This window comes from Delphinus delphis, chromosome 8, assembly GCF_949987515.2.
Source record: "Delphinus delphis chromosome 8, mDelDel1.2, whole genome shotgun sequence".
NCBI lineage: Eukaryota > Metazoa > Chordata > Mammalia > Artiodactyla > Delphinidae > Delphinus > Delphinus delphis.
Window position 1 is genome coordinate 10,187,587 of NC_082690.1, and position 107,787 is coordinate 10,295,373.

The 107,787-nt window shown below is 39.6% G+C and overlaps 3 protein-coding genes across 8 annotated transcripts; all 3 read right to left on the minus strand.

The window, feature by feature from the left end:
• Positions 1-17,643: 17,643 nt before the first annotated feature.
• On the minus strand, positions 17,644-43,580 carry CHEK1 (checkpoint kinase 1). 4 transcript variants are annotated; one of them, XM_060017711.1, is made up of 13 exons: positions 43,048-43,580; positions 42,198-42,282; positions 40,409-40,632; positions 39,164-39,228; positions 39,002-39,071; positions 35,003-35,191; positions 34,237-34,341; positions 31,518-31,613; positions 27,229-27,337; positions 26,866-27,043; positions 26,363-26,494; positions 19,852-19,953; positions 17,644-18,626 (listed from the first exon to the last, which is right to left on the minus strand). In XM_060017711.1, exons 1-13 carry the CDS (start codon positions 43,217-43,219, stop codon positions 18,531-18,533), a joined length of 1,623 nt encoding a protein of 540 aa, XP_059873694.1. In that variant the 5' UTR covers positions 43,220-43,580; the 3' UTR covers positions 17,644-18,530. The 4 variants fall into 4 exon arrangements, with proteins under 4 accessions (XP_059873694.1, XP_059873695.1, XP_059873696.1 ...); XM_060017712.1 differs by lacking the exon at positions 43,048-43,580 and adding an exon at positions 42,820-43,030; XM_060017713.1 differs by lacking the exons at positions 42,198-42,282; positions 43,048-43,580 and adding an exon at positions 42,820-43,030.
• A 133-nt stretch (positions 43,581-43,713) lies between these two features.
• Positions 43,714-69,718, minus strand: STT3A (STT3 oligosaccharyltransferase complex catalytic subunit A). Of its 2 annotated transcripts, none has more exons than XM_060017716.1 (18): positions 69,648-69,718; positions 67,440-67,566; positions 66,607-66,667; positions 64,214-64,335; positions 63,692-63,837; positions 62,421-62,511; positions 61,005-61,111; positions 59,913-60,077; positions 58,471-58,651; positions 57,498-57,653; positions 56,459-56,550; positions 55,613-55,768; positions 55,169-55,357; positions 54,137-54,253; positions 53,917-54,019; positions 49,876-50,064; positions 48,742-48,857; positions 43,714-48,176 (listed from the first exon to the last, which is right to left on the minus strand). In XM_060017716.1, exons 2-18 carry the CDS (start codon positions 67,525-67,527, stop codon positions 48,138-48,140), a joined length of 2,118 nt encoding a protein of 705 aa, XP_059873699.1. In that variant the 5' UTR covers positions 67,528-67,566; positions 69,648-69,718; the 3' UTR covers positions 43,714-48,137. The 2 variants fall into 2 exon arrangements, with proteins under 2 accessions (XP_059873699.1, XP_059873698.1); XM_060017715.1 differs by lacking the exon at positions 69,648-69,718 and adding an exon at positions 68,954-69,072.
• Positions 69,719-74,826: 5,108 nt separating this feature from the next.
• Positions 74,827-87,310, minus strand: EI24 (EI24 autophagy associated transmembrane protein). Of its 2 annotated transcripts, XM_060017719.1 has the most exons (12): positions 87,131-87,310; positions 85,574-85,720; positions 84,514-84,626; positions 81,295-81,440; positions 80,643-80,703; positions 79,719-79,785; positions 79,099-79,223; positions 78,662-78,781; positions 78,194-78,305; positions 77,400-77,511; positions 76,783-76,857; positions 74,827-75,844 (listed from the first exon to the last, which is right to left on the minus strand). In XM_060017719.1, exons 3-12 carry the CDS (start codon positions 84,553-84,555, stop codon positions 75,682-75,684), a joined length of 1,023 nt encoding a protein of 340 aa, XP_059873702.1. In that variant the 5' UTR covers positions 84,556-84,626; positions 85,574-85,720; positions 87,131-87,310; the 3' UTR covers positions 74,827-75,681. The 2 variants fall into 2 exon arrangements, with proteins under 2 accessions (XP_059873702.1, XP_059873701.1); XM_060017718.1 differs by lacking the exon at positions 85,574-85,720.
• Positions 87,311-107,787: the final 20,477 nt, after the last annotated feature.

Genomic DNA, 107,787 nt, shown 5'->3' on the forward strand with positions numbered 1-107,787 from the left:
CCCCTGCATCAGCAGGCGGACTCTCAACCACTGCACCACCAGGGAAGCCCCAAATAGACTTTAATATAAAGAATGTTACAAGAGAAAAGGAAGGGCAATACATAATGATCAAGGGATCAATCCAAGAAGAAGATATAACAATTATAAATATATATGCACCCAACATAGGAGCAGCTCAATACATAAGGCAACTGCTAACAGCTATAAAAGAGGAAATCAACAGTAACACAATAATAGTGGGGGACTTTAACACCTCAAATACACCAATGGACAGATCATCCAAACAGAAAATTAATAAGGAAACACAAGCTTTAAATGACACAGTAGACCAGATAGTTTTAATTGATATTTATAGGACATTCCATCCAAAAACAGCAGATTACACTTTATTTTCAAGTGCACATGGAACATTCTCCAGGATAGATCACATCTTGGGTCACAAATCAAGCCTCAGTAAATTTAAGAAGATTGAAATCTTATCAAGCATCTTTTCTGACTACAACGTTATGAGATTAGAAATCAATTACAGGGAAAAAAAACATAAAAAGCACAAACACATGGAGGCTAAACAATACATTACTAAATTACCAAGAGATCACTGAAGAAATCAAAGAGGAAATCAAAAAATACCTAGAAACAAATGACAATGAAAACACAATGATTCAAAACCTATGGGATGCAGCAAAAGCAGTTCTAAGAGGGAAGTTTATAGCTATACAAGCCTACCTCAAGAAACAAGAAAAATCTCATATAAACAATCTAACCTTACACCTAGAGGAACTAGAGGAAGAAGAACAAACAAAACCCAAAGTTAGCAGAAGGGAAGAAGTCATAAAGATCAGAGCAGAAACAAATGAAATAGAAACAAAGAAAACAATAGCAAAGATCAATAAAACTAAAAGCTGGTTCTTGAGAAGATATACAAAATTGATAAACCATTAGCCAGACTCATCAAGAAAAAGAGGGAGAGGACTCAAATCAATAAAATTAGAAATGAAAAAGGAGAAGTTATGACACCGTAGAAATAAAAGCACCCTCAGAGACTACTACAAGCAACTCTATGCCAAAAAAATGGACAACCTGGAAGAAATGGACAAATTCTTAGAAAGGTATAACCTTCCAAGACTGAACCAGGAAGAAACAGAAAATACAAACAGACCAAGCACAAGTAATGAAATTGTAACTGTGATTAAAAGTCTTCCAACAAACAAAAGTCCAGGACCAGAAGGCTTCACAGGTGAATTCTATCAAACATTTAGAGAAGAGCTAACACCCATCCTTCTCACTCTTCCAAACAATTGCAGAGGAAGGAACACTGCCACACTCATTCTATGAGGCCACCATCACCCTGATACCAAAACCAGACAAAGATACTACAAAAAAAGAAAATTACAAACCAATAATACTGATGAATATAAATGCAAAAATCCTCAACAAAATACTAGCAAACAGAATCCAACAACACATTAAAAGGATCATACACCATGATCAAGTGGGGTTTATCCCAGGGATGCAAGGAATCTTCAATATACACAAATCAATCAATGTGATACACCATATTAACAAACTGAAGAATGAAAACCACATGATCATCTCAGTAGATGCAGAAAAAGCCTTTGACAAAATTCAACACCCATTTATGATAGAAAATCTCCAGAAAGTGGGCATAGAGGGAACCTACTTCAATATAATAAAGGCCATATATGACAAGCCCACGGCAAACATCATTCTCAATGGTGAAAAACTGAAAGCATGTCCTCTAAGATCAGGAACAAGACAAGGATACCCACTCTCACCACTATTATTCAACATAGTTTTGGAAGTCCCAGCCATGGCAATCAGGGAAGAAAAAGAAATAAAAGGAATACAAATTGGAAAAGAAGAAGTAAAACTGTCACTGTTTGCAGATGACATGTTACTATACATAGAGAATCCCAAAGATGCCACGAGAAAACTAGTAGAGCTAGTCAATGAATTTGGTAAAGTTGCAGGATACAAAATTAATGCACAGAAATCTCTTGCATTCCCATACACTAATGATGAAAAATCTGAAAGGGAAATTAAGGAATAAAAATTTATTTTAATAAAATAAAATGCCTAAGAAAGGAAATTAGGCAAATTATATGAGATAACTGGCCTATAATCTTTTAAAATGTCAAGGTTAAGAAACAGAAGAACAGAGAATTGTTCCAAATTAAAGGAGAATAAGGAGATATGAAAACCATAGATGATCCTGACTTAAACATAACTCAAGGGGGAAAATTTTTATATAGAATATTATTGGGACAATTGACAAAATCTGAATATACTCCGTAAACTGTATGTTAGTATTAGAACAATGTTAAATTTCCTGATTTCTGTAAACTAAACTAGGTTTTCTATGAGAAAATCCTTATCTTTAGGAAATACATATTAAATTATTCAAAGGAAAAAATAATACTAACTGAGACTTAATGGTGGAAAAGATTATTTGGACTAACACTCACATTGAAAAAAATAAGTAAAAAACTGGAAAATATTTTAAATATCCTAAAAGACCCGAAGGGCTAACAAGATAGTATGGAATTGACACACCAGAGTTTGTTTTGTTTTGGTTTGGTTTGAGGTATTTTTGGGTGGTGGGCATGGTGGGGCATGATGAATGGCCTGTAGGATGTTAGTTCCCTGAAGAGGGATTGAACCCAGGCCCTTGTGAGTGAGAGCACAGAGTCCTAATCACTGGACCGCCAGGGAATTCCCAGCCCAGCAGAGTTAAACAGAAAACAGAATCCAGAGAGTAAGTGAACAACTGAAGCCACTTTTTTCCTGTGAGCATTTGACAATTTTATTAAACTAGAACTTTTATTTTGATGGTCAAAGGGAAGGAAATTTAAACCCACAGCACACAAAGAAGGTAGAGACCCTCTACTGCCTATACCCCAGTGTGGAGGTGAACCAGAAGTAAACCAGCCCTCTCAGAACTGAAGTTCAAATTCCCATTTCCTGGAGAGTACAATAAACCTCAAGTATTGAACTTTATTTAAAGTGGTTCCAAAGTGTTAGTGCCCAGTAGAAGCAAATGCACATCTTCTCTGGATGACGTTTTCTTCATGTTCAATTTACTCCTAGGAATAATTATTTAAGGATAATGAGCAGCACATTGTAAAAGATAACCTAGCAGACAAAGAAATAATCACAAGTAACAGTAGAAACGACACACAGAAACAGATCCACAAAGACTTCAGGTTGGAATTTCAAACACACAAAACTGTGTGCAAGAACCAGAAAAGAAGAAGAAATTAACTAGAATGTAGCACAGAAACAAAAATAAGTGAGAGATCAAGAGACAGGAAAGACAGAAGATCTAAACAAGTTTAACTGGATTTTAAGGAAAAGAAGAGACCAAAAAATGGGCCAAAGGCAATATCTGATAAAATAATGACTGAGAGTTTTCCCGAATAAATTAAAGGCAAAAATTCACAGACTGAATATGCCCAATGAATCCAAGCAAGATAAATAAAAATAAATCTACATCTACATTTAGTACAGTGAAATTGTAGTTACCTCAGACAAAAAGAAAATCTAACACATCAACCAGAGAGAAAAAACAGAGTCCCTAGAAAGGAACAATGGTTAAACTTACAGCTGACTTCTCAACAATGATGGAATGGTAGTATCACTGAAATAACTATCAGCACAGAACTCTCTATAAGACAAAGCATATTCTTTAAGAATTAAGGTCAGGACTTCCCTGGTGGTGCAATGGTTAAGAATCCACCCGCCAATGCAGGGGACAGGGACACGGGTTCAATCCCTGGTCCAGGAAGATCCCACATGCCGCGGAGCAACTAAGCCCATGCACCACAACTACTGAGCCTGTGCTCTAGAGCCACGAGCCACAACTACTGAGCCCACGTGCCACAACTACTGAAGCCCCCGTGCCTAGAGCCCATGCTCCACAACAAGAGAAGCCACCGCAATAAGAGGCCTGCCCACTGCAAGAAAGAGTAGTCCCCACTCGCCACAACTAAAGAAAGCCAGCACACAGCAACAAAGACCCAACACAGACAAAACTAAATAAATAAATAAACAAACCTAATTTAAAAAAAAAGAATTAAGGTCAAATAGGGCATTTTCAGACAAGCAAAATCTAAGCACCTGCAGATCCTCGCTACAAGGAAATTTAAAAAGATAAAGGAAAGGAAAATGATCCCAGGTAGAAGACCCTAAGAAGGAATGAATAGGAAAAAATAATTAGAAGAAAAACATATGGCTGAATCTACACTATATGGATAAAATAACAATAATGACTTAAAGGATTAAAAAAATCACACATTTACATTTAAAACTTATTTACACCTAAGGGCTTCCCTGGTGGCGCAGTGGTTAAGAATCTGCCTGCCAATGCAGGGAACACGGGTTTGATCCCTGGTCCGGGAAGACCCCACATGCCGTGGAGCAACTAAGCCCATGCAACACAACTACTGAGCCTGCGCTCTAGAGCCTGTGAGCCACAACTACTGAGCCGGCATGCCACAGCTACTGAAGTCCATGAACCTAGAGCCCATGCTCCTCAACAAAAGAAGCCACCACAATGAGAAGCCCAGGCACTGCAAGGAAGAGTAGCCCCCACTCACCACAACTAGAGAAAGCCCATCTTCAGCAACAAAGACCCAACGCAGCCAAAAATAAATAAACAAAATTTTTTTTTTAATGAATAAAAGTCTTTCAAAAAACTTATGTACATCTAAACTGCTTCTGGGAGATGGAGTAAGCATACTTTTCCTTATTCCTCCCTCTGAGTACAACCCCTGGACATTATTTATAAAACATAAAAAGAATCCTTTGAAAAGGAAACAAAAATGTAGAGACCTCAGGACCGAAGGAACAACGCAGGGTTGAGTTCTCTGGGATTTTTTTAACTTCTTATATACCAGATAGAGAGCTGAAGAATCCAGCAACCCAGAAATGCCAATGGGCAAAGACAAAAATGCCAAGGAAAGCCTATCTCTAAAACATGAATCAATTAAGAGGCAATTTGTCAAAACAGAAAACTTTTAGATGATAACCACTCCATTAGAGCTAAACGCCATAGAAAAACTATGGCCTCACCCCTACCTGTGCAAGCAAAGCCAAGTGAGGAGGCTGCACTTCCACCCTAATGAGGCTACAATTAGGTGTCCAGCACCCCTCCTGGGGTTGTGTCAGATAAGGTAAAGTAGGGAGCCAGCAATTTCATCCCACGGGTCAGTAACAGGACCCTTGCCAAAGAGTGTCAGTGGAGGCCATGGGGGAAGCCAGGACTTGTGCCTCCAGTCAGTAATAAAGGGTAGTAGCTTCCCACACTCACTGGAGCTAGATCAGAGGAAGTCTAGTGGGAGTCAGGACATTCACCACTACCTGGCACTAACAAGGCAATCCTCATTGCAGTATCAGTAAAGACCACATGTGGAGCTGAAACTCACACCCCTGCACAGCAGTAATGAAGAGCTCCCCAACCTGGGTGTCAACAGAGGCCAAATGGTGAACCTGGACATCTAGCTCTACCTAACAATAACAAGTTAATATCCCTTCTCATTGCTGGAGCAGTATCACACAAGGCCAACAAAAGCAAAAGTTCAAAATAAGATTCAGAGTACAGAACATAATTTTTGAAAATCCAAATTTCATTTGAAATTCTTCATCATATCAAGAACCAGGAAAATCCCAAACTAAATGAAAAAAGACAATCAATCAATGCCAAAGCTTAGATGACGGAGATGTTATAATTAGTTGAAAAAGATTTTAGCAGCCATAAACATGTTTCCATGAGGAATTACAAACATCCTTAAAACAAGTGAATAGAAAGCCTCAGTTGATGAAATACCAAATGGAAATTTTAGAACTGAAAAATATAATAACCATCATAAAAATTTCAGTGGATTGGACTCACGAGCAGGATGGATGGGTGAGAGGAAAGAACAAGAGAGCCAGAAGATAGAACAATAGAAATTACTGAATCAGAAAAAAATAATAGAGATAAACAAACAAAAAAAATGCAAAGAATAGAGACTGAGGTATCCATGAAATTTTAACAAAAGATCAAACATTCATGTCATTGGTGTCCCAAAAGAGAAGAAAGAAAGCAGGACTGAAAAAGCATTCAAAGAAATCATGGCTGAAAACTACCCAAATTTGGGAAGAGACCTAAACTACATTCAAGAAGCTGAGAAAACACCAAACAGTAAAAATCTAAAGAAATCTACACCAAGAACCATTACTTCTAAAAACTAAAACATTTAAACTTCTAAAAACTAAAGACAAAGAAAAAAAATCTTTAAAACAGCCAGAAAAAAATGACACCTTATGTATAGGAAGAAAACAATTAGAATTATAGTAGATTTCTCATCAGAAGCAAGTGGCACAACATTTTCCATGTGCTGGAAGAAAAGAAATGTCAAAAAAGAGACCTATACCCAGCAAAATATCCGTCAGCATAAGGAGAAATCAAGAGTCTCATATTAAGGAAAACTAAGGGAATTTTTCACCAGTGGAATTACCCTAAAAGAATGCCTGAAGGAGGTATTCTAAACAGAAAGGAAATGATAAAAGAATGAATCTTGGAACTTTACTGTGGTAAGCAGGAAAAAGGTGCATATCCTACCCTCAAAACAAACAAATATGTCACCTAACATGGAATAGGAAAATTAAACTTGTGATGGAATTTAGGTTGCTAACTAGCTGGCTTTGAGATGGGGAGATTATTCTGGATTATTCTGTATGGGCCCAGGGTAAACACCAGGGTCTGTATAAGTGGAAGAGGGAGGCAGAAGAAAAGGTCAGAGCGATGCCATATAAGGACTAGATCGTCTGTTGCTGGCTTTTTTTTTTAAATTCATTTATTTATTTTTGGCTGTGTTGGGTCTTCAGTGCTGTGTGCCGGTTTTCTCTAGTTGTGGCGAGTAGGGGCTACTCTTCGTTGTGGTGCATGGGCTTCTCACTGTGGTGGCTTCTCTTGTGAAACATGGGCTCTAGGCACTCAGGCTTCAGTAGTTGTGGCACACAGGCTCAGTAGTTGTGGCTCACGGGCTCTAGAGCTCAGGCTCAGTAGTTGTGGTGCACTGGCTTAGTTGCTCTGTGGCATGTGGTATCTTCCCGAACCTGTGTGCCCTGCATTGGCAGGCAGATTCTTAACCACTGCACCACTAGGGAAGCCCAGTGTTGCTGGCTTTGAAGTTAGAGAAAGGGGATAATGAGCCAAGGAATGTGGGTGATGCATAGAAGCTGGAAAAGGCAAGGAAATGCCTCCAGAAAGGACCACAGGCTGTGGCCAATACTTGGATCTCAAACCACTGAAACATGTCAGACTTCTGACTTATGGAAGTGTAACATAATAATTTTGTGTTGTTTTAAGCCATTTGGTTTGTGGTAATTTGTTACACCAGCAACAAACAGCAAATACAAATAGCCAGACAGAAAATCAGTGAAGAAATAAAACTCAAAAGACTATAAAACCAAAGGGATCTAATCAACATTTATACACACCCACACAGCAACAACAGTTAACATCCTTTGCAAGTTCCCACGAAAAACACAGCAAGATGGACCATATCATGGGCTACAAAACATACTTCAACTACAAAAGAATTGAAATCATGTAGACTGTGTTTACCAAACAAATGGAATCAAACTAGAAATCAGTAACAGAAAGATAAGAGCAGACAACAAGGGCACCTACCAGGCACCAGTAGGGGACCATGGACACCTAAGGGGATGGGAGGAACCCCCAGCGACTGGCTTGCAGGATCTTGGTTCCCAGGCCGGAGGTTGGGCCTAAGCTCCTTTGGTGGGAACTCCAAGTCCAAACTGCTAGACTAACAGAGAACCTCAGACACCAGGGAATATCAATTGGAGTGAGGCCTCCCAGAGGACCTCATCTCAGCACCAAGACCCAGCTCTATCCAACTGCCTGCAAACTCCAGTGCTGGAGGCCTCAGTCCAAACAACCAGTAAGACAGGAATACAGCCCCACCCACCAAAAAAAAAAAAAAGAAACAACAAAAAAATATGTTTCAGACGAAGGAGCAAGGTAAAAACCTACAAGACCAAATAAACGAAGATGAAATAGGCAACCTACCTGAAAAAGAATTCAGAGTAATGACAGTAAAGATGATCCAAAATCTGGGAAACAGAATGGAGAAAATACAAGAAACATTTAACAAGGATCCAGAAGAACTAAAGAGCAAACAAACCGTGATGAACAACACAATAACTGAAACTAAAAATACTCTAGAAGGAATCAATAGCAGAATAACTGAGGCAGAAGAACAGATAAGTGAGCTGGAAGGTAAAATGGTGGAAATAACTGCCAGGGAGAAGAATAAAGAAAAAAGAATGAAAAGAACTGAGGACAGTCTCAGAGACCTCTGGGACAACACTAAACGCACCAACATTGGAATTATAGGGGTCCCAGAAGAAGAAGAGAAAAAGAAAGGGTCTGAGAAAATATCTGAAGAGATTATAGGTGAAGACTTCCCTAACCTGGGAAAGGAAATATTCAATCAAGTCCAGGAAGCACAGAGTCCCATACAGGATAAACCCAAAGAGAAACAGGCCAAGATACATTAATCAAACTATCAAAAATTAAATACAAAGAAAAAGTATTAAAAGCAGCAAGGGAAAAGCAACAAATAACATACAAGGGAATCCCCATAAGGTTAACAGCTGATCTTTCAGCAGAAACTCTGCAAGCCAGGAGTGGCAGGACATATTTAAAGTGATGAAAGGGAAAACCCAACAACCAAGATTACTCCTCCCAGCAAGGCTCTCATTCAGATTCGATGGAGAAATTAAGACCTTAACAGACAAGCAAAAGCTAAGAGAATTCAGCACCACCAAACCAGCTTTACAACAAATGCTAAGGAACTTCTCTAGGCAGGAAACACAAGAGAAGGAAAAGACCTACAAAACCAAACCCAAAACAATTAAGAAAATGGTAATAGGAACATACATATCAATAATTACCTTAAACGCGTAAGGACTAATTGCTCCAACCAAAAGACATAGATTGGCTGAATGGATACAAAAACAAGACAGGTATATATGCTGTCTATAAGAGACCCACTTCAGACCTAGTGACACATACAGACTGAAAGTGAGGTGATGGAAAAAGATATTCCATGCAAATGGAAACCAAAAGAAAGCTGGAGTAGCAATTCTCATATCAGACAAAATAGACTTTAAAACAAAGACTATTAGAAGAGACAAAGAAGGACACTACATAATGATCAAGGGATCGATCCAAGAGGAAGATATAACAATTGTAAATATTTATGCACCCAATATAGGAGCACCTCAACACATAAGGCAAATACTAACAACCATAAAAGGGGAAATCGACAGTAACACATTCATAGTAGGGGACTTTAACACCCCACTTTCACCAATGGACAGATCATCCAAAATGAAAATAAATAAGGAAACACAAGCTTTAAATGATACATTAAACGAGATGGAGTTAATTGATATTTATAGGACATTCCATCCAAAAACAACAGAATACACATTTTTCTCAAGTGCTCATGGAACATTCTCCAGGATAGATCATATCTTGGGTCACAAATCAAGCCTTGGTAAATTTAAGAAAATTGAAATTGTATCAAGTATCTTTTCTGACCACAACGCCATGAGACTAGATATCAATTACAGGAAAAGATCTGTAAAAAATACAAACACATGGAGGCTAAACAATACACTACTTAATAATGAAGTGATCACTGAAAAATCAAAGAGGAAATCAAAAAATACCTAGAAACAAATGACAATGGAGACACAACGACCCAAAACCTGTGGGATGCAGCAAAAGCAGTTCTAAGGGGGAAGTTTATAGCAATACAAGCCCACCTTAAGAAGCAGGAAACATCTCGAATAAACAATCTAACCTTGCACCTCAAGCAATTAGAGAAAGAAGAACAAGAAAACCCCAAAGCTAGCAGAAGGAAAGAAATCATAAAAATCAGATCAGAAATAAATGAAAAAGAAATGAAGGAAACAATAGCAAAGATCAATAAAACTAAAAGCTGGTTCTTTGAGAAGATAAACAAAATAGATAAACCACTAGCCAGACTCATTAAGAAAAAAAGGGAGAAGACTCAAATCAATAGAATTAGAAATGAAAAAGGAGAGGTAACAACTGACACTGCAGAAATAAAAGAGATCATGAGAGATTACTACAAGCAACTCTATGCCAATAAAATGGACAATCTGGAAGAAATGGACAAATTCTTAGAAATGTACAACCTGCCAAGACTGAATCAGGAAGAAATAGAAAATATGAACAGACCAATCACAAGCACTGAAATTGAAACTGTGATTAAAAATCTTCCAACAAAGAAAAGCCCAGGACCAGATGGCTTCACAGGCGAATTCTATCAAACATTTAGAGAAGAGCTAACACCTATCCTTCTCAAACTCTTCCAAAATATAGCAGAGGGAGGAACACTCCCAAACTCCTTCTACGAGGCCACCATCACCTTGATACCAAAACCAGACAAGGATGTCACAAAGAAAGAAAACTACAGGCCAATATCACTGATGAACATAGATGCAAAAATCCTCAACAAAATACTAGCAAACAGAATCCAACAGCACATTAAAAGGATCATACACCATGATCAAGTGGGGTTTATTCCAGGAATGCAAGGATTCTTCAATATACGCAAATCTATCAATGTGATAAACCATATTAACAAACTGAAGGAGAAAAACCATATGATCATCTCAATAGATGCAGAGAAAGCTTTTGACAAAATTCAACACCCATTTATGATAAAAACCCTGCAGAAAGTAGGCATAGAGGGAACTTTCCTCAACATAATAAAGGCCATATATGACAAGCCCACAGCAAACATCATCCTCAATGGTGAAAAACTGAAAGCATTTCCACTAAGATCAGGAACAAGACAAGGTTGCCCACTCTCACCACTCTTATTCAACATAGTTTTGGAAGTTTTAGCCACAGCAATCAGAGAAGAAAAGGAAATAAAAGGAATCCAAATCGGAAAAGAAGAAGTAAAGCTGTCACTGTTTGCAGATGACATGATCCTATACATAGAGAACCCTAAAGATGCTACCAGAAAACTACTAGAGCTAATCAATGAATTTGGTAAAGTGGCAGGATACAAAATTAATGCACAGAAATCTCTGGCATTCCTATATACTAATGATGAAAAATCTGAAAGTGAAATCAAGAAAACACTCCCATTTACCATTGCAACAAAAAGAATAAAATATCTAGGAATAAACCTACCTAAGGAGACAAAAGATCTGTATGCAGAAAATTATAAGACACTGATGAAAGAAATTAAAGATGATACAAATAGATGGAGAGATAAACCATGTTCTTGGATTGGAAGAATCAACATTGTGAAAATGACTCTACTACCGAAAGCAATCTATAGATTCAATGCAATCCCTATCAAACTACCACTGGCATTTTTCACAGAACTAGAACAAAAAATTTTGCAATTTGTATGGAAACACAAAAGACCCCGAATAGCCAAAGCAATCTTGAGAACGAAAGAAGGAACTGGAGGATCAGGCTCCCAGACTTCAGACTATACTACAAAGCTACAGTTATCAAAACGGTATGGTACTGGCACAAAAACAGAAAGATAGATCAATGGAACAGGATAGAAAGCCCAGAGATAAACCCATGCACATATGGTCACCTTATCTTTGACAAAGGAGGCAGAAATGTACCGTGGAGAAAGTACAGCCTATTCAATAAGTGGTGCTGGGAAAACTGGACAGCTACATGTAAAAGTATGAAGTTAGATCACTCCCTAACACCATACACAAAAATAAGCTCAAAATGGATTAAAGACCTAAATGTAAGGCCAGAAACTATCAAACTCTTAGAGGAAAACATAGGCAGAACACTCTATGACATAAATCACAGCAAGATTCTTTCTGACCCACCTCCTAGAGTAATGGAAATAAAAACAAGAGTAAACAAATGGGACCTAATGAAACTTAAAAGCTTTTGCGCAGCAAAGGAAACCATAAAGAAGACCAAAAGACAACCCTCAGAATGGGAGAAAATATTTGCAAATGAAGCAACTGACAAAGGATTGATCTCCAAAATTTATAAGCAGCTCATGCAGCTTAATAACAAAAAAACAAACAACCCAATCCAAAAATGGGCAGAAGACCTAAATAGACATTTCTCCAAAGAAGATATACAGAGTGCCAACAAACACATGAAAGAATGCTCAACATCACTAATCATGAGAGAAATGCAAATCAAAACTACAATGAGATATCATCTCACACCAGTCAGAATGGCTATCATCAAAAAATCTAGAAACAATAAATGCTGGAGAGGGTGTGGAGAAAAGGGAACCCTCTTACACTGTTGGTGGGAATGTAAATTGATACAGCCACTGTGGAGAACAGTATGGAGGTTCCTTAAAAAGCTACAAATAGAACTACCATATGACCCAGCAATCCCACTACTGGGCATATACCCTGAGAAAACCATAATTCAAAAAGAGTCATGTACCAAAATGTTCATTGCAGCTCTATTTACAATAGCCCAGAGATGGAAACAACCTAAGTGTCCATCATCGGATGAATGGATAAAGAAGATGTGGCACATATATACAATGGAATATTACTCAGCCATAAAAAGAGACGAAATTGAGCTATTTGTAATGAGGTGGATAGACCTAGAGTCTGTCATACAGAGTGAAGTAAGTCAGAAAGAGAGAGACAAATACCGTATGCTAACACATATATATGGAATTTAAAAAAAAAATGTCATGAAAAACCTAGGGGTGAAAGAGGAATAAAGACACAGACTTACTAGAGAATGGACTTGAGGCTATGGGGAGGGGGAAGTGTAAACGGTGACAAAGCGATAAAGAGGCATGGACATATATACACTACCAAACGTAAGGTAGATAGCTAGTGGGAAGCAGCCGCATAGCACAGGGAGATCAGCTCGGTGCTTTGTGACCGCCTGGAGGGGTGGGATAGGGAGGGTGGGAGGGAGGGAGACGCAAGCGGGAAGAGATATGGGAATATATGTATATATATAACTGATTCATTTTATTGTGAAGCTGAAACTAACATACCATTGTAAAGCAATTATACTCCAATAAAGATGTTAAAAAAAAAAAAAAAAAGGTGAATGTTATGGTATATAAATTGTATCTCAATAAATGTTTTTAAATAAAAACAATTCCCAAAGCTTTGGAAACTCAGAAACATAATTCTAAATAATCCATGAGTCAAAAAGTAAATCATAAAGAAATTAGAAAAAAATTTGAGCCAGATGACAAAAATACAACACATGAAAATTTGTGGCATGAAATAAAGTGATACTTAGAAGGACATTTTTGATTTTAAATACTTATATGCAACACATATAATTGACACAGGACTAGTATCCTGAATGTCTGTATTTACAGAAAACACACAAGACAGATGAAAACATGTAGAAACTGAACCACAGTGATGCAATCAGAAATTCAGACTAAAGAAAATTTATACAGTAAACCAGTTGGATTCTTCTACCAATAAACTGCAAGGGGAAAAAAAAAATCAGAGAGAGGGAGGATGAAAGGGGGACTTACAGACCAAAAGCAACTTAGACACCAGTCAATTGCTAGTATGGACTTTATTTGGATCCTGTTACAAAACATAATGTAAAAAATAAGAATTGGAAATCTGAACACTAGATGTATATCAATGAGCAATGAGAAAAGGATAATCTTTTCAATAACCAGTGCTAAGTTAGATAGGCATATGGGGGAAAAAATGAAAATGGATTTCTATCTAATATTATACACAAAAATCATTTTCAGGTAGATTGTAGATCTAAAGGTGAAAGCCAAAACTATAAAGCTTTTGGAAGATAACATACAAGAAAATCTTCATGATCTTGAAGTAGGGAATGAGTGTGTAAATAGGAAACAAAAGCTGCTAGCCAGCGGAAAGTCTTAATTGGACTACAAGACTACAATCTTAAATGAAGTGTGAAACAATAAGCCACAGAATGGGATACATGCAACACAGAACAAAGAACTAGTATGCTAAACATACAAAGAACTGAAATCATTAAGAAAAAGCAGTAGAAAAATGAGCAAAAGACTGGAACAGGCACATTGTAAGTTACTCAACCTCATTTAAACTTAAGAACAAGCAAACCAACAACACACTGAGATATTATACACCAACTACTTTGTGAAAATTCCACTGACAACATCAAATGTAGGTGAAAATTTGGAATACTACCATGAAAATTGCTATGCTTTAGTACATCATTCCAAACTGTTTTTCTAGCAATGGCAAATTCTTTTCCTATGGCAATATAAGTTGGTACAATCACTTTAGAAAACAGTTTGCCATTATTCTACTGAAGCGGAAAATATGCATATCCTAAAACCCACCAATTCCACTTCGATACATACAATAGCATGAATATAAAGTAAAAGCAACAGACAAAAAATACATACAGCCCCATTTTATTTATATAAAGTTGAAAAGGGGCTTCCCTGGTGGCGCAGTGGTTGAGAGTCCGCCTGCCGATGCAGGGGACACAGGTTCATGCCCCGGTCTGGGAGGATCCCACATGCCACGGAGCAGCTGGGCCTGTGGGCCATGGCTGCTGAGCCTGCGCGTCCGGAGCCTGTGCTCCACAAAGGGAAAGGCCACAACAGTGAGAGGCCCGCATACCGCAAAAAAAAAAAAAAAAAAAAAGTTGAAAAAAGGGAAAAACTAAACTGTATCATTTAAAAATGCATAAATAGGTGAGAAAACTAAAGCAAGTCAAAAGGATTACTATAAAAATAAATTTTGTGATTACTTTCAGGGGGAAGGAGTAGGTTATGATTGGGAAGAGGTACATTAGAAGGCTGCTGAGTGTCTCGAAATGATCTTTCTTCAGTTGAATTGTGGTTAAGCAAAGGTTGACTTTACAAATGCTTGTTAAGCTGTACATATTTTATGTATTTATATTTATCTCCACAATCACACACACTGCACACACCAAACTACACACACACACACACACACACACACACACACACACACACACACCATAATGGATCTTTTCATCAAAGTTTTAGCTGCTATAAATTCTTCTCCCCACATTTCCACACTCTGCAAATTTTCATTCATAAGCAGCTATTACTTTTCATAATGGGAGTAAGTACCTTCTCCCAATAGCATAATGAACACTGCTGAAAAATTATGGCAGCTAATGTTTATTGATTACCTTTTTATGCAACACAGTATACTACACTCTTCATATACATTAACACATTTAAGATAAAAAACAACTCTAAAAGGTAGCTATGATCAGCCTCTTTATGGAGGTAATTGCCAGTGTTCACATAATTATAAATGTCAGAGTTAGTCAATCTGAACTGAACTTTTCCCACCATTCTACACAAAGTCCAATAGTTGATAGTTTACTAACCCTTCATTCACCTTCCCCTTACAATATTCTGTGGCATTTTCCTCATCTGATATTTAACTACTTCATTCATTTATTCAACATTCATTCATTTATTCAACACATTTATTTAGTATCTACTATATTCCAGGTACTGCTCTATATACAGGATATACAGGGGTGAAAAGCAATGACAAAGTCCAAGCTTATATTTTAGTGGGGGAGGCAGACAATAAACAAAAATTTCAGATAGTGATCAGTTCTGTGAAGAAAATAGAATAATGTGATAGTGATTAGGGGGTAGCAGAAACATTTGGGCTGAGATTTGAGTGCTAAATCAGCTATGCAAACTACTGGAAGGGGTTCCAGGCTAGGGACGCTATAAATATCAAAGTCCTGAAAGGGAAATGAGCCTTGGCATATTCAGTGAAGAGAAAGAAGGCTGCTCTGCCTGCAGTACAGTGAGCAAAGAACACAGAGAGTGAACCATGCAAGGTCAGGTCAGCCAGAGCAAGGAACTTAGATTTCATCTTGATGCTGTGGGAAGACATTGGAAGCTTTTAAGGGAGTGTCACAGAACAATTTACCTCTAAAAGAAAAAAAAATAACTTAGGACCTATGTAAAGCAAAGACTGTTGGGGTACGGGGTGAGGGAGTACAGGTGGGAAATGACAAGAGTGGAAGTGGGAAGATATTCGTTTTTAAGAAACCCAGGGAGGAGATGAAGGAGCTTGAACTAGAGGGGTAGCAATAAAAATGGAGAGAAGTGTTCAGCTTCCAGACATATTTTGAGGGTAGAGCAAATAAACTGAATGTCTATTTCTTTGTTAAGTATTTATTGCATGCTATAATGTACAGGCACTGTTCTAGGTGCTGGGGATGCAGAACTGAATAAGACAAATAGGGTCCCTGACCTCAAGGAGCTTATATAGTACATATTCCAATGGGAGAAATAGACATTTAATAGATAAATAAAAATACCCCATAATGTCAGATAATAAATGCTATGATGAAAAATAAAGGAGTGTGGCAGAGGTGGGGTAATATATTAGGTAAGTCAGGAAAAAGACTTTGCATAGGAGGTGACATTTAAGCAAAGACTTAAAAGTGAAGCACAGGCCACACAAATACTTTGGTAAGTACTCCTGGCAGAGGGAAGAGCAAACGAAACGATCACCACAATGATCTTGAGGTGAGAATGTACCTATGTTGTGAGCAGAAGAGCAAAGCCAAGGTGGCTAGAGTGGGATGAGCAAGTAAAAGTGGCAGATGAGGCCAAAGAGAACATATCCCATAAAGCCACGTAGGTCGTAGAGAATATTTTGAATTTTATTTGAAGTGTGACAAAAAGCTATGAGAGTTGAGAGCAGGAAGGGATACTTGATTCACATTTTAGAAGGACCAGTCTGACTGCATTTCTGAACTACTGAAGGACAAGCAATATGAAAAGAGAGATAACGATGGCTTTGATTAGAATGGTACTATTAGAGGTATTACATTTGCTGAATTAAATAGGAGTTGCTGAATTGAATACAAAATATGAAAACCGTGTCGAGGATGATTTCTAGAGTTTTGGCTTAAGAAAACTAGGGAGTGAATATAACGTTTACTGAGATGGGGGAAGCTAGGGAGGAATAGGTTGGAGGACAGGGATCAAAAGTTGTTTTTGTTCATGAGATGACTATTAGTCAAGGGGAAATTTCAGGTAGGCTGTGGCTATAAAAGTCTGGAGCTCAGGGGATAGGTCAGAGACAACTTTGTTTTTGAGTTACTAATGGCTGGCTGACAATTCTCAGGAACAAAATTTCTTTCATATTTGAGAATGTACTGGCTCAATTCTTAGGAGCCACCTATAAGTTCAATCGTATTCCTCCTATGGGTATACTGCAGTAATACCATTTACCAGGATATACTATATATGATAAACTCTATAAAATTTCATGTCCTTGGCTTCCTTTTTTTTTTTTGCCACATCACACGGCATGTGGGATCCTAGTTCCCTGACCAGGGATCAAACCCGTGTCCCCTGCAGTGGAAGTGTGGAGTCCTAACCCCTGGACCACCAGGGAATTCTCTTTCTTGGCTTCAGACTAAGATAATTGATTAAGTTTTATAAATTACCAAGAAAAGAGAATACTGGGTCCCAATCTAACATTCAAAAATTAATATAAATTTCATTGAAAGAACAAGGTCTTACTAAAACTAATAGGTAAAAAAAAGCCAGGAATCAGATCTATGTCCATTATAGCTTCCTTACATCCCCTGCGCCTTCTTTCATGCCTTATCACCTAGAAGCTTAGTCACCAATAAGTTCACAGAGTTAGCTATTCATTTTCAAAATAGAATTTATTTCTGTAATAAAGAATTAAAATATAGCTGTGAAAGTAGAAAATAATATAGAAAAATATTTAAAATGTGCAACAGTAATTTTGAGTAAAGGTAGTTAAGCACTAGAGGTTATGCTCAACTTCTACTTGAAAGACCAATCATATATATTATTACCTACACCAGAAAAAACATACCTACTTGCAATTTTAATTAATAATTATAATTCAAAAACAGGTTTACACACCTGGTCAGGCCCTTTTAAAAATATAAGTATAAATCTTGGGGATATATTTTTTGAAGCTGGCTTCACTTCACAGACAGATAAATCTACTGTCCCAAAATCACAAGGTTGTTTTTACTAATTCATCCATGTAATCAAGCCAAAGTGGAGGAAATATGTACTTTTTGGATGAAACCTAATGTTTTGGTAAAAATGGAACAAGAGTATCATTTTTCATTATGTTGGTATAAAAGCTGGTAAGCTCATGTATCCCCAGAGCTTGGTTTCCACCAGGTGGGTCTCAAATTCAGACACTAAATGCAGATGAAGAAATATCTAGTGAATTCTATCTATCCCTTCCCCAAAGTTTTACTTACAATTAAGATATAGGTATTATTTGTATGAAGAACATACAAAAAGAATTGGAAACTGTTTGGCTAGAGGGAAGACAACTCTTCAGGGACTACTGTTTGCAGTTTGCAGAACAGGATAATCTTCTCTAGGAAGAATAATGTCCACATAGCAGCACTATATTCACCAGGAATCCCAGAGCCAGTGGATCTATCATGTAGCAGGAAGCCAAACCTTCTGGCTGCTCACAACATCACTCAGCTTCCCTTTAATCTTCAGGAAGTGTCTCTTGAATTCCAATCCATCACCCTATATTAGGAATAATATCCAAAACTAATGTCAAAAAAACAAGAAAAAGAGACTATGCCATAAAATCAAACTTTCTTTAGGGGTAAGTAGAGACAAACATCCATGGATATGTTCAGATACAGTTATCTTCCAGTCCTCTTATGAATACAAAATATCTTGGTAGAAGAAATGGCTACCTAAATAATTCTGACTTGACTTCGGGCCCATCACTGCTCCCACCACCCTGGGCCCAGAGAGCAGAAACAATGGCATCCTGTCCATTTCAAGGGTTGGTATCTCTGTACCTATGTCATTGTTTTTCATAGGTGTTTATAAACTAAAAATAAGCTACATAACTATGCTTTAAATCCTGCCACAACAGAGCCAGTGATTCAGTTATGAGAAGGGTTTCTCTACACTAGGATCTTAATTTAATTCCATACCAAGCATCTGGACAATAGCACTGCAGCAAATCTCCAACGTAAAGAGTGTGACCAACTCCTCCAACCTCATTTAGAGCCACATACAATCTTTCGGTAAACAGAGAATATGCTCTTTTGGTCTTATATGTCAAGGGCTTTAAAACTGTAACCTCAGAACCAATAATTTCTAAAGAAAGAATCAGAAATGTGAACAAAACTCCATGTATATGAGTATTAATCATAGAGTAGCTTGTAACAAACAGATAAAGGTTCATTAATTATAATGTACAAACATTTGGACAAATCATAATTTTTATGAAAAAATATTAAATACAAATTCAATAAGAAAAAGCTTAGAATGCTACAAAATATTAAGGGTAATTATTTTAAGGACAAAAATAATTTAGGACTATTTTTATTTTTTTATTTGTTATTTATTTACACATTCTACAAAAAACAAAAACTTTTATAATAAGGAAAAAGTCATTTGAAAAAACTGTTTTAGAATAGCTAATGACAAGAACAAATGTTCATAATATTAAATTTAAAAAACCAGTTACCATATATTTATAAATATAATGCCATTAAAAAAAATCTACACATAAGAGTAATTCCATAGAGGATATATTATAAGTAATAGTAAGGTTACTGTAATACAATATCAAAAATAAATCTGTATTCTCTTTGGATGACAAAATTAAAGTTGATTCTTATCTTCTTTATACTTTTTTGTGTTTTTAAAATTTCTAAAATGAACATGTAATACTTATTTAAAAATAGCAAAACAAAGTTTTTTCTTTTAAAAAGTGTTCTATTCTACATACCTTAGAAAGCCGGAAGTCGACCAAGATCTTCTCATCCATTTCTACCAAATTCACTTTGAAAATGAGTTTATTGTTTCTTCTATCAGTTGTTGATACAGTAACCTAAGACAATGAAAATAAGGTCAAACTATATGTGTGGGCAGAAAATACTCTAAATAAAAACTATAATCTTAGTTCAGTGATACTACTGGGATAAAAATTTGAGAGACGCTTTTATAACAGGAGCTGTGCCAGCTGAAAATCCCACTCCTTCTAGGACTTTCCTCTCCCAATGGGTATGTGTGTGTCCAACCAGACCGACCTGTAAACAGGACGCAGCTCCGTTATCGGGGATTGAGTCTATGTGAACTCTTAGCAACAAAATAAATTTAGTATTTTACCAAGATACAACCAAAAGAGGAAACAATTGAAGAGAATAAAAACGAGGGACTTCCCTGGTGGTCCAGTGGTTAAAACTCCATGCTTCTAATGCAGGGGGTGTGGGTTTGTTCCCTGGTCGGGGAACTAAGATCCCATGTGCCATGCAGCATAGCCAAAAAATGAAAAAAAAAAGAGAGAGAGAGAGAGAGAGAATAAAAGCAGACTGAGAGGAAAAACAAGATTATTAAAACATAAAGAAAAAGAGAGGCCAGATTTGTGGGTAAAAAGCTATAGTGGCAATCAGAAGATGGTGAAGGTCTTAAGAGGCCTTTCAACTTCCACTTTCAGTGTTTTAGAAGCTCAGGCTAGAAGAGTGACATGGAAAGAAAGGCCAGGCCAACAGCCAGCACCAAGACCCCAAATGTGGATGAGGCTGGCCTGGACCAAAGAAAAGCCGTCAACTCCAGCTGGATGAATGAGCCCAAGCAAGATCAGCAGGTTTGCCTAGTTGAGCCCAGCGCAAATTACAACAACATTTTTAATAATTCTCACCTCAAGAAATGACTATTAAAGAAACACAGGTGTACCACAACGGTGCAACACTGGAACAACATTATGTTCTGGGAAAACACAAGACACTCAGCACATCTGAAGTAGGTTATTAAACTTCAAAGACAAAGAAAATTTTCCAAAGATTCAGGCAGAAAGAATTAATTGAGGAGTAATGTTGGTAAAAATGGGAGATTAGGAAAATTCAAAAGCCCATTAACTCCACAAAAGCAATGAAAAATCTGGCAAAAACTGTCAGAATCAACTTTTTCAGAACACTGAAAACTAACGAAAAGCTTGCAGCAACACAGGGGCACTCATACAAAACAGACGAGCTTTCTCACGTTGTAACCACCTTATTCCCAACTCCCACTCCTCAGCTCAGTAGTAGCCTTGAAAATAACCATCCACATTCCAGGTCCAGGTACAAATGCAAGAATAAACCTCATTCATAAACTGTCTTAAGCTGTTCTACCTTCCTGGAAGACCTGCTCAACACACTTGTCTTTATTTTGCCTGCCTAACTACACAGGACTTGTGTTAAAGTTGCCACCTGGGGAGCATCTGTCAAAAGTACCTACAGGCAAATGCTTTAACCCTTGCTTACTGGGGTAATGCAGAACAGTTGGGACAAACAGATTACCTAAAAAGCCTGAAAGGAAAGGTTTAGGAGTGAGATGTTTTTGAGGGATAAGAGTTCTGAAAATCTCTCACATATTCCTGGGACTGTAAAGCCTATACTTATGCCCAGGGCACTGTACATGCTCAAGAAAGGTCTGAGAAGGCTCTAAGCTCCGCCTCTGGCTGACCATGAGGCACCACACAAGCAGGAAGTGAAGGCTAACGCAGAGCTGTAAACTGCCTGGCTGGGTATTGACGGCATGCCCCAATACGCACATAGAACCCCTCTGCAAAAACTAGCTTTTGGTTCCAGGAATTTAATGTTTAATCATTACCTGACCATTGAGCTAACAGAACAAAGATTTCAGAGATCACACACAACAAAGAAAACAGACACTATAATATTTGATCAGAAATGTCACTAAACAATCAAAAACTACATCAATTGTCAATGATAACAAACCCTGGGAAGAGGGGAAAATCTATTTCCAGGGTTGTCACATTATAATATTCAAAATGTCCAGTTTTCAATAAAAAAGGATAAAGCATACAGAAAAATGAGAAAATATGGTCCCCACACAGGAAAAAAGAAGTCAGTAGAGAATGTTCCTAAAGAACAGAAAGAAGAATGAAGAAAAGTGAACAGAGTCTAAGAGACCTGTGGGACATCATCAAGTGTATCAGAATATGCACAATGTGAGTCCCAGAGAGAGAGGAGAGAATGGGGCAGAATGAAGATTTGAAAAAATAATGGCCAAAAACTTCCCAAATTTGATGAAAAACAATCCCATCCAGGAAGCTGAATGAACTTCAACTAGGATAAAATGAAAGAGATCCACACCAAGATACATCATATTCAAACTGTTGAAAGACAGTGACGAGAGAATCTTGAAAGCAGCAAGAGAAAGTGACACATCATGCGCAGAGACCCTCAATAATATTAACAGCTGATTTCTCATCAGAAACCACGGAAGCCAGAAGGCAGTGGAATGACACAAAGAGCTAAAAGGAAAAAACTGTCAAGAAGTCCATATCTGGCAAAACTATCCATCATAAATGAAGAAATGAAGACATTCATAATTAAAATTTGATAGAGTTTGAAACTACCAGACCTGCCCAAAAAAGAAAGAGTAGGTAGGGGCTTCCCTGGTGGCTCAGTGGTTGAGAGTCCACCTGCCGATGCAGGGGACATGGGTTCGTGCCCCAGTCTGGGAAGATCCCACATGCTGTGGAGCGGCTAGGCCTGTGAGCCATGGCTGCTAAGGCTATGCGTCAGGAGCCGGGGCTCCGCAATGGGAGAGGCCACAACAGTGAGAGGCCCGCGTACTGCAAAAAAAAAAAAAAAAAAAAAAAAGAAAGAGTAACGGAAGTCCTTCAGGCTGAAATGAAAGAATGCTAGATAGCAACTCAAATCCACATGGAGAAATAAAAAATATTGGTAAAGGTAATTTACATAGATAAATACAAATGACAATAATAATCAATTTTGTTGTTTGTAACATCTATTTTTTCCCTACCTGATTTAAAAAGACAGACACATAAAGCAATAATTATAAATCCATGTTGTTGGGTACACAATGCAAACTATAATCAAAACAGAACTAAAGTGGTATACTAACATCAAACAAAAGACTAACAAAAATTTTTGCAAGAGACAAATAAGGACATTATATAATGTTAAGATGATCAAGAAGATATAGCAATTATAATCATATATTTATCTAGAATCCAAACTCCAAAATTTATGAGGCAAAAACTAACAGAGTTAAAGTAAGAAATAGAATTCAGCAATAACAGCTGGAGAGTACAACATTCCACCCTCAATAATGGATACAAAAATTAGACAAAGATAAACAAAGAAATAGGGCTTTCCTGGTGGTGCGGTGGTTAAGAATCTGCCTGCCAATGCAGGGGACATGGGTTCAAGCCCTGGTCTGGGAAGATCCCACATGCCACGGAGCAACTAAGCCCATGCGCCACAACTACTGAACCTGCGCTCTAGAGCCTGTGAGCCACAACTACTGAACCCGGATGCCACAACTACTGAAGCCCACATGCCTAGAGCCCGTGCTCCACAAAAGAGAAGCCACCACAATGAGAATCCTGTGCACCTCAACAAAGAGTAGCCCCCACTTGCCACAGCTGGGGAAAGCCTGCGCACAGCAACGAAGACCCAACACAGCCAAAAATAAATTAATTTAAAAAATAAATTAAAAAAAAAAGAAAAACAAAGAAATAAAAGACATGAACAACACTATAATGCAACTAGACCTAACAAATATGCCTAGAACACCTCACCCAACAACAGAATCTACATTCTTCTCAATCACACCTGGAACATTCTCCAGTATAGACCATATGTTAGGCAACAAAACAAGTCTCAATAAATTTTAGATAATTAAAATAATACTAAATATCTTCTCTGACCACAATGGAATGCAATCAGAAACCAACAACAGAAAGGATTTTGAAAAATTCACAAATATGTGGAAATGAAACAGCATACCTAAATAATCAAAAAGGAAATCACAAGGGAAATTAGAAAATACTTTGATATGAAAAAAACTGAAAACTCAAAATATGAAAACTTATGGGAAGCAGCAAAAGCAGTGCCCAGACATACATTTATACCTATAAGAACTTACACTAAAAAAGAATGGTATCCAATCAACAACTTAGCCTTCCACCTTAAAAACTAGGAAAAAAAAAAAGAGCAAGGTAAATCCAAAAGAAGGAAATGATAAACAGTAAGAAGAGAGAGATAAATTGGCAAACCTTTAGCAGACTAACCAAAAAAAAAAGAAAAAAAAAGATTCAAATTACTAAAATCAGGAATAAAAGGATGTTACTACAAACTTTACAGAATCTAAAAGGACTATAATACTACAAAAAATGGTATGCCAACAAATTGGATAACCAAGATGAAATGGACAAACTCCTAGAAACACACAAACTCCCACAAATGACTCAAGAGGAAATAGATCTATAACAAGTGAAGACATTGAGTCAGCAATCAAAAAATTTCCAACAAAGGAAAGCCCAGGACCAGATAGCTTCACTGGGAATTCTACCAAACTTTTGAAGAATTAATATCAATCCTTCTTAAACTCTTCAAAAAATAGAAGAGAAGGGAATACTTCCTAACTTGTGCTACGAGGTCAGTATTACCCTGATACCAAAGCCAGACATCACAAGAAAACTACAGATCAAATCCTTTATGAACACAAAAAAAATTTTCAACAAATACTAGCAAACTGAATCTATCGAACACACTAAAAGAATTATGCACCACGATCAAGTGGGATTTATCTCAGGAATGCAAGATGGCTCAAAATACAAAAATCAGGGCTTCCCTGGTGGCACAGTGGTTGAGAGTCCGCCTGCCGATGCAGGGGACACGGGTTCGTGCCCCAGTCCAGGAAGATCCCACATGCTGCGGAGCGGCTGGGCCCGTGAGCCATGGTCCCTGAGCCTGTGCGTCCAGGACCTGTGCTCCACAGTGGGAGAGCCCACAACAGTGAGAGGCCCGCGTACCAAAAAAAAAAAAACAAAAAAACCCAAAAAATCAATTAATGTAATATACCTTATTAACAAAGGAGAAAAGTTTAGCCAAAAAGTAGATACATCCCAGATGTCCATCAATGGATAAATGGATAAACAAAATGTAGTCTATCCACACGATGGACTATCATTCACCCATTGAAAGGAATAAAGTATTAATAAATGGTACAACATGAATTAACCTTGAAAATATTATGTTAAGTAAAAGAAGACAAACACAAAGGGTCACATACTATACAATTCCATTTATATGAAATGTCCAGAATAGGCAGTTCACAGAAAGTATATTAGTGGTTGCCAGGGAGGAAGGTATGAGGAATGACTGCCAATTGGTATGGAGTTCATTTGGGGGGCAGTGGAAGGTTCTAGATTTAAATGGTGATAGTTGCATAATCTTGTGAATATACTTAAAACTACTAAATTGTACCCTTTAAAATGGTTAAAGTGATAATTTTTATAGCATATGAGTTTTATCTCAATAAATCTACCTAAAAAAAAAAGAGTGTATTATCTATACAAATGAGAGGAAAATCAGGCTGGCCTCAGATTTCTGCACAATCATATTTTTCCCTAACTTTTAATTTTGAAAGCTTACAAATCTACAGAAAAACTGGAAGAATAGTGCAATAAATAACCACAAACCCTTTATTGGTCTTATCAACCTAGATAGCATGTTTGCTTTTCTTTTTTTATGTGATTGTCTTTTTTTTTTAGCTTTTAAACTAAGTTATCAACGGCACACACTTCACTATGTGCCTCCTGCAAAGACATTCTCCTACAAACCACAATATTATCATCACACCAAAAATCTGACACTGATTCAAAAACATTATCTAATATAAAACCCATATTCAAATTTCCCCAACTGTTCCAATAACATCCTTTATAGCTTTTTTTCTTTAAATCCACAATCTAGTGAAATATCATGCATTGCATTATTTATCAGGCCTCTTTGGTCTCCTTTAACACAAAATATTCCTCTTTTTGTTTTTCATGATATTAAGATTTGTGAAAAGCCTAAAGACAGGTTAGAATGTCAATGTTATAAAAATGCTACAATAACATAAACAACAAAAATTGGTAGATGGGAGCAGGGAGATGGAGGAAATATGGGATTGTTCATGGATCCATCTTTCATAGAAGGGAGTTGATTGTTAACTGTTACAATTTAAGTATAGTACATAGTTTTAAAGAAAATGACTTGAGTCTCTTAGTGTCTTTAATAACCTTAAAGAAGTCTTTTAAGAAATATTATTTCTTAAGATAAAGAACATTTTACTTAAATTTCTTCAGTTTTAACTGTTTCTTTTTCAAATTAAACTAATTATATTTTTAAAATATACTGACAATGATAGTTTTTTATTCAAATATTTAAATTTTTCTTCAGGAAAAAAATATAACGAAAATCAATGAAACATACCTGATTCATACAACTTTTCTTCCACTGATAGCCCAATTTCTCACAAGTCTCTTTCAGGCATTGGTAAGATTTGTCAGCATCCAATTTGGTAAAAAATCGTGTCATTCTTTTGACCAGGCGCTGCCAGGGGTTCTACATGTCAAACAGAGGAAAGCTGAATAAATCATCAAATTTATCACAAAAGCAGTCATATCATAGCTATTTGGTCTGAAAATTTTTTTCTCTGACTTAAGATTCTTATACATCAGAGTCTTCCCTAGGAATTCCCTGCTGGTCCAGTGGTTAGGACCCTGCGCTTCCACTGCAGGGGGCATGGGTTTTATCCCTGGTCAGGGAACTAAGATCCCATGTGCCATGATGTGGCCAAAAAAACAAACAAAAAACAAAAAAATCTGTATCAAGTTTTAATATTATATTTCTTAGATTTATATATTAAAAGAAAAAAAAAGACTTTAAGACAATAAAAAATAAAGGGCTGCCATTATTTATTTGAAAAACTTTACCTGTGAGGATCCTGGGGTGCCGAGCAACTGACTGTTCAGAAGCATATGATCAGGACATGTGGGCTGGGAAAAACTGATCCCTTGTACCAGTTTATCAATGTATGAAGGGCTGGTGTCCCATAAGGAAAGACCTGTCCGTGGTTCTGGCTGAGAAGTGGAGTACTTCACATTTTCTTCACTGCAGCATTAAGATATGGAGAAAAGTATATCTTTAAATAAAATTCATCAGGCCTTTCTTATATCACATTACCATTCTCACACTGAAAAACATATTCATCATAAGAAAACAATATATACTTGTATTATTTTTCATGGGGACTATTATATCCAACAACTACTTGATTTTTTATTAATCAGTCTTACCTAGAAGCACTGTTTACTGGAGAGAAGTCCAAATTCGACTGAATATGCTTAGAGAATCCGCCAGGAGACTCTGATACACCACCTGAAGTGACTCGGGGCCTCTTTGCCCCTAAAAAAGAAAACATAAATACAAACGCTTTCAAGTTTTCTATGCAGATATTTTTTAATTAACCCAGCTGACAACTTGAAGAAGTAAAACCATATCTAAATTCATTTATTTAACACAAAATACTTATACGACAAATAGTGGCTCTTCCTACATGATTTTATGAGAAACGTGGTCGTTAGGAACTTAGTAGGACTCACTTGCCAAATTGTATAAACTACACATTTCATAAATCCTGACCTCTAAGTATGTTCCAAGTGCAGGCCATAATTTTAATGGTACCATTTATAGTAACAGAATAATGTTCGATGAAGACTGAGAGACCCAGCTAAGGCATCAAAAATTTTTAAAATAAAAAATAATTTGTGATGATGACAATGAACATTATGAATCTGCTCTACCCAATCTTCTTTGCTCCTCTAGAAAAGCTTTACCTAAAATAATCATTATATAGAATATGATGCTACTATAAATTCATGGCTACTACCCTCAGCTGGATCCTCAACCTGGACAGTTAGTCCTACGTTTCTCTAGTCAGTTTCCTCTCCTTTTCCACAATGATTCTTTCAAAACTTCTATACTCCTGTCAGATTAACCAAGACCACCCTCCAGGACCTCATTACTTAGCATATGATACCATCTCCCATTTCACAAAGAAAATAAAGTCACTGGAAACTCTCCCTCAACTTGCCACTACCAAATCTGCTAACTTACTTGCATTCCTACCCATCCTCTCCCCTTCCATCCTCCCATCAAATGTCCATCCCTCTACTTGTAGTTGAGCCCATACCCTCCTTTCTCCTCAGGGACCTTGATGCTCTTTTATTCCCTCTCTCTTAGACTTTGAGCCTCTTCCTCTCAACTGGATCTACCCCCAAACCATTTAAACACGCTTAAGTTTAACCAACCTTTTTATTTATTAATCCATTCATTCAAATATTTTATTAAGCCTACTATGTTATCAGGCAGTAAGATGGGAGAAATGGCATGTTGTTATGCTGATAAGAAAGATCCAGTAAAGAGGGAAGAGTTAATAATGAAGCAGACTGAATAAGCAAAAGAGAACTGCATCTAGTGCTCAAGAGAAAGGGCTGGTTTATATCTGGAGCAATTTAGCCAGAGCAAAGGGAGAAAGCAGAGTATACGAGCACAGAGGCAGTTAATCAGGTGGGTAGAGATGGTGGCAGGAGTTTGTGGGAATTCCTTTGTTATTGCTTCTGTTTCCCAGCGAAATAGGAAGCATTGTCACCAACTGAGAGTGAGGATGGAGAAGTTGAAGAGAAAATGAAAGGTATAAAAATGTGATTTAGGAGAGTAGCGTTGTGAAAGAAGTGGGGAAATGCATTATGATTGCCTGGAAGGATTAAGGGCCCACTTGAGATCAGTGATCTTGAATTTAAAGCAGACAGTGCTGCATATTTTTCTCCAGCTGCAATCAGCTGTGGAGGTATAAGTGTAGAGTAGGTACAAAACAGGATTAAACTTAGGTTAAGTAGACTTGCTCAGTAAGTATGAGTAGACTTTCTCAGTAAGTATGATGAAGAGAGAATGGGCAATGGACTTCCCTGGTGGCACAGTGGTTAAGAATCCATCTGCCAATGCAGGGGACACGGGTTCAAGCCCTGGTTTGGGAAGATCCCACATGCCGCAAAGCAACTAAGCCCGTGCGCCACAACTATTGAACCTGTGCTCTAGAGCCCGCGAGCCACAACTGCTGAGCCCACGTACCACAACTCCTGAAGCCCATGTGCCTAGAGCCCATGCTCCGCAACAAGAGAAGCCACCGCAATGAGAAGCCTGCGCACCTCAATGAAGAGTAGCCTCCACTCGCTGCAACTAGAGAAAGCCCGTGCGCAGCAAACAAAGACCCAACACAGCCAAAAATAAGTCAATAAAATAAATAATTTTTTTTTTAAAGTGAGAATGGGCAAGGAAGTTGAAGATAAATGTAAAGAAGTCATTACAGTGACTAACCTTGGGATTTAAAATAGTGAGGATGGAACTTGGGACCGAGAAGAGGGCAGATAAAAGATAGTGAAAAGGTAGTAGAATTGATGGACTGCAAGTCCAGGTGGGATCAAAGTGTTGCTGGAGTCAGGGTACTAGAGAGGGGAAACCAGAAAAAAATATACTGGTGGTCCAAGCAGGATGCTTGAAGACAAGATCACTAGAGGAGAGAAAGTCAAGGAAATGTGAGGTGATGACAGTGGAAGGACCATCTAAATGAATATTTAAATTACCAAGAACCATGACAAAAATTACGTTAAGAGCTGCGTTGGAGAGAGTGACAATGTGGCAGGAATTTTAATTTGAGGTTCAGAAGGTGATTATTACGAGGGAATAGTGGGCGGTGGAGTCTGATAATAGGATTCAAAATGACGGGCAGAGGAATATGAAGAAAGAACAAGGAGGATGCCTGCTCCACTCCCAGATCAAGGGTATGAGGGTGCAGGAAAGAAAACACCTACCACCTGAGAAGAAGCAATGTCCTGAGAAGAAGCAATGTCCTCAGGGGAGAGCTGGATTTCAATTAGAATAAGGTGAAAGGTTAAAGAAATATTCAGGGAAGAGTTAAAAATTCCTCATTCATCTCTAGCTATTGTTCTCTCTCAGCCAAACTTCTTTACTGAGCTGTCTACACTCTGCTTAACTCTCTTTTACACTAGAATCCCTGTACAATAGAGTTTATTCTTTTTTTTTTTTTTTTTTTTTTGCAGTATGCAGGCCTCTCACTGTTGTGGCCTCTCCCATTGCGGAGCACAGGCTCTGGACGCGCGTGGCATCTTCCCAGACCGGGGCACGAACCCGTGTCCCCTGCATTGGCAGGCGGACTCTCAACCACTGCGCCACCAGAGAAGCCCTAGAGTTTATTCTTAACTCTCCACCAAAACTGTTCCTGCCAAGATCATGAATAACTGCTGTATCATGGAATCCACAGGACAGATTTACTCCACATTCTTCTGATGTCCCATCTCTCTGGCTACTTTTCTCTGGCCTCTGCCCATCACTTAAACACTGGCATTCCTTAAAATTTCACATACTCAATTTAATTTACTACCACAGTTTAAATCACCATCTATTTACAGAAAGCACCTAAATCGACATCTCCAGCTTAGCCCTGTTTCCTGAGTTACACACATGCATGCACACAAGCACACGCACACACACACACACTCCTATGAGACAGTTTTACTTAACTTCTCAAATTCAAATAAAATGTCCAAAATCGAATAAAATTTCCCTGCAAATCTGTTTTTCCTTTTGAGTTACATCCAAGTAAATGGTTTCACCATTTACACAGCTGTTCAAACCAGAAAGGAGACATACTTTGACTCCTCACTCTCCTTCATTTTCCACATATAAACAATCACCAGTATTATCAACTCTAGTTCTTAAATTTCTCTGGAATCAACTTCTTCTTTCCAATCCCACTATCACTAACCTAGTCCAGCCTACCATCTTCTCACATCTAGGATCAAAAACAGTGAAAAAAAGTAGCTAGAAAGATCTTTCAAAACCAAACACATAAGCATGTCATTTCCTTGCTTAAAGTCTCTCAAAAGGTTTTCCCAACAGCCTTCGGTTAAAGCCCAAGATCTTTAACCACGGTTTGGTTGCTATCTACTTTTCCAACCTCATCTCAAACCTCTCTCTCTCTCTCTCTCCCCTTCTCCATTCACTTACTTTCTCAGCAAACATTTACTGAATGCCTGTGATGGACCACACACTACGCTAAGCACAGGTGATGCAATGATGAACAAGCCAGACATGGTCCATGCCATACTGGCCTTCTCTCCAGTTCCTCAAATGCACTACTTTCTAACCTCCAAGACATCCCAGATGCCGCTTCCATGTTCAGAGTCTGCCACTCATCTTGCTACTACTCTTCTGGCTAGCTCCCCTTTAATCTTCAAATCTTAGATTTAACGTGATTTCCTCAGCAAGATAAGTGTTCTTTGTCACTTAAGACTTGGTCAAATTCTTAGCTGTAGTACCCTGACTTTCCACTTTATAATTATTAATGAGCTTAAAATTATTTTTTCTATTTCTGGTTTTTGTACTAGACATTATAATCTTCATGAGGACAGAGACCACAGCTCTTTTGTGTTGTTGACTTATACTGACTTTACAAGTACCTTTTCTTCACAGAAAAAAAAATACTTGTATTTTAAGGATATATTACCTTTCTTGAGTGGTTTGTTGTACCATCTATCTTTTTTGATGTCTGGGATGGTAATCCTTACTGATGGATTCTCAACTAGGATTTTATGCAGCAGAGCTGAAAACAAAACATTAAGACAACATTTATAAAAGACTCAAATAGATTAGAAAAGCCTACAGCTTGTGGTGTAGAACACACATTCTCTATTGCTTTCCTTATGTCCAAATATTATTTCTGGGGAAGAGAAAGAATAAAGCTACTGAATTTTTGCTTTAATTTCATGCATTCTTTGCTACTGTCTATATCTCTGAATATTCTTCCCAGAGCTGACTCTCAGTTGTTTGCAAATAAATAGAACAAGAGCTAGGTGGAAATGTTTCTCTTCACTTGATATTTATACAACGATAGCAAAAAAAAAACCCCTTTTATCCATTTTCAATACCAAACTTCACTGTTCCAATATGTCATATTAAGTCCTCGTTCACACAATTTTACAAGGGAAATTTACTTTCCAATAACTTTTTAAAAAATATTTATTTATTTGGCTGCGCTGGGTCTTAGTTGCGACACATGGGATCTTTGCTGCTGCACACGGGATCTTCACTGCTGCATGCGGGATCTTTAGTTGCGGCATGTGAACTCTTAGTTGCAGCATGCATGTGGGATCTAGTTCCCTGACCAGCGATCGAACCCAGGCCCCCTACATTGTAAGCACAGAGTCTTAGCCACTGGACCACCAGGGAAGTCCCTCCAATAACTTTTTAAGAGACAGTAATAAAAGCAACCATCATCCTAAGGTACCTTAATTGTATTGATAAAGAATTCATTCATCTCCCAACACCAGTTTTCTAATTTTCTAATGGACTGAAGATTTAAATGAAAAAAATAAAGCCTTAAAAACATAAATGAAAACATAGGTAACTTTTTTCTAATGCTGAGGGTAGAAACATGATGATATAGTCAGAAACCACAAAGGACAGGTACTAGATTCAAATAAATAAAAATATAAAACTTCTGGGGACTTCCCTCGTGGTCCTGTGGGTAAGACTCCATGCTCCAACACAGGGAACCCAGGTTTGATCCCCGGTCAGGGAACGAGATCCGCATGCATGCCACAACTAAGAGTTCACATGCTGCAACTAAGAAGCCCACATGCCGCAACTAAGACCCAGTGCAGCCTAAATAAGTAAGTAAATAAATAAATAACTACTTTTAAAAAAAAAAGTTAAGTTTAAAAAATATATATAAAACTTCTGCATGTCAAAATAGCATAAACAAAATAAAAATACATGACAAATTGTCAAAAATATTTGTAACGAATGCAAAGATCTAATGACATTAATATGTTTTTCAAAAACCTCATATAAAGTAAAAAGAAAACCTCCTACCAAAAATGAGCAAACTAGACACGTTCACAAAAACAGACTAAAAGCTAATAAATATACAATGAATATACAACTTCATTGGTACTAAATTTAAAATAAAAATAAAAAACAGAGGGGCTTCCCTGGTGGCGCAGTGGTTGAGAGTCCGCCTGCCGATGCAGGGGACACAGGTTCGTGCCCCGGTCTGGGAAGATCCCACATGCCGCGGAGCGGCTGGGCCCGTGAGCCATGGCCGCTGAGCCTGCGCGTCCGGAGCCTGTGCTCCACAACGGGAGAGGCCACAACAGTGAGAGGCCCACGTACCGCAAAAAAAAAAAAAACAGAATACAGTTCTTATATGTAGGCCTATTAGATTAGTCAAAAAAAAAAAGTTTAAGGGACTTCCTTGGCAGTCCAGTGGTTAAGACTCCGCACTCTTCCACTGCAGGGGGCACGGGTTCCATCCCTGGTCAGGGAACTAAGATCCTTCATCCCGCACAGCATGGCCAAAAAAAAAAAGTTTAAATGTAAACTAGTTAGACTGTGATGAAATGGTACAAACTTTCCGGAAAACAATTTGGCAAAGTAAATAATAATAATTAAAAACTGTATACATCTTTGACCCTGCAATTCCACTTCTGGGGTTTTACTTTAATTAAATAATTTAAAGGTATGTGCAAAGATTAAGTTATTTGGATGATCATCATATCTCTTTCACAGCAGTGAAAAATTAGAAAAAATCCTGAATCTCTAAAAAGGTGAACTGGATAAGTATAGTAAGCCATGTCCATATAGCAGAATACCATCACAGTCTTTAAAAACAGTGATGTAGACCTACAATTATAGTCATGAAAAAATGTTCACAAAGCATTAACACACAAAAAAATACTGGTTACAAAATAACATGTATAGTGGGATGTCATTTTTTATGAAAACACACATACTTATAAATAATATACATATATAACAAACACATAGTTTTTACTACAAAATATAGAAGCACATATCAAAACATTAAAAGAAGCTATTCCATGGGAGGGAGGGAGACGCAAGAGGGAAGAGATATGGGAACATATGTATATGTATAACTGATTCACTTTGTTATAAAGCAGAAACTAACACACCATTGTAAAGCAATTATACTCCAATAAAGATGTTAAAAAAAATAATAAAGAAGCTCTTCCTGAGTGCTGGGATTATAGGGTTGGATTTTACAATTTTTTAATTTATTATTCTTCTACTTCATCTGTAAAGATCATGGATTATTTACATAATGATTTAAAAGTTAAAAAAAAAAAATGTAAGAAAAAAATTCAAATAGCACTAGGCTTCATTACCCAAGAAATCAGTACTTTACATCAAAATAACCCAGTTACCTAGAGGAGCAGAATCGATTTTTTTCCAAGGGTTGAGGTATGTTTTTTTTTCTTTCCAATCACAATATTCCTGACAACTATCACTAGGCTGGTCCCACGGCAATTCTGAAAAAGAAACAAGTCCCAGTTTTCTGAGTGTTCAAATAATTATACAATTTTAAGGGAAAATGATCAATGACACAAATCCAGTAAAAGTTTCCTCCAAATTAATTTAATATGGTTTCCAAACTAAGAATGCCAACTCTAAGAAATTTTAGAGGCACTTCTAAGATAGATAGTCCACTTCCTGCCTTACTCTCTTCCAAAAGTATTCACATGAATTTTAAAAGAGAGAGCTACTGTGATATTTCATTTAATAGCTATACATACTTCATTTTTAAAAACCTTTGGGATTAAAAGTTCCAAATTAGTTATAAATAAGTTAATATTAAAATACTATCACATAAATATGGATCCCCTTGATTCATTTCATTTATTTTGGTATAAGAAACCTGGCTTTCCTAAGGACAGGAATTTTATCATGATTAAAAAACTCAAAGCTGCTGCATAGCACAGGGAGATCAGCTTTGTGACGACCTAGAGCGGTGGGATAGGGAGGGTGGGAGAAAGGCTCAAGAGGGAGAGGATATGGGGATATATGGATACATATAGCTGATTCACTTTGTTGTACAGCAGAAACATACACAACATTGCAAAGCAATTATAATACTCCAATAAAGATGAAAAAAAAATTACGCAGAAAAATAAATAAATAAAAAGCTCTTACCTCCAGCCAACATTGCAGTAAGTACTATTCCACAGGACCAAACATCAACTGGTTCTGCATGAAATTCTTTTCTCTTTAGAAGTTCTGGAGCAACATACGGTAAAGTACCACACATCTTGTTCAATAAACGCTCTCGATTATTATGCCGAAACACTGTTGCCAAACCAAAGTCAGAGATTTTGAGGTTATCTAAACCAAAGGAAAAGAGGATGGCGCTGGATAAAAATGTTTTGTAAATAGATATACTTAAAAAAAAAAAAAAAAGATATACTTAAAGGAGTTGAGTTGTATTGGAAAACCACTGGTGTTATGACCAAAAAGAAATTTTAAAAAAGAAGAAATTAAAGACATTATCATATAGTTAAAACTAGAAAAAGGCCTCATGGCTTCTATTAACTTAAGACAAATATTGTCAATACACAAACAGTATGGACCAGATTAAAGAAAGATCCTGGAGTCAAAAGGGCCTTCTAGAAAAGAGCACTCCAGACTTAAACACTGAAAAGAGAGCCATGCCCTCATCGGGTTGTGCAGAGGGCAGGAGGGAGACATCAATAACATACTAGGCACAACTTTTCCAGCAGTGGACAAACCCAGCTGGCTGGACCAAAACTAAAGACCCACAAACCACCAGAACTTCTTGTCAAGGTGGCTAAGTTTAGAAAAGGAGGACGAACTCTGTACAGAAAACAAACCAGAAGAGCAAATTTCCACTCTAACTTCCCGTCTTCAGCACACACAAGTTATCGGCAGAACTTTCACCTTAACTACACTTAGTGAATATCTACCGTAACTGAGTGACACTGTGCTAGCCATGTAGGTAGATAAATTACTGAAGACTAACAATAACAACTGCTGTCGAGGTTATGAAAATATAGAACATTACAAGATCTTACAGAAAGGGAATCTAACCTAGTCTTCAGAGATAGGGGAGACTCCCCTATTCTTAGGTATCAACTGGTAAAACTTTTTTAGAAAGCAATCTGGCAAAAGATGCCAAAATTTGAAATACTCCTGCTCTTTGAACTAGGAATTCCCACTTCTAGGACCATACCCACAAAAATACTTCCACAAATTCACAAACATAAGGATATCCATACCATAACAATACTGTTTGTAAATAACCTAAATGTCCATCAATAAAGAAATGATTAAATCTTATAGTACACATGTACAATGAGATTATGTAGGTAACAAAAAACAAACAAAAAAACACAAGGTATATCTACATGTACTGACATGGAATCAGGTATAAATGGAAAAAACGGCAAGTGCCATAATAAATCTTCATTGTAACATGACCTAATTTTTATATTGGCCTGTGCATTAATTTATAGAATAGTCATCATCACCTTATATTTTTTTAAAGCTAGAAACAACTTAAATGTTCCAAAACAGGGGACTGATTCTTTAAAAATCAATTACATCCACCCAATGTAATATGTAAGCCACTGATGTTTACTTCTATGACTTGGGAGGTGGCTACTGTAATTATCCTTTTAACAGCTATATATGACACAATCTTGACAAATGACTGAGATTAAGAGTTCCAAGTTACCTATAAGCAATAATCACTGAAAATACTAATGGATGACCACAATATTCCTTACAGTCTGTAGTTTCACTATGTCTGTGACATAATACTTAGAGAACTGTATATAATAAATTTTAAATTGAGGAGTGTGGTTACTTCTGAGAAAAAGAAAGGGGCACACATTTGGAAGGAATACAGAGGAGGACTTCAACTATATTGATAATGTTGTATTTCTTTTTTAAAAAATATTATTATTGAATAGAAACAAAAGATTATTTATATAATATGCAAGATATGAAAAATCATTATAATCAACATCCACTCACCTAACACCTAGTTTAAGTACACTCTATTTTCTTTGAAACCTCCTATAAATCCTTCCCTTTCCTAACTGCAATCCTTCCTTTCTAGAAGATTTTATGTAGCTTGAAACCTATTTAATAAAAAAAGGACTTAATTTGTATATGAGGAATGGGAAGAATTGATTATAATACCATCAAAGCTATTAGTATTCAAAAAGTAACGGACATAGAATGAAAAATAGAAGCAGAGGGAAGTCTCCCAGCTTGTGCTCTCATTTCTTGGGATTCATCAACAGACCATTCTACAGTTCCTTTTCCCAATACACCAAATTTTTTGAATATCTACAATTTTGCTACATACTTTATGGAACAACTTGCAGAAGGCTAAATAACCAAAGAAGGGTCTTAGGTAGCTAGGTTAGTAGATGGGTTAATAAAAAGCTACCTAAAAGATATTAACCAAAATATTAACACTGGTTATAACTGACTGGTGAATTTCTGGTGATTTTTTACTTTCTTTTTTATACTTTTGATCTTATTTCATGATTACTTTTATCTTTATAAAGAGAAAACAGTATTTTTAGTTTGGGAACAAAGTTTTCACATTCCAGATATTACATACTCACATCTCCATTATTTATATAAGCTGGTTTAATTTATCCCCTTGTATGAAGGTCAATTATAGAGTTCAGAAAGAGGTAGAAGGCGGCTGATAAGAACATACACTGGTACTTATGATGGGGCACGATAATGCCAGAAACACTAAACCTCAGGGTTGGACAAGATGTGAAAATTACTTTGGTCCAACCAGCCAAGCAATGTTTAAATTCCCTTTACAATATCCCTGATAATTAATAATCCAGTGTTTGAATCTCCTGTTAAAAACCTACTACAGGGACTTCCCTGGTGGCGCAGTGATCAAGAATCCGCCCGCCAATGCAGAGGACATGGGTTTGATCCCTGGTCCGGGAAGATCCCACATGCTGCAGAGCAACTAAGCCCGTGCGCCACAATTACTAAACCTGAGCTCTAGAGCCCATGAGCCTCAACTGCTGAGCCCACGTGCCACAACTACTGAAGCCCACGTGCCACAACTACTGAAGCCCACGTGCCTAGAGCCCATGCTCCGCAACAAGAGAAGCCACCGCAATGAGAAGCCCGTACACCACAACGAAGAGTAGTCCCTGCTCGCCGCAACCAGAGAAAGCCCATGCTCAGCAATGGAGACCCAACGCAGCCAAAAATAAATTAATTAAATTAAAAAAAAAAAAACCTACAACAAAGCAACCTATTAAGTTCTGGGGCAGATCCATTAATGAGGGTCATCTTTGTACTAATCCAAATTGCCTCCACATAGTTTTCACCCACATACTGTGAAGAACTGTATTTAACAATTAGCAAATTTCCCTTGAGTTCCTCAATTATGCCTTATTTTACATAGTTTCTAGCCCTTTCAGCATTCTGGTCACTCACCTATAAAAGTACTTCGGTAGTCTGCATGCCTTTCACAGTACTGTCCCAAACACCTATTATTCCCGCCATGGCCTTCCAGAGAAGTGCTGGACTGCTGCCTTCCTCATTCTCACCTTATCACCTTAATTTTCCAATGATCAAATTACATGGGTGACTAATATGAAGTCTGCTGCCTAGTAAGTCTTTTTAAACCTTCTTTGCTGCCAAAGACATGCCATTAAACTGTACTTATTTCGTTAGTTTTTTTCAATCCAAATACTGAATTGAGTAACGATCCAGTATGTGTTAAATCTGACCCACCTCTCTGGTCTGCTAAATTCATTCATCTAATAAACATTGTTGAAAACCTACTATTTGCCAGGCACTATTCTAACACATTAAACAAAACAGACAAAAATCACTGCCTCATATGCAGTGGATATTTGTCACCTTTTTCGATCCTGATTCTATAAGCTAACACTAACACTGTCCATCCCTCTCAGTTTTTATGACATCCATAAAATATAACTAAAAGCCCTGCATCTTTATCCAAGTCATAAATTAAAAAGAACAAATACGTCAAGGCTAAGGTCCAGGGTATTTCAATTTCATATTTTTTGCCCTGAAATTTCGGTAATGGAAAGCCTTGATCCTGCCTTTGTATGGCTGTACTAAAATGATTAGGTAGCAGCAACAAAATGCTAAACTTACCCCTTTCATCCAATAGGAGATTTTCTGGCTTAATATCCCTGTGAGTTATTCCAATACCATGCAGATAAACCTAAAAGAGAAGCAGAGGAAAGCATACCAGAATAGGGTAACTTACTTCACTAAGACTAATTTTAAGTAAAAGTTAGAGACAACTGTACCTACCACCCCTGCCATGAGTTGATGGAAGAACCTCTGAGCATCTTGTTCAGGCATGCCTATGTCTGGCTCTATAAGAATTAGTTACGAAAGTTAGTTCACCAGGTAAATATAATCAGTCATCAACCACACAGTCTCCTAATTCGAAAGTTAAACATTTGTGATTGTACTTTAGCAAAGAGAATCTAATGCTAACAATGAAAAGATTCTGGAGTCCACTAGTACATATAGTACTTAATAACTCACATTTCCCCATGTGTTAAGTGGCAAAAATAAATTAACATCACAGGAAAAGTACAGAGAAATAACAAACTATCACCCAAATCAAGAATGAAAGCCGTAACTTGAAAGCCCCTACTTATACTAACCATGATTTATTTGGTATCTTTCAAATTCTCCCCTAATTTCTTCTAAATCCTATGCCAATAGGATTGTAATTGCCGAAGTGGAAGCCTACACAAATCTAAGTTGATTTCACTAAATACTTAACAACAAATTTAAACTTCATATAATTTCTCGCACTACTACAAAACCATGAATTCCTGTGAAGTTACTTCAGGAAATACAGTTTTATTAAGAAAGGTTCTATTGTCAGTTATCTTTTTATATTTTTATCTCCCTCATTAACTTTTGATTTCTTTTATTCTCAACTTTTCTGAGATAGATACTGAAGATTCTAACAATCACTTTTTAACTGCTAATACAATAGCTCTAAATAATAAATTTAGATCCACAGAATATATTTTATGTACTTCTTACTGTTCTTTAATATCAAGACTTTGAATCTACACAGAAAATTTAAGCAGCAAGCACAGATTTTACTTAATATATATAAAGCAATCATAGAAAATTCTCAATTTCACTTATGTAACAACTTGCTATTATTTTGGATTTGTAAACGTATGCAATGATTTCATGAGACTAGAATGTCTACAAAGAAAAAAAACTTTTTCTGCATATGCATACATCACACTTATGATTCTTCACCATGAGACCACAGTTTACCATTCTTAAACTCTACATAATAGCAATCCCACCCCAAATCACTTATACAACTTGGGAAAAAAGTTTCTTTGATGAGTCTACATATGTATCCAGTGTTTACATAAGTTGCAAAAACAAGAAAATTTACTCCAATTCACTATTGCATAAGCAAGTCTGAATGGACAATGAAGAAGCAGCAGTCCCAAGATTAAAAAACAAATTTAAAAACTTATTTAGCATAAGAATTATCTTCAATCTTTTCCATACCTATTCTATCAAAAAGTTCTCCCCCACTACAGTACTCCAGAAATAGATACTGGATATTGCCTTCTCTCCTGTGACCATAGAATTTCACTACATTCTCATGATTTAACATTTTATTGATACAAATCTCTTTCTTAATATTTTCTGGACAGTCTATGGCACGCTTCATGTCCACAATCTTCACTGCAACTGCTTCTTCAGTTCTTCTATTCACAGCAAGTTGAACTCTAAAAAGAAAAAGGAAGAGTTATAATATTCCAGACATTTGAATTATATTTCTTTTAAAACTTCAAAAGGCTAAACATAACTCATCCAAAACTATTTTACCTTTATTAGTTTCTCCACCTGGGAGAAACCATGGGAATGGTTTATGCCATGTTCTCAACAGATACTACTCCTTTCTGAAATGTGAAGTATGATAGCTAGTGCTCCAAAGAAGTCATTATGCTGTACATCCAAGTCATTTAATAAATTCTTAATAAACTAAAATGGGATAATAGCAATTCTAGGCCACATCACATATACACATGCTCTATTCATTTAACTTGTTTTTCTTCCACTTTTACTGAGCTACAGTTGACATAAAGCACTGAAACGATTATCACAAGTTTAGTGAACAACCATCTTTTCATATAGATACAAAATTTTAAAAATCGAAAAAATACATATTTTCCCTTGTGATGAGAACTTAGTATTGACTCTTTTAACTTTCATATATAACATACAGCAGTGATAATTATATTTATCATGTTGTACATTACATCCTTAGTACTTATTTATCTTTTAACTGGAAGTTTGTACCTTTGGACCGCCTTCATCCAACTTCCCCTCCCCTACACACTGCTTCTGGTAACCACAAATCTGATCTCTTTTTCTATGAGTTTGTTTGTTTGTTTTTGAAGCATAATTGACCTACAACACTATGTTAGTTCCTGTTACAACATAGTGACTCGATATTTCTATACATTTCAAAATGACCACGATAAGTCTAGTTAGGGTATGTCGCCTTACAAAGATATTACATAGTTCTTGACTATACTCCCCACACTGTACATTTCATACCGGAGACTCATTTATTTTGCAACTGGAAGTTTGTACCACAGGTATGTCTCTCCTCCCCAGCACCATCCTCCCCTCTGGCAACTACCTGTTTGTTCTCTGTATCTAACTCTGTTTCTCTTTGTCGTTTGTTCATTTGTTTAGTTTTTTAGATTCACCCTATTAAGTGAAATCACGCAGTGTTTGTCTTTCTCTGTCTGACTTATTTAAACTTAGCATAATACCCTCTAGGTCCATCCATGATGTCCCAAACGGCAAGATTTCATTCTTGCTCTATTCATTTAATTGTAATAACATTACCTAGCATTTATTAATCCGATACTATATGTGTCTACAGTAACTGTTCTAAGTACTTGTGGGATATGCCATTTTACAGAGGCACACAAGGACATTAAGAAGCCTGCCTAAGAACACAAAACAATGACCAGCAACGTGACTCCAGAGTCTGTTCATTTGCTCATTGAACCACTATGTTTGAACCCCAGGAAGGAGTATGTGGGAGGAGAAACTGACTTCAGAAGTCTCCTCTAGCTCTTTAGGAAGAGAATGTTTTTGTTTTGTTTTGTTTTTAAAAGGAAGAAAAAAAAATAACCCTTACAAAAGATTGTGTAGCTTCAGTTCCCCAAAGTTTTAGATTTCAAATGCAAAGATCTGTTCTCCAAAATAACCAACTTGTACTCAAAGGAGACAACAGAAAACTAAAGCAAGCCGGGGTAAAAGGACTCAAACTCACTCTCCATAGGCACCTTCTCCCAGGGTTTGCACCAAGTCCCAGTCTTCCACAAAGGGCACTGCCATGACTCCACTAAGTCCCGCGGCTGTAAAAGCAGGAACCCAGAAAAGACGGTGGCTGAGGACACGCTTCAATCATCTGTAAAGCCGCTGGGCTCCGCCTCTTGCCGTGATTCTTCAAGGTGAATCACAGCTCCTGGTTTCCCCTTACACCTCATCCATATTTTACCCAAGTCTTTAAAGCACAAGCAAGTATTCTAAACTCTGGCATTTCGTTGGTAACTCACAAGCCCCGTTCCCACGCAAAGCGAAGGCTGAAACGCCGCCTTCCAGGCGGCCGAGGAAACGTACCAGTGGCGCGGAGGAGTTGGGGGACCAGTGCTTTACGGTGGGGGACTGGGGAAGGGGGTGAGAGGTGAAGCGTCGGGCTAGAGTAAGGGGATGTGGGCTAGCAGAGGAGGAAATAATCGCTACGAGGACCGCAGCCGCTCCTCCCGACCCGCTCACTCCCAGTTCCCACCCACGCCCCGTCCCCAAGGCCAGGAGGAGCTCGGGGCGGAGCCAAAATGCCCCAAGAAGCGGAAGGAAGGGCTGGGTGACACGCGGACGGCTGGGGCCCAAACCTCGGGTGCTCTCGGCCTGCAGAGGAAGTCTTCTCTCCAGTCCCTGTACAACGGGGTCCGCCTGGCACCCCACTCCTCCACCCTCCGAAACCGCCCCTCCGCAGGAGTCTCTCCGATCCTCTAGGCTCGGCGCTGAGAACTTTCTCTCGCTGTGCCCCTCCTAAATCATGTAGCCCCCGAACTCCGGCTCCAGGAACTTTTCCCCCTCTACCGGCCGCCCTTCCTCACCAGGCCGTCCTTTGCCCGCCACCACAGGAATCCAAATGCGGGGCTTTTCCCGCCAAAACTTGCTGGCGTCACATTGTCGCAAACGCACGCTCCCTTGCCGGAAAGCAAGGAGGCGCGCGTTCCTGGGCCGGCTGCTCTGCAGATTGGGCCGGCCAGGGCCTGGCGCCTGCATTCCCCGCAGGCTCACGCTGGCCGGGGCCGGGTTACTTTCAAACCAGGAGGAGATCCTGGCTGAAGCGGTTTAAGAACTGCCGAGTGCATCGGTGTGAATGACCCCCGGGCCCAAACGCGAAGTGGGACCCGGCGTGTGACCTCGGCCGGCCGGCTGGCCGCCCGTCCCCGCGCTCTCGGGGAGAGCACCACTGCGGGGCTAGCTACCGCCGCCCCGGACCCCCGAGCATCTCGCCCCGCTGCCTGGCAGGGTAGCGAGGATCACACTCCGTAAGTGCTGTCTCTGTAACTTTAAAGCGCGGCCCAGATAAAACTGGAGCCGAGAAGCCAGGGACAGCTGTTGAGCATTGATCCTGTTTAGAATGAAAGGAACTTTGTGATAGGAGCGAGAAGCATCAAATACTGGCTGCACTGTAATGGGGGGTGGGAAGGCATCGGGATGAAGAAAGCTACTCTTCTGTAGCTGGAGGTAATGTCAGGATAACCAGTTTTAACCATGTCTCGTCCGAACAGGCACCAAAACAATACCTCCACTCAACCTTTTTGAAGGAAGTGCAACTGCGTAGCTTAGTTCTACCTGCTCTCTCTTTAATGTGTAAGAAACGGGCAGGTAGAAGCAAAAACGCTGCATTTTACAATGCAAATTTTAAAAGCAGAATAACCAGTTTAGGTGCGAAAGTAAATTCTGAAAAAGGGACTGGCTAGAGAAAACAATGTGGAAAAACTGAAATAGATACTCCCTCTCAACAGTAAACTAGACTGGGAACTCAAGGCGCAGGCAAGATCATCTATTCTCCAATTCTTAAAACTGGGCCACATACAATAAGCATAACTAGCTCTTGATTGTGATACTGGTAAAATAAGTGTAAAATATGTTACACAAAAATGCATACATTTGTTTAAAAGACAAAAAACAAGACCAGAACACTTCGAAATGCTTATGTGAGAAGTTTTTAACCGTGACATCACTGTTTAGGTTTCGTGTAATAAAGTAAGTTTTCCAGATCGTTTACTCCATTTTCTCTAGTTTCTGCACTGCATGCTGCAAACAAAGAATATGAAGAAAGGAAGAGGAGGACCAGACCGGCACAGTTCCTTTGTGTCTAGATAGAATAAAGGTATCTTAGCCTGAAAAAAATAAGGCATACACATCTCAGGCAGAGTATCAGTTAAAGAATAGATGCTCACAAAAACCTGTTCCCTTCTGAAACCTTACTAAAATAGTAAATTTTAAGAGTAAATATTAAAATAAATTAACTTAATAATGAAATATTAAATTTACTATTTTAAAATAGTAAATGCTTAAAAGGCAATAACCCACAAACACAGAACATGAAAAACAAAATTTTTGCAAAGTGGAGAGTCTTTAGATGAATGGTAATTTAGATGAAAGAAAGATGAATCCTAAAGCCAGCAACGGGAAAGCAGAAAAGCAATTTGGTTTACATCATAGAACTCCCTAAAGGCTCAAGTTGAATTAGTGACAACAGGTACTGAATGAGGTGAAGGTGGGGCTAAAAGAGGGTGAAAGACTATGTATGAAGCGAATAGACCCTTGGGTCCTCTCCCTCCTCTGTGTATACAAGGAACTGCCCCTCCCCGAAGCTGGTACTAGACTTGAGAGGGTAAATACATGGTTATCTGAACTGGATAGCAGCAGGCACAGTTAAGGGTTAGGTACCTAACTGAAACCAAAAGGATTAAGTTTATGCACTGAAGGTTGAACCTGTGAGCCTTCTTTCCTCACTTTACTCCCAGAAATCTGGCAGCCTGGCTTGTATCCTTCAGAGGACATAAAAGCCTTCTCAAGGGAATCTTACCTATATAGAAGAAAAGATCTAAAGATACCAATATCAGGGATTTCATAATGTAACAATGCAGCCAGATCACAGGAGAATGAAGCCCACATTCAATAAGCCCCACCCCAAACCAAACAGACCTTCCAGTCATCTTTTTAGGGTCCCACTCTTTAATAAGAGCAAACAAGCAAGACTTTGAAAAGGCCTTTAATATGAAAGATGTCCAAACAAAGGAATATTCAAACAAAAAGCTCTTGGATATTAAAAAAAATACATGATAGTAGAAAAAAGTAAACAAAATAGATAGGTTAGGAACAAAAAGTTTAGGAAATCTCCAGAAGGAAGAATAAAGATGGGAAACAGAGGATTAAATATAAGAATATTGGGAGACTAATCTAGGAAGTCCAAAATCCAAGTAACTTATTTTTCACAACAAGAAAGGGAGTCGGGGGAATCCACAAATGACTCAAGAAAATTTCCCAGACAAAAGAACTTGACCTTCCATACTTTTCCCATACTTTCCATACTTTACTTTTCCAAGGTTAAAGTACCCAGCTTCTGAACACATCATTGGGAAAATTTCAAAATAGTACAAAGAGAAGATACTAAGAGGTCTGGGGAGGGAGTGAGAGGGAATGGACACATACAAAAAAAATAAGAATCAGAATATCATTGCATTTCTCAGCATTTAGAAGACAGAAAACAATGGGCCAATGCCTTCAAAAATAATTCTAAGGAAAAGTTAATCCCAACCTGGAACTCTACACCTAGGCAACCTATGAATCGTGTGATGACAGACACTCAAGACCTCAAGAAATTTATCTCCCACACACTTTCTTAGGAAGGTCATGGTGATAAATCAAGAAAGAAGTCAGGGGATTAACACACAATATAACAGTGAAAGGATACACCAACCCAAGAGGTGTGTAGCAAACCTAGAGAGTAAACCAATCCAAACTGGAATATACCAAAACAGACGACATCTCTAAGAATGAATACCTAATGAGTTGAACATACTAAAAGGAAGCTGGCACAAATGAAGGTGAGTCTGGGGAGAAATCAGTGACGAGTACAAAACACAAGTGAAAAAACTCCCTTCAAAAATGTTATGCAGAAAAAAAAAGTAGTAACATTATATATACCACATGGCCTAGTTGTGAAAAGCCTTAAGGTAAAAACTACTGAGTTAACCTAAACCATAACTATAATAGAGCCTTGAGATGGTAAGAATATGTGTGTCCATGGGAAGAGAAGGATGGTGAAAAAGAACCAAATCCTCAATTTCCACACCAGAAAGTCAACAGATGATACCTAAAAGTGAAAAACCAACACATAGCAAAATAAAGCAAGTCATTTAATGATATGGAGGTAAGTAATATGAGAATCAGCTGAGTTGAAAGTGGGTACCTCGGGGGGGGGGGGGTGGAAAACAGCGTTGTTGGTTTTTAGAATTATTTGATTTTCTTTTACTGTAACGATGGAAATTAGAAGTGCACTGTAACGATGGAAATTAGAAGTAAATTTTTAAAAAATATAGCTTCATGTAGCCTAGAAAGTAACAAAATTAAAATCATAAGAGTAACAAGTACAGTGATAAAGGGTTATCCCATTCCTACAGAGGTAAATCACTAATGATCTCTAACTGGTATTACTCATATTGGTTAAAAAAACAAACAAAAAACCCACGTCTGAATAACCTCTTCCACTAGGGAGGAATTCTGTATATAAATCAAGTCATGTATTTACATATAGTAAATCAAATCTTACATCAGATCTAAATCTCACCCACAGTTGAAGCACGTGGTACATAAAACTGGTTTGGAAGGCTGCTTCCTGGGTACACAGGTAGACCCGAGCATACCTTTAGGAGCACCATTTTGACTTATCTGAAAGTCACGTCATTGCTCCTGTTTCTTAAACAGGTAACAGTAAAGAGTTACCTTGTATTTTTTTTTTTAATAACTAAGGGTTTATACACATCACTGACATATGTCTTAAAATACATAAAATACCCTATTGTAACTGAACATAAGGCTGTTTGTCCTGACATTAAATATAGATGGAACTCCTGTGCTTTTTGTAGCTAATTTGGCAAGGGCTTCAGAACCAGATCATGGAGCTTGTTAGTGATATATAATAACAGAGGCTGAGACTAAGGGAGAGAGAAGCTCACCTTTAAATATTCACAACAGTTTTAGTGCATGAGCTAAAGGAAATCGCTAAAGGACAAGTGAGAGTACTGAAAAGCTAGATTTCAGATAGATACGTATGGTTACAAATCAGCTAATTCAAAAACACCTACTGACCATCAAGTTCTATACACGATGTTGGAGGAGTTTCGTCCTCTCCATCGAGAATAATTTCACTGTTTGCCTTAAGTCTTCAAAACTACTGATTTAGTATCACTGGATTTACTCCTGCATAAAAACAAAAACACCTAGCTAGTCCCAAAGAAACTGGTGAGATCAGGTCTGGCTAGCCACCTTCTGTCCCTTGTAGTCAAAGAGCCTCTAAGGACAAGAGATGTTGAGAACAGAGACATGATGGCAATGCAGCTACCTTTCCTGCCCAGAAACGGCACTCCTCTGGTCCCACAAACTTTTATTCATTCAGTAAAAGCTTACTGAGCACCCACTATGTGCAAGGCATTGTGCTAGGTACTGCAGTTTTTGAAATGACAAAACTGTTTGTATATGTAGGATCTGAGCTAGTCCTTGATAGTTCTCCTGATTTGAGAGAGAAAGACAGAATGCCCCTATGTGGCTCATTTAGGGAGCCAAGAGCACAGATGAGGTCTGTTTTCTGTCCTTCTATCAGCCCAGCATAAACTTTAGGCTTCCTCAAATCAGTCATAAGTCAAAACAAATAAGGCACATTTTTAAAAAAATTCCCCCCTTTAATTGACCAAAGTAAAGCCATGACATTTCATTTGGTAACCTGCTCAGAATTATAAAGATCATTCCATTTGGCTCAGCCCATACTGCCCAGGACAAAACCTCCAGACAATTCTAATCTCGTCGTGCTCTGTTCTTATAAACTGCATATTTTTAAACCATCTTCAGCGCCCTAAATGTGACACACTCAGTGCGAAGCAGATCAGAGCCGAACGGACGTTAACATTTATGTCCTTGACAAGCCACGATTATCCAGGTCCTTCACCTGCCAACAGAAAGGTATCAGTTTAATATTTACAATCATCAGGTCAACATGGGAGAGCTTCTCTACTGAGCTGGGTTCACCCAGATGGGGACAGATTATGTTGGATTATGCTGCCTGGTTTGGCTCTGGTGTGGGACTAGCTACTCTTTCAAATACAGCAAGAGTTCTCAACCTTTTCTTACGTAAGAGGTATAACACACTTCTATGTGACTCTCTATGCCATAAGTTCTTCAGTGGGAGAGAAGAAAATGTAGTTCGCAAACACACACACACTCTCCTTCTCTCCCTCTCTCCCTCTGTCCCTGTCTTTCTCTCTCCCCCCACCGCTCCAAGACTGACAATCACTAAAACAGATCAAGTCTGGCTCCAACTGGAAAAATATCACTGTAACCACTTCCAGGATGACAGAAGACTGGAGTGTCTACTTTCTAAGAACAATCTAAAATAAAAATATTCTAAGTGAGTCACAAGCTACTTTTTAGACATTAGAAATATCCCTATTTTATAAACATGTGGCCCCGTTTTTAAGCACTAGAGCTGCTTTCTCAGTGTTACATCTGCTCACCTTGTATATCCTGACCAGCCAATGTTCTGTGGTATATGCTTCCTCCAGGACATCAAGCTCAAAGTCTTTATTCCCAATCTCAGCATTCCGAACACGGTCATAGCCTAGTGGACGCTCTAGAGAGTGACAAAAATGGAGACACACATCTTTCTACAGTGCTTATTTCCTACAGAAATACTAAGTCAACTTGATTAGTCATCCCACTGGAACATTATTCCCTAGCATGCAATTTGTTTAGAGAGTAGGGCTTGCAGAAAAGGACATCAGTTAGTAAGGGCAAATCAAGTGTTACCCTAACTCACGTCCTCTCCGAGATGATGCTTGGCAGAGTGCATGGAGATTATCTCTTCTAAGAGACAGAGGGCTGACTTCCAAGCACCTTTGTTCCTGAGGATTACCACCCATGGCCTCTGTGATACACTAGCAACCCTTCTGAACCTATCAGATGTCACAGGCCTGCATCTAATTCAAAAGTAGTCCCAACTGCAGAACTAAGAAAGGAAAGAAGTCAGAAAGAAAGACTTAATCAAATTACTTTCAATTTATCTGAAGAAATGTAAAGTCCTTTATCTCGCTCTATCACCTTTCACATTCCTTTCTCCACTACAATACCGTTTACTGAGAGGCAATAAAAAGTAATGGGCAAAAGCACAAAAGCTAGAGCCAGACTGCCTGAGTTTAACCTGACCCTGCACCAGTTATGTGCCTTTGGGCAGTTAAGGAACCTACTTGTACCTCAATTTCCTCATATATAAAATGGCAATAATATTAGTATCAACCTTTTGGATTGTTATAAGGATTAAATGAATTAGTAGATATAGAGCACTTAAAGCAGTGCCTGGCATATAAAAAACACTGTATGGGGCTTCCCTGGTGGCACAGTGGTTGAGAGTCCGCCTGCCGATGCAGGGGACACGGGTTCGTGCCCCGGTCTGGGAAGATCCCACATACCGCGGAGCGGCTGGGCCCGTGACCCATGGCTGCTGAGCCTGTGCGTCCAGAGCCTGTGCTCCGCAACGGGAGAGGCCACAGCAGTGAGAGGCCTGCGTACCGCAAAAAAAAAAAAAAACACTGAAACACTGTATGTGTTAGCTATTACTGTTGTTACTGTTGTTATTATCAGGAATCACTCACTGGCTTCTGTGTAGACTTGTCCAAAGCGGTAGTAACACATCTTGTACATGAGGCAATTGAGCAGCACTGGAGAACCCTCACGGTCCACACGGAATTCCCCAGTTGGAGTATAATAATCATGTTCCTTGATATGTTTGCCTGTATCTGTGCTCCCTCCAATCCGGACCATCCACAGAAATTTGTTGATGTCTAGAAAAAAAAGAAAAAGAAAAACTGCTGTTATCACAAAGGTTGCTGGAGCTAAATCACCTAATGAAAGGTCACTATGTCTAAGGAAATTCCCCCAAATACTTTTCTAATGGGGTATAGTACCATTTAACTCTAAGTTATAAAAATAACAAAGCTAATGTATGGTCAAAACTTTTTTCCTCAAAATATACAGCTTTTCCTATAGATTTTCCTGTAGACTCCTAAAATCCTACGCTATTGGCCCAGACTTAGGTCATAACTGAAGTTAGTCCCAAGTATTAGCTAGGGCTAAGCTGTCCAATATATTAGCTATTAGCCACATGTAGCTGCTGACACTTGATATGTGGCTAGTCCAAATTAAGATGTGCTGTAAGTATAAAATACATGATGGATTTCTAAGACTTAGTCCAAAATAAAACAAAAAAAAGTGGGTAAAATATTTTGGTTACACATTAATGTTTTAGATATATTCAGTTTAATAAAATTATTTAATTCATTTTCCCTGTTTCTCTTTACTTATTTTGATATGGCTAATAGAAAAAAATTTTTTTTTAATAAATTTATTTATTTTATTTATTTATTTTTGGCTGTGTTGGGTCTTCGTTGCTGCGTGTGGGCTTTTCTCTAGTTGCAAAGACCAGGGGCTACTCTTCCTTGCGATGCGTGGGCTTCTCGTTGCGGTGGCTTCTCTTGTTGTGGAGCACGGGCTCTAGGCATGTGGGCTTCAGTAGTTGTGGCACATGGGCTCAGAAGTTGTGGTGCACGGGCTTAGTTACTCCACAGGATGTGGGATCTTCCCGGACTACGGCTCGAACCCCTGTCCCCTGCATTGGCAGGCGGATTCTTAACCACTGTGCCACCACGGAAGCCCCGCTAATAGAAAATTTTAAGAATACATACGTGGATCCCACATGTCATTGGACAGCAATGACCTAGGGAGTAGCAGCTTTACCAAAAAGGTAGAGAAGAGAGAATGTGCTCCCTCTTGACCTACAGTTGCAAAGTTACAAACTTCTAAAGCACATGTATGAGAAGTCAACATTTCTATGTCAAACACACTACCAGGCTCCATAAATACTGACAGCACCATCAACTCAGGTTATCTCTTAGAATATGTCACTCCCTGTATCTCCCCCAAAGGCTTTAGGGAAATAGACGATTAGTATAAGATGAATCATTGATCCGTAAGAAAAGATTCCTACTGCTACTAAAAGGGGTTCCAGGGAATATCACAGTGGTGAAGAACACAGACTCTGGATCTGGACTCTGGATAAACTGCCTGGGTTTGAATTCCCACACTGCCAATTCTAGGTGGGTGACCCTGAATAAGTTACTGAACCTCTCTGTGCTTCAGTTTCCTCATATGTCGAATTAGAAAAACAAGAGTATCTGCAACGATAGGGCTGCTACAACATTATAAGTAAAAGCATGTTACCTTACATATTGTTTGTCACATAGTAAGTATTCAAGAAATAATATTATTATCCTCATGGAATGTCTGCAATCGTACCTCCATCTTTCAAATGGAAAACCTGAAGCACAGCGACTTGCCTAGACCACACAGCCAGAAATAGGACCAAAAATAAAACCCCAGAGCATCAACTCAACTATCTTAGAGTACTGATTTTATAGCTCCCTGGCAGGTATGTTTGAAGCAAAAAGCTGACAAGCTTTGAGAATGGAAGACTGCACAGCAAAAGAAATGATCAACAAAATGAAAAGGCAACCTATGGAATGGGAGAAAATATCTGTAAACCATATATCAAATAAGGGGTTAATAACCAAAATATATAAGGAACTCATACAACTCAATAGCAAAAAACCCCCAAATAATCCAATTAAAAATGGGCAAAAGACCTGAAAAGACATTTTTCCAAAGAAGAGATTCAAATGGCCAACAGATACATGAATGAAAAGGTGCTCAACATCACTAATCATTAAGGAAACATAAAACTACAATGAGGCATCATCTCATACCTGCTAGAATGGCTCTCGTCAAAAAGACAAAAGACATGCTGGTAAGGATGCTAAGAAAAGGAAATACTTGTGCACTGCTGGTGGGAATGTAAATTGGTACAGACACTACAGGATCAGTGGGGAGGTTCCTCAAAAAATTCAAAATAGAACTACCATGTGATCCTGCAATCCCACTTCTGGGGATATATCCAGAAGAAATGAAATCAATATCCCAGAGAGATATCAGCAGTCACTGCAGCATTATTCACAATAGCCAAGACATGGAAACAACCTTAGTCTATCGACAGATGAACAGATAAAGAAAATGTGATATATATATATATATATGTATCATGGAATACTAAAGATTTCAGGGAACTATCCATTTCTACCACATACGTGTGTACATTCGCATATATAAAAATACATATGCAAACAAACATACATACATACACAAATACTTTTCTGTACTATTTGGATAAATTATTATTAGCAAGAAAAAAACCTATAATCACACACAACCAAATGGTGCTGAAACAATTGCTTGTGAAAGTTCAAATCCATGGGACCACATCCCTGCTATCATCATTCTTCCTCTGCTTGTACAAGACACACCACACATAGAAACTAGTCTTATTACTTTATACTGACACTTTACATATACTATCCAGGTGGATTTGTTAAGTCTGTCTATATCAGAAGCCAGACATAATCTAAAATCTGAACATCTCTAAGAAGCAACCACATATTCAAAGAAAACTGAGACAGAAATATGAGGTAATTATTAACTGCAGAGAACAAGTTATTCTAGATAAGAATGTAACCATGGTGTACAGGTTGACTCAGCAGTAAATAATATTTACTTAGTCATGATGAAAACACTTTATCTGGATTTAACCAAAAACTGATCATTAACTCTACTGAGAAGATGCAAGACAGAAAGGGGGAGGGGATCATACAAAGAACTAAACTCCTTATCTACCTTAATAAGAAGTTGACACAGCATATCTAAAATGATCGATCAATGAATAGCAGGATATACATATTATTTAGAAATATGTACATAAGTACTAGAAGAAATAACTGAAGGAATAATTTTCCTGGGAACTGACGTTATAAAGTAGTTTAGGGGCAGAGGACTTTTTTTTTTTTTTTTTTTTTTTTGCGGTATGTGGGCCTCTCACTGTTGTGGCCTCTCCCGTTGCAGAGCACAGGCTCCGGACGCGCAGGCTCAGCGGCCATGGCTCACGGGCCCAGCCGCTCCGCGGCATGTGGGATCTTCCTGGACCGGGGCACGAACCCATGCCCCCTGCATCGGCAGGCGGACTCTCAACCACTGCGCCACCAGGGAAGCCCTACCATTTTTATTATAAACCTTCAGAAGTATTTAACATTTAAAAATATAAATAGGTATTGCTTTAATTTTTTTAAGGCAGAGAACTATATTTGGATGATTCTTCTAAACATACGATTTTGCTAATAATCACAGGGAACATGGTTAACATATGCCATATAAATATATATATATAAAACATTTTAAGTTGGCAGATGATTCTATGGCTTAAACCCACTAAAAAATGTTAATTCTTAAGCTCATTTTCAGAAGCCTTATATTCTCTGTTGTTCACTGGTTGTGGAACTACTCCTAAGTCTTTAGACAATTATAGCATGCCATATCTACATGAGAAGAATTCTTTATATCTACTTCCTACCTGTTGCAAAATAAATAAATAAATAAATAAATAAAAATAACCAAATCTCAAGTTGCAAATACTTAAAAACTTCCCCAACTAAGAAAATATGTTGATATTGGTAAAAGGATAGAAAAATAAAGAGATTCATCTAGTTTTCTTAGAATCTATGCCTTGTAGCTAGAAGTAGAATCAAGTACATTACCATCAGAGGAATACCCAGTAAGGCCTCCAAAAATGACCAGCACATAGCTAACATCAAGCTCCCTCATGATCTCATAGGCTTTTTCTTCTGTGGATGCCATTGCCTAGAAAAACACACGCACGTTTCTCAGCGCAAAATTCCAGGCCATGTGACCCCTCATGGAGAAGTATTTCCCACTAAACCCTGTGCATCAAACACTCAAATGACCCCTTCACCTTACCTGCCCTACTCGAGAAATATGGGTATTATTCCATGTGTTGTTATCCACTAAAATAGTCCGATTCGCCATAGCTGTAATCTGGTAGCCATAATCCCACCATGACATGACCTTCGCATCCTGAAAGAAGAATGGGAGATGGAAATAACAAGCTTCTCACTGCCTCCAAAATCAAATACAAGAGGGGTGGAAGGGCATCTGACAGGAAGTGAGATATTGCTAATTAATGTTTCTTCACAGAATAACATACGCCCAACAACAAAATACATCTTGGTACCTGGTCCTACATTTACATACAATCATGAAATCTCAACCGCAAATTATACAACCCAACATTGCCAATACTTTCATCCCAGATCATCTTATACAAACAAGCATAATGGTGCGGGAGGTGTAGTGGGCTGTGCAGTATTTCCAAATAAACAGCCTGGTGTCATCAGATAACCGTATTAAATAAATGACCAAAAACAAAGTCACAATAATCAGTTACTAAAAAGAAGGGGGTGGGGGAGGGGAAACAAATCACAGGATAGGACGAAAAAGGATTAAGAAATTCTTATAAGAATCTAACTCAGAAGTGCCATTCCCAGCAGCTATTGGAAAGAAAATCACTTCAGATTCTCAAATGGTATAAACCAAAATGTTAAAAGTGGTTATCTCAGGTGATCCTTTATGGAAAATTTATGTCTCCTTTTTCTTTTCTTCGCTTCTATTTTTGGATTTTTCTACAATAAACATGCATTATTTATTAACTATTTTTCTTCTTTTATAATTGGAATGGCCTACCTCATGATAAAATCACCATGCTGTCAATACAAGTGTCCAAGCAGAGTGCAGATAATTACCAGTAAAGGTCGCTTACAGAAAAAATCCTGAATTGAACGGAGGTTGACCTTTAAGGCTCATTCAACACCAGGTTCGATAGCTCCAATTTCTCCAAGCTTTCCACCCATCTAAAAGCTATCTGATTCACTCTAACATCAAATGTCTCTCCCTTCCTCCTACCGCACAATCCCACGCCTCCCAAATCTTCACCTCTGGAGTATTGTGACGAAGCCAATAGTACGCTTCTCGGAAGTCATCAAAAATGATCCTACTACCATCCCCACCACGAGCAGACAGCACAATGGACGGAGAAGAGTAGGCCTCGCTGGTCACCCAGGTTGAATGAAAGGTATAGGTGATGAGAAAGAAAGCCATGACGAGTATCATGCCACTTGCCACCTAGACAAGGAAGAACAACTGTGCTGTAAACCAAATTAAATTTATGTAATACAGAACAGCTTCTTACACACAGTCAGTAATATAGATGAGATGACTCAGAATAAATTAGAGGCTATGAGTTCATTCCGAGCTCTTGTGACAGTGCTCTACTTTACTCCCCCTCACTCAAACAAACAAACAAAATACAAATGCAAACACACACACAAAGACGCACACAGTTCCCCAAGCCAGTTCTTTGCGTTGCTTAATTCTTACTTCATTCTTAATAGGGTAGGTAGAATCCTGTTGTTTCTTGTTCTTCTTGTCTGGTCTACTTATGTCCAAATTCTTCATATAAGTGGACAGCACCTGAGAGACTCCAATGCCAGAAAGAATGCACATAACAGGCGCCAACACTAGCATCAGACGCACCTAAAAAAAAAAACGGAAGCAAGATCACAATCAGTGTTTTACAAATTACAGATTTCAACCTATTAGTAGATGATGACATCAATTTAGGGGTTTTCAACAAACATGATCTGTCAGTGAAATGGAACAAAAATAGAAGAGAAAATACTTGATACATCTATTGTAGAATATATATATTTTTAAAGTTTGTTTTTCAGGTCTACATGTATATATGTATACCCTGAGCAATGATACGATATAAAATGTATTTCTTAACTGTGGTTTGGGATCAAAAAAGTGTGAGAAGCACTAACTTAACTGCAATATATAAACTCTCTTCTCTCTTTTAACAACCTAGCACTCAGAACCCAGGCCTTTAAGAAAAAAACATCATCTCCCATTTTAAGACACCAGAAAGAGAGGGGAAAGAACCCACCCAGGGTCAATTTCTCCAACAAGTGACAAAGTGCCTCTCCCTAACACAAGGGTTATGAATCCAAGGAAGGTGGGCCCCACAATCAGAATGTATGAGTGCCCCATACATTCCTGGGAAGGATCAACAACAGTGAGCAGCTTTACCACGCAGCCCCTCAAGCGCTCAGAGGGAAGCCCCTGCACAGCATCAATACTGAACCTGCCATGCAGGGGTACGAAGAAAACCCTCAGAGCTAGGGGTGGAAAGGTTCGCTAAGACTGCAGGCATTCATTCCTCACCATCACAGCTGAAAAGTACATGCTGGTCACACCATACATGATGATGAAAATCCGGGCATCAGACAGGTTGCTAAAGCAGTAATAAAGACCAACTACAAAAGTAAAAGTAAAAAGAAGTGAAAAGCTGAAAAAACAATCGTAGATACATGCAAAGATGTTACTACGGCACTCTTTAAAACAGCAAAAAATCTGAAACCACATAAATGTCCAACATTAAGGATGTAGTTAATTACAGAATATTTATAAAATAGAATAAAATACATCAATTAAAGTACTGCTGTGGAAGTTTATGGACCATATGCCTTCCTCTTTACACACCTCTGTACCTAAAAAACTAACAAATGATATATCTTATATATTATTTCTCTAAAGTAATACTAAATAACAAATTATCGTGATTATGAAATTTTAAGTCAGAGGAAAAACTCTATCATCTGACTTCTAATCAATAAATAAATGGATGAATATATATCAAAGCGTTAACAGTAGCAACAGGTGTGTGGTGAGAACTCCTGAAATTTTACTTTTTGAAATATTTGTCTATATTTTTACAAATGACAACTTACTTTCATAATAAGAAAAAAAAAGTTACTTTAATAAAAAACAAAGTCCCTACCACTGGTAAATTCTAAGATATATCTGAATTGGCCAGAAGATAAGTTAGATGAAGAAATTTTACAGTCAGCTATGCCTATTCTCAAAATTCAATACTGCCAAGAAGATAAATGGGGAGGAGTCAGGGATGAGGGGTGGGGTATACTAGAAGCACTCAAAAACCCTGAACTAGGGCTGAACTGTAACTTATGATACAAATGAACAGAAAACTGTGAGACTCTGAACTTGCCAGTATCTGCAATTGTTCAACTTCTGCTCTGCTTCAAATATTAGAAAAATGTGCTTAGCCATCCTCTGTACTGCATAGATAAACAGGCAAAAACCAAAAACAACAACAAAAGCACAAGGATGAGGGTATTTTACTTATTTTGAATCAAATGATGATTCTTAGAAAGAAGACCACTTCAGAACAAGGCAAACAGACCTGGAAACATGAAGACGAGAAGCTGCAGGTCGAAATAGTACGAAGACCAGGTCGTAGGCTGATGCTCAGACACAGAGGCGATGATGGGGATGTTGTTCTTGGCATAAGAAGGATCCAGCAGTGAGTAGAAACGGCCTGTCCAGGGAGATATTTTTCCTGGCAGCAAAGAGGCAACAAATATTTCACAATTACTTCTGAAACAAAATAACATGTGATCCTAACTAATCACAACTTTCCATTTAATAAGCTTCTCTGAGACAGAGGACTAGGTTTTTGTTTAAATGCCACCAATACTTCGAGAATTTCACTCCTTCCTTTCTTTCAAACTTGAGAGTATTTTTGTCAGCACAGTCAGTAGAATAAAGTCAGGTTGTATATAAACTCAGAGAGAAGGGAGGCAGAGATACTTCCTAGAAGGGTTTTAGGACCAATCTGGTCAAACCAAGGCCAATGCTATAAACTAAGTCACTCAGCCCTCCAGTGGTGCTCTGAATACACAGAGTCTTGGGCAAAATCAAATCAGACTCTGAGAAGTGTACGTGAGGAAGATGAAGAGAGGAGGAAAACGTGGCATGCTACCCAAACTAAACAGTCACGGTTTTGTCATATGGGATTAGATGAGGCCACGCTGTAGGGCAAGCAATGTTAGGATTTCTCCCACCCTACCAACAGGAAAGAAAAGGACGGACACACACACACAGAGGAGAAAGATTAGCATGGTAAAATACAGTCCTGTCACCAAGTGTAGGTCTTCTGAGATTAAGAGCTGATCTAATATGATTTTCTTTCTATGCTGAATCCAGACACTGGCTGACAATAGGATTGAATGTGCAGAAGTTGGACTTTATATGCTTGAAATCAAGAGAAACAGGAGGAAAGAATGAATCTTTCTGTGGCCAGGAAATAACCCATATTTTTGGAGTTTATTCTATGTTCATACCCATTTACACTTAATACTAAAAGCCTTCCCTACCTGTCAGCATGAGGAGAGCTCCCACGGTGAGAAGGACAAAGCCTACCAGGGAGATGACACTTCGGAAAAGAACTTCAAATTGCTGTGGATTCAACTTGCTGCGTAGATAATCCACAAAGGCATGGATCTGGCAGAGACCAAAGACCCCAAAGGCTGCCATGTGCTCTGATGAAAGGACCGGCTGTAGGTGAAAGCATATGTATGAGATTGTTAGGAAAAGAACGGGTCCAGCCTTGACCTGAATTATCCTGACCAAGTTCAGACCAAAGGGTCCAATGAGTTCTGAGGCCACCAAGGAATTAGGACCAATCTAGAGGAGGGTCTAATTCACCTACCTCATTTTTCAAAGAATATTTAGAGTCCTCCAAAGTGTACCACACTCTATCATTATCACATCTCTGGCCTTTGCTCAGGCTATTTCTTGAGCCTCGATTGCAATTCTCACTTTCCCAAAATTTGCATTCACAGAAATTCTGATCATTCAAGGCCCAATGCAAATACCATTTCCTCCTAACCTACCAAATTGAAATCCATCACTCTCCTCTATATTCCACACACTTTAGATCTCTTCCATAACTTAGACCAATGGTCTCAAACTCCACCAGGCATAATCATGGCAGGGGACAGGAAGAGGGGGGGTTTAGACAGACTGCTAAGCCCTACCGCCAGAGTTTCTGATTCAGTAGATCTGTGGCAGGTCCCCAGAATTTGCATTTCTAATGAGTTCCCAGATGCTGCTGACACTGCTGGTCCAGGAACTACATTTCTAGAACGACTAGACCACAGACTAGTGGTTCTAGAAGCGTGTGCTTCTTTCCCAACAAGACTGTGACTTCCTTAAGGACCAGAACCACATTTTTACTTTTAACATTTCCCAGGTATTAGCAAATTGCATACAGCAGATGATCAGTAACGAAAAACTTGCTGACCTGAATAAGGGTTCCACTTTCGTAAGAATTTTACATGACAAATCACACATACCACATTATTCTCTGACTTAATAGCTGTCTCTTAACCCTGTGGGGTAATGTGGTTAAAAGGTTCAGGCTTTGCTTGCTAAAGAACTTTCACTTGGGCCCGATTAAGAAGTTCAGGGGTCATTACTATTAAATGGAGTCATTCGCATTAAAAAGGACTGAAAAAGATAACTGTGATCACTCACCTTAACTCAGCTCAACCAAAATATCCCTCCTCCTCCCATAAACCTAAGCCAAGTTAGGAGTCATTAAATTCAAACTTCATGAACAAATATTAACACACTCCAGGAGGCAGACTTTAATGACCAATAACTCTGTTGCTTCAGTTAACAGAAGCAGTGTTAGCAAGGTCAGACCTGTGAATAAGTTTTACTATCCTCACCAGAATCCAAGATAAATCAATTTAGTTGGAGCTGCTTAGAAAAAGTGGAAGCAGCTAAAAACCTCACTCAGTCTAAGGCTCACCTGGAAACCCACAAAGGAGATCTGCATGGAAAGGATGGTGCCCAGGCAGTAAACAGTACAGTAGGCCACATAGATCCGGTGGGAGAAACGTCCTGTGAGCATCAGCACCAGTACATGAAGCGGGATCAAGTTGATCAAGAACACATAACCTCCCCATGAAGAGACCTAGGACAGGATAAAAAAGAAAAGTTCGTCTGAGCACTCCTCCTTGGATCACCACCATGTACCTTAGGATGTTACCTGTGACCTTTTTTTTTTTTTTTTTTTTTTGCAGTACGCGGGCCTCTCACTGCTGTGGCCTCTCCCGTTGCAGAACACAGGCTCTGGACGCGCAGGCTCAGCGGCCATGGGTCACGGGCCCAGCCACTCCGCGGCACGTGGGATCTTCCCGGACCGGGGCACAAACCCGCGTCCCCCGCATCAGCAGGTGGACTCTCAACCACTGCGCCACCAGGGAAGCCCTACCTGTGACCTTTTTAAAGAACATCTCTTTACAGTAACCAAAAACTTTATTTACACCAAGTGGTTTAAAGAGTTTAAATAATTGACTCTTTAAGTAGGAAAATCAAATTAACACCCATTACTGTAACTCAATCCTCTGTTTGCTATGGCTCCTGCCATCACGATCACAAAACAAGAGGCCCCCAACTCTCAGCATTAATCTGGATACACCCTACGGTAAGGTCACACAGAGGATTTAGGGATTCAAGGGAAATGTGATCAAGTGGAAGCAGTTAAGGAAAGAAGTCTCGTTGTTTACAAGATTGAACAGAAAAAAATATACGTCAGGAAAGGAAAAATTTAAGGGGAACACACCAGAAAAGAGAGTTGGCCAACCAATATGTACCCATAGGAAATACAGTATCTGGAAACCTTTAAAAATTAAAAAAATTATCTCTATCTTGCTATTATACAATGGATATGCCTGCCTGCCTTGGATTAGGCTTTGTATGGACACAACAGACTATATAAAGACTTTTAGCCTCTAGTTCATGGTCTCAAAGCCCAAGAGCTACTTCCAATTTATATCAGTTGATCCCGATAGGTATTCAGACATAGAGAGACTCCTGAAAGTAGGGAGTGAAGAGTTACCATGTAGAAATAAGCAAGGGCACACTTGGCTGCCCAATAGATGGAACCAGTCTTTACTGCTTTGATCCACATGTAGTAGGTGAGTAGCATGCAGAAGATGGCAATCCCTGCAGAAAGAACACAAAAATCCAGTAAAAGGCCATGCTGGAAGAGTATTTCATACTGTTCTGGAACAAACTACCTGGATTCATATCTCAGACCTACTACCCATTAACAGTGTAATTACTCTACCTCCCTTTGTCTCAGTTTCCTGTAAAAGAGTCCATAATAGTATCTACTTCATAAAACTACTGTGAAGACAAATTTAACTATTGCATGTAAAGCACTTAGAACAGTACCTAGCATGCAGCAAGCACTCAGTAAGTATTAGTCATTATTACTACTATTCTTTCCAGGCACTAAATTCCCTGCTGTTTCAGTCCTAAAGATATCCCGTACTATCAAGCACCAGCCTGCCTCTACATCTTACCACAAGCTGGTCCATATGCCCTGACTGCCTCTCTCCTTAATATCTGCCTAACGAAGTTCCAACTTCAGGGCCCAGTTCAAATACAACTACTTCCAAAAAGCCTTCCGTGATTCCCAAATCTGAATTAATCTCTCCTCTCACCACGTTCCCAAAGTACTCTGCTCACCCTTCTCTCATGGCACATAATACTATCTGCCCATTATTATTAATTTTTATAGTCTGCATTAATCTGTGTTAATAGATTATGGGCCAACATAATTTTATTCATTATCTATCCCTATAATTCCTTAATTATAAGCCAATACTCCTATTCATTAACTATCTTTATAATACCTAACACTGTTTTACCAATAACATTCAATAAATACAGGCTGAATTGGAAATAAGTCAATAAAAGTCACCATAGTTTTAAGAATATCCATTCCTCTCATCTAGGAAAATAAAGCAAATGTTTACAATGTTAAAACAACAGTACCAACCAACACTAAAACTTAACTCTACTTTTAGGAGTACAGAGATGAGCCAAAGGCCTTATATAAGGAAAATTACCAGCTACCTTTCTAGAGGAAATAACAGAGAGAGAATATAAACTTGTCTGAGGTCCCTTCCTGCCCTTTTTTTTTTTTTTTTTGGATGTGGACTGTTTTTAAAGTCTCTATTGAATCTGTTACAGTATTGCTTGTTTTATGTTTTGGTCCCCTGGCCGAGAGGCATGTGGGATCCTAGCTCCCCGACCAGGGATCAAACCCACACCCCCTGCACTGGAAGGCAAAGCCTCAACCACTGGACCACCAGGGAAGTCCCTTCCTGCCCATTTCTCATCTTCTCACCCAGACACCATTTTTGCTATCACTAAACAACAGATTTGAACCCAGATTCTACTGCACTTCATGAAGCTCTACTAGATAATGAGGTGAACAGATCCTCTTCAGCCCTTTAAGTCTTACCTTCATTATCATAGGAGCCAGCTACAGATCGGGAGATATAGCCAGGAACTACAGCAATCATGGCTGCAGCAAGAAGTCCAGCTCCTGCATCCTGTAAGACAAGAGGGGTAACAGGACGTTAACACCAATACATCTATGAAAGAGAAGAGAGGATCCACTAGTCCATTCTGCTTACAATGGGCCCAGGGAACAGTCTGACACTTTCCACGGTAGATGTGATGCTAGAAATGTTTGCAGCACAAGAAAGCTACATACTTCACAACCAATTCCCCGCGATGATGGCAAGTCTGAAACTGAGTACACACATGTTAAGAACAGACAAATCATGTAAGCTGTCAGATGCTGCCCCAGAATGGGCTGTTTGGCTGGAGTATCCCCAGATTTATGAGTCCCTACCCCTAACAATATCTGCACACCACAGGAACACCAGTCACCCCTCTACAAGCTATCCAAGGACAACCAAAGGAAGACCATACGTATTCGAGCTAAAAAGCCAACGAAGACAGGTGACAATCTCTCTGGACTAAAGATGCCAGGATCTTAGATAATAAAGCTGGAATATTCCTAGGCAATCTGTGAACTCAGGAGAGAAGAACAACAAAGTATAACCCACACTCCAAAAAAGGAAGGACTTGTCTGTTCGTAAGAGTCAAATTTGGAACAAGGGCAGCAAGGAGAAGGATGAAAACGTTTCCAAATTAAACTCAAGCCCTCCTACTAGTTTATCACCTCTCAGGTATCTCCCTGACACCATAGCCACAAACTAAGAATAGCATGCAAGGAGCCAGGGTCAGCAATGCAGAAACCTAGAAGAAGAGAGTCAGTATTATGGAGTCTACTACAAAAGCCAAGTGGTTTAAGAATTTTTAAATAAACATTTGAAAAAAAAAATTAGCAAATAATTGCTAACTGTCCATTTCCAGTAGGAAGACCTAACCACTTCAGAACGCTTCTTGTAGTTATTTTTCCTCTCCCTTAGATTGTGAGGAATTCAAAATCTAAACCTCATTTTAAATATTTTTTTTCCCGTATGTAGCAATTTATATTTGACCTTCATATGTTCTCTTCTAAGGATAAACAGTTGCTAATGACAAGAAACCACATATTCTCGGGAGGGGCTGGGGTGAACTCAGGAATTCGGCTCAGCAAAAGCGGGCTTTAGCCTCTGGCTCCCTGCCCTTCTAAGGCTCTCAGTCCCCCACCCTTTAGCATCAACTTGAGAGGTTCAACAACATTCATTCCCAAGCCTCCTGTCACCCCAAATCCTTCACCTTGAGTTCTTTGGTAAGGTGGTACGTGACGATGGTGGTGAAGGAAGAGAAGAGAGGGGCCAGGAACACACAGACATTCCGAATGTCGATGGTGATGTGGAAAAAATGGAGGACATGGTAGATTGCAGCAGAGGTGATCATTAAGCCTGTAACCAGAAGAAGAAGGGCCAATAGGTTATCCTAGTAAGACAAAGACAAGGGAAAGAGAAAGGGAAAATCCAAGTATCAATAAAGTGATAACACCGGTTTTGACAAACCACCAGAAACACTAATACAGCAACTGCAGGAGGCCTATAAATTTCTCTCCTATGGATTCAAGCAGAAGTCCAGAATTTACGGAAAACTACCCATTCCCGCTCTCCCATACATGTTCTCCCTTCTATATAAGATCTACTTTTAGGAATCTGCAAGCAGAATGAAATTACAAGTGTCACAAAACGAAGATATTAGAAATAAAAGACACTGTTCCATAATATAAAAATATCTTACTGCTGCAAAGGAAAAAAATCCTGTTCCCCTCACCTGGGTAAATTGTTCCTCCAATGATTCGTCCCAAAGGGTACCAGGCCCGGTCATCAAACCAGTTATGGAATTTATAAAATCCCTCCTCAGCCAGGAACCGGGTAGTCCGATAATTAAAGTACCTATATCAAGAAAGAAATGAATTGTGTCTCCTCCTCTCCATACCCAAACACTTGCCTCAGTTTGCAGTGACTTTTGCTCCTCAGGTTACACCACTGAGGAACTTATCATTACTCCAATAACAGTCAGTTTGGTACCAAAAAGTATTTCAAGCATGAAAATCATTTTACATCACCATAAGCCTCCTCATTTATAGCTCCATGCTTGTCTCAGTTAAAGCACTGCTTCTCTCATAAGGAAATGCAACCGTAGTCTAACCTTATAAGAAAACACTCAAGAAGGATGCTTCACCAGGCTGGCATGTAGTAGGCATTAGCCCCAGTCAGAAAATTCAAGCACTCCAAAGACAGGACGGCCGAGATGTGGACACCAATAAACTTGACTCTTTTCAAGTGACAGGAACACACAGAGGAATATTTCCATACCACAGGCAAGGAGACAAGGATAACTTTAGGTGATGAGCATCTCTAAAGATGTGGGTGTAACACCATACGCGGGATGAACATTTTTTAGTCCACTCCATAACACAAACTTCTTAATAAGTGTTTAAACTTGTAATTAGATCTACTCATGTTGTTATCCAAAATAGGTCTGAATGCCACCTCCATGGTAGCATAAAAATACAGACTACATAAAAAATACTTGACATAAAATGCTTACAGTTATATACGGACACAGTTCTTTAGGTCCAAGCTATGTAACCCCTTCTCTTAAGTTTCTCATTTAAAAAGAAATAAAAAAGACAAAAATATATATGGAAATAATAAAAATATAAACAAATAAATAAAATAAAGGGAGCTGTTTAATCACTAAAGATAATCATTACTAACCATCTTTCCTGCCCACCCCTCTAACCCCATTTCCTCGTTGGTCAGTCAAGTTTTAGCAGCTGAAGTAAGTAAAGTAGCAGATGGCAGAAATCTCTATCCTTCTGGTTGTTGCTGATGAATGTTATTTTGGTAACTGTCAGGGAGACAGAAGGGATGGGGGTAGAAGGCAGTCAACGTGTGTCAGAATCATGTCCTTTACCTAACAGTAGGAGAGGCAGAGTCACACAGAGGAAGTGCAAGTTAGTGGGAAAAGGTCTGGCCTGGGTTCACACCCTGGGCCTCAGTTTCCTGCTCTGCAAAAAGAAGTGTCAAATCACATGATCTGTACAGTCCCTTTCATCTCAACAACTACAGAGCAGATGCTCTTGCTTTCCCTGACCATCTCATCTCAGTGTTTGCTCATCTAGAGGGTCTGAGAAAAAGCCCTAACAGACTGGTGATCAAGAAACAAAAGGATATAAGTTTCCTCATTCATGAGAGAGAAAACAAAAAACAGAAAAAACTGATTTGGGAGGCCCCAAAGAAAAGATCTGTATGCCTCCAAAGCGCTTTCAAATATCTACACAAAACAATACGACAAATCTGTAAATACATGCAGGTATTAAACTTGAATCCATGCTCCATAAACTGAACATGCTATTTTTAAGATATCAATGATGTTTCAAGAACCTACGATTCTGGTTCTCCAAATTTTTAATTAAGCCTTAACGCTAGGTAATATAATATAGTTACTCCAGTGTCTAGAAACAGACAAACGTAGATTCACATCCTGGCTCCTCCATTTACTCTGTGTGTAACCTTGAATGGTCTCTGCCAGCCTCAGCCACATTTGTGGAAAGGAGACACCACTACCTCCTTCTCGTAGGGTTATTGTAAGGATTTATAGATAATCTGTAAAACAGTTCTTGGAACAAAATGAAGCTCAGTAAATGTTTTTCACCTATGCCTCTTTTTATCTAATAAAATCTCCAATCCAACTCACAGCTTTAAATTTTCCTCAGTGTCTTACAACTTAACTGATAGGCCCGATTTCTAACATATTCACTGTTAAACAGAAAAAAGTCACAGATCTCAAGTTCATGACTTATAAGTTTTCTTTTGAACCTCAAACACACACCAGGCCCAGGCCCCTTTCCCTCAGTCTGCACCATTAACTGTCTACCAAGCTGAGAAGCCAGGCTTCTCTTAGCTTAGCCAGATCTTAAGTGATAGGCACACCAGCAACGCCTCTCTCATTTTTTAAGAGTTTGAGAGACTCGCTCAAATTCCAACAGAAATGTTTCAAAAGGAGACAATTATCTCCTTTAGAAAACTTGAGAGTTTTCCCCCCAAAATGTATAGAAAGTCCATCTCCATTACGGAGAGCTCACTGGAACGTGAATCTGATAACCATGAACCTAAATGTTTCCCAAAGGAAATACCAGACCAAGCAAAGGTACTCACGGATCAAATTCATGGATGACACTTTCAAATCTCAGGACAGCAAAGAGACGAGTGGAGAATGCTGCAAAAACCAGAGAACTATTATTTTAATGGTAATGTACCATGAAAAACAATAGTAGGTAGTAATATTATAGAGGTAATAGTATTATCCAGCACACAAGTCACAGGAAATACAAAATGATGCTGAATAAAGTATTTATCCATTCCTCCCACACAGAAGAAACAGAGAAGTTCGCCTTCCCCTGACAATGACACCTACATTTCCACTTAAGTAGGACACATTTAACTACTTATTGTTAAGGCCTATGACAACACATTCACCTACTAATATTGCACCCAATTTACATGGTCATCTTGTATATATGTTGACCTCCCCTCCCCACAACCTTACCTCCCCAAACCTTAGTTTGAAGCAAACTAAGAGGTAAGGAAATCAAGACTACTTATGACTCATGAAGAGCTAGAAAAACCTAAGAAAACAGAGTAAGTTCTGGAGAGATTTTCAGAAATACTAAGGCAGGCAACCACAGAAGACAAGTATCTTTTACAAAATTCAGTATCTCAGAGTCCCCGGTATCTCTTTCAGTCCTAAGAGAAAACAGAATTAGTACAGCGTGTTTCTCATTCTTTCCCAGATGATCAATAGTCCCAACTTTTATAATCCTTGTGTTTCTTTTATTTTGCTTTCGCAAAATTCTACTGATTGAGAACAGTAAAAAGAACACATTGCAATCTGCTGGGAAAAAACAAGGCATTTAAGAGAGCCATTGTTGATTTTTCAAGATTTTCTCCTTTCCATATCTGAAGAAAGAGAGGTCCACGTGCACACTCACATAACACAGCAGCCATTGACAGAATTAGAAGCTTCAGAAGTGTGTCCTGCTTCTCATAGGACAACCGTAAAAATCCCAGCTTGGTCATCTTGACATCAATGGGTGGCAACAGATGACACTCAAATAGCTAAAATGGAAAAGTCAAGACCATAAGATATTAAACACCTTCAACTTACCTAATTCAGTTTCATATTTTATGGTGGTAGAGAAACACAGAAACAGGAGTAATGCGCACACCAGAGAGGGTCAGGGCTAATACTAATACCCAAGTCAAGCCTGAATTATGACCAACTGGCAAGTAAGTAGGCACGTCAGGTCTGTGAGTCAAGGACGAAAAGGAATGAGACTCTATCACCACAATTCTGCTTCCCAGTCCTTGCAGCTAACGAGCACATAAGCACAATTGGCAACAGTGTGGTACAACAGGAGTAAAGAAGAAACACAGAAAAAAGGGGGTTGGAGGAAGACATGCAAAGAAAACAGGAAAGACTGGAAATACAGAAAAGAATAATTAAATGGAGAAACAGAGCATTCAAGAAAAGGCAGGAATGTATGAAAGAAAGCAGGGAATGAGCACAGAAGTGAAAGCAGAAGGCTGAGAAATAGAAGTCATGACTGAATCAGCACAGTTTACAGCCCTAAATTTCAGCTTCAACTGACTGGCTGCAAACTTTCTGTTCCCAATCCCAGTGGGGATGCAGGGTCAACTAGAGAGCATGACTGCTCACTCACTAATGCAGGTACAGTCATGCACTCAGAAAGAGAGGAAGATACACATAGATCACTGCACTTTCAATCGCTTACATCGCACTATAACTACTGCTCAGATCTACACCCACTTCCCATCAGCTGTCTCAAAGCATCCTGTAATTGACACTGCTGATTTAAGCCACTAATCCCAGAGACAGCTCATGGAACCAGATGACAATCTGGAAGGAAAAGAGAATACAATTTTCCTACTAAAGCAAAGAAAGGTTGGGCTGGGGTAAGGGGGGGGGGGGGGCGTACTATATTAAAATGTTGAGGGAAGCAGGCTGTAGACCATTCAGAAGAGTGATCACTTGGCGGACAAGATTTATCAGCACTAATTAGGAGGTTAGCTATTTCTGTTTAAGACAGCACTGCCTTCTTAAACCATAAACTGGTCAAGGACTAAGTGACAAAGAATCTGATAATAAAGAATATGCAACACTGTACAAGACTGCAGGGGAAAAAAAGGAACCTGGATCCTTCCTGATCTTTCTCCCACTATTACTAGAGGAAAGGAGCGGAAAAAATAACACTGGACAGGGTGGAAGGCATGAAGAATCATATATTTCTAGCTCCAACTGTGGGAAATCAAGCATCTTTTCCATAACTGTCCCAGAGGGGTGGTTTTACATTTAATCCTAATCCAAAAGGAAAACCTTATCTTGAAATCAAAACTAAACACCTAACTCCAGGAAGTCCCTAATCCAGCCACATCCCTCAAGTTTGTACTTGTTTTCTCCCACGCCTGAAACAGGAAAACTTACCACCGCTGAGCTGATATGAGCCACACGCCTAGAAGACTAAGCGGACGAAATGAGTACTAGAACCTCTACCTGAAAACTGAGTAAAGAAGCTGGTAATTTAGGCCAGGACCTTAAGGGAGTTTCCATACTGTGCTCTCTGGTCGTGTTCGCACACCGCTAAAGCAAATAAAGGCAAAGTCACTTTCCTTAAAGCACCTGGCATCTGTCCTCCACCTCGCCTGTGCCGGCAAGCTGTGGCCCCCTGTCCCACCCTGGCTCTAGTTCCGAAGACGGCAACCTGCCCACCTGCTGGCTCACACTAGCCCCACCCTCCCCCACTTCTGCTCACTCCTGCGCGTCCCTCCTCCCTCCGTCTCCCACCTTCACGAAATGCAACACCCCGGACACCACCCAGCGCCATCCCACCGCCTCACCACCCCACCGCCTCAGCATCCTGAGCGCCAACCCCTCCAGGACTAGTCCCAGGGTCCGATCTTTTCCACGCCCTCCTAGCCTAAGCGCCCGCCCAATCCTAGACCCCCGCCATCCTTCCATTCCAGGTCGTCCCCCACACGCCACACGCCCCCTTCTCTGCAAGGCCTCAGCCTCTGCCCGCGCCCGCGCCCACGCCCACGCCTGACGCCGTTAAAGCCCCACCAGCGCCTTGGACTGCACTTGCCCCTAACCCTCAAGTTATATCCTAGGGTCTTCTCACCTGACCCGAGTTCCTAAGGAATCCGCTCGCCTCCCGCTGCCATCCGTTCAGCGGCGCACCCAACCCTCGCAGCGTCGGGTCCGCCTCCCGGACCTCTCCCCATTGGTTGACTCAGGGCCAATACGACACTTGAAGAGAGCGATAGGATGACGGAACTGTCTGTCAGACTCGGAGGCGTGGACGAAGCCGCGCTCCCACTTTTTAACTGGACAATACAGGTATCATTTAGTAGCCGGAAGGCGGGACTTCGTGCAACCGCCGAGCCATGATAGGCCGGCTCAGGAGAGCGAGAGCGCGGAAAGAACACACTCGGAGCAGTTTGGTTGAGGGCCGAGCAGTGACGTGTCAGTCTGCGGGCCGCGAAGGAGTCGCGAGCGGAAGGTGTGGCGCGTTTAGCACAGTCACGTGACAAGAAGCGGAAACTACGCGAAGGAATGGGCAGAAACTACAAATCCCGAAAAGCCGGGCTGAGGTCGCTCGCCTCCGTTTCTGAGAGTTTCGTTTTTTTATAGGTAGAAATTGATGTTGCCTAATATAAGGTTAAAGGAGAGGTGGGAAGAATTTTCTACCTATTCTCAATGAAACCTCAATCGTTTCCCGGTCCAGACCTCTACATCTTGTGCAAGATCTTGTCTGACAGTTCGCTCAAGAGCTGTTTGGCTTTGCTCCGGTAAACTGCGATGTACAAGAGCCCTGCAAATGTCACGAGGCATTTATTTCCCTTTCTTAAGCCCCTGACCTCGTGAATGAGCATGCCTAGGGCTAAAGAGGTCGTCGGGGTTCGGTGGGAAGAATCTACGCCGCGGGCTGAGTCCCACACGGTCGCAGAGGCGGTCCTCCCAAAGCGTAGACAAGCTTCTTCCTGGAACCAGCTTGCAGCCTGGCGGTGCTTTGCTCACCCCTTTGTAAGTAACCTGCCAGTGAAAGCTGCCTTGCCTCTCTTCCCCTTCTCTCCTCACACATAAAGAAACGTTGCTTGAAGGCACGGAAGGGGGCGAAGTTTCAGCAGCCAATTCCATCACCTCTCGGACACGCACTCCCACTCCCTACACATCTCAGTGAGCACGAGCCACACCGACAAAAATGGGAGCATCCGGCAACTGTTCAAATTTAGTGCCTGCGGCACTCCTTTCTCTTCGCGGTTACTCTACTGTTGAATGCAACCGACTAAACTTACTGAAAGCATATTAAATCAGTACTTCAAAATCACGTGTAGTTTTCAAAATATACACGACCAGGTTCACCCCAGGATGAGTCAATAGATCTGCTTTTTCGTTTTGTATTTATAATGTGTTCAGTGTAATTTTATTAACAGAAGGAAAATGAAGCTGAACCTGAAGGAACTGCAGAACTTCAAGCAAATGCTTCTTCAAAACGAGTTTTTCTTTAAAAAAAAAAAATTAAAATTAGAAAGATTCCTTTACATAAAAAAAATACTGCTTCAAGAACATCTAAGATATCGAGGTTCTTTTTTTTTTAATTACTAAACCTGTTTCTTAAAGGGATATGTTTGACTTTCCAGGTGGTACAATTAAGTCAGCTTTTTCATAAGTCAAAATATACTACTAAAGAATACAGTTCAAAATCTAAGCCAAGAATCAACTGTACTCCAATAACAATTTCTAAAAAATCTAATGCTATTTTTAGGATGATTCTTTAATATCAGTTGATAGGGAAAGGCTTATCTTACAAGTAAAAGTCTGGATGGCAAAATCATGGGGAAAATTATAGTTATTATAAACCCAGAGATTATACACGAACATTCAGGGTATCAGTTAATCTCTCTCCCTCCTGACTTATTGGACCAGAAGTTTTGATTTGGTTCCGAAAAACTTTTTACAGTCCTATGAGTTGCTTAAAATAATGCTATTTTTAGCTTGCTTTATAGGAGTTGTCATTCATGTGGAGCTTTTAGTCTTTCCGGAAGTGTCTACTTACCTTTTATATTATTGATCGAAAGAAACATGTCTTCATCTCACCTGGAGCAGACCAGAGTAACAGTACGTTTTCTTCTTGAAGATGTTCTCCCCCGAACCCACCTTTCCAAGTATGCTGTATAGCTGTATTATCAAGATTTCTTCTCAATGCACTCTGATTCCACTGTTTCATGTTGTTTGGTTGGGTGTTTGTTTTAATTAGTCATTTATTTCTTGGAATTTTCACTTCGATAGATTCAAGTAACTTTTCCAGAAAAGCTGAATGGAAAGCAAACAATGCCTTTATTTTGTCCTTGATAGCATAGCTAGGTTTAGAGTTCTAAGAACGAAATTGGGACCCACCCATCCCATATACAGACAAGCACACATAAAAGGATACTTTCAAGGCACTACAATTTTATCTTCTATTACTCAGAGTTGTTCTTGAGAAGTCTAATAGCAATGTGAGTCAGTCTCTTGGAGGTAACCTATTTTCCTGGTGTTTCTCCATAGAGATCCCATCTGGTTTTTTGGGTTTTTTCTTCCTTTCATTGCTTTTCACTTGGCAGTGAAAAGCATCTATATGAAAAGTCCAATTTTCATCGTTTAAGTCCCGAAAATGTCCTGATTTTATTGTCTCCATGCTTCTGTTCTCATTTTCTGAAACAAATGTCAGATCTGATTCTAGGATACCTCCACGATTCTTAACTTTTTCCATGTCTTAATCTTTTTGCTCTTTGTTCTGAGAAATTTCCTCAATTTTACGTTGTAGTTCTCTAATTTAGCATCCTCGGCATCACTTCTATAAGCCATCTCATTTTATTTCCACAACTGTTTTAACTTCCAAGAACCTTCCTATTCTGTCCCCTTTTCACAATCTGTTCTTACTTCATGGATGCAATAGTTTACCAAGTTTCTATGAAAGTAGTTATTAGAATTTGTTAACTTTTATTTCTAGAATTACTTAAATTTCCTCCAGGTCCAGGTGGGACCTTAGAAAAGCTCCTGAAATGATGCTGCTGTTAACCCATGGTTAAGAACTACTTATCTAAACGATCAAATGGTTACTCTTTGTCCCACAGGTCTGAAGGTACAACATTTAAACTTGAAATCAGAGAATGAGTCCAAGGATGGAAGCCTGAACACATGGCATAATCTCTTATCCTACTCAAAGATTCTCTGAATTCCAATGTTTTATCCAACTTTGAGACCTATGGAAAATAATAGTTATTTGAACACGTAATTCTTAAGAATTTGATCATTTCTCAGTCTCCTACACAGTATCGTTAGGTCCAAGAGGACAGCAGTCATCTTTTTGGTTCACCCTTGAATCCCCAGTGCCTTGCAGAGCCTGACAGAGAAAGCGCTCAAATGACTGTTACGTACTTAAGTCATCTGTTCCCCTCACTTGATCCTTTACTGGTTCTATGGACTCGCTTTAGGTTTATCCAAAATATTTCACTGAATGTACAGCTCTCATTGTTAAAAAGACCAAACTTACACTGACCTGGAGTCAGCTTCCTTATAGCTTCTGTGGGTTGAACGATAGCACAGGAGGAATGTTAGGGTGGGGGCAAAGAAGGGGGTTGGTGAGATGACTGCTGAACAGCCTTCCATCACTACTGAAGAACCAGTAACATCTACCAGAGCAACCTCCACACAGGTAACCACGGAGCACAGAAGCTGAACAAATGTACTACTTCTATAATCAGAAAGTAAGTGGATGGAAAATGAACAGTGAACAACTACAGTTGCCCTTTTATTCCCACAGAAGTTATCCTTTAAGGTGGTTCACAAACCCCTAACCATTAGTTGCCCTCTTCTGGGTTTATTCCAGTTTGTCACAATTTCTCTTAAATTTTCTCTTGGCCCCTTACCAAGTGCAGAGCAATGAACGAGTGCATGAATTTGTCCATTTAAAAGTTTCCAACAGACTTAACATACTCAGGTCTAGAAAGCATTTACTTTGTACAGTTACTATAATGGACAACTCAGCTCTAGATAGGATAAAAGGGTCGTGTTTTCAACACACATACCTGTCCAAGCTGTGATGTCTGCCCCTGAAGAGAGATTTGTGAACATGATTCCTTAGATCCTCCTGGCTGTATGATTGAAACTCAAGCTCTCACTTTCGTCTGTAGTGATGTGCCCTCCCTTATTTTCAGTTACTATTAGTCTGCCTTAAACTGCCATTCTGAACTTGGCAAAAACAGAGCCTACTCTCCCTTTGATCCCAATTTCCTAATCGCTGCCCTGACTGCCCATATGCTAGTGAAAAGAGAAGTTTACACTGCTTTTGTGTACATCTCATGAAATTAGGAATACCTACAACAATAGACATTTGGTAATCTAGCCTTTGTACAGGCCTGGCCTCTCAGTTACACTAATAAAACTTTACAGATTCCTCACATCCAGTGACTTACAGCATTTTCTATAGCCAGGCACAGTGCTGGATAGTATCACTTGCCTTCCTCTACTCAACTTCCCTCACCCTTCTAAGACCAGCTTAGCTGACACAAATACAAATTTCAGGCAGCAAAGATGCGGCCATTTTAATCTCATTTTAAAAACAACAACTAATCTTAAGTAAGGCAGTCGCTGATCAGTTGCAAGCTGATGAAATCCTGAGGTCTTCTTCAACCAACCCCTCGGCAACCTGGAAGTAGTTCTCTGCAATACTACTGTCAAATGACCAGGGGGATACTGAAAATAAATCTTAAACTGTCTTTTACAATTTTTTGTTCATGAGCTGGAAACACCTACTTCCAAAATACCCACTATTTTAACACCTCTATATTCAAATTTGGTTCACATCTGCTGGCAACGATTTTTAAATCCTTACTTTGTCCTGTACATAGTAAAGGTTTCTGTTAACCAAATGTCTAATCTCTTCCCTAATGAGAATGTTCAATTCTTGAAGTCTAGAAGGCCCTCTCTTCCTTCATGAGTACACAGGACGGATGCACATATAGACTTTAAAACAACTCAATCCCAAATTCTTTCACAAGATGTTAACATGATTATAATCACATAACCCAAGCTTCTTCAGGGAACATTTTTCAGAACTAATCTTCCAAATTATCCAAGACAAGTCCTGGGTTCCATGCATATGTTTCTTGAAGTGACTTGTAAATTTCAACCATTACACATTTGTGGGAAACAAGCTCACGTTTGTGATGTCTTAAAACTGTACAAGTGCTTTGACGCCTGCCCCTCCCCCCACATTTAGTCTCTTTAAAATGACAGGAAAACACCAACCAATCACAGGTTTAATGGGTTTAATAAGTTTACCCCTTCAGTTCCTATTTGCAGCACCCAATATTCCTTTGAAATACCAGACAGACCCAGCAGTGACCAACAATAAAGTTCAGACCTCCAGAGTTTAAAAGTTCAGGTTCTCTGAGCATTCTGTGTTGCAGTGGCACTTGTCCAAAATTGGTACCTCCCTATAGCTGGGGGAGCTTTAAATGTACCAGTGAAAAAAGCTTTTTCCCCTTCAAGGGGAAGAAAGAAAACCACTCCTCAAAACCCAGCAGATCTGGCTGTGAGGTCTTTCCTCCTGTCCCATCTCTTCAGGCTTGTTTTTTTTTTGCAGTGGAGCAAGAGACCAAATCTAGCCTGAGTTATAAGAAACAAGACAGTGATGGCTGTAACGGGAGTGACCAGGAGCAGCAGAGTCTCCTTTACTTCCCACGTCCAATAAGTGTGCTTCACAGAAAAACCAAAACAACAGGTCCACAAAATACAACAACTAGAATTACAAAAATCCATTCATCCAAGGGTGGTGGAAGGCAGGAAGGGGAGGTGGGAGGATAAATGGCACAGGGAGAAAAAGTATTCAAATCAGTCCAGGCACGGGGGCTGGCAAATGCTAGAAAAGAGCTGCAGAAAAACCTGTGGTCCTTTCAGACTCACCGGTGTTTAAAATCCATACTGGTGTCAGGACGATTCTGCCTTACGTGCACCAGACAAAAATCCCGATTCCTCAGAGAGAAGGTAATATGCACAGGGCCCTTGGCAGAGTGGGTCCTGCCTTCCCTGGTCGGGGAGGTGAATGAGAAAAAGAGCTGACGCGGCATCCTTCCAATCCCACCCATCCCCTCTGGGTGGCAGGCGACTCAGTGGCCCTCAGCAGCCTTCAGTTTGGCAGGAGACGGGTGTGGTGAGGGGAACTTCTCTGCAGAAGTTGAACTACTCAGGGCAGACTGCAGGTAGACCGTCTTGTGGAAGAGTCTGTTGCTTAAGAAAACCACCAAGGAGAACAGGCGCAATTGGAAAAGGCTAAAAGGCAAAAGAGACCCAACCTGTTAGACACCCCCAGTTGAGCAAAATTGTTTTAATTATTTGACAACTTACTTGACTACTTTCAATTTAAAATGATACAGGGGAAAACAAGACACCAGAAATTTGACCAAGCATGTACAGAGGTTAGACACACAGATTAAACAGGCAGCAACTAAAGAATGCACTGGGTCCTGTCAGAAGTGCAGTAGTATCACCATTTGCAGTATCGGGGCTTAGAGGAAATAAAGTTCTATTTTAGATTAATTCTGATTCAAGAAGTACCTTTCTAGGGTACAAACTTCAAGCTGTGTCTGAAGATATCATATGCTATGTGTATTTCATTTTCAGGAGAGCTTCAAGAGAAAGTTAGTTACGTTAAGATACACACTTAGCATTTACTGGATAGCAAGAACATGCAAGAACCCAAAGCAGATTGGAAATTTCTAATAAGTATATCCTCACTGACTTAACCAAAACTGATCAAAAGATTGGGCTTTTCTCTGAAGTGATAAAACTTTCAGAGTGCTAGTGTTACTAAAGATTCATTTTAAAATACTTTGTTTTACTGTCATTATCAATAAACTCCTGTAGCCAGAGCACATGGCCCACTGTTTTTATAAAGTTGGCCATTCTTACAAAATGAGCTCAACTACAGGTATAAGTGCCTTATTCGGTGAACTGTTACATTTTAAGAATATGTATAATAGCAGCAATTTCTGAAACACATATGTGCACATATGCATGGGGAAAATTTTGGGATACATCCCAGAAGTGTTTCTCTTGTTGAACTGTATATTAATAGTTTCCTGCAATGTAAGGTTATTTTTAAAAAACCTTAACAAAAATGTCTCATTCACATGATTGCAGTGTTATGGCCCCAACACTTTAGACCAAAAAAACTTAATACATTTTAGCTAATACTGGCTAATACTTACTATGCTTTGCCAGGGGTCTTTGCTTCATTGGCGCTGATAATGAATAAAGGAAAGAGGATAGAGAATAGGCAGCCACTGTTTAAAAAAAAAAAAAAAGAAATAATTAGTCACCTTCAAAACAGCCATGACTTTGAAGATATTAGAAGCCCAAAGTTCTTTGCCTCCAGTGCTAAATATCATGGCTTGATGGACCCTTAATGTATCAAACACATCTTTAAAAAAAAAAAAAAAAGGATTTTTCTAAGCGCTGGCTATGTTTAACATTGTTCAAGGAAGCAAAACAGAAGAAAGAATATGGCATATATGATCATGCAGACTATATTTTAATGCTGAGAATTCCCTGGCAGTCCAGTGGTTAGGACTCCGCACTTCCACTGCTGGGGGCACGGGTTCAATCCCTGGTTGGGGAACTAAGCATGCCGCAAAACGGGGCAAAAAAAAAAAAAAAAGCTAACTGACAAATGTCTATGACTATCTGTCAGGGAGAAAAAATCCTACAGACCTCCTGATGGCCAAATAAGAATGCAGAATGCCTAGCACAGAACCAGGCATACAGAAGGTGCTCCCTACACTGAGTATTTTTACCAGTCCCCTTCAAGTCCCTATAGTCAAATTACCTGACAATGTAGGAGGACTGCATTGCTGTGAGGAAAGCCAAGGGCAGACCAAATCCAAAGTAGTAAGGCCAATTCCTTTCTATGTTTGACAATCGCTGGTGCATTTCAATTCCTAAAACAAGGAGCCAATACAATTAGGCTGCATATCTCCTTTTAGTCAAATGACTAAATATGGTAGACAATTTATTTGAGGTTTGAGTTGTAGGTACAGACCTGCCATTTAGAATACAACTAAAGCATATAAATTAGAATTGTCCAAATCTGATAAAGCTTCTATGCGAAGGTTTTACAAATGAACAATCACAATTTCAAAACTGGCAGGCTAAGTGAATTCTGAATTACAACGCCAGAATCCTTTGTAAGTATTAGTCTTGAACAAAGCAAGAATCAAAAAAAGGCAGCTATCCTCTAGGAATCAATTAACCCCTTTCAACCAACCACACCCAAATATGCCAAGGACTTTCAAAATATCCCCCAAAATAATCTGTATGCACCAACGTCAAATTAATTACTCTAATTCAAAATAACTCGTGCTCATTTATGCCATCTTATGGCTGTCAGAGCTACGTGACATTAAGCTCCATAAGGATGATGCTACACTGCTACATTCCCCAGCAACAAAGTTAAGGGTTAACCCCCCCAAGCCAAATCTAAGTCCCCTCTTGCCAAAAAGGCTGCTTCATTACAAAGACGATTTGCCAAGGGCCTAAGTATTGAAGAATTTAAGAAGTCTACTTAGCAGCACCATTTCCAAATTGGGCCTCCAAGTTCTGAGTTTCTTTAGACAGGCTTACCTTTATTGAACCAACGATATTCGAAGCAGTATAGTGAGTAGAGAAGAGACATATGCAGGAGACTAACCAGCTGACCAACAAGATGGATGGGAAAGAGACTCACAAACATCCCCTGAAGAACAAGTATGGAAAATCTTAATTCCAAAGCTTCAGAGACCTGACACTGTTCACCTGCCACTCTGAGTCATCTCTCTCTACCCAGATAGCCTGATAGTTGCTTCTCAAGTTTCTAAATAGCAGGAGAGTGAAGAATGCTCAGGGTGGCAGGGAGGAGCAGGCAAATTCATGTTTCTTTACCATTTTATGATTTTAAGTCTCTAGTTGTTTCTGTGAAAAAATGATTTACAAATCATTGCCTCCCATAAACGTATCTGCTGGGTATAAATGTGACACCCTGTCTTTGTGAAGCTCCCTCTAGTGAATCTTCTTTTCTTAATCTGCTCCATGTGCCCAGAAGGCCAGTCTCACCTGGAGGAGGAAAAGAGCCTGCAGCAAAAGGTTGAAGAGCATGTCAGCAATTATTTTGCTGACACTAGGGAATGGGTGAGGCTTCCTCCCTGATACCTCGAAGGCCAGGTCAGCTATATCCTGTAAGAGAGAAAGGAGCTCAGCAAAACATGAATTAAGTGGCCTCAATACCCAGCCCCAAAGCTAAGGCCACTGATCTGCCATGAGACCTGCCAGGGGAGAAAAGCCCCTGGACATCTGGCCATGAGATGCTCTGGTGACCTGAGAGGATAACTCCATTTTACAAGAGCACAGAGACCACCCACTGGCTGCTTGACCAAGAAAAGTTAAGGCGGTGAAATCGCTCCCTACATGGCCACTAACTTCGCAGGCTGAAACCTGCCACCTGGCGATCCATTATGCCATAAAACCCACACTCCATTCTGCCCTGGACCTACCTGAAACCAAATTGCATTCACAACTTTGCTAAGCACAAACAGGGGGAGCACCCAAAGAGCACTGAAAATTGACGTGAGGAAAAACTCGAGCCACGACCAAACATCCCCATGTAGTGACGGGTCACCTAAGAAGGGCGGAAAGCCTTGTTAGTTTAACTGGAGAAATGGAAAACCAGAAGACCAAATATGCAACCCCTACTCCACACACGTACATCTTTGCTTCCTGCCAGCACATCACTGCACCTATTTCAGAGAGTCTTATTCTTCATAGACACACCAAATTCTGGCCACAACTCCAATTCAGAGTAGCCACGGAGATGTGCTGCTTACCTTGAGACGAACCTGCTTACCGGGTGGTGACTGATATGTCAGTGACCAGCAGTACACTGTATGCAGGAAACCACCCTGGTTCAAATCCCAGCTATGCCACTTACTAACGGTTTAACCTTGGTAACCAATTTCCATTTCCTCATCTATAAAATGCTATCTGTAACAATACCCAAAGGGTTGTTGAGAGATTTGAGTTAAAAACATCTAAAGCTGCAGGTACAGAGGAAGTATTCAATAGACTGAGGGAGACACAGGGAAACACCTCCCACCCCGGCAATGGACATACTTACCAATAATTTGGGCCGTTACTGACTGAAGCACGGGAATAAACACTCGATAAAACAAAAGGAGACTGAACTAAAGGAGAGAGGAAATAAGGTAAACATTAAAAGCCCTTCTTTAAAACAGGAGTTCCAAGCTTCAGTGTAATTATTTTCCAGATGGAAGTGTCTTTTACAAATTAGGAGCCCTGACGTGGTACCAAAATTGGACTCAGTTCTATTTCCCAATTCTCCAGCTGAGGAGTACAAACCTGACACTGCCTACGAAAACAGTAAAACTTCTGGGGGACTAGAAGAACATTTCAATTAGTAGTCACACCAAACTACAGGCATATACTAAGTACACAGTCATATTTTATTAATTAAAGCTAACACCTAAAAACATCTGTGAAATGTTTAGATTAACAAGTTGAATTATACTGAATTTCAAGTCCAAGAAAATACTTAACTATTTGTTCTTCAAAGTACTCAAATTTCACTTAAGCCTGTGTTGGTTCTCAGTCAGCTGTAGGCAACCTTCTGGTATGAGTTTCAATAGTAATCAATTCGAGGACATTGCTATGACCAGACAAAGGGAGAAGCTTGCCCATATCCATCTCTTTCCCCTCTGAGCCCTCATAGTTGCTCTTAACCAAAATGTCCAGACAATGTCACAAGAAATTGTTACCTATTAACATTAAAACTTGTTAAGTCATTTATGAAAAAAGTGTATATTCAGGGCTATCTATTCCTGACATTTACATACAAGTTTTCTCTGAGTGGGAATAAAATGAACGAAGGTGCACAGAATCCTGAGTCGTGGCCTTAAGCACGTATCAGCAGGCGAAAGCTACCTGTCTCAGTTTCAAGAAGACAGTTGAGAACCATGAACACCAAAATAATCTGAATAAAGATGCTTATAAGGCACCTGGAATTTGACGAAAAAGAACTTACCCAGAATACTCCACCATTCCAAGCGCAGCACTGAAAAATTCTACTAACAATACGTGGTTCACTGGAAAAGACCACATGTATTTAGCTTAAAAGGCATACAGGCTATTTCCATAGTATCATTCAGTAGCTCTCCTTTTTACATCTTCTGTTGACATTTTATTTTTCCAGCACCTACTGTTATCCCAATGTTCTCTCCTAATGTCAATAAGAAAAGGCTAAAAATATTTCAAGAGAAGCAGTTTTTCTTAAAAAAACCAAACACACAAAAAACTATATTTTCTAAATTCCAAGACTGGAGACTAGAAGAGGATGTCTGAGCTTCTTCTATCAAAATCCACACAGGCACTCCTAGAAGTATCCACCAATCCAAGTAATTTTTTTATGGCTCTCTATTCACCATCCTGATTTCTTTTAAACACCACGACATTTTGAACGAGGATTACTGCTAGACACCAGTTTAATTCAATGTGAGGGGAGTGGGGGGAAATCACCTGTAACTTTTTTTGGAGAGAAAGCACAAAAGACAAATAATGGGGTATTGAAACTCCAAGTCACTATGTAGTGTCTGAATTCTATACTAAGTTTAATCACTTCCTAAAGTGCCCACAGAAGGGAATTCAGATGTTTTCTGACATCAGCCTCCACTCCTTACCTCTCTTGCTTCCTCTCTATACTCTGGGCTCTCCTCTGAGCCAGGACACTGCTTGCCCTTCTTCGACGCTGCTCCTCTCTCTTTTGCTGAATTCGAGCATCTAGCTTTGAGATGGTACAAATTCCCCAGATGGAGTCTTTGATTCCCTATACACAAGAGTATTACTTTTAAAGAGGGAAGATTTTGGATCAGAAGACTTTCCAAAGTTACATACAGGAAAGTGATGAAATAACAGTGGAAATCATGGTACTTAGTTTGCTACAAAGCTTAGCGGACCCTTGATACTTTTGTATTTTGAAATAATTCCCAATTTACAGAAGAGCTACAAGAACAGAGAACTCCCTAATACCCTTTCTAAGGATTCACCAGCTATTTTGCCACATTGTTATTTATTCTTGTTTATATATATATGTATATATATATGTGTGTATATATATATATATGTATATATACATTTTTTTAGATCATTTGAGTAGGTTGCTGTGTCATGTCTCTTTACTTTTAATTGTTCAGTGTATATTTCCTAAGAACAATATTGTTCTAAGAACAATATTGTTCTTAGATATAGTTATCTATTAAAGAAATTAAATATTGAAACAGTTTAATCTACAGTCCATATTCCAATTTCCCCATTTGTCTCAGTAATGCCCTCTATAGCATTTTTACCCCTCAAGTATCAGACATCAGTTCAGAAACACATGTTGCATTTAGCTCTCATATCTCTTCAGTCTCCTTTAATCAGAAACAGCTCCTTAGTGTGTCTTCCTTTATGAAGTATCCAGGTCAGTCATTTTACGGGATGCCCTCAATTTAGGTCTGTGTCCTCATGATTAGGTCCCAGGTTACATATTTTTGGCAGGAATATCACATAAGTGATGGTGTGCCCTTCCAGATATTACATCCAGAGGCATGTGATGTCTGTCTCACCTTGCTGGTGATGTCAATTTTACATATTCAGTCAAGGTGTTATCCAGCTCCATTGTATGGTTGCAAATTTTTCTCCTTGCAACTAATAAGTAATCTGTGGGCAGACATTTCTGAGACCAGGCAAATATCCTGCTCATCAAGTCCTCTCCCCTAGATTTAGCATCAATTAACAATTCTTGCCCAAACCAATCTTGAATAACATGGTTGCAAAATAGTGGTTTTCTACTCCCTCTAACACTTACCGATACTATAAAGCCAAGTTATTGCCCTCCTCTATACTCTTCCAATATCAATCTAATGTCTACAAGTACGATCTACATCCTGTACTAAACTAGCAATACTAGGGTAGATTAAACACTGGTCTCAAGGAAGAACCAGGGCTGGAGCAAGGCTAATGGAAGACACAAAGAAATAATCACTGTAAAAGTGTGCAAAGCTGTAGGATAAGAGCATGCCACATAAGACAGAAACAACATTGTAGTGTAGCTGGAGAAGAATGGCTTTAAACAGTGTATGCTGAGGAAGAGGGCTGTTAAGTCTATAAGTCACTGACGGCGGCACTTGCCAATGACTGGAAGAGCCCCAATGGCAGAAAGATTACTGTTATTACTACAAACATCAGAACTGCCTATTACCCAGTTCAAAGGACTGCACTCATTTATCCACCCACTCCCATATTGAGCATCTTCAATGAGCTAGACAACATATGGAAATGCTCAGGAAACTTATAACTCAGCAGGAAAAGTACACAAGTAAACCAAAAGAAAAAAATAAAGAAATAAAAATTTATAGTTTAGTAAGTACCACAACAGATTTATGTCCGAAGTAGAGTGGGAAGGACTAGGGTATTCAACTTCATCAAGAAGCAGAAAAAAGGGGACTTCCCTGGTGGTCCACTGTTTAAGACTCCACACTTCCAATGCAGGGGGTGCGGGTTCGATCCCTGGTCAGGGAACTAAGGTCCCACATGCCACGCAGCCAGAAAAAGAAAAAAGAAAAAAAAAAAAGCAGCAGCAGAAAAAGGCATTCTGGAAGCAATGGCCAACCTGGATTTAAGAATGGCATTTTCACCTATTGTTATGAGCAAAACAAATTTTAGAGAAAACTGTCAGGATACAGAGAAATGGACAAGTTTATGAAGTACCTGCCGATAGGAGCATAAATTGGCAGCATGCACCTACCTGGTCTTTTATCTATGAGTAATGTTTAATCTTATTTTGCTTTTTAACTTCTAAATCTTCTACAAACAGTTTAAAATTAAGATAGTTAAGTTCAAATGGCTTAGGGCCTAGTATGTGCTAGGATGATGACAGCATCCCCACTTCTGAGATACTTACAGTCTAGTGGGGCAGAGAGACACACAAAGTTCACGTTGTACAACTGATCCAGGGTTGAAATTTTATCACACAAAAGGACATAAGGTATTAAAAGAAGATCACATGAATTCTCTTTGGCCCTTCTAAAATATTCCTTCAATTCCCCCCTCTTTGATTGAAAGATAATAAACTTTTAAACACTTCCACTCCCCGTCAGAACTGGCCTCTCTCCTGCTCCCGGGAATAGAGCTACAGGGGCTACAACTAGGGCATTAGACCTCAGACAGCCACTATAATGGAATGTTATGCTACTGATCATGTGGGTGACTACATCCTGAACAGATCTCTATGGGACGTTTTTCCAGAGCATCATCATCTCCGCCTTGTAGAATGGGAGAATAAGACAGGTCCTATAATGTAGATCCGGACAAAGTAGTTTAGGTAATAGCACTGTACCAATGTTCACTGCTTGGTCTTCAACAACATACCGTGGTTACATACGATGTTAACATTAGGAGAACCTGGTGAAGGATATAGGGGAGTTCTCTGTACAGCCCTGCAACTCTAAAAGTATTCCAAAATCAAGTTTAGGGAATTCCCTGGTGGTGCAGTGGTTAGGACTCCACGCTCTCACTGCCAAGGGCCGGGTTCAATCCCTGGTCGGGGAACTAGATCTCATAAGCCATGTGGCATGGCCAAAAACATATATATATTGATAAATAAAGTTTATCAAAAAAAAAAAAAGAGGGTCTGGAGCCAAGCTGAACAGGGTTTCAATACTACAGACACTCACTAGACAGTTCTCCCAAGCTTCTGCGAGATGCAGGGTAATACCTCTCCCTCGAGTAGTGTGGATTAGAATGAAAACTTGTAGGTGAAGAACCCAACAAACATAATAAAAATTTCAAAAATACCTAAAGGATTTTCTAGTCAGTTCCTGCAGCAAAAGGGTCAAAAGATGACTTGACGTACTCACTCTGGCAAGGTCCTGCAGAAAGGTTTTGACACTGTCAGCCATCTCTTCACCGCCCAAACTATCAACTACACAAAGGAGAGAGAAGTGTCCCCAAATGTCTCATCATGAAGCACCTGGAAACAGACGGAGCATAAGCGGGGAAAAATATTTATCTTCAAGTTACTCACGCACATTTCTACATGCTGGCGTTTTCCACATACTTCTCTAATAGGAGTGCAGCAGATTCTAGCACTTAGGTAGATACTAGCACTGTTAACTAAGTGAAGTTACACCTGTAACTACTGAAAAACCTGAAATCAATAAATTTTTAAATCACTTACCACCCTTTCACTTTTACATGGACTAGGAATCCCTTCTCTGGGCCTTGATGTCCCTAACTATCCCTCCTACACATCCCAAGTACTTTTGAGATTTGAGATCATGAGATGGGTGATAATTACACTACAATATCCTCCTAAGCAATATCTGTGCTTGATGTTACTTGAATACAAATACAGGAGCAAAAGGAAAGTTCTAACAAAAATTACTAAATATGCACTTCATACACAGGGCCCTCCAGCACACAGATAAGTTCAAAGTATGATGTGAAATTTCCCACCAAGACCCCCAAATATGCCTTCCCTGTTTTCCAACTTTAAATGTATACATATATGTACAATTTCAACAAGCATGCAGGAAACAATGAATTTTAAACTAGGCCAAAACAAGGTTAAGTCCACGTGTATAAACATTCTTTAACACACTACAGCTTTCCCATTTTATTTATTTCTTAGGTGAATGAGAAATCTAGCTTCATAAAATAATAACTTGAAAGTTCACGTGTATAAGTATTTTTAAAATACTACGCTCCCATGTAATGTCTAAGATGAATGCAAAACCCATTTTCAAAAATTTAATTTAGGACTTAGGATTCTAAAATTCTCAAACCTGACTAAACCAATCTAGGGTATTCTTAATTTAAGAGATAGACCATAATGACAATTTCACAGGCAGCTTCTATACACCTCGAATTTCAAAACATAAGCACACTTTCCCTAATGACCACTTCACCAAACTGTACCTTATTGACCCAACTGGACTACTGCCACCCAGAACAGGAAGAGCAGGGAATACAGCAGAGGGAAGGCAACTTGCACAACACTGTATGTACCATCTTCTCCTTGGGTCAAATCCTACCCAGATGCACTCACTTCAGGTAGAGAAGTTTCTAGGGTAAGAAACTTTTGTTAATGCTCCCACTTAAAAACAAACAAAAAACACCTGAGTGATAGGATACTCAGTGACAGGTGAATAGTTAATGCTCAATGATGATATATAAGACACTAGTTTCTAAAGATTATCATGGATTCACTTTTAACCATCTACTTCCTCATCTATGAATTAAGAGTATTAAAATTTTTCATAGGTTTTGAGTACAAAGTGCAGTAACATGAAAATAAAAACTTAACTTCTACATAAACATAATCCCACTACAGAATGAGCTAATGTGGGAGTTTAAGGAAGCCGATTAGTTAGTCTGGGTTTCTCACAAGGTGCTGACACAGCTGGAAGCATGTGGGTCCTAATCCAAGGAGAGGAGCTGTGTTACCTGAACCATGGCCATTAACAACTGGCTTCTGCAAGTACCAAGTGGCAGGTTACCTACTGACCAACAGTGGCCTGTGAAGGACAAGTCACTTCAATTTTATATGCAGATCCTATTTGAATTATCCGGAATATCCAGAAATATTATCCGGTTTGACAAAAAGCTCAGGCAGGGAGAAAAGCAACCTGCCACGATTTGAGACCAGAGACTGTATAACACGGAGGAAACCCTCCAACTGTGGTGGACGTAAGTGAGATGCATCTGGTTCACAGCATTTCACAGACGGAGGAACTGAACCTCCAAAGTTAAATGGCTTGCCCAAGATTACAGCACGTGAAAGGCTACAGCGAACTTCAAAACCCCGGTGTCTGAACCCTCAGTCGGGGCTTTTTACTCAAGTTTTGCGATGAGGATTTTTGTTTAACCCGAGCATCCCATGGACAAAATCTCGTAAGCCTGTAAATACAACTGGCCATTAAATTCCTAAACAGTCATGAGAACTTATTAAGCATCTACTGCGGCACGGTCCTGTACTTTCTAAGTCACTAAACCCAGAAACCCAAGTCCGGAAGGCAGGAGGCTGTCACATCCCACTCCAGTTTCACTAAAGGTAAGCATCCTCACATCCCACCGGGCTCCCCGGATGCTCAGAGCCCACAGGTCCCTTCGGACCCGCTTCCCCCCCAGCTCCTTGGCAAACCCGACTGGAAGCTGGTCTCCCTCCGCCACCACAGCCGTGCACGAGGCGCGGGGCACGCTCACATCCCGTCACGCGCGGAGCTAAAGACAGCCGCGCCGCACCTGGGCAGAGGCTCGCCGGCTACCGCGGGCTGCGTCCCGCGCCCCGGCCCTGCCCCGCCGCCGCAGCACCTTCCCGCCAGGCGTCCCCGCGCGCAGCCCCCACCCGCACCTCCCAACCCCGCGCTCGGGCCCTACTGCCCTCACACGCCCTCGCCGCCCTAGCCACCGGGGCCCCTGCCGCGCGCGCAGGCTGCGCGGCGCCAGGGCCTGGTTCGGCAGAACTGCACCTACCCGGCAGCTTTGCCCCCGCGGCTCCGGCTCCGGACCCTGGCCCACCGCTGGCCCGCTCGGCTCCTCCACGCCCCTCCGCACCCCTTCGCGCCCGGCCACCCACTCGCGCCAGGGCGCTCCCAGGGCCGGGGCCGCTGCGCCCACACTGGGCATGCCCGGGCCGCACAGGGCCGCTGGGAAGTCGGGCGGGCGCAGAGTCCAGCCGCCCGGGCGGAGGGGGCGGGGCCGCGGCGGCGGAGGGGGCGGGGCCGCGTGGTGACTGAGCCTGGGAAATGCAGTCCGTCCTCTGGGCCCACCCGCGCCGCTTCCGGGCTTGCCGTCCTTCCTGATCCCATATCGTGTTCTTTGCTCTCTCCCATTTACTTCTGCAGGTTTGCTTGTCTTTCTATTATGAAGCCTAACAACAGAACAATAAAATGCAGAAGTATCTTGGTCTCTTTGGTTGGAGACTTCAGTAACCAAAGGGTACTAAGCAATGATGGGTTTAAATCAAGTCACAAAATAAGAATAGGTCAAGCTGCCATGCAATTCGGCTGCATTAGGCGTGTTCTCTGACAGCAAAGTGTTGGCTGAGATTAAAGCGATCAAGTAAATAGAAATGAAACTGTTTTCATCTCTGTCCCCAGCAGTCCGTCTCTACCCCAGGGACGGCAATTTCTTGGCATCGAACCATCAAGCCTGACCTATAACTTTTTCTCCCCTATTCCCAGCCTCTTATATCTCTCATTCCCCATTTTTTCCTCTTTTCTCCACTTCCTATTTTCCTTCACCTCTAGGTGTGCTTAGAGCTGCTCTGCTCAGGCCACCTATAAAATCAGATTTTTACAACTGGAAGCCCTTTAGTATAACCTTACATAGTGTGAGCCCAGGTATCAACTGACTTACTCAAGGTCAGTGGCAGAACAACTACCCAGACCTCCTGACTCTCCTCTAGTTAGTTCAGTGGGCTGGGAGGGTGGGGTCGTTGACCTCTTCTACCCTGCCCAACTTCCAGCCCCATTCCAGAACAGACGAGTCCCCTACTCTGAGCCTGTGGAAACTACCTTCTCTTTCAGGAAGAGGGTCATGAAGTCGAAACTAACACTATGGGAGAAGAGAACTAAGCATTCAGAGTAGCAGAAGCCCTGAAATAAAAGGTCCAAACTGGGATTTATATATGTAAACTCCTTTGGAGAGGGGACCTCTTTCTTATTTATTTTAGCCTTGGCAATAATCTCATTTTCACTGAGACCAGATCTATGAATACCCACTGGTTTCCTTTTCTTATAAATCTATTGCTTGATTTACTCCACGATTAAAATCATCACAAAGAGGAGACATTCCTAAACTTCCTTTTTGCCCCATATGAGTAAATATCTTCGACTATTTATTATAAGGAACTACATAGAAAAGATTTTTATTTCTTTTGGAATTTTGATTAAAATAAGCAGTTTGCTGAGGCTTAGATATCTTATTATAAAGAGACTAAGTGGTTTAATGATAAACTGATTATTGTAATTATTAATTACAACAGCAGCAATTCCTCCAAACTCTATCGTTTCTCAAAAGTGTGAATTTAGGGGACTTCCCTGGTGGTCCAGTGGTTAAGAATCTGCCTCCCAGTGCAGGGTACATAGGCTCAGTCCCTGTTCAGGGAACTAAGATCTCACATGCCACAGGGCAACGAACCCTGCCACAACTAGAAAGCCTGCGCGCGGCAACCCAATGCAGACAAAAATAAATAAATAAATATATTTTAAAGTGTGGATTGAGGAAGAATTTATTTTCTAACTTGCTTGATGGAAGGACATCTTACAAATCCCAACATGTATAATACAGTCCAGATTTTTAAAACAATAATAATTATACATTGCATTTTTAAAGAGCTCTTGCATACTTATTAAAGATTAGATGCCATCTGTGAAACAACTAGGAGGGGCATTATTTTCCTAATTTTACAAGTGAGGAAGCTGTGTGGCAGAGCATGAAACTCAGAAAACTTGATCTCCAGTCTAGCTATGAGCCTCAGTTTCTATAGCACAAGGCTGCTAAATGGGACCTATATGAAGGTCCCTTCTTACTCTATGGTTCCTTGATTTAGTGAATTGGTGACAATACCAGATCCAGAGGCCAGATATCCTAGTTTCTAGCCTTAGAATCTTCCAGGGGAGAGAGATGCTGTGGTTTATTAAGTATCTACCATGTACCAGGGCTTTCCTATTTATTATTTCACAACAACCATCTAAGTGTTGTAACTGATCAAAAAAAATCCAACCAGGTTTGGCGGATTCCCAGAACCATGCCTTTTTCTTTACCATACCTGCCTTCCGTTGTGGATCACAAGGCCACCCAGATAAATTTAGGCTTTGTATTATCACCACTAAAGAAGCACTCCTCAAATTTTAATGTGAAAAACAATCACCTGGAAATCTTGCTAGGTTCAGATTCTCATTCAGTCCATCTGGGGTGAGGACCAAGGCTCTGCATTTCTAACAAGCTCCCCAGCAATGTACATAAGCATTCGCCTAGTGCCTGTTCTCTACCTACCTTGGCTAGACGTTTGGCATACTTAATGCCCTCAACTTGCTTCTCTTCAGTGGGAAAACAGACAAGGTAATGCAATGTGATAAAAATGAAGTCTTGAGGAACAATGAGGAATTAGCAAAGAGAAGAAAGGGTGGGAAGGGAATTCTACTCAGAGGAAAAAACACAAGCAAAGCTACCCAGCATATTTAGAGCACTGTTATTTGTTCATTATGGCCAGAATAGAATAGGAGGAGAAATGGCAAGAGATAAACTTCCAATTTACTGAGTGCCCTCTATTTGCCAGACCCTTTTCATATAATAGGATTTAGTGGTAAGCAAGACAGACAAGATGTCTGCTTTAATGGAGTTTACATTCAAGTAAATAGATAGAATAGAATAAATAAGGTAATAGTGATAAGTGATTTTTAAAAACAAGCATGAAAATGTCATAGAGAACGGCTGGCAGGGCAGCTGCCATTGGCTATTTGAAGGGAAGGAGCTGACTTGAATGTGTTGAGATTTGAATACAGAGAAGAAGCCAGCCTTGTAAAGGTCTGGGGTTAGCAGAGGGAACCAAGTACATAGCCCTAAGGCAAAAACGTGCTGGTATGTGGCAGGAACAGAAATAAGGACAGTATGGCTGCACATATGATGAAGTCATAGTTGCCTGCCTCTCCTTCACCTCCAATATCCAATCAATTACCAAGTAGTTTTGATTCTACCCCCTAAAAAATGTGTTCAAATCCACGCCCTCGATTCCATCTCGACTGCCACCATCACCTTTCACCTAAATTATTGGAAAAGTCTTCCTGCTTCCAATCAGCTACTTCTAATCCATTCCCTACACAGCAGCCAGATAGAGCTTTAGGAAATGGAAATCTGATTCTTCTTCTTTCTGCCTAAGAGCCTTCAGTGGCTCCCATTCCCAACAGAATAAAGTCTAAACTCTTTATCATGATTTATAAGGGCTGTGGGTGTCTGGGTCTGCATACCTCTTTCACCACATGCCTCTCTGTACTCTTTCAGTCATCATTCCTAAAATACACCAACTTCCTCTTCCTTCTGAGTCTTCTTATGACATTCCCTCTGCCTTTCTCCATCCTCTCCATGCACACACCTTTCCCCTGGCGAGTCCTCCTCATCCAGCATGTCGGCTGTGAAACCTGCCCCAACTACCTCCCTGCTCCTCCTTTGAGCTCCTGGAACACCCTGAACTTCTCTTATCAAAGTATTCACCCTGCTAAATTGTAATCACTTATTTAATTATCTGTCTCCCCCATTAGACTAGGGGAAGACCATCACATTCTTCTGTTTTATATCCCCATGCCTAGCACAGGGTCTAGCATTGGAATAGGGACTCAAAAATTTGTGAAAGAATAAGTGAATAAATTAATGGAAGTTGAGATAGGCAGTTAAGTGATAGCTTTAAGTCATCACATAAAGTTTGGACACTATCTTGGTGTCAGCAAGGACCTACTGAGAGACTTTAAGGCAAATGATACGATTATATTCGTATGTACAAAAGACTGCTCTCGTAGCAAGGAGACACATGGATATCAGGTGAATGAGATTGGCAGTAGTGAATGTAGAGGCTAGAGGCTGGTTGTTTCCATTATTCAAGGGAGAAATGATGAAAACCTGAATCTGCAGAAAACAGTTTAGAGAGATGGCAAGAAGGAAGAAACTTAAGGACCTGGTGATTGGGTGAGGTGGTAGAGAGAAAAAGGGCTCAAGACTGCACTTATATTCCTAGGTTGCCTAACTTGATGGATAGAAATGTCATTCCCTGAAACTGGAACTATATGAGAAGTAGAAATTATGGAGGAAGATAAATTATGTTTTAGATATGTTGAGTTCCAGGTACCCGCCATATGTACAACTGGAGACATTTTAGGAGGCAATTGGATCTGGACTCAGGAAAGAGATCAGTGCATGCATATGAGGAAACTACTCAAGTCTGAGGAAAAGTCACCTGAAAGGCTTAGAGGAAATAATCCCTGAACCTCACAAAGAACTAGGAATACTTCGTGTTGCCACCAGCCACAGTGGAAAAACCCATGATAATTAAAGGACGTAGGGTATAATAATGCCTGGAAAAATATTGCCTCAGTAGTGGGAAAAACTAGTTCCTACTAAAGGCTGCTCTGACAAAGCAGCCTACCTTTTTTGTCCTCCATGACAATGTTTAAATGCTATCCTCATCCTTGAAAGTACTAAAGTGTTTCATGGAAGGTAACTATATCCCAGGAAAAAAAAGCTCAAGAATATGTATATTAATCCAAAAATAGCCAACTCCCAGCAAGGAAATATTCATAGTGTTTGACATTCAAATAAAAAATGACCAGGCGTGCAAAGATGCAGGAAAATATGATAATAAGAGTAACTGCTCAATAGAAACATCCATGAATGACACAAAGGATGGAGTGAGTCAATAAAGGCATAAAAACCTATTGTAACTGTTACCTGTTCAACAAGGTAAAGAAAAAAATTGAGTAAGTTGACGCAAGAAGATACCAAAGAGGTCCAGATCAAACTTCTAGAGGTTTAAAATACAATGTCTGAGATGAAAAATTTTTGAAGAAATAATGGCTGAGAAGTGTCCAAATCTGATAAAAACTATAAACCCACAGATAAGACCTAAATCAGAAGAAACATGAAAAAAAAAGTACAGCAAGACACATCATAATCAAATCGCTTAGGGGGAATTCCCTAGCAGTGCAGCGGATAGGACTCCGCACTTCCACTGCAGGGGGCACAGGTTCGATCCCTGGTCACGGAACTAATATCCCGCAAGCTGCGTGATGCGGTCTAAAAAAATTTTTTTTAATAAAAATTGCTTAAAACCAGTCAGAGACGAAAAAGAAACATTATGTTTGGAGAATCAAAAATAAGAAAGACAGTAAACTTCTCATCAGAAATAAAGCCATATGAGAATGTAGCAGCAACTTTAATTTTTTGTTTTTTGGCCTCTGGGCATGTGGGATCTTAGTTCCCCGACCAGGGATGGAACCCAGGCCTATGGCAGTGAAAGCTCAGAGTTCTAACCACTGGATCCCACAAGAAATATTAATGGAAGTTTTTCAGGAAAAAGGAATATCACAGCAGATAGAAACCCATGTTCACGCAAAGGAATGAAGAGATCTAAGAAAGGTAAATATGTGCGTATAAAAGAGTTTTTTCTTATTTCCTAGATCTCTGAAAAACAATGGGATGTTAAGAGCAAAAATAATAATATATTGGAGGTTTATAGCATATGTAGAAGTAAAACGAATGACAACAATAGCATAAAGTCCAGGAAAAGAGTAATGAAAGAATACTGTTTTAAGGTTCTTATCATATACACAAATATAATATTACTTGTAGGTTGAACTATAATCAGTTAACGATGTAAGCTATAAACCCTAAAACAACCAGTAAAATAACAAATCGAAGAGCTATAGTTAATAAGCCAAAAAGGGAAATAAGATAGAATCATAAAATATAGTTAATCCAAAAAAAAAAAAAAGAGAAAGAGAAAAAGGGGAGAGAGACAGATGGGACAAATAGAAAACAACAAGATATTAGATTTAAGTTCAGTCATATCACTAATCACATTAAATGTAAAAGGCCTAAACACCTCAATTAAATGCATACATTTAATGAGAAAATGCATTGTAAATTGTACATCAGTAATATTTTGCTAGCTGCCTCTTTTGCCATTTCTGGAAGCAGGTATTCTAGGAGTCTTGGCCACATGGTCTGTAGATAGATAGTTAGAAGGAGCCCAAATTTAGTTGGCAAAGATCCCCTGCACAAATAAACCAGTGAAAATATATTTTAGCAACTGAAAGACATTATGAATAATACATTATAATGTCCTATCAGTCAGTGATTTGCAAATAAAATAGTAGAAGCCTTACTTTATTCACTTGAACTAAAATATTCAAATAAATTATTGATCATCATAACTGCTATTCATTGAGGGCTTCCTACGTACGTGGCAGAAACTGGGCTTGTATATACGTACATTACTTAACGTAAACCTCAGCCAACTCTATATAAGTGTTGTTATCAATCGTTTCTCTCTCAGCTAACAGATAAGGAACTGAGATTTACAGAGGTTAAGTAATTGCCCAAGGACAGGCAGATAATATGTGGCAGAACCAGTCCAAACACAGATCCATGTTACTCCAAAGTTTATACACTTAACCATTGTTCTATACTGTCTCCTGAAATTGAAGAGGAGACTTCTGGTTCAAGATGGTCACTGATACCAAATCATTTATCAAACATCTGCCTTAGACCCAGTCCTGACACAGATGCTAAGATACACAGGTGTATATATATATATATATATATATATATATATACACACACACTTTTTTTTGGATATCAGTTATAGCTGAATGAGTTCATTGAACTTAGTTTATGTGTCATCATCGGTCTGGGCATGGCCTTGATTGTTTTGTCTGTTTGTTTTGTAATTGAAGTATAGTTGATTTATAATGCTGTGTTAGTTTCAGGTGTACAGCAAAATGATTCAGTTATATGTATACATACTTTTTCAGATTCTTTCCTTTATAGGTTATTACAAAATATTGAGTATAGTTTCCTGTGCTATATAGTAGGTCCTTGTTGTTTACCTATTTTATATATAGTAGTGTGTATATGTTAATCCCAAACTCCCGATTTATCTCTCCTCCACCTTTCCCCTTTAATAACCATAAGTTTGTTTTCTATGTCTGTGGGTCTATTTCTGTTTTGTACATAAGTTCCTTTGCATCATTTTTTTTAGATTCCACGTTTAAGCAATATCATATATTTGTTTTCATTTGTATGTTCCCCTTTATCACAAATAAAGGTGGTCAGGGTGATTCTCCCCTTCCTTTCTCTATCCTGTCCTACATAAATGTTCCAAACTGTTTGCTATGTATCATTCTCTTTGTATTTGTTCTTATAAAATGGGAATTGTTTTATTGTATGTACATAATTTTACTTGCCCTAAGTGATGCGCTAGGGCTCTCAGCCTGTTTCTCTTTTCTGCCCAGGTCTGTTATGAAGGTGACACCATGTTGATACTAATTGACAGCTAACACTTTACCTCTCCTTGCTGCCTGAGGAGGCGGTTTAATCTTGTCTTTTTTCTGCAGACCCAGAGGGACCGTTCAGACATGGCTTTGAAAGTCAGATGTTTGCATACCCTGTGACAGGCTGAGCAGGATGGACTGGGTGGAGGAGGTTGTTACTCAGGTTCAAGTGGTTGTCGCCATCTGGCAATGCAACCAATGTTGCAAGATCATCACATTCAGTGAGTGAGGCCAGAAATCAAGATTTTCACGTGAAATCTCCTGATTTCTTAAATGTTGGAAAAACTGAAGGCCAAATCAAATACTTCTGCAGGCTGGGTTCGGCCAAGAATTGCCACAGCCCGACTTGTACAGTAAGACATCAGAGAAGGAATGAGATCGGATTTGTGTTTCAGAAATTAAGAGGAGGATGACATAGAGTAGAAGGCAGGACACTGAAGATTATGACTTGAGGTTTGAATGTGAGTGAACTGAGGGGCTTATGGAATGAAATTCTGACACGTGCTACATGGAGGAACCTTGAAAACATTATGCTAAGTGAAAGAAGCCAACACATGAGGATAAATATTGTATAATTCTACTTAAATGAGGTCCCTAGAATAGAGACAGAAAGCACAATAGTCGTTACCAGGAGCTGGGGACAGGGGGAGGCTGGGGAATTATCGTTTAATGGTTATGAAGTTTCAGCTTGGGATGATGAAAATGTTGTTGAGGTGGACGGTGGTGATGACTGCAACAGTAACATGAGTGTACTTAGTGCCATTGATCTGTACACTCAAAAAGGATTAAAATGGCAAATTTTATGTCGTGTATATTTTACATACACACACACACACACAAGTTTACTCCGAAACCAACCTCTTCTGTCAACAGGAGAAAGATGAGTTTATTGCTTAGGACAGTAAGGGAGAATACCAGCTGGACAGAACTTCCACAGTATCTTAGAGGGCAAGGTTAAGTCAAAATTTATTGAGAATTCGAAGTTTGGTTCAAGGCAATTCTTTCCATACTTGGGGACTTGATTGGGTAAGACTGAGTAAAAAACATGATAGACTAGGAATGATAGAAAAAGCAGGGTGAGGATTGAGAGCAGAGATTTAAAGGATCTTTTTTAAAAAACAGCTTTATTGAGATACAATTCCCATACCATACAATTCACCTATTTAAAGTGTACAATACGATGGTTTTTAGTAACTTCACAGAGGTGTGCAACCGTCATCACAATCAATTTTAGGACATTTTCACTAACCCCCCAAATAAACCCCCTACCTGTTAGGAGTCACTCCCCATTTTCCTCCAACTCTCCCCATCCCCTCTGTTGGGAGAAAAACCTTTCCCTCTGCTAATTTAGGTTCAATAATGGGGGTCTTTGAATTAACAATAGATGAATAGGAGAAAGGAAAACAAGTCTTATTCATAGGCATGCAGGACCGTTCAGATGAAGAGGCTCTCTGAACTGCTGTGGGTAGAGGTTTATATATCAATTTAATAGAGGAAGGAGAAAGGAGAGAAAGAGAGCTTCTATGTGAAGTACAAAAGGTTTGGTGTTTTGGGGTTTGTTTTGTTTTAAGAAATACAAAAGGGCTTTTAGGGAAACAAATGCAAGACAGTTTTGTTTGTGGGTTTGTTTTTTGCGGTACGTGGGCCTCTCACTGTTGTGGCCTCTCCCGTTGCGGAGCACAGGCTCCGGACGCGCAGGCTCAGCGGCCATGGGGCCCAGCCGCTCCGCGGCATGTGGGATCTTCCCGGACCCGGTCACGAACCCGTGTCCCCTGCATCGGCAGGCGGACTCTCAACCACTGCGCCACCGGGGAAGCCCTGCTTCATGTTTTTTAAATTGTGGTAAAACACACGTAAAATTTACCATATTAACCATTTTTAAGTGTGAAGTTCCATACTGTTAAGTATATTCACATTGCTGTGCAACCCATCTTCAGAAATTTTTCATCTTATAAACTGAAACTTTACACTCATTAAACGACAACTCCTCATTTCCCCCTCTCCCTAGCCCCTGGCAACCACCATCCTGCTTTCTGTTTCTGTGAATTTAATCTAGATACCTCAGAATTTGTCTGTGACTCGTTTATTTCGCATAACGCAATGTCTTCAAGGTTCGTCTATGTTATAGCATGTGTCAGAATATCCTTGTTTTTTTCAAGGCTCAGTAATATTCCTATTCCATTGTATGTATACACTACATTTTGTTTATTCATCCATTGTTGGACACTGGGTTGTTTACCCTTGTCTATTACGAATGATTCTGCTATGATCATGGGTGTGTCAGGGAGGAAAAACTTTTCCTCTACTGAGTTCAGTGCCTGGAGCCTGAGAATTAAACTGACAAAAGAATAAATAACAGGAGAAAAGGCACTTAATTTTTTTTTTCATTTTTATTTTTGGTTGTGTTTGGTCTTCGTTGCTACACATGGGCTTTCTCTAGTTGTGGCGAATGGGGGCTACTCTTTGTTCGGTACGCGGGCTTCTCATTGCGTTGGCTTCTCTTGTTGTGGAGCACAAACTCTAGGTACGCGGGCTTCCGTAGTTGGAGCACGCAGGCTCAGTAGTTGTGGCACATGGGCTTAGTTGCTCTGCAACATGTGGGATCTTCCCGGTCCAGGGATCGAACCCATGTCCCCTGCATTGACAGGTGGGTCCTTAACCACTGCACCACCAGGGAAGTCCCAAGGCACTTTATTTTTATAAATGTTCATGTGCACGGGAGGTGACAAAAAAGAAGTAAAACTCAAAGAAGTGTTTACACTTGGGGGGTAGTTTACCCTTTAACAAAGGAAAGAGAGTTTGTACTTCAAGGGACAATAAATTCTGGGGAAGTGACTAGGAAATATAGGAGGAACTGATGGAGGATAAGGACTATTTTAGTAAGGTCTGTTTATGGAAACTCATCTTGGTGTCAACTCCCTATCTTCAAAGATAAAAGTCTCTTATCCCTCAAAGGGAAATTTACCCAGTTTTCAGGCACAGAAGGTAACTATGTTTTTCTGAGGAGCTGCCATTTTTTGTTTGACAACTGATAGCAGCAGAGAGAAAATTCACCATAGCAAAATCTGAATAAACTAAATTGTATTTCAAAAATGATGTTTGACAACTATGTAAGACAAACCAGCAACAAGAAACCTGTATATTTTTAAGAGAAGAAATAAATATTTTGACTTTGGAACTGTGAATGATTTTTTCTTATTTTCTTTAATTTTGAATTTTATATTAAAATCCACTTCTTTATATTTGAGAGAAAATATTGGTTTTTATTTAAATAAAAACCAAACAAACAAACCTGGTGTGGCCTACGATAGTCAACCCAGGGAGGAATACCGTAAGGAGAAAAGCAGATTCTCAGACAAGAGAGCCAATGGTCCAGACAGCAGAGCATGTTTTGCATTTTGCCATTTTCCTAGCTAGACAAAGAGCCCGGATGTATTATTGTATTTACATATTAGCATGATCTTCACAATGTGGTGTCTATTTGGACCTCACACTAGGTAAAACAATGGACTTGAACTAGGGCCAGGCGCCTCTCTCCCTAGGTTTAGGGAAGAGAGAGCTTGAGTGGAGGTAGCAGGATTTGGTCCAAGGTCCAGCCTGGAGACATCAAAGATAAACAAATCTGTCTTCCAACATCCGCTGGACTGAGACCCCTTCGGTGCCTTTTTTTTTTTTTCCCCCTTGGGGCCATACTGGTCTCTTTTTCTCTTTTGTTAGGTAGGTGCTGCCTATGGGAATGCAGCAGCTTTTCTTAGTAACCATGGGAACCTTATTGGCATGGCAACCTGGCAGCCCGAGGGAAAGGCAGCAAGGGGAGGAGGGATGGGAGTGGTGGGAGGTAGTTCTATGGAAGAAGGGAGTGGGTAAGCAGGCTTCCTTCCTGCTGAGGAGAGAAAAGGAGGAGGAAAGATGCCCAGCTCTGTAGATGGCCCCAAGGAGAAGCCTCTGATGAGTTTAAACCTCACTCCATAGTCCAGTTCAGGAGGGGCTTGGGGCAGAGTTATAAGCCAGACTGGACACCAGGCCCTAAATCTACTGACCTTTTCTGTCCTATGGCATGGCTCAGCAGCAGCAGGAGAGTCATGGGGCTGGGGGCTGGGAGACACAGAGTGAAGCATCTTATAACATGAGAGCATATTCTGACCTTAAGGTTGTTTTTGTTTGTTCTTTGTTTTTAAAGTTTTTATTTAAACAGCTTTGATGCAGTATAATTTACATATGCTAAAATGAATGTATTTAAAGTGTGCATTTTCATAAGCTATGACCTATGTGTATACCAACGAAACTATCACAGAAATCAAGGAAACAAACGCATGGATTATCTCCAAAAGTTTATTAATGTCCTTTGTCATCCCTCCCTCTTTCACCTCTCCACCTTACACCCTCCCCCAGGCAACCACTGATCTTTCTGCACTATACATTAGTATGCATTTTCCAGAGGTTTATATAAATGAAATCAACTGTATGTACCTCATTTTGAACTGACATTAAGTTTTGATTGCAGGCAAAATACCATGCGGAGCTTTTGTTGGGCTCTGAGAGTCCAAGCACCTTTTGTTAAAGACGTCTAGGGCTGAGGAAATTTCCAAGCAGTATCTAAAGCAAGAAACAGATCTATGCAATAAGGTTGAGGAAAGCTGAGAATGTAGTAAAAACAAAAACAAAACAAGATCCACTAGGGAGAAGGTACTTCTACTGCAGAGGAAGGAGTGAGCAGCAAGGAAGCTGGCAGTGCCCTGATGGTCCTGTTTCTAGGCTGAGCTAGAATCCCTGGGTTTCTGGGTTTCTCTCATGGACAGGTGTGAACTGGGCTATCCTGGGCTGTGGAGTCAGATGCTGCCCTGCCCCTTACTTACCTGTAGAAGCCTCAAACAAATTAGTCTCTTAGAGTCCATTTCCTCTTTTCCTAAGACAGAGGATAATAATACCCTATAGGGCCATTGAGAAAATGAAATGAGATTAAAAACTTTAATAAACAGTAATAGTAATCAAAGCTCCTTGCATGATAGGCACACAAATAATAGCTACTCATTACTTTGCTGGCTCTAGGAATGGCTATGTTTGGCTGGTTCTGTAGCATCGACTGAGATTTGACCAATTTTTTTTTTTTTTAATGCATTGACTTTAAAAAAAAAAAAGTTTTGGGCTTCCCTGGTGGCGCAGTGGTTAAGAATCCACCTGCCAATGCTGGGGACACAGGTTTGAGTCCTGGCCCGGGAAGATCCCACATGCCGCGGAGCAACTAAGCCCATGTGCCACAACTACTGAAGCCCACCTGCCACAACTACTGAAGCCTGCACACCTAGAGCCTGTGCTCCACAATGAAGAGTAGCCCCCGCTCCACGCAACTAGAGAAAGCCCGCACCCAGCAACGAAGACCCAAAGCAGCAAGATAAATAAATAAATAAATTTATTTTAAAAAAGCTTTATTGAGATATAATCATATATCATAAAAGTCACCCTTTTAAAGTGTACAATTCCATGGATTTTCATATAATCACAGAGTTGTACAACCATCAGCATCATCTGATTTTAGTACATTTTGATCACCTCAAAAGAAACTAAAGAAACTACACACCCATTAGCAGATACTCTCCATCCCCGCCTCCTCATAACCTCTGGCAACCACTAATCTACTTTCTTTCTCTATGGGTTTACTACTCTGGACGTTTAATATAAATGGAAGCGTGCAATTTGTGACTTTTTGAGTCTGACTTCTTTCACTGAACTAAATGTCTTCAATGTTCATCCAAGTTGTAACATGTATCAGTACTCTCTTCCTTTTTATGGCTGAATAACATTCCACTGTATGTTCTTTATGCCTTCATCTGTCAATGAGCATTTGGGTTGTTTCCACTTTTTTGGCTATTATGAATAAAGCTGCTGTGAACATTCAGGTACAAGTTTTTGTGTATATGCACTTATCAAGTTTTAGTTTATGGTTTATCAAGCCCCATGGCCTACATATGATCGGATAAAGAAACGGTCAATATGAAAAACAGGTTGACATGATTATTTCTTTTAAAATTTCCCCCAGACTGTACTGTACTTTACTCTTATTCCCCTCCTTACTCTTACTCTCATCTCTCCACATAGAACAGTCTAGTCGATCTCATGCATATTTCCAGATATGGCAGCTGAAATGTTCACAAAGGATGTTTCCCCCCACAAAACATATTCTTGAAGTGTGGAAAGGGGAGAGGCAGAGAGGGACAATGATATGTAAGCCAGACATATTCAAGAACAATGAAAATATCATTTAGAAACATTGTTTTAAACTTTATTGAAATAGGCTATCCATTCAAAAAGTGTACAAGTCAATAAATTATCACACACACAGCACCATTTAGGAATTGCCTACCTTTACCAAAGTGAGGCTAGATATAGTGTTCTCAGAAAAAATATGGAAATACAGAGTGCCCAGTTAAATTTGAATGTCAGATAAGCAATGATTAATTTTTTAGTGTAAGTCTATTCTATGCAATATTCATGACAGTTTTTTTTTAATCCATTGTTTATCTGACATTCAAATTTAACTAGGTGTCCCATATCTTTCCTTGGAAAATCTGGCAATCTTAGAAGGGGAAATTAAAGACCATCCAACAAATGTAAATCAGTTTTATGACAGGGTAGCAACTGAGGTTTGGTTATAGGAAATCTCAGAATAAAATGGAATTTGGAGTTAATTTGTAGATTTAATTTACTTTGCTCTCTCCCTGTTTTTTTTTTTTTTTTTTTTTTTTAGGATCCTTTTGGCTGCTTCCTCGTCCCTGGGGTTTTGTACAACTAAGTGTTGTGTCATCTTTCTTTCTTACAATATCTCTATGAAACACCTAGGAGTCTACACATGGAGAAACAAAGGCAAAGGTATTTAAAGACACTCCAAGATCCCTCAGTGAGTTTGGGGTCAATTTAAACAAGTGTTGCCATTGGTGTTTGAAAGAAAATATAGATTTTAAGACAGAAGTGTAGGAGGGATAAATTGGGAGACTGGGGTTGACACATACATGCTACTATATATAAAATAGATAAGTAATAAGAACTTATGATATAGCACAGGGAACTCTACTCAGTACTCTGTAATGGCCTATATGGGAAAAGAATCTAAAAAAGTAGATATATGTATATGTATAACTGATTCACTTTGCTGTACACCTGAAACTAACATAACATTGTAAATCAACTATACTACAATAAAAATTAATTTAAAATATAACTTAAGAAATATAGATTTTAGATTTATTAAATTTAAGAGCAGGAAAGGATTTTATTAGAAGCCCTTTATATTATAAAAGAGGAAACTGAGGTTCAGAAAGCCTAAATAATTTTCCCTAAGTCACAAAGCTTACTAACAGTAAACTTGACACTGAAATCCCAAACTCTGGACTCCTAGTTTATGGAGCTTTTCCCAATGTAAACTAAATTGGGTCCCTTCCCTCTAGTTTTCCTCTCCTTTAATGTGGTCTGGATAATCAGATCAGCCATAATCACATAATTATGTGAAACACTAAACTGGGAATTCTTCTTAGATCTTCCAAGTAGTGGTAGAGCACTAGATTACTTAACAGGGAGCAAATATTTTCCCAATATTTGGGAAATTAATAAATATTTATTTACAATAAATATTAAATAAACAATAATAAATAAACAATAAATAAACAACAATAATAAATAAACAATAAAACAAATATTGTTCTAAACAAGGGTTTCCTGAAGGATTTGAGAACAATTTCTATTCATTTTTTTTTAGCTGCAAAGAGCTGCCATTATCAGATTTGGGGGTGATCTTTCTTTTCTAATAGGCAATGAGTGAGATTCCTCTGATTTATATATTTTGCATTTTATCCATGTCCAATCGTTATACCCAACGAGCAAATTCTTACCTCATAAAGAAGCTGGATTTGTCTGAATATGCAAATCTAAAAAAAATCAGCAGATTTTGGAATGATCATACATTGCCAAGCCTCTCAAAGCTTCTGGTTTTACATTCATTCTATGTCCAATTGCTTTGTGTGTTTCTAAGACAACAGTTAGTACTTGGCCTCATCAACTTCTCACACGTTCCAGGAATCTGATCGATATCCAAGAGTGAAGTTTTCCTTTCACAGCTCTACAAAGCTCAGTCTCAATGCCACGCCATGTCAAGGATCTCGCAGGATATTTTTTAGTCCGTATATTTCAAAGGGAGCAATCTTGCCCATCACCAGCCCAGCATACCTCTTGGTGTTCAGTGTGGTTGATCTCTCATCTTGTAGGACATGACGACTAGTAGAGACTGGCTTATTTGAATCCTGGCTACAATGACTTTGTGAAAAAGACAAACTGTTGAAAAGAGACTTTGGGGAAGAGGTGAGTTTTTTTGCTCATCATTTTCACAGGGTTGAAAACGCTTTGTGACCCAGAGTCCTGCCTTAGAGAAGACAGCTGTGGCCTAGAGCAGGATTTGCAGAGCATGCTGGGCTCTGAGGGTTTGCTGGTGAAGTGATTTTTACATGGCTAGACTGGTGCAGTGAAATGGCAATTTTTTTTTTGGCATTTTTATTCCCTCAAGTTTGTTTCTGAATCATCTCTGAATACCAGGGCATCCTGGAGATAGCAGAAAATAGAGAAGATTTCCTGAGATTAGGGGGGTGGGAGTCAGTCTTCTGGGGTTTATACAAATGATGTCCCTGCTTGGACTGGGTAGGGTCTCTCTTAAAGAACCAAACGTTAACCTAAAAGTGCGCTGGTGGAGCTGAACCATGTCATGAGTGGTCTCCCCTCATGACATGGCTTCTAGGCTCTGTTTCCTATTGTGAGTAGGTGACAACAATAGGCCTATTCTCTCCCCGTTCACCCAGGACACATGCTGATCTGCGCTGATGAATCCCTTGGCAGCCACCGACTAGGGAAGATTAATGACCTTTCTTTTTTGACCACTGTAGATCTAAAATCTTCCCCCACACTGGGAAACCTCATTTTCCTTTTCCTGGTAAAATCTGTGGTTCTCCTTTCTTGAAATCTTCCATTCTTTTCCTATATAGAAAAAAAATTGTCATCACATTTACACTTAGGGAATTTCCACTGTCTTAAGAGACCTCATTCTTTATTTGCCAGTAGCTCGTGTATTTGGTCATTTTTCATCAGAAAACAGAGGTGACTATTCTGGAATTTATCATTGTTCTTGGGGGTGATTTACTGTCAATTTTTGTAATACTGCTTATTGTTTTTGAAAGTAATATGGTCTTGTTCTCGATGCGTGTACTTTGTGGTAGGGAGTCGCTACCTGCTGACTAGATGGCTATGAATGGAACTTGAATCTTGGGGAATATCCCATTTCCCTTCTGGAAGCTAATCAGGGAGTTTAATCAACCGTGGAGCTTGAGGACTGAGATGCCGGATATAGGCTTGAATTGAATGTTGGTGTTCAAGAACTACCAGTGATAGAAAAATCAAGTCGTCTTACAAGGTTAGGAGGTATGAGCTCATCTTTATTTGCTGGGCTGTGACTGAAGTAGGTTTTCAGTAAAGATTCAGCAGTTCATTTCCAGAATTTCATGGAAAATGGGCTTCTTCGAGAAGGATCCTTTTAAGGAAGATAAAACAGGATGAGCACAATACATAGCATGTTATCACTGAATTTCTAAACTTAAAAGGTCATTTCTAGCCTTGAAAGCCATTTTTAAAAAATGGAATGGGCAGCCCTGTGATGTCAAGTTTCTCATCATGAGAGGCGTCTAAGTAGAAGCTGTGTGTAACATAATCTAGGAAGGATATTGGTTTCTGCATCAGGTGGGTGTTTAGACTAGATGACCTTTAAATGCTCTATATACTCTAAGATACTTTGGTTCTATCAAGTAGATAAGTTCAGTTCAGGAACTAAAATAAGCCATGTTATCAGTGTAATTCTAGGAGTGATTGTCTACCTGTACTGCCAACAACCAGTGGTTTGTACCTTATAACCCAGTCTTGATTTTTTTTACTTGAAAGGCATGTGTGTGACTTTTCACATATCCAATCTTTAGTCCCGCTAATTCCCTCTGTAGGAAATGCAGCCCCATCCTAGCAGAATGTTCACTCACTCCTTAAAGATTTACATATAAGGTAGTGGTTCTCAGCTGGGGCGATTTTGCGATTTTTTTCAGCCCTACAGGTCGTCTGGAGACATTTTTGGTTGTTACAACTCGGGGGTTGCTACTGGCATCTAGTGGCCAGGGAAGCCTGCGGCATACAGGGCAGCCCCCAATGGCAATCCCCTAGCCCAAAATACAACAGTGCCAGGCTTGAGGATCCCTGGTCTAAGTTAGGTGACCTTTTGGGCAAACCCCCTGCTCTAGTCCCCAATATCACATAACAATCATAGAGCTTTGTTTAAAACACTTTATATCTTCTTTAAAACACCTTTGTCCACTGGGAGTGTCATTTATTTAGAAACTTTTAAAGCTCTAGGAACTCTTAACACGTATAAAATAAAATTGGACTTACTCCTATTGGAGAAGTGGGGAGGTGGGAATAGCTCTACCTCTCAGTTCTATGGAAGATTCTTGAAACTCCTAACAACAACACACAAGCAGCCCTTATCAAGCACTTCCATACACTAGGTCCTATGCCAAAGCTTTACATGGATTGCACACAGGACGTATTAATATATGTTGAATGTTGAATTATTTAATTCTTCTAGGGTTCTGGATTTGTTTCTTAAGACTGCCTTAGCAATGACACCAAATCATTGGATTTCAGGCCCACCTTAATTCAGTATGATCTCCTCTTAGCTAATTATTTCTGCAAAGACCCCATTTCCAAATAAGGTCACATTCTGAAGTTTGGGGTTGCTATGGTCTGAATGTTTGTGTCCTCCCCAAATTCACGTGTTGAAAACCTAATGCCCAATGTGATGGTACTAGGGGGTGTGACCTTTAGGCAACCTCATGAATGAGGTTCCTCATTTCCATCTGAGACCGTAATTACAAGAAGCACATTTAAGAGCCATATTTCTTTCTTTCTTTTTTGGGGGGGGATACGCAGGCCTCTCACTGTTGTGGCCTCTCCTGCTGTGGAGCACAGGCTCCGGACGTGCAGGCCCAGTGGCCATGGCTCACGGGCCCAGCCGCTCCGCGGCATGTGGGATCCTCCCAGACCGGGGCACGAACCCGTGTCCCCTGCATTGGCAGGTGGACTCTCAACCACTGCACCACCAGGGAAGCCCTTAAGAGCCATATTTCTAACAACATTCTGTTCATGACAATATGTATACGTTCTATGGTGATAGAAGCTTTCTTGATAACTCTTCTTTTTTTCTGAGCCTTTGCCAGAATCACCTTTAACCCATATTTCTACCAACAATGTCTTCAAGACAACCTAGGCTTTTTCTGTCATGTGCCTCAAAATTCTTCAAGCCTCGATCTCTTTCCCAATTCCAAAGCCATTTCCACATTTTAAAGTATTTGTTATAGGACTTCCCTGGTGGTGCAGTGGTTAAGAATCCGCCTGCCAATACAGGGACACATGTTCGAGCCCTGGTCTGGGAAGATCCCACATGCCGCGGAGCAACTAAGCCTGTGCACCACAACTACTGAGCCTGCGTGCCACAACTAGTGAAGCCCACGCACCTAGAGCCTGTGCTCCACAACAAGAAAAGCCACTGCAATGAGAAGCCCGCGCACCGCAACGAAGAGTAGCCCCTGCTCGCTGCAACTGGAGAAAGCCCACATGCAGCAACGAAGACCCAGTGCAGCCAAAAATAAATAAATTTATATAAATAAATAAATAAAACACTCCCTCCTTTTTAAAAAAAAAGAAAAATGTGTTACAGCTGCACCCCTCTACTGTGCACCAGTGCCAAATCAAATCCCAGAGACAGAGTTTTGGGTGAAGAAGAAAAGAATAGCTTTGTTGCTTTGCCAGGCAAAGAGGGACACAGCGAGCTCCTGCCCTGAAAAACTGTGTGTCTCAACCCAGGAGGATTTGCTGAGGAGTTTTATAGCAGTGGTTCAAGTGTGGGGTTGCCCATAAGATCAGGGTGTGTCCAGGGCCTGCACTCCTTTAATCTGGTCTCAGGTAATCTCTTGATGAGTTTCTTTGGTTCCTTTAATCTGGCCTCAGGTGGTCTTCTCTGGAATGAAGAATACTGACATCTTCCATTTCTTGGGGGTTTTAGTTCTATAAAGAGCTTAAAGAGGTAGTTATGTGTATCCCTTGAGATGGAACCAGGACCTGTCCCAAGGCTGCACTATTGTTTCTTGGCTGTTTCTCCCTTATCTCTGCATCCCCTCCCTTCCCTGATTAGCAACTGTTTGAATCTGCCCTTTGGAACTCAGGGAAAGTCATGGAGGCTGGAGTCTATTCCCTACAAACAAGAAATGGGGGACACGGAAAGGTTTCTGTGCCCAGGAGCCCCACAGGGTCCTGCTCGGTTTCACTACCAAAATCTATATTAGTTTCCTATGGCTGCTGTAATAAATAACCACAAACTGGATGGATTAAAACAAGAGAAATGTATAGTTTCATGAGTCTGGAGACTAGAAGTCCAAAATCAAGATGTCAGCAGAACCATGCTCCCCCTGCAGGCTCTAGGGAAGAATTCTTCCTTTCCTCTTCTGGGTTCTGGTGGTTCCAGGCAACCTTTGGTGTCTCTTGGTTTGTAGTTGTGTCCCTCCAGTCTCTGCCTCCTTCATCATGTAGCTTCTTTCCTGTTGCTCTGTGTCCTCTCTACTTATGGGGACATCAGTTATTGGATTTAGGACCACCCTAATCCAGTATGGCTGCTTCTTAACTAACTACATCTGCAAAGATCCTGTTTCCAAAAACAGTCACATTCTGAGGTTCTGGGTGGATATACACTTGGGGGGAGACACTATTCAACCCCTTACAGGTTCCAAGTAGCACAGTTTGGAAATCAATGCACTAAACTCTGCACCTATTGAAGGCAGGCCTGCCTGCCTTCAATTTTTACCCTCCCCGGCCCCCCCAACCACCCCCCCCCCCCCCACCCTCCAGCTTCTAGCACACGTCATAGAATGCTTTTTTAAAAAATGTTGCCTGGAATTCATACCTCTGCATTCACAGTATCATTATTCACAATAGCCAAAAGGTAGAAAAAACCCAAAT

What these genes read in the sequence shown, in the direction of transcription:
- STT3A (XM_060017716.1), bottom strand. Translation starts at nt 67,527, where the DNA reads ATGACCAAGCTGGGATTTTTACGGTTGTCCTATGAGAAGCAGGACACA. An exon ending in TGGAGGAACAATTTACCCAG is followed by an intron (nt 63,838 to 64,213) that starts GTGAGGGGAACA and finishes TTCTGGTTACAG; the next exon opens with GCTTAATGATCACCTCTGCT. An exon ending in TTCGTCACAATACTCCAGAG is followed by an intron (nt 54,254 to 55,168) that starts GTGAAGATTTGG and finishes TTCTTCTTTCAG; the next exon opens with GATGCGAAGGTCATGTCATG.
- EI24 (XM_060017718.1), bottom strand. Translation starts at nt 84,555, where the DNA reads ATGGCTGACAGTGTCAAAACCTTTCTGCAGGACCTTGCCAGA. An exon ending in AGGCTCTTTTCCTCCTCCAG is followed by an intron (nt 78,306 to 78,661) that starts GTGAGACTGGCC and finishes CTTGTTCTTCAG; the next exon opens with GGGATGTTTGTGAGTCTCTT. An exon ending in AAGACCCCTGGCAAAGCATA is followed by an intron (nt 75,845 to 76,782) that starts GTAAGTATTAGC and finishes TTTGCCTTTTAG; the next exon opens with CCTTTTCCAATTGCGCCTGT.
- CHEK1 (XM_060017711.1), bottom strand. Translation starts at nt 43,219, where the DNA reads ATGCAGGCGCCAGGCCCTGGCCGGCCCAATCTGCAGAGCAGCCGGCCC. An exon ending in TACTGCAATGTTGGCTGGAG is followed by an intron (nt 34,342 to 35,002) that starts GTAAGAGCTTTT and finishes TTTCTTTTTCAG; the next exon opens with AATTGCCGTGGGACCAGCCT. An exon ending in AATCGATTCTGCTCCTCTAG is followed by an intron (nt 31,614 to 34,236) that starts GTAACTGGGTTA and finishes TTTTGTTTTCAG; the next exon opens with CTCTGCTGCATAAAATCCTA.